The 132,107-nt window shown below is 59.8% G+C and overlaps 9 protein-coding genes across 17 annotated transcripts; 5 read left to right on the forward strand and 4 right to left on the reverse strand.

The window, feature by feature from the left end:
- Positions 1 to 3,755: 3,755 nt before the first annotated feature.
- RAPGEFL1 (Rap guanine nucleotide exchange factor like 1) lies at positions 3,756 to 10,020 on the forward strand. Its single transcript, XM_086766977.1, has 15 exons — positions 3,756 to 4,181; positions 5,968 to 6,046; positions 6,271 to 6,421; positions 6,493 to 6,590; positions 6,833 to 6,945; positions 7,108 to 7,275; positions 7,359 to 7,456; positions 7,600 to 7,722; positions 7,802 to 7,980; positions 8,059 to 8,149; positions 8,239 to 8,289; positions 8,550 to 8,637; positions 8,730 to 8,794; positions 9,072 to 9,126; positions 9,449 to 10,020. The coding sequence occupies exons 1-15, from the start codon at positions 3,791 to 3,793 to the stop codon at positions 9,571 to 9,573; spliced, it is 1,875 nt and encodes a 624-aa protein (XP_086623103.1). The 5' UTR covers positions 3,756 to 3,790; the 3' UTR covers positions 9,574 to 10,020.
- A 450-nt stretch (positions 10,021 to 10,470) lies between these two features.
- On the forward strand, positions 10,471 to 28,383 carry WIPF2 (WAS/WASL interacting protein family member 2). Of its 6 annotated transcripts, none has more exons than XM_086767002.1 (9): positions 10,494 to 10,553; positions 18,408 to 18,678; positions 21,931 to 22,055; positions 22,581 to 22,713; positions 22,876 to 22,995; positions 23,486 to 24,145; positions 25,549 to 25,758; positions 25,906 to 26,007; positions 26,921 to 28,383. In XM_086767002.1, the coding sequence occupies exons 3-9, from the start codon at positions 21,993 to 21,995 to the stop codon at positions 26,959 to 26,961; spliced, it is 1,329 nt and encodes a 442-aa protein (XP_086623128.1). In that variant the 5' UTR covers positions 10,494 to 10,553; positions 18,408 to 18,678; positions 21,931 to 21,992; the 3' UTR covers positions 26,962 to 28,383. The 6 variants fall into 6 exon arrangements, with proteins under 6 accessions (XP_086623125.1, XP_086623124.1, XP_086623128.1 ...); XM_086767000.1 differs by having other exon boundaries at positions 10,498 to 10,612; positions 18,507 to 18,678; XM_086767001.1 differs by having other exon boundaries at positions 10,510 to 10,553; positions 18,507 to 18,678.
- A 671-nt stretch (positions 28,384 to 29,054) lies between these two features.
- CDC6 (cell division cycle 6) lies at positions 29,055 to 32,704 on the forward strand. Its single transcript, XM_086766981.1, has 11 exons — positions 29,055 to 29,292; positions 29,562 to 29,780; positions 29,863 to 30,062; positions 30,228 to 30,391; positions 30,559 to 30,665; positions 30,822 to 30,961; positions 31,046 to 31,146; positions 31,281 to 31,345; positions 31,462 to 31,661; positions 31,770 to 31,910; positions 31,994 to 32,704. Exons 1-11 carry the CDS (start codon positions 29,067 to 29,069, stop codon positions 32,081 to 32,083), a joined length of 1,653 nt encoding a protein of 550 aa, XP_086623107.1. The 5' UTR covers positions 29,055 to 29,066; the 3' UTR covers positions 32,084 to 32,704.
- Positions 32,705 to 35,131: 2,427 nt separating this feature from the next.
- RARA (retinoic acid receptor alpha) lies at positions 35,132 to 54,973 on the forward strand. 2 transcript variants are annotated; one of them, XM_086766995.1, is made up of 10 exons: positions 35,132 to 35,196; positions 35,279 to 35,370; positions 42,157 to 42,468; positions 51,572 to 51,720; positions 51,816 to 51,957; positions 52,844 to 53,004; positions 53,087 to 53,263; positions 53,349 to 53,553; positions 53,808 to 53,966; positions 54,274 to 54,972. In XM_086766995.1, exons 3-10 carry the CDS (start codon positions 42,291 to 42,293, stop codon positions 54,483 to 54,485), a joined length of 1,383 nt encoding a protein of 460 aa, XP_086623121.1. In that variant the 5' UTR covers positions 35,132 to 35,196; positions 35,279 to 35,370; positions 42,157 to 42,290; the 3' UTR covers positions 54,486 to 54,972. The 2 variants fall into 2 exon arrangements, with proteins under 2 accessions (XP_086623121.1, XP_086623123.1); XM_086766997.1 differs by lacking the exons at positions 35,132 to 35,196; positions 35,279 to 35,370; positions 42,157 to 42,468 and adding an exon at positions 47,018 to 47,292 and having other exon boundaries at positions 54,274 to 54,973.
- Positions 54,974 to 55,337: 364 nt separating this feature from the next.
- GJD3 (gap junction protein delta 3) lies at positions 55,338 to 56,914 on the reverse strand. Its single transcript, XM_086767021.1, has 2 exons — positions 56,892 to 56,914; positions 55,338 to 56,572 (listed from the first exon to the last, which is right to left on the reverse strand). The coding sequence occupies exon 2, from the start codon at positions 56,563 to 56,565 to the stop codon at positions 55,837 to 55,839; it is 729 nt and encodes a 242-aa protein (XP_086623147.1). The 5' UTR covers positions 56,566 to 56,572; positions 56,892 to 56,914; the 3' UTR covers positions 55,338 to 55,836.
- A 2,140-nt stretch (positions 56,915 to 59,054) lies between these two features.
- Positions 59,055 to 80,026, reverse strand: TOP2A (DNA topoisomerase II alpha). Of its 2 annotated transcripts, XM_086766964.1 has the most exons (36): positions 79,937 to 80,026; positions 79,423 to 79,569; positions 79,176 to 79,266; positions 78,640 to 78,703; positions 77,983 to 78,128; positions 77,511 to 77,608; positions 76,985 to 77,197; positions 76,607 to 76,780; positions 76,291 to 76,392; positions 75,656 to 75,793; positions 75,339 to 75,477; positions 74,894 to 75,051; positions 74,625 to 74,750; positions 74,051 to 74,161; positions 73,852 to 73,957; positions 73,037 to 73,146; positions 72,204 to 72,296; positions 71,618 to 71,732; positions 71,211 to 71,332; positions 70,477 to 70,625; positions 69,530 to 69,761; positions 69,266 to 69,400; positions 68,941 to 69,141; positions 68,185 to 68,380; positions 66,818 to 66,909; positions 66,735 to 66,743; positions 66,104 to 66,238; positions 65,917 to 66,000; positions 65,102 to 65,299; positions 64,055 to 64,160; positions 63,616 to 63,756; positions 63,022 to 63,172; positions 62,837 to 62,898; positions 62,389 to 62,514; positions 61,096 to 61,322; positions 59,055 to 60,802 (listed from the first exon to the last, which is right to left on the reverse strand). In XM_086766964.1, the coding sequence occupies exons 1-36, from the start codon at positions 79,967 to 79,969 to the stop codon at positions 60,653 to 60,655; spliced, it is 4,680 nt and encodes a 1,559-aa protein (XP_086623090.1). In that variant the 5' UTR covers positions 79,970 to 80,026; the 3' UTR covers positions 59,055 to 60,652. The 2 variants fall into 2 exon arrangements, with proteins under 2 accessions (XP_086623090.1, XP_086623089.1); XM_086766963.1 differs by lacking the exon at positions 66,735 to 66,743.
- Positions 80,027 to 81,246: 1,220 nt separating this feature from the next.
- On the reverse strand, positions 81,247 to 88,074 carry LOC147597673 (uncharacterized). The gene is made up of 23 exons (XM_086766972.1): positions 87,882 to 88,074; positions 87,512 to 87,654; positions 87,105 to 87,173; positions 86,870 to 86,932; positions 86,720 to 86,794; positions 86,275 to 86,490; positions 85,699 to 86,061; positions 85,346 to 85,465; positions 85,209 to 85,262; positions 84,984 to 85,010; positions 84,572 to 84,673; positions 84,342 to 84,386; positions 84,088 to 84,168; positions 83,940 to 83,981; positions 83,805 to 83,832; positions 83,521 to 83,570; positions 83,293 to 83,427; positions 83,067 to 83,129; positions 82,911 to 82,979; positions 82,663 to 82,731; positions 82,286 to 82,480; positions 81,949 to 82,061; positions 81,247 to 81,753 (listed from the first exon to the last, which is right to left on the reverse strand). Exons 1-23 carry the CDS (start codon positions 88,057 to 88,059, stop codon positions 81,543 to 81,545), a joined length of 2,511 nt encoding a protein of 836 aa, XP_086623098.1. The 5' UTR covers positions 88,060 to 88,074; the 3' UTR covers positions 81,247 to 81,542.
- Positions 88,075 to 91,411: 3,337 nt separating this feature from the next.
- On the forward strand, positions 91,412 to 99,828 carry IGFBP4 (insulin like growth factor binding protein 4). Of its 2 annotated transcripts, none has more exons than XM_086767017.1 (4): positions 91,412 to 91,801; positions 96,529 to 96,683; positions 96,847 to 96,981; positions 97,205 to 99,828. In XM_086767017.1, the coding sequence occupies exons 1-4, from the start codon at positions 91,417 to 91,419 to the stop codon at positions 97,382 to 97,384; spliced, it is 855 nt and encodes a 284-aa protein (XP_086623143.1). In that variant the 5' UTR covers positions 91,412 to 91,416; the 3' UTR covers positions 97,385 to 99,828. The 2 variants fall into 2 exon arrangements, with proteins under 2 accessions (XP_086623143.1, XP_086623144.1); XM_086767018.1 differs by having other exon boundaries at positions 97,256 to 99,828.
- Positions 99,829 to 102,352: 2,524 nt separating this feature from the next.
- Positions 102,353 to 114,838, reverse strand: TNS4 (tensin 4). Its single transcript, XM_086766973.1, has 12 exons — positions 114,328 to 114,838; positions 109,845 to 110,289; positions 109,205 to 109,635; positions 107,742 to 107,828; positions 107,068 to 107,187; positions 106,706 to 106,798; positions 106,262 to 106,339; positions 105,792 to 105,863; positions 104,501 to 104,669; positions 103,931 to 103,999; positions 103,666 to 103,692; positions 102,353 to 103,171 (listed from the first exon to the last, which is right to left on the reverse strand). Exons 1-12 carry the CDS (start codon positions 114,836 to 114,838, stop codon positions 103,042 to 103,044), a joined length of 2,232 nt encoding a protein of 743 aa, XP_086623099.1. The 3' UTR covers positions 102,353 to 103,041.
- Positions 114,839 to 132,107: the final 17,269 nt, after the last annotated feature.

Here is a 132,107-nt window from a genome sequence, read left to right on the forward strand (position 1 = left end):
GGGTGTTGTAACCCGCCCCGACGCATCCAGCCTGGGCTCCCAGCCCCAGGGGGAAGCGCCTCAGCCTGCCGCCGCGTAAACCAGCATCCCCCTCGGCAGCCTTGTTTCCCCCGTTAGGGTTCGGAGGCCGACCTGCCAGGGCGACTGGCACCGCAGCACCGGCTGTGCCAAGCTGTGCCCGCCTCACCTGCACCGCAGTGCTGCACCACCGCTCTGCAGCACGCATCCCGCCGGCACCGCGGCAGGCAGAGCAGCTCCAGCTCCCGGTCGTGCTTGGGCTCGGCTGTGTCCTCGCAGCCGTTTGCAAATTGCATTAGGAAACTTGGCAAGGCAGAGCTGCCGATTCCTGCCGCTCGCCCCGAGCACGTGCTGGGGCGGCGTGGGGAAGTGCCAGCTGCCGGCTCTGGCCGCTCGGCGAGAGGGGGGAGCGTTGCCGCTCCAAGCAGACGGTGTCTTGGCCTCCCAGTGCCCATCTGCGGCGAGGGAGGGGGGCCCAGCAGCCCACCTGCCCGCTCTCTGGTTGAGATCTCGTGCGTGCCCAGCTCTCCCGCAGAATATACCTTCTTTGTGTGTCTGTAACTCGATGACCTTTTGTACCTGATTTCAGACATCAAAGCGACGTTTTAAAAGCAGAAACTCCTTCTGTTTGACGTGTAACTGTATCTCTGCCGTAAGGCTGAACTCTGTCGTTAACGTATGGGTTGCATGGCTGACGTCCTGGACCTTACAACACTGTGATGGGTTTTTGGTTTTGTTTGTTTGGATTCCGGTCCCCTAGGAGCACACATTTGTAACCAGCACTGTATTGGCACGCAGATGAGAACATGTTTTAGAAAGCAGCCAGCTCTCCGACTCTTTTTCCTGCGGCTGAGACCCACAGGGACGGTGTGCGCGTGCCCTTCCGCGGTAGGACTGTCATCCCTTCCGCCGCGCTGCCGGAAAGCTGGGCTGCACCCCGGGAGCTGCTCTCCCCTTTCCGGGAGCTTCTGGTGGGACTGGAAGAGCAGCTCCTCTGCGGCCGCCGCCCTGGCACCCACGCTGGCGTCCCTGGGGAGCAGCCGCTGCCCCGGCAGCGGGGCTCGGCGCAGGAGCGAGCCCCCTCCTCTCCCTGCAGCCTTGCTCACGGGGGAAGGAACAACTGGTGTGTAGGTGGTGTGGGAGCTGCCGCCTGCGTGCTTCCATGCCGCGCCGCCTCCCTCCGCCTCGCCGCAGCGGCCCCGCTTCCCACGGCAAATGGAGGTGGGGGGGGGTGCATACCCAGCTCCTGCACCCTGCCGGCCCCCCCACTGTCACAGGGGTGGTGAGGGGGCACCGCCGTGGGCTCTGCCCTCCTGCGGCCAGCTGTCAGCAGGGCTTGGGGGGGCTCAGGGCTGGGGGGAAGCGCGGGGAGGGGGAAGGATTCCGGCAGGGCCTGCCAACGCCGTGGTGGAGGGAGCTTGGGAGGGCAGGGGGACCTCAACTCCCCGCTTTGCATCCTGCCCCAGCCCCTCTCCTCCAGCCCCAGCCGTTCTCCCTGGCCCCTGCCCTCGCTGCTGACAGCGGGGTCCGTGTCCCAGAGCCCACCTGGCAGCAGAGGAAGGAGCCATCGACCTCCTGCCCCCCCAAGCCGTGCTGCCCCTTCCCTCAGCAGTGCCCGTGCCTCAGTTTCCCTCCCTGGCAGGGGGCTCGGGCTGTTGAGGGGCCCTTGCAGAGATGCTGCCGGGTAAGAAGCCCCTCACCTGGGGGCTCTCCCCTTCCCCAAATGCCAAGATCCCCTCTCCCAGCACTGCAGCCGGGAAGTGGGTTAAGGCGCAGGCTTGGGGCGGGATTTCTCCCTCGTGTGATTTTTTCCCTCCTACACAAGGTCTGTTTTGAGCAGTGCCTGGAGGCTTCGCACCCCCTGCTCGGCTGCCGGGGCGGGGGAACGCAGCGCGGCTGCAAATGGAGGCGCAGGCTTTGGGAGGGAAGCGCCTGCTCCAGATCCCAGCTCGTTAGGAGAAATAGCAGCAAATTAATTAAGCTAATAGCTTGCTCTGTGCCAGCAGTGCCCCCGTCCCTGCCGAGCCGTGGGAGAGGAGCTGGGCCGAGGTGCGGGGCCCAGATCTGGAGCGTGTTTCCCAGGGGCGAGTACGGCCTCGGCACTGCGCGGTGCTCCGGGTCCTTCCTGCCACGCGACCGAGCTGCAACCCTGCTCCCACAGCCTCTCTGTGCCTCAGTTTCCCCTCCTGCAGCCGGTCAGGAGCAGCCCCTCTCCATGCGGCTGCAGCCCAGCCAGCGGGCATCTGCACCGCTGGCACCCGGCGCCAGGCACCCTTGTCCGGCCACCCTGGGCAGAGGGGACGGAAGAATTTGGCTGAGTGGGAGTGTTTTGGGGTCTTGGGTGGGATGTGGGGGGCTGCTGGGGCCTGGCAGGGTGGGTGGCGGTGCCGTGGGGCTGAGGGCCGGGCTGTGCCCTGCCGCGCTGTGCCGTGCTGCGCCGCCGGGGCCCTGCGCGTGGGGACATGGGGGACACGGGGGACACGTTTTGCCGCTTTCCCGCCGCGCCCGGATGGAGTTGCCAAGCAACTGCCGGGTGGAGGCGAAGCGGGAACAAAGCGGGAGCCGCTAGACCCCCATCCTCCATCCCTCCCTCCCCAAACCCCCGGGGCACTGCGGGGGCCACGGCGTCACCCATCGCGCCCCCCCGGCCTTGCCGCTGTCCCAGCCCTGCCCCGGGCGATGGTGACGGGGGGGGGACATGGGGTCCGTCCCCGCGCTGCTGCCACCGCCATTGCTCTGCTCGAAGGGCTGCAGCGCCGCACTCGGGCCCGAAGCCTCCCCAGCCGCGCTCGGCGGGGCCGGGGGCAGCGGGGCCCAGGCAGGGCGGGTGCTCGGCACCCAGCGGGCCGGGGGCACGGCGCCTCTGCCCCGGGCGGGCGCCGCGTCCCACCCTGCCCTGCCCCGGCACCTGCCCCAGCTTGCCGGCCTGGCAGGGCCTGTTCCCGGCCTGGCAGGCGGCGCGGGGGGCAGGCAGCTGCCCCGGCCTGCCTGGCCCTGCTCGGGGGGGGTGCGTGCAGCAGGGTGGGGGGTCCTGCGCCCTGCACCCACCCCTGGCCTTTTCCCACGCTGCGATGGGGTGCAGAGAGCTGGGCTGGGGGGATCACCCCATGCCTGGGGACGTGCCTCGTGTGGAGGGGACACCAGTGGGGGAGAGGGTCCTGCACGCCGCAGGGCTGCCGGGGCGGTGGGCCGGTACGGTGGGGCCGCGTGGGTTTCCCGGGGTCCGGGGCATTAGGGCGTGACAGGGGCGTGACACGGGTGGGGGACGCACGTGGGGGGTGAGGCTGCGTCGCTGTGTGGGGACACGCGACGGTGCGGCCCCTGTGGTGTCGGGGGGGTGTCGGGGGGCTGTTTGACCCCCCTGTACGGCGGGGGGGGGGTGCGGGGGCTCTGCCCTGTGCGTGACTGATGGCGAGTGGGTGTGCGGCCGTGTCCCCGCTGTGATGGTGCTTGCGGGGGGGGGGGGGCGGTTTGCAACGCACCATCACCGGTGCGGGGCTGCTGGGGGGGGGGGCGCGTGCCCGTGCCGGCTGCATCGCGCTGTCCCCGCGGCCCCGAGACGGGGCAGCTCCGGTGCTGCGGGGGTGGGGGGGGGGCGGGCAGGTGCCAGCGGCGGGGCGGGGCGCGGGGGGGGGGGCGGGCGCTGGCGGCGGCTCCGCGGGGCGCAGCGCGGGGCGGGCGGGGAGCGGCGCCGGGGCCCGAGCCCGAGCCGAGCGGAGCCGCCGCCGCCGCCGCCCATGGGCCCCTGAGCCGCCGCCGCGCCCGGGCGGCCATGAAGCCGCTGGAGAAGTTGCTGAAGAAGCCGGGCTCGCACCTGCCCGCCCGCCCCGCACCGGCATCCGCACCCGCACCGGGGCCTCGGCGGCAGAGCCTGTCGCGCCCGCCCCCCTCACCCGAGGAGCCGGCGGGGCCGGCGGGGCCGCGGCCGGGGGGCGAGGGCCGCTGCCTGGAGCTGCGGCCGCCCGAGGCCCCGCTCCGATCCCCCGAGGAGCCGTCGCCGGGCGCCGACCGCGACCGGTACCTGGAGCCGCCGAGCCCGGAGCCGCCGCCCGCCGCCCGCTGCTGCTGCGGCCCCGCCGCCCCCGTGCCCCCCGAGCGGCTTCTGGCCGCGCTGCTGGAGCGGCTGCCGGCGGGCGGCGGGCACGGCCGCGGCTGCGGGGCAGGTACGACGCGGGGGGGGCCGGGGGGGGTGGTCGGGGCGGCTAGGTCAGGCTGGGTCCCCGGGACCGGACCCCCCGCCCCGTGGCAGCGGGGCAGGCGGAGGCATTTGCGGGGAGGGCGGGGGTCCCGCGGAGCACCGGTGCGGCGGAGGAGGCGGGCAGGGGGACGGGGGGGTCGGGGCAGCGCCGGGCCCGGCGGAGGCCGAGGTTGGCCGGGCACGGGCCGCGCAGAGCCGGTCACCGTTAGCGTTTTCGCGCTGATGACAATCAGCCCCGACGGGAGCCGCAGCAGCGGGGGGGGGGGGGGCGGCTAGGCGCCCCTTCCCCCCGGCACGGGCACCCCGGTGCCGTCCCGCCGCGGCTCCTGGTGCTGAGGTGTCGTGGTAGTTTCGGGTGCGGGGGGGCTGCGATCGCTCCCACACCACCAGGACCCCCTGCTCCAGCCGACCCCGCTCGGCTGCCGGGGCGCGGGACCCCTGGGGGGCACGGGGACCCCCAACCCGCCGCCAGCCCCACGCGCCAGGGCCGGGTGGGGCTCGCACCCCGACACCCGGGAGCCCTTCGGGCAGGAGCGAGACGGGCTGGCAGCACCAGGCCTGCACCAACACGCTGCCAGGCCCGGCCCGGCCCTGCGGTGCCCGGGCTGGCGGGGAGCGGGAGGGGCAGGAGCCAGGGCAGGGGTCCGGAGGACGGGATGGCACGGGAAGGTGTCCCTGCGGCTCTGAGGGACGGTGTGGGGAAACTGAGGCAGGGCTGGGGTGGGGGATGTTCTCATCCTGCTTCCCAGGCAGCGCCCAGGAGGGGGCTGCACCCGGGGCAGGGGGAGCTGGGGGCCACGCACCTGCACCCTCCACGCTGCTGGTGCCCCCTGCCTGCCCCGACGTGGGTGCAGGAGGCTGGATGTGGGGCACCGGCCCGCAAGGGGCTGGAGGGGCCGGTGGGCCCAGCCTGTGCCCCAGTCTGCCGTGTCCCGCTTTCGGCGGCAGCTCGGCCCCCGTGGGCGCTGTGCCCCGCTGCGGTGGCGCCAGGGGAGCCTCGGCCCCGGCCTGGCACAGATCCGTGGCCGGGTTAACGGGCCAGGGCGGCTGGGGGGATGCTCAGCACGCCCCCCCCCTCCGCGTGGACAGCTCCTTGGGCCTGGGAAGGGCCCTGTGGGGACGCTGGGGTCCCGCCACGGCGTGGCTGAGGCACGCGGGCACGGCCCCCGGGCACCTATCCGGCCGGGGACCCGCTCGGGGTCGAGGGTTGCTGCGGGGCTGGGCGAGGGAGCGGTGCCTGGTCCAAAGGTCGCGGCGGCGGCGGCCGGGTGCTGGCGGTGACGGGCACTGCCGCCGGTACGGCCCCTGGGCTCACCCGGCCGTGCCGTGCCGTGCCAAAACACCGTCCCCAGGGCCGGTGCCGCCTGTGCTGTCCCGGCCGTGGGCACCGGTGCCGTGAGCGCGGCCGCCCAAAGAGTTGCTGCCGCCACCTGCCTCAGTTTCCCCGCTGCCCGGCGCTGTGGGCAGGGGTTTGTTTGGCCGCAGCTGGGCTCTCTCCGGGGCCCGGGCGTGCCGAGGCGTCGCGGCTCGGGTCCTGCCCCGCGGCCGCCGCTGCCCCCGCGCCGCGCTCCTCCCGGGCCCCGGCTGCCCCGCGGGGTGGGAGCGGGTCCGCGGGGCAGCGCCGGGCGCGGCGTGGGGTCGGCGTCTCCCTGCGGATGAACATCGCTCCGCCGGACGCGGGGGCTCGGGGGGTGCCGGCGGTGGGGCTGCGCAGCGTGGGGTGCCCACTCCTGCCCCCCGTCTCCCCCCAGAGTCGCTGCTGGACGACATCGTGCTCACGCATTCGCTCTTCCTGCCCACCGACCGCTTCCTGCAGCAGCTGCACCAGCAATATCCTTGGGGGGCAGCGGGGGGGCGTGGGGAGCACCTTGGGGTGCCAGGAGGGCGGGCAGTGGGAGGGGTCTGAGGCTGGGCGTGAGGAGGGCGCCGTGAGGGTGGGCGCGTAGGTTTGGGTGCGAGGCGGGCAGGGGGTGCCGCCGGGGCGGGCAGGAAGACGCTCGCAGTGGGTGCCCGGGGTCCCTCCTCGCGCCGGGGTCCCTCCTTGACGCTGCCACCTTTGTGCTGGCGGCGGGCAGCCCCCCACCACGCTGGGAGGAGGGGGCCGGCCTGCGGCGCAAGCGGGCGGTGCTGGCCGTGCTGCTGCATTTCCTCGAGACCTACAAGGGGCTGCTGCAGGAGGAGGAGAGCGCCGGGAAGGTGATCAAGGTGGGTGCCCCCTCCCCGTGCCCCCCCAGCCCCCCGCAGCCCCCCGCCCTGAGCTCCTCTCCCCTCGCCAGGAGCTCTACCTGCTCATCATGAAGGACGCGTCGCTGTACCACGACCTGGAGGACGAGATCCTCAAGCTGCACCAGCTCGTGGAGACCGTGGAGCTCAAGTGAGTGTGGGGGGCAGGGGGTCCTGGGGGGCCAGGGGCTTCCTGTGGGTCAGGGAGTCCCCGGGAGGGACGAGGAGTTGTGGTCCTTGGGGACGCCCAGGAGCTGGGGGGTTCATTAGCTCGTTAGCAGCTGTTCGGTAACGAGCGAGGACCCGGGTGGGGGCTGTGGCCCCCCGCTCTGGCAGAGCAGCCCGGCAAGGCTCAGGGTGGGCACCCTGCCTGACCCCGCGCCGGTGCTGCAGGGTGGCCGACGAGACCCCCCCCCTGAACAAGCAGGTGAAGCCGCTCTTCAGGCACTTCCGCCGCATCGACTCGTGCCTGCAGACGCGGGTGGCTTTCCGGGGCTCCGACGAGAGTGAGTGACCGCAGCCGGGTGCCCCCCGTGTCCCCTCCTTGACCCGCCGGCGGCCGCAAGTGGCTGTGCCTGCTCCGTGCCTCGGTTTCCCTGTCTGGGGCTGCGGGGAGGTGCGTGGGGTCCGGTGCGGCCCTGACGCCCCCCCCACTCCCCTCTCCCCAGTTTTCTGCCGCGTGTACATGCCGGACCACTCGTACGTCACCATCCGCAGCCGCCTCTCGGCCTCGGTGCAGGACATCCTGGCCTCTGTCACCGAGAAGCTGCAGTACTCAGAGGAGCAGAGCGCCCGCGAGGACGCCCTCATCCTCGTCACCGTGGCCTCGTCCGGAGGTGCCCGTGGGGCCCGGGGGTGGTTGTGGGGCAGGGGCAGGGGTCCGGCCGGCGCCAACCCCCTGCCCGCCTTCTGCCCGCAGAGAAAGCGGTGCTGCAGCCCAGCGAGGAGTGCGTCTTCACCACCCTGGGCATCAACAGCCACCTCTTCGCCTGCACCAGGGACACCTTCGACTCCCTGGTGGGCGCCGCGTCGGGGGCCTCCACCCACCTGCCCAGCCCCGGGGCTGCCGCGGAGCCCTGGGCAGAAGAGTGGGGGTCCCTCCTGCGGCCCCCCCCCCCGTGATCCAGCACCCTCCGAGCATCCCCCGTGTCCCCTCGCAGGTGCCGCTGCCTGAGGAGATCCAGGTGGTCCCGGGGGACACGGAGATTCACCGCGCGGAGCCAGAGGAGATCGCCAACCACCTCACCGCCTTCCACTGGGAGCTCTTCCGCTGCATCCACGAGGTAAGGGGTGGCGGGGGGCCGGCGGGGGGCTGCGGTGCGGCACGGGGGTCCTGATGTGTCCCCCTTCCCACCTCGGCAGCTGGAGTTCGTGGATTACGTGTTCCACGGGGAGCGGGGCCGGCGGGAGACGGCCAACCTGGAGCTGCTGCTGCAGCGGTGCAGCGAGGTGCAGCACTGGGTGGGCACCGAGCTGCTGCTCTGCGAGGCGCTGGGCAAGCGCGCCCACCTCCTCAAGAAGCTCATCAAGATTGCCGCCATGTGAGCGCAGGGCCGGGGGCGTGAGGTTTGGGGAGGGGGGGTCCCCTGTCCTGCTGCTCACCCTCTCCGTCCCCGCAGCTGCAAGCAGAACCAGGACATGCTCTCCTTCTACGCCATTGTCATCGGGCTCAACAACGCCGCCATCAGCCGCCTGCGCCTCACCTGGGAGGTACAGGGTGGTGGGGTGCCCCAGACCTCCCCGGGGTGCCCCGCACCCCCCCGGGGTGCTCACGGCCCCGCTCCGGGCTTGCCTTGCAGAAGCTCCCAGGGAAATTCAAGAACCTGTTTCGGAAGTTTGAGAACCTGACGGTGAGAGAAGCCCGGCACCCGTGGGTGTTGGGGGAGCCCCTGTGCCCCCCGCGGGGTATTTGGGGAGCTGGTGGGCAGGGGATGTTCCTGCGCTGTCCCAGGGTGTCCTTGTGTGTCTGTGTCCCCCCCCCAGGCCACCGGCAGCGGCTACAACCCTGTGCCCACACAGCCGGTGTGGCGGAGGGGTCCTGAGCAGGGTGCTGTCACTCATGGGGAGCTGCCCACCCCCCCCCAAACCTGACCCCCTGTCCCCCTCCCAGGACCCCTGCAGAAACCACAAGACCTACCGGGAGGTGCTGGCCAAGATGAAACCCCCCCTCATCCCCTTCGTGCCGCTCATCCTCAAAGGTGAGGGGGGCATGGGGGCTGCCCACACCCCGCATGGGTCGGGGTCCTGCTGCTGCCCCATGGGGACCCCCTCACCCCCCACTCACCCCCAGATCTGACGTTCCTGCACGAAGGCAGCAAGACCCTCCTGGACGGGCTGGTCAACGTGGAGAAACTGGTGGGTGCCCCTCGTTTGGGGGCAACATGGCTGAGGGACCCCCGGGGTGAGGCCAGGGAAGAGGGAGCCCACTGAGGGCCTGGGGCCCTCCTGTCCCTGCAGTGGGGTGGAGGCCCTGGGGGGTGCAGGGTCCTCGGGGGGGAGGAGGTCCCTGGTGATACCCCCGTGTGTGCAATGGGGTCCCAGAGCGGGGACCTGGAGGGCAGGTGGTCCCTGAGGGGGGTCAGGCAGGGTCCCATGGGGCCGGGGGCTGACCCGGGGGTGCTCTTTGCCCCAGCACTGCATCGCTGAGAAAGTGAGGACCGTCCGGAAGTACCGGAGCCGCCCGCTCTGTGAGTATGGCGGGGGGCTGGGACCCCCGCAGCCCCGGCTGGGCAGGGGGCGAGGGGCCAGCAGTATGGGAGGGGAGGGGGCTGACCCCAGCGGGTGGGGATGTGTCTAGACGCCCATCCCCATCCCTGCGTCCCCCCACCTCCCATCCCTGCGTCCCCCCACCTCCCATCCCTGCGTCCCCCCACCTCCCATCCCTGCGTCCTGCCATCCCTGCTCTCCGCACCCCCACGGCCTCCTCCCCCCATCCCCCGTTCCCATTTCCCCGTCCCCGCATCCCCACACCGCCGTCCCTGCGCCCCCCCGGCACTGACGCCCCCCCAGGCCTGGAGCCGGAGGCGTCCCCCGGCCAGCTGCAGACCAAGGCCTACGTGCGGCAGCTGCGCGTCATCGACAACCAGAACTTGCTCTTCGAGCTCTCCTACAAGCTGGAGCCGGGCAGCCAGTGAGGGCCGGGGGCGCCCCCCCCCCGGGGCCCCCACCCCTCCGGGGGCGCCCCCCCCCCGGGGCCCCCACCCCTCCGGGGGCCGGCCCCCCCGCACTGACGCACTTTGGCCAGGGGCCCTTGGCACCGGGGGGGGGGTGGGGGTGTGGGGGGCGGGTTTGGGGGCCCCGGGTGCATCCCCCGTCCCCCCCCCGATCCCCTGGCATCCCACTGCCCCCCACACCCCGCCCCGGCTGGGGTACTGGGACCCCCGGGGCCCCCCTCGCCCCCTCTATTTTTGTACATGGCCCCTCTCGCCTCCCCCCCCCCCCCAGACGTGTATATTTTGTACCGAACCGCCGTCCGGAGTTGTACATTTATTTTTTAAGAAAAAGGAGGAAAAAAAGGGAAAAAAAAAACAAAAAAAAAGAGCCCGGGGAGGGGCGGAGCCCCAATAAAAGGCTGTCCCGGCGCCCGGCTTGTGATGTCATGGCGGGGAGTGAGGTCATAGCCGTGCTGCTGGTGAGGTCATGCGGGGGGGGGTCACGGGTGCAAGATTTGGGGGGTGCCCCCCCGCCCTCCACCGGCCGCGACCTTCTAAAGATGGCGGCAGCGCGGAGCCCCGCGGGGCGACTCCCCCAACACGGCGGCCATCGTGGCCCCGTCCGACCGTCCCAACATGGCGGGCGGGCGGAGCTGGCGGCGGCAGCCCTGGCCTGCGGTGGCGGCTCGGCCCGGGACACGGGGTCGCTCCCCGGACACCCGCGGGGCCCGGCGCTCCCGCCGCGGGGCTGCCCTTCCCAAGATGGCGGCCCCGAGCCCGCGCAGCTCGTCGGCCGCCCGACCTTCTCAGCATGGCGCCGCGGCCCCGCCGTGCCCCGCCTACATCCGGGCCAGGCGGCGCAGGCGCAGCGGGCGCGGCGGCCGCCATTTTGTTTGTCGGCAGCGGCTGGAGGCCGGGCGCCGCAGGGCCGCGTTTCCGGGTGCGGCGGGAGGAGGCCGCGGGTGAGCGCGGGGCACCGGGCCGGGGGCCGGCGCTGCGGCTCTTGAGGCCTCCGTGCGGGGTACGGTGGTTTGGGGTGGGTGTGGGGTGCAGGGGGGCTGCGCGGGGCCTGTGAGGAGCCCGGAGCTGGCGGGGGGCGGCGGGGTGGGGGGTCTGGGGTGCACTGGGGCCTGCGCGGGGCCCGTTTTGGGAAGGAGGGTGTGTATTGGGCTCTTTCGGGGGCAGGGGGGTGGCTGCGGGCGCTGTAGGGTGCTGTGGGGCGGCGGTGGGGGTGGCCGTGGGTGCGCTGGGCTCTGCAGGGGATGCAGCGGGACGCAGGGAGATCGTGCGGGAGTTTCCCAAGGGAGGCACCGGTGCAGCTGGGAACGTCTGTGCTGGAGGGGTGGTGGCAGAGGCACTGGCGGCGGTGGGGCTGTCCGGGGATCCCCGCGGGAGCTTCTCCCCGTTTTGTTTCTCCCCCTGTCATGGGGGGGTCCCCGTCGCGTTCTTCCCTTTGCCCTGCTCCAGCGTGCTCCCGGGGGAGCAGGGAGGGCTCCGTGCCCGTGCGTGGGCAGCTGCCGTGGGAGGTTTGGGCGACTGGTTGTGCTGTCCTAGGGGGGATGATGCTCCTAGGGTCGTGCCAGGCCCGGGGTCCCCACGACAGCGTCGCAGTCCGGTCGCTCCTCTGGGCCTGGCGCTGACAAACGGTGGCCTGAGCAGCCTCTGCCTGCGAAAACCTGAATGCAGGGTGGCATACAGCCAGGCAGCAAAGCACCACGAGTGCCACGGTGGAGGCCGGGCTCTCCCTTCTGCTCTGGGTAAACACTGCCACAGCCGCCTGCTCTCGGTCCGCCAGCCTTCCCCGCCCATGCAGCCGAATGGCACGCCTGCCCCGCCAGATGCTGCCCAAGAGGTGCCCCGGCCTCCAGAACCAAATTCCTGCTGCGGGTTTACGCTCCCAGACCCCTCTGGAGCCCTGGTTGTAAGCAAACAAAATAAGTAGCCGCTTGTTTTCCGCGTGTCCTTTGGGATAGAGGGAGAGCAGCGGCACCGTGGCGTGAGCAGCCGCAGCCTTTCCCCCCGACAAAGACTCAGCAGAATTGATGTGCCTCGCGCCTGCCACCAGCTCGCTGTTCGCAGGGTTCCCCGTGTGCCTTGATGTCCTTGGCCGTGACGCGGGAGGGATGCGGATGGGATCGGGCTGTGGGTACGCGTGCCGCCCGGGGACGAGCCCAGCAGGCGGACTGTGTCCGTGCGCCGCTGTGCCTGGACGCTGAGCCGTCCCTTCTGGGGCTCTGCTCCCGTTGAGGTGGCGCTTGTTCTGGTGTCTGCCGTGTCGCGGAGCAGCTGCAGTGAGCCCAGAGCTGGAGGAGGCAATGGCCAGGGTGGGTCGGGGCAATGCAGACCAAAGCCCCAGCGAGCGCGGCGCTGTGCAGCGTGCTCTGAAACAGCTTATCTTCCGAGCACTGCTCAGAATCACTTTTGTTTTGGGTTTACTTTGTTCCCCGCTTGGCTTGTCTCTGCTCCAGCTGTCCCCCTGCAGCGAGCAGGGTGGGGGCCCAGGCTGTGTCCCTCGCCAGCTGCTTGGACTGGGCAGCGTTTGCGGGGCCCGTGGGGCGGGATGCAGAGGGAGGAGATGCTGGCTGCCTCCTGACCCTCAGCTGACGGGCGGACGTGGGGAGCTGAGTGCCTCGTGACTGCCCTGCTCCAGGTTTCCCAACGCTGCCGTCCAGGAGAAATGTGAGCTGGGAGCCGCTGCCTCCCTGTCCAGTGGGAAGGCGTTGAGGAGCTGTTGCGGCAGCATCCTCGAGCCTCGTGGAGGCAGAAATTGTGCATGAAAGCAATGTCAGTGGACCGCAGCCTGCGCGCCAGGTTGAGCAGGAGCCCTTGGAGAGGTGCCGCGTTCCCACAGCGGCCTCGATTTACCTTTGGCAGAGTTGGCTGCAGATTGGTCTCCACCCGGGTTTTTCTGGCCTGGCCTGACCTCTGGTGCGGAGCGTCGCTGCCCCGCTGCCGGGAGGGTCTAATCCGACCTGATTCCCGTCTCTGCTGCGCGGAAGGAGTCAGCTCGGTTTGCAGATGAGGTGTGAATCCGCCCGGCTCAGACGCACTCTCCGGGGCAAAGCTACCTGGCGAGCACATCCTCTGCTTTTCGCAGCTCGGCTGCCTGCCTTCGGTCCCGCCTGTCTCGGCTTATGGAGTGTGTCACGTCTCCAGGGTGTTTCGCTGCTTCGGCTCAGCTCCCTGGGGAGACGTCCCCTCTTCACGCCTCGCGTGACGGCGGCTGCGCTCCCCGCCGATGGGGGCTGCCGAGCGGCGGGCGGCACGGCGGCTCTCCCGCTCGCAGCCGCGCGGCGTTGCTGGAACGCGAAGGCAGAGCGTGTTTTCCCATGGCCGCTCCGGTGCCGGGAGCACAGACCCCTCTTTGTGCTGTGAGGGCGAGGGGGGGCTTGGCTTCCCCCTGCTGCGAACGAGTGGGAGCTGTTGGCTGCGCTGTGCCAAGCCGGTGCCATCTGGAGCGCATGTCGTACCCAGCACTGAGACGTGAGCGTGGCGTGGGGGGAGCGTGGCTGACCGCTGCCACCCTTACCGCCGCTACCCGCCCCTCCGCCTCCCTTCCCCCTCGGTGGGGTCTGTTTGAATTTGTTTCTGCCGCTAGAAGTGGGCCTGCCATTCTGCGCCGTGGCAGGCTGGCGGGTGCCACAGACGCGTGAGGCTGCAAAGCCTGCGGCTGCTGCGGCCGCAGGGTGTTGGACCCTGACAGGAAAGTCACTGTGCGCAGTGCCGCTCTTGCTGAAAGCGTTCCCTCCAAGGTGAGGCAGGCCAGCCCCCCTCCGCCAGCGCCAAGGTGACGGGGCGTGTTCCGGGTCAGGGCTCGCTTCCCGCTTTGCTTTGCCTTCAAGTGCTGTTGTGGAGGCGCTCTGGTCTTTGTCTGACCTACTTACTTACATCTGGCTGCTTGGAAGGAAGGCAGGTTTGCTCTGCCAAAGAAGTAGCTTTCTGCTGGGAAGCAGAGGTGGGAGGAGGGAGCAGGGGGAAAGTGCCCTCCTGACGAGGGGCTGAGCGTGTTGGGTTTCTTCTGCTGCCTTTGCCAGGGCGGCTCTGGCACAAGCGCAGCTCCCAGGGCTTGCTCTTCGCTCTGGTGTTGGTTCAAAAATTAAATGGTCTTTTCCAGAGCTGAGCCGGCGTCTTCAGCGCCGCCCTCAGAGGGGGCTGCGGTACTGGAAGCTGAAACCTGCTGCGGGGTCTCTTGGAGCAGTGTGCAGCGCCGTGCCCTGGCGTGCTGGGGCTTGGGTGCCTCTCCAGTTCCTTTGGCCCGTCCCCGTTCTCCTTCCTCTCTCTGGTGTCTCCCACGCGCAGTGCCGTAGCTGTAGGAGTTCCTGCTGCGCGGCAGGACTGGCTGCGCCAGCCGGAGCGGCGGCAGCCCCGGGGCAGAGGCAGCTTGGGAGGGGTGCTGGAGGGCCAGGGGAGAAGCTGCCGGGCAGGTGCAGAGGCTGGCAGGGAGCTCCGCTTCCCTCTTTCCAGCGGGAGCGGGTGAGGTGAGTTGCAAATGCTGCTCGACAGGGCTCGCTCGCGGCCTGGCCCCCGGGCAGTCTGGGCCGTGGGGAGACGTGGGCGTCGTGCCGGGCCCCGCGCCTTGTGACGCTGCGTGCTGGGATTCGGTGCTGCTGCGCTCAAGCGTCCTTGTCAGGTCTGACCTGCTGCCGTGGCGCTCCTGCAGCGATGCGTGCTGCGCTTGCTTGTGCTCAGGACCTGTCTCTGCTTTCGCCAAAGCAGCCGGGCGCCTTCCCTGCGTGGCCAGCGCTGTTTCTTCCTGGAGACGTGGGGCTTAAACCTTCCCTCGCCGGGGCGGGAGGCTGGCCTGGTGGCGCGGGGGTGCCCGTGGCTCTCCCCAGGAGCTGGGGGTGACGGGGCTGCGTCTGCAAAGGCCGTCCGACCCCGTTGCGGAGTCTCTCTGTCTGTCACACCCTGTTACTAGATCATGTCTCAAAGCAAGCCCTCCTCTCCCCCTGCGCCGTCTGTAGATTTGCAGCGTGTTCTTGGCACCTAGCGACCTGACAGGCAGGCGAGCGTGGATCCGACTGCGGCGAGCTCGCTCTGACGGGGCTTGGCACGGTTTCCCCTTGGCATTGACACAGGCGCTCCCTTCGCGCTCTTACACCTCCCGCAGCTGCGGCTGTTGCCGGGCCCTCGCTGCCCTCGGCCTCATGCTCCAGCAAGGGCTTCGCTCGCCGTAAGCTGTCCTGTCCATCCTGCAGCCCGGATCAGCCCCGTTTGTGAGGTTTGTGTAGCTTTGGGGTCTTTCACAAACATCAGGTGTGTACGCGTGTCCCAGAATAACACTTGGGTGCCGGGTTTTCTAGGGTAGCTTGTAAATTTTCTCCTAACAACTTCGACTGCAAACCTGCTTAGAGGAAAGAAACATTTCTTTGGCCAATTAAATTTTTTTTGCGGTGGTCAGCAATGGTTTTCCAAGTGGCTACTTCCTTTCTGCGAGGCCGTTGTGGCTTCGGAGTGGTTCGAGGTGACTTTATTCCGCGGCAAGGGCTGTGCCCTCCCGGCAGCACCCAGCGATTTGCACTCTGCCTCGGTTACTTGCCCTGCGTATTCTGGGTTGCGAATCGGCGCGTCTCTGCTTGGCCTTTGCCTAGGAAAACCCTGAGAACACTTGGCTGGGTATTGTGGAACAGCAGGAGACCTCGCGCTCCGGCCTGGCTCTGCTTGTCCCCCTCAGGGCTGCTTCCCGCCGCTGGGCTCCGAGCAGCTCTTGCAAAAGAGTCGGCGCGGGAGGCTGGCAGGCAGGAGAGGGGTGGCAAAAGGGACCGGAGCTGGAGGTCTCTGTCCTCAGCCTCCCCAAAAGCCTCGTCAGCAGAGGGAGAGGGAGCGAGAGGGACGCCTGGCAGGAGACGGCGGAGACCCCGGCGGAGGGCACGGTGGCGGGGGGTTGTCCCTCCTGGAGGCTCCAGGGCAGGGGCGGCCAACCCAGCCCTGGGCGCCGCCTTGCCGAGCGGCTGCGGGCAGAGCAGGAGGGTGGTCGCTGCGGGGGCGCAGCGGGGTCTCAGGCGCGTTTGAGCACGCCACTTAAACACAGGCAGCGGCTGGTACGGGGGTTTAAGCTGGAGCTGGCCCTGCAGTATTTTAAAGTTATTCTCGGGCTCCTGAGAACAGCAGACCTCCAGGCAGCTTGTCTGTATAGCTCATGGGGTTTTTTTGGTGGGTTTTTTTTTTTTTTTTTCTTTTCTTCTTCAAGAGTGTAACCAAACTCTTTGAGTGGGTGCCAGGGCACTGGGCAGACCACTGGCTTTTCTCCTAAACCCTGGCATGGCCCATTTGGCTTCGTGGCATGGTGACCTGTTGCAGAGACACTGCCTTTTGGGCCCACGCACAAGGGCAGGGCCGCTGCTCCCGGGGAGCAGGGGAGAAAGACCCAGAAACGTCAGAGCTTCCGCACTGGCCTGGCATTGCTTCTGCCGAGAGGGTGACTCGGCTTGTTGCCAGCCACTCGGATATTGGGGTGAGTCTGTGAGGAAAGCTTGGCACGGAGGTTTGGTTTGAAGGCATGGCCTTCAGTGGGGGCCTCCTGTGATGAATGTGCTTTTTTTGGCAGAGAGTTTCACCTGGGCATTTTGCTGTCCCTGCCTCGTGACTCAGACCTGGTCTGCAGACGCTGCAGCAGCTGACGGCGTCAACTCAGGGTGGCAGGCTGGAGCTGGAGACTGGTTGCCTGCTCCCGTGTAAGGCTGTCGGTGCCGTGGAGTGCCTGGTGCTGTTTTACAGATAACTCTGCGCGCTGTGGGTTTTGAGCGAGGGCTGCAGGAGCCGTGGGTTGGTTTGGTGTTCCTTGCTGTTTGCTGGTAGCGCGTCTGCTGCAGCCTGGCGCAGACCGCAGACTGACGCTGCGCGGGGTTCGCTGTGTGGAGAGCCTTAGACGTGGCTCGTCAGTGCCTGCCTCTAAATGAGCCTGGTGTCAGCCGGCCCTGGCGCTGCTGGGGCGTTAAAAGTCTCTCGGAGGTGGCTGGAGCCCTCCTCTGCTGGCCCTCCTGCTTGGAGCACTGTCAGGCCACCAATATTTTCCTTGCTCGGCTCGTGCCTCGAGGAGCTCCCGGCTCTGTCAGCTCCAGCGTGCAGGCTTCGTTTGCTGAGAACGTGCAGACGGTGTTGGAGCCCACAGTGAAGGGGACAGTGCGTTGTTGGCAGCTGATAAAAAGACGTTTTTATCTGAAGGCTAACGCCACCGGCTCGGGAGCCGCTTTCCATTCAGCAGCGTATTGTTCTCTGCGAGGCGTGGGCCGCGCAGCGTTGTTCCCAGCTGCAGGTCACCGTCGAAGCAGCCGGGAAGTCCCTGCGTCTCCCGCCACTTCCTCCTGCTGGAACAATTGGAGGTGTCCATTGCAGAGAGCGGTTCAGAGCGGTTCCTGCCCGGTCCCCTTGTGTGCCACCTCTCCCTCCCTGGCTTCCTTTCCCTTCTTGCCTGGCACATGGGACGGGGAGAGTCAGGGAAGCCTGTGGGCCCTCCTGGGACGAGCTTTTCCTGCTCTTTCCTTTGCTGCAGCCTAATGTCAGGACACGATTCCTTGCTCCTGATTAAAGGTTTCCTCTGCCGAGCGAACCGAGCTGAGCTCGGTGGAAAGCTGCTAAAGGACAGCCTGACGCTGGGGTCCCATGGCTGGGGATGGGGAAGCCGTAGCTCCACCGAGGGCTGTGGAATTCAGCCCCGAGGCGTTAGAAACTTTTGTGTTCAGGGTTTTGTTAAAAATGCATTGTCAGTGACCGTGGGTTGTTAATAATTCACTGTGAACATCTGAGTCCCGCGGGGCTGGAGTGTGTCTGTCTGTCTGCACGCAGAGATGCACCGACTCTTTGAGATGCTCCAAATCGAGATGGCAGCTTGCTCTCTTAAAGCATGCTGATAACGATTTTAAAAGCCTGAGTGACCTTAAATCCTGCGATGGCTGTCTTTCAGGATAAATTATTTATGTCGCATCTTCAGTGTTGCCGAAGCCCTCGCTCCTGAGGAACGGGTGGAAATGTCAGGCTTCGGAGGAACAGGCTCTGAATGGGGAGAGGCTGGGCTCGGAGTAAGGAGGAACTGAGGATTTGGATGGGAAGAGGTGGAAGATAAAGGCACCCTGCGAGGTGGGGGTGGGAGGGAGGGTGTTTGAGAGGTCCAGCCTTGGAAGTCGTCCCCAAACCGGTGCAGCCGCATTCTGCAGCCGACATCAGAGGGCTGGAAATTCCTCTTGATCTGCAGTTCAAAGCCGCTGCCTCCCTGAGGATGAAGCGCTTCATCTCGGGTTTGCAAATGCAGGCTCGCCGCAGCAGCGAGTGTAGCTGTGAAATACAAATCTGCCACGGCGCCCAAATCCCCCTGAAAAGCGAGGAACGCGCTTATGGCGTCTGAAGGTCACTGCTAAAAAAGCAGACCCCCCCGAGGGATAAGCAGAATCCAGGGCTGCTTGCTGGAGAAGGCATTTCATTTCCCTTCACGGCAAATGGGGACTTGAAAAGCCTCTGAAAAACGTGGCCTGTAGTCCTGTCCAGGCCAGATCTGGCCGGTTCAGCTGTTTTACAGGACAGGGGGACTGCCGAGTGTAATATTCTTGGGTTTCAGTAGTGTTTAGAACCCCAAGTTGGCAGGGTAGGCCTGGTTCAGAACGCTGCAGAGCTGCCCCAAAGTCAGCGCTGCCGTGGGGCGAGGGGTGCTGCGGTGATGGCGAGGTCCGGCGTGGCCGCGGGGCAGCGGCTTTCCGCGGGGTCACCTCGATTTCAGTGAGCTCTCTCCTCCAACGTGATAGCTTTTCACATGTTGTTTTCCTCCTGGTTTTCTCACAGCTTTCTTGGTTTTTGTTTTTTTTTTTTTTTTTTTATTTTAAAAGGAACGCTAATGTGCAAACCTACCCCTCCTGGCTTAACAGAAGATGAGCTCTCCTCTGCGCTTTGATCTAGCCGGTGTCTCTCTTGCTGCCCCGATTCAGGTCTTTCAAGCCACCTTCCCTGCAAGCGCAGCGAGCCGCTGCCGCGGCATGCGGAGCTCTCAAAGGCTCGGCTCTGGCTTGGTGAAAGGATCCCTGGTAGTGAAGAACAAAGGAGAAGAACTGCAGAGAAGTCGGCTGTTGGAGCGGCATTGTTTCAAAGGGCATGGTTTCTGTAAGGCATACGCCAGATATTAGGGGGTGGAAAGCAGTGCTGGGAGAACCCCCCCCCCCCCCCCATTTTTTTTCCTGGAGGATTTAGCTTGTGTCTCCCTAATCTTTATCAGCTGTGTCTGTGTGCATGAACATGAAAGATCTAGGCTTTAAAATAAAGACAGACACAGATCACTCCAGCCGTCCCACCCACAGGTCTCAGCTTTTCTCATGGTGTGAAACAATCAGCAGCCACCGTGTGCTGAGTTTGGTGCCTCTTGATTTTGGTTTTTCAATGTGACCTTTGCTGTTAATCCACAACCTGAATGGGGCCATGTGCTGAAACAAAATGACCTGTTTCTTGGGAATTTAGCTCCAGTTTATCCTCAAGCTGCTTTAGCTTAAACTCTTCTCTGCCCTCCTCTCGCTCTTCTAGGTCAAGCCTTTATCTGAGCGTGGGTTTCGGTGCAGCACTAGTTTTAAGGGCATGTTAGATATGGGGAGATAATGACTTACGGTTTTCTTTGTAGAAATACCTCTCTCCTCCCCGGCTGTGCTTACAGGAGGTAACGTCGCTGTGGGATTGTCCCTAGCTGCTCCGCCTGATGCAGGGCTTACGTGAGGGGCAGCAGGGCAAACGGGGGGACCCGAGTGACGTGCTTCCCTTGCCGACGTGGCGCTGACTTGATCTCTGACAGCTGACAAACCCTTGTCCGTCTGTCTGCATGTGATGTGTCCCTGTCAGGGGAGTACCTGGAGGGGCTGCTGTGACTCCAGGTGCCACTGAGGTGCAGAGCTGGGTGGGAAGAATTGCCCTGTGAGTAACCGGCTGGAGCGGGAGCGTAACGGGGAGGTGATGGTATTTCTGTTCCTGTGGGTTGGGAGCAGAGGTGACAGCCCGCAGTGCTGGCACCGCTCCTGAGCTGGCTCAGGCCTGTGACACATGAGAGCGAGTCAGGAGTCTCATTACCTGGCACGTTTCTCAGCTGTATCTGTGCTAATTACCTCCAGCTGCTGGTGTTCAAACAAGGCCGGGGCTCTCCTGCCTGTCCCCTCCCGCCGGCTGTGCCACGACGCTGTCACGCCGTCTCCCCGACATCACGCTCTGCCCTGGCAGCAGCTTGTGCTGTCCCAGCCCTGCGATCCTGCTGCGGGGTGGGAAGGAGCACGGGGTAAAAACGCTCCTGTTGCAACACGTCCTGGCAGCGCCGGCAGGTCCCAGACAAGTGCGTTATGAGCCATCTCTGATCTTGCTTTGATGGGAAAGGTTCAGGCTGAATGGGTTTGCCAGGCTTTGTTCCGGTCTGCGGAGCGGCCCAGCGTGGTGGGACTGGTGGCACAAGGGGCTGAAGGAGCAGCTGACGGATGTTGGCTCTTCCGTGTGAGGCTTCTGGCTTGGTCTGGAGCAAAGCAGCACCACGTGTGTTAGGGGAAGGTGCGTTTCCGAGAGGCAGGAGTGAGGTGGCTGCCCCGGTGACGTGGATGAGGACCCACTGAGTCACGGCGGGTTCGAGCTCATGCTGTTCCCCAGCTCCGCAGAGGCGTGGCCGGTGCCACCAGAGAGCTTGAGATCTCGAGTGACTTGGAAAACGCCAGAAGGTAGAGGGAGGAACGTCTTTCCAGTGAGGATGTCTGTAGTTCAGGAGTTTCTCACTCGGTGGAAGAGCTGCTTTTAATTAAAAGGGGATTTATTTATTTATTTTCGTGAACCGCAGCGAACTGGTGGTTTGCTTGAGGGCAGGGAGCCGCCGGCATCGCAGCGATGTTGCTGGTCTGTTTTTCCTGTTCTCAGACCTCTGCTGTTACGGCGAGTGGTAGCATCTGACACGTGAGGATGGACCTGGTCTTGTCCTGGCCTCTGTGCACTGTGGCATTGGTAAATTGTAGTTTATCTAGTAGAAGGTGAGTCTCAGAAGGGATCTGGATTTTAATTCCTGGTACAAACCATTTCAAAGGTTGTGGGCACCTGGGTTTCAGTGCCTGGGTTGTAAAGAAACTTTCACTGTCGTGGTGGATGTGTCTGTGACCTCTCTGGTTGCGTGCCCTGGAGGTCAGGGATCAGAAGTCAGAAGCTTTGGGTGTGAAACTACCCTGTTCTTACTTGCTGTTGGTGTTGTGGTCCCCTTGAATGGTTAAGGAACAGGTTTTCCTGGGGGGAAAGACATTTGTGGCCCAGAGAGGGGAATTTATCCCCTGCCTCTCAGGCTGCCCTGAGCACCTGAAACTCCCCGGGTGGCGAGTGAGGCCTCCAGTCATCACATTCCTATTCCCTGAGCCGGTGCTGCCGGGACGGCCCTACCTGCGTGCTGCTGTCAGAGGCACGAGCTTGCCGGGGGCCCGTCCTGTGATCTCCTGGTGATTCAGGCTCCTCTTCCTGTCCCCGCTTCCTCCGTGCTCGGTCTCTGGTACCAACCAGAGCCGCCTGGGCTCTGTGGGCCCTCACCGGCGAAGCGCTCTGTGGGCTGGGAGCTGTTCTGGGTAAGCCACGATGTGGGATGGGTTCATTTTGGGCTTGTGATGAGATGGATTGAAATGTAATCAGCAGCGTTGGGAAAGCTCGTTTCTCTGCCTGCTTGGACAGCTTCACGGGAGGCTGTGGAGCTGTGGAAATGGAGCGGGGCACAGGGCGCAGACAGCCTTTACGGCATTGGGAGGTTATTGATGTGGGATCCGAGTGGTTTGGAAAATCTGCCTTTTCTGTTGGGGCTGTTCGGGGGACAGGAGCGTCCCTCCTTGCACGAGCCACAGGACAGCACTGTGGCGCTTCGTCTGCCTTCTGCTTGGTGATCCGTCTGGCAGATCTAACAGCGTTCGTGGCTGGAGGGGCCTGCCGGGGATGCGTGCCAGGGCTGGCCGCGGTGCCTGCTGATGGGCTTTGGGCTCCTGTCGCACTTCCACGTGAGCAGCTTCAAGCTGCAGATAAAGGAGCTGGATTGATGGCGTGGGATTAGCCTGGCTGTGTTTTCTCTACTGAGCGAGGCGATCGCCTGAAAAATGTCCTGGGTTTCAGCTGCAGGCTCTGTGCTGAGGTGGAGGCCCTGGTGATTTGGGGAGGGGGATTGTGCTGGCTCCCACCTCTGGGACCTGCTGCCCCAGGATGTTGGGAGAACCAGGCAGCCCTTTTGAGCCAGCTGAGAGAGAACAGCCCCAGCCTCTGCCCCGCCTGGGGAGCTCCAGGCACAGGGCACTAGCACGCTAGCCCGGGGCCATGTTTCTCTGTGGCCGCTCACCGGCTTTCCCCTTCAGTCCCTGACCGCTTCCTCCCTTCCCGCAGGTATGAGTGACCAGGTTTGCTCCCAGCACTGAGCAGCCGGAGCCACCGGGAGCTGGGTCAGGATGCCGATCCCTCCTCCCCCGCCACCGCCGCCTGGCCCCCCGCCACCTCCCACCTTCAGTCAGGTAGGGGTCTTCTCACTGCCCCGCGGCGCGGCTGGCTGTAGGGTGGGGAGGTGGCCTGTCTCCTCGTGGTGCCGCTTGCCAGGGCGCCCGTGTTGTCTCTGGAGCTCTCAAGTGCAGCCCATGCGAGTTTCGAGAGACCCCTGGCTGGCTTGCAGCAGTCACCCTTGCAGCAGTCTGTACGTGAAAAGGGCTGCACGTGGGTTTTCTTTGCGTTGTTGTTTTCTGCTCCACGGTGGCTTGGGCGGGAGAGCAGGGGACCTTGCACGTGGCTGTAACTGAGCTGTGCCCTGGGTCTGGGTGGGACGAGGTCGTAACCTTGCCGTGTGGAACAGCGACATGACCTCCTGGGGCAGCCCCCTCGCTCCCTCTGGAAGAGAGCCCCTGGAGAAGGCTGTTTGCTGGCTGGAGGTGGGGTGTCTGTGGGCTCAGCAGAGGAGAATTGGGAAGGTGGAGTCAGGCTGTGCCTGCTCTGTGGATGGTCCATGTGCACAGGCGAGCTCCTGCTGAGCTGCTTCTTGTCTCCAGGCGAACACAGAGCCACCAAAACTGAGCCGAGAGGAGCAGCGGGGCCGTGGCGCTCTCCTGCAGGACATCTGTAAAGGGACCAAGCTAAAGAAGGTGACACAAATCAATGACCGGAGCGCACCAATCCTAGAGAGTGAGTACCTGGTTGGCATGTCCCTGGGAGGAACACGGCCACACGCTGGGTCCTGCTGTGCCCTTCAGGATGGCTTCTGAGCTCTTACCTGTCGGGTTTCCAGTGGCGTCTCATTGGCGGAGCTGATAACAGCAGGCTTAACCTCTCTGCCTCTCTCCTCAGAGCCCAAGGGCAGCAGTGGCGGCAGCTACGGCTCGAGCTCGGCTGCTATCCAGCCAAAGGGCGGCCTCTTCCAGGGCGGTGTGCCCAAGCTCAGACCTGTGGGAGCAAAGGACAGCTCAGGTAATGGCCATCTGACTGTGTTTACGTGGGGGTTCTCTGGGGGGAGGTCCTGAGCACGAGAGGGTTGAGGATCTTGCTCTGTTTGCCTGGGGATTTCAGCTGGTGGGAGGCAGGGACCCCAAATCAACACTCCACGTGTGGCTGCAGGCAAGCTGCGCACTCTCCATGCCAGTGTCCCACGACACAAACCTTGGAGGGCCCGGGAGCCGCGTGTGTTGCTGAACGTTTCTCTCTGCTGTTTTCTGTGGCAACCTGCCTTCCAGCGAGCCAGAGAACGAATAGCAGTGGTGAGAGAGCTGTGTGTGGCTGAGCGCGGTGCCAGCTCCCTGCCTGTGCCAGACAGCGTTCCCCGCGGTCTGGGCCTCCTCGGCCAAGCGGGCAGGCTGCCCCGCGCTCTGCGCAGGCTTGGGGATGAAGCCCCGCACGTTGCTCTCGCTGACTCCCGGCCCACGCCGTGCCTGGCCAGTCACTCTGCTTTCCTTCACCACAGACAGCTCCAGTAAGCAAACCCTGCAAGTCCCCAGCGCCAGAGCAGCCGCCCCCAGGCCCCCGGTGCCAGCCAGCAGCAGCCGCCCTCAAGATGATGCTGACAACAGCCGGGCCTCTCCGCCGGAGCTGCCGCGCACGCAGAGGCCCTCCCTGCCGGACCTCTCCCGGCCCAGCACTGCTGGCAGCACCGGCATGAAGCACAGCTCGTCCGCCCCGCCGCCTCCCCCGCCGGGACGTCGCGCCACCGCGCCCCCAGCCCCCCCTCCAGTGCACGGCGCCAAGGTCTCTTCCTACAACCGGGAGAAGCCCCTGCCGCCCACCCCAGGACAGCGACTGCCCGTGGGCAGGGATGGACCCCCCGCCCCGCCACCCATCAAGCCCCCTCCCTCCCCAGTCAGTATCCGAACGGGGTCGGGGGCTCAGGGCCAGTCTCTCGCCCCCCCACCGCCCCCTTATCGTCAACCCCCCAGTGTCCCCAACGGCCCTTCGAGCCCTATCAACGAGTCCGCCCCGGAGCTGCCGCAGAGACACAACTCCTTGCACAGGAAGACGCCGGGCCCTTTGCGGGGTCTTGCGCCACCGCCACCTGCTTCAGCCTCCCCGTCTCTCCAGAGCAGTCGCCCCCCTCCGCCAGCCAGAGACCCCCCCAGCCGGGGAGCAGGTAAGAACCGTTTGCCCTTCTGGGCCTTCCTGCTTCGTGCCTGGGAGCAGCCGGGGCGGGTCAGGCTGCAGCCGCCTGCCCGAGGGGTGTTTGGGGGCTGGGAGGAGATGCCAGGGACGAGTCAACGCCGGGGCGCAGCGAGGCTTCTGCTGCACGTGGCAGTCAGCGTAGGGGTTGAGCCAGGGGCAGTAGCTGGACTGTCACCTTCAGTAGATGTCCCTGCTCCTGTCCTCGGTTCATCCAGCTCCTTTCATGCCTGAACGTTGGTGATGGGTTGCAGCTGGGCAGCTCTTGCCCGTGAGGTTGGTGTGTCCTCCTGGGGTGGGAGGTGAGAACGTGGTGGTGCTGGAGCCACGCATGCTGGGTTGCTCCCCTGAGCTTGCTAAGATGTCACTGAGAGCGTGACGAAAAGCTGCGGCAGAGCAGGGAGAAGCCTTTCCCTCGGCGGTGCAGCCAGGTGCCCTTGCTCAGCCCCCAGGAAGCCTCCTGCCCGTCTCCGGGCCGGCTGTGGCGCTGCGTGGTTCAGAGCGCAGCTGGCAGCGAAGGCTCTGTCACCGGTGGCGCAGGGGTTTTGGTGTCAGGCACCCTTCGAAGGGGTGGCTCAGTGAAAACTACTCGCCGATCCCCCCGTGCACACAGAGCCGGGCGCGAGCACGTCCCCGCTGCTGCGAGTGGTGATGGCTTCGCCCGGGTGCCCCCCCGTGAGCTCCTGGGCTCTGCATCCAGACCGCAGCTCCTGCCTGGTTCCCTGCCAAGCCGCTCTGTCCTTCCGGCCCTGCCAGAATCCCTCCTTTGAGTTACAGCTGGGGATCTGCTCTGTTAAGTCTGTGTGTAATTAGCCTAATGAGGAGCATGAGCTGCCACTGTGCACCCGTGGGAGGTTGGGCAGGAGCAAGAGGTGGGTCGGAGGGGCCGACGGTCCTGTCACCACGTCTGGGGCAGTGCGGATGTGGCTTCCCAGCGCTGGCAGGCAGCATCTTGGCTCCACGTGGAGCTGCGGCCCTTGAACCCTCACGTGTGCAGGCTTATAACTGCTGCTGGGATTCCCTCTCGGGCAGAGGGTGACCTGGGTCTGGCTGCGGGCTGGGAGCGTGCAGGGGCTGGAGCAGCCCTGCTGGGGTGGGCAGCGGGCTTGGGGGAGAGCTGGCTGGCTGGTCCCCTGTGCTGCAGCTGACGAGGAGGAGTGCAGATGTCAGGAACGAGCAGGAAATCTGGGTGCGCGTAGGAGCATCCCTGGGCCGGCCGTGCTGGCCGCTGGCGCAGTCCGGCTCGGCAGCTGGCCTGGAAAGCTACCTCGGAGGATGTCCTCGGCGCTGCTGCCGGAGGGAGGGTTTGCCCTCAGGATGCCGTGCCTTGGCAGGCTGCGGTGGGCCGCGCCGGGGCTGACCCAGCTCTCCTTGCAGCCCCACCACCCCCTCCGCCGATGCTGCGAAACGGGGGGCGCGATGCCCCCCCGCCCCCACCGCCCTACAGACTGCACAGCTCCGCTGAGCCCCCGAGCCGAGGAAAGCCACCGCCGCCACCCACGAGGACGCCGGCCGGGCCGCCACCGCCGCCTCCGCCAGTGCGGAACGGGCACCGGGACTCCATCTCCACCGTCAGAGCGTTCCTGGGTGAGTGGGCCCCCGGGCGTGCGGCTGTGCTCTCCCGGGGCGTCTGGAGCTGGGGCGAGCTCCGGTGTGGAGCTGCGCCCTTCGGCCTTAGCTGTGCTTGTCCCGAGCCACCGTCCCTGACCTGCCCGTTTTCCCCCTTCTCTGCAGATGACTTTGAATCCAAATACTCCTTTCATCCTGTCGAAGACTTCCCAGCGCCAGAGGAATATAAATACTTCCAGAGAGTCTACCCCAGCAAAACAAACAGAGGTAAGGGGGCAGGAGGTGGCCTGGCTCCCCTCCTGTGCTTTCGCTGCTGGCAGGAGGTGACGGCAGCGCAGCCGTGGCCACCCGCTCTCCTGTTTGTCCCCGCTCAGGGTGGAATCGTGCAGGGGATGGCGTCAGCCGCTCTGGGCTCCTGATCCACATCCTTCTCTGTGCAGCAGCAGCGTTGCCCCGGGGCCTGTGCGTGCTCCCTTGGGTGCCGAGCCCCGAAGGCAGCTTGCTGCGCTTGCGGGGGCCGTGAGGGTTTGGGCTGTGCGGGCGTCCCGTCCCACCTGCCCCCTCTTTTGCCTGCTGACTCTGTGCAGAGAAACGCCGCGGGGCTTGTCCCTGCCTGGGCTGAGAGCCTTTGGCGCTGGAGCAGTTACAAAAGGACCCCAGCAGCTGGCCCTGCGGCTGGAGCTGGTGTCGGGCAGGGGCTGGGGGGCTAAAGAGCCCCTACACGTCTCGGGACGGGCCCGATTGCAGGGCCCTGAGTGGCAGCGCTCGGACCCAGCGCTGCCGGCACAGCGCAAAGTGCCCTTGCTGCGCGTCAGCCCTGCAGATCCTGGAGGAGACTCCGGGGAGAATGGGATGCTCGTTTATTTTTAGAGCAATGAATGTTTAATGTGGATTTGAAAAGCCCTGAGCTTTCCATGCGTGCTGCAGCGGCTGGTTCGAGTCGCAAATCCCAGCCTCCAGATCTCTGCGGAGAGTGGGGGTGGGGGGGGCAGCTGGCGCGGGGGCGTGGAGGAGGGAAAGCAGGCGTGTGGGATCCCGCTCTGCGGAGCGCCGGGGCGGCGATGGCTGAGGTGCTGGTGGCTGAGGAGCAGCCGGTGTGGTGTGCGTCAGCAGCGCGGGGCACGCTGCGCCGGCCATCTCCGTGCAGCTGCTGGCTTCAACGGGCTTTCTTGTCTTGCAGCTATGCGTGGGGCCCCCCCTCTGCCCCCCATCCCCAGGTGAAAGCGGGCTGCCCGGGTGGATTGTTCCTGAGCAGAGAGATGGAGCTCCTTCCCCTTCCTCAGACGGACCCCTCCCCGCCTCCCTGCCCCCAGGATCCTGCATGAGAAACTCCCAGCGTCTTTGGTTTTCCCAGCTGTGCCAGGACGAGCAGACACCCCCAGCCCAGCTCTCTCTGCCAGCCCGCCCTCATCTATGCGTCTCCCCCGGGACTCGGTGACTGCGCTGGCAAACCCGGATGGGTCCGTTGCTCCACTCGCTCATCGCAGATCCTGGGCCAGTCCGGGACCCTGCATCCAGCCACAACCCGGGTACCGGGCACGAGGACTTGAGGCGAACGCCGAGCCGTGTGTGGCCGGCTGTCGGGACCAGAGGAGGCTCAGTGCCCGATTCCTCGGGGCCGGCGCAGAGCAAGGGCCCGGAGAGGAGCTGGGGCAGGTCAGGAGATGGACGCGCCGCGTGCTCAGCGGCGATGGAGCCAGGAGGAGCTGGGACAGGCCGGCAGAGCCTGCTGACCCCGGCGCAGCTCGCTGCTGTTTTGCACAGGAGCCGGTTGGAGGAGCCGGGGGTGAGCGGGACCATCCAGGGAGAGCCTGACGGCGCTGAGCAGGGGGCTGCAGGGCGGCTGTGGGGGAACCCCCCTCCCTGCTCCCGTGGGGGGATGTCCCCCGCGCCCCCTGGCAGCACTGCGCCCCAAAACCGCTGCAGCTGACGGCTTTTCGCGCCACTGGGTTTTGAGGGGGTGAGGAGGCGCCCGTGGTGGCAGCCTGGCTTTTAACGCTAAATTACCAAACTAGAGCATTTTAACGGGAAAACACCGGTTGTCTGTGGGGAAAACACCGGGAGTCTGTGTTTGTTCTGTTTCTTACGCCACGGGGGGAGCGTGGGGAGGGACCTGGGGGCACGGCCCCCGCACCGGGGGTGGCTCCGGCTGACGTTTGCCTTACACGCTACTCTGTGCGACCGCAGGTCCCGGGCTGGTTTATCTGTATTTGCGCGCGGTACCGGGGGCTGGACGTTAACGTAGTACTGATCTATTTTACGTTGTAAAAAGCTTGTTCTGTAGGACGGGGGGCTCGCTCGGGTGTACTGCGCCCTCCCCTCTAACCGATCTGGGGTTTGTTTTGGGTTGGGTTTTGTTTTGGTTTGGTTTTTTTGTTTGTTTGGTTTTTTTTTTTTTTTTTTTTCTATGAAGATGGAAACTTTCCCTTTTTGGGCTGGAGTGAGGCAGGGCCAGGGCTGCTCGGCGTGGGGCTCTCTGGAGGTCGAGGGCCCCCCCAGCGCTGCTGTTTGGTTTAAATAAAGGTAAAAACGGTTCTCCCTGAGCACCGGCCGCCCCTCCCGGCAAGCGAGGGGCTGTTCAAGAGAGAACAGGACAAAAACTGAGGAGCTTGAAATTGCATTTAAATAAAAGTAATAAAGATCCCACGTCTCTTTGAGGGCACTGTCTGGGGGGGCGTGGCTGGGGAAGGGGGGTCTGCACCTCCCCAGGGCCCCCTCCCCTCTTTCGGGGGGCTAGGGGCCAGGGCACGCTGCCTGCAGCCAGGCTGGTGCTGGGAAGGCGGGATGGGGGGGTGCTGGGAGCAGTGGGAACACGGGGAAGGCAGAACTGGGGGCAGTGGGAGCGGGGGGCGTGGAGGGGCGGGGGGCACAGCCGGGTCGCAGCGCCACCCCAGCAAACTACAGCTCCCAGCATGCATCGCGCCGCCAGGCAGCCCCCGCGGCCTCTCCCCGATTGGCCGCTCGGCGGCGGACGGCCCCCTCCTCTGACCTCGGCGCTTGGCGCCAGACCTGGCGATTGGCGGCGGCGGCGGGCGGCGCAGCCAATGGGGCGGCGGGGGCGGGGCCGGCTCGGCGCGGTGGCGGGAAGTGCGGAGCTGGGGCTGAGTTGGCGCGAGAAGGTCGGTGGTGGCGGCGGGGGGGCTCCGGGGTCGGGGGGGGGGGGGGGGGGGTCAGGGCTGTGCCGCTGGGGGCGGCTGCGGGACGAGGGTGTGGGGCAAGGCTGGGGGGCAGAGCAGCGCCAAATGGGGCGCGGGGCGGCCGGGAGCCGCGGGGCTGGGGTGGTCTCTCCCCGCCTGACCGGTGCCCCCCGCCCGCAGCCCCCCGCCATGGCCAGCAGCAGCCCGCGGCGCCAGCCCACCATCGCCTTCCCCCGCCGGAGGAGCGCCCGCCGCCTCGCCGCCCCTTCCCCGGCCAAGGGCGGCCCCGACCCCGCGGCCCTGCGGCTCTCGCCCTGGCCCGGGGCCTCCACCCCCGCGGGGCCTGGCCCGGAGACCCCCGGCACCCGCTCGGCCCGGAGCAAAGCGCTGCCCCTGAGCCCCCGCAAGCGCCTGGGTGAGTGTCCCGTCCCCTGGGACCCCCCGCGAACGTGGAGGGTGGCACCCAAACGCTGCTGTGGGGCTGGGACCTCTGTCCCCTCGCCTTCGTGCAGCCGTGTTCGCGGCTTCCAGCCCGGTTTCGGGAGGAAAGGCCCTGGAGCCCGGCCGCGCTGGGGGCCGAAGGGCTGCGCGGGGAGAGCGGGCTGAAGCACGAAGCCTTCCCCCGGGAGGAGTCACGCTGTGTTACGGGCGCTCGGCCGCCCCACTGACCCATCTCGTCTGCAGGCGATGACAACCTCTGCAACGTGCCTTGCGCCCTGCCCTGCTCCCCGGCCAAGCGCAGCAAGGAGAACCAGGGGCGCCGCTTGCTCTTCGGGGATGCTCCGGCCTCCCCCGAGAAGCCCAGCAGCCCTGGGCTGTCCCCATGGCGTGAGGGGCAGGAGACCCCCCAGAGCTCGGGGCTCGGCGGGCAACCTGCCCGCACCCGGCTCTTCAGGCAGGAAGGTGAGTGTGGTTGGGGAAGGGGGACGGGGTCCCGGCGGCGGCACCGCGGTCCCTGCTGACCCCCTCTCCCTCCTTGACGCAGGCACCCGCTACCAGGAGGCGAAGCGGGTGCTGCACACAGCTGTGCCTGACCGCCTCCACGCCAGGGAGAGGGAGACGGGCATCATCCGGCAGTTCCTGCAGGAGCACGTCTGCGAGCGGCAGCCCGGCAGCCTCTACATCTCTGGAGCCCCTGGGACGGGAAAAACAGCCTGTCTGAGCCGCGTCCTGCTTGACTGCAAGGTGTGCCATGGCCGTGGGTCCCGGCAGGGGAGAGGGGATGCCCACTTTGGGGGTGCTGGTGGAGCAGATTGGCAGGGGAAGGTGGGGGGGCTGGCAGGAGGAGCGACAGCCGAGCGTGGCAGAGGGGCAGAGTGGCCGGCAATGTGGTGCTCCCATCCCTGGCAGGATGAACTCGCCGGGAGCAAAACCATTGTCCTGAACTGCATGTCGCTGAGCAGCCCGCAGGGCATCTTCCCCGCCGTGGCGCAGCAGCTGGGGCTGCCCACAGCCGCCGGCCGGGAGGGCGTGCGGAGGCTGGAGAAGCAGCTGACGGCCCAGGGGCCCATGGTGTGAGTTCCCTGGCTGGGGGGCGGTGTGGGGTCTCCCGTTCGACACCTCAAGTGTGCCCAGGCGGGAGAGGCGGCCCCAGCAGCGGCTCTGCCCGTGTGGGGTGCTGTGAAGGGGCCGTGGGGGTGGGGGGCAGAGCCGTGGCTGACCCGGGCTCCCCCCGTCTCAGCCTGCTGGTGCTGGACGAGCTGGACCAGCTGGAGAGCAAGGGGCAGGACGTGCTCTACACCCTCTTCGAGTGGCCCCAGCTGCCTGGCTCCAGGCTCATCCTCGTGGGTGAGTGCGGCAGCGTGGCGCTGCCCGCCCCGGGTACCCTCCCTGTTTCGGGGCGGCTGGTGGGGGTTTGCCTGTGCATCCCCCTCCTGCCCACCCACTCCGGCCTTGGGGCACAGCCCTCACCCTCCCTGCCTCCTCGCCCCGCCGCACCCGCAGGGCTGGCCAACGCGCTGGATCTGACAGACCGCAGCCTGGCCCGTCTCGGCGCCCGGCCGGCCGGCAGCCCCCGGCTCCTGCACTTCCCACCCTACTCCAGGGAGCAGCTCACCACCATCCTGCAGGAGCGGCTGCGGCAGGTGGGGACACAGTGGGGAGGGGGCAGACGGGAGGGTCTTTGCCCACGCAGGTGGCAGCACTGACGGCACACGGTCCCTCGGCAGGTGGCTGGAGACCCTGTCCTGGATGCTGCCGCGCTCCAGTTCTGCGCCCGCAAGGTCTCTGCGATCTCCGGTGATGCTCGAAAGGCCCTGGATGTCTGCAGGTCAGCGCCTGCCCCAAAACCTGTTGGTGCCCGGGCCGGCGTGGGACCCACGAGCCCCACGTGGCTCCCCTGCGCCGGGGGCGCCCGTGCCGGGGCGGCCGCTCTGCATGGCGCTCAGGGCTGTCTCTCCCCAGGCGCGCCGTGGAGGTGGTGGAGCTGGAGGTGCGGAGCCAAACCCTGCTCAAGCCACAGCCCAGCGGTGAGTAGCTGCTGCTGGCTGCCGCGACAGAGCCAAAGCCCTCTGGGGTCCCTTTCTGGGGCACCTGCTGTGCGCTGCCACCCGCCCCCCCTTTCTCATCCCCCTGCCTCCTGCAGGTGACTCCCTGGCGTCCCCTGTCCCCAGGCGTGTGGGGCTCCTGCACGTCTCCCGCGTGATCTCGGAGGTGTTCGGGGACCGGCTAGCGGCGGGCGGCCGAGCAACCCGGGACGCCTTCCCGCTGCAGCAGAAGCTGCTGCTCTGCTCCATGCTGCTGCTTGCCCGGCGCCTGCATGCCCAGGAGGTGACGCTGGGGAAGGTGAGTGGCGGTGGGACCCTCTTGGGCTGGGTTTGGGGAGCAGCAGGCGTCCCCGCGGTCTCCCTTCGGTGCGGTGCAGCAGTGTAACGCGCACCCCGCCTTCCCCAGCTCCACGATGCCTACAGCCAGGTCTGCCGGCGGCAGCAGCTCCCCGCCATCGACCAGGCCGAGTGTCTGTCCCTCGTCACGCTCCTGGAGTCTCGCGGTGTCCTCGAGCTGAAGAGGGCCAAGGAGGCCCGGCTGGCCAAGGTACCGCGGCGGTGGGGCAGGGGTCCGGCAGCGGGGCAGGGGTCCTGCGGCACAGGCCTGAACAGCTCTTGTCTCTCCCCCAGGTCTCCCTGAAGATGGAGGGGGCGGCGGTGGAGCACGCGCTGCAGGACGCGGCGCTGGTGGGCAGCATCCTGGCCCAGGGGCTGCACTAGCGGCCCCCTCAGCAGCCCCCTCCCCGCGGCCCCTCGGCACGGGCTGCCGGATGCCTCTCCGGGTGGGATTTTGGTGCGTGCGTCATCTGGCTCGGCTATGGCGGGAGCAGGGAAATGGCTCCTGGAGGCCTCAGCCGTTGTTTGTTGAGTCCTGCCCTAGGGCCCTCAGTTTGGGATGTTTTTATTATTGTTGTTGTTGTTATTGTTGTTATTATTATTATTATTGTGTGGTGGGAGGCTTGCACCCACCCCAGCCCCTTTGCAGCATCGGCTGTGGAGGGTGGGCGCTCCCCCCAGGCGTGCGTGACCCCGGGGCCTGGCATCGCTCCTCGCTACGAGCCACGGATGTGTTTGCTGCTGGCGCACTTGGAGCCGTCCAGCCCCCCACGAGCCCCCGGCTGCGGGCAGGAGGGTCTCCCCCCAGCGCCCGGCTCCAGGCTGTGCCTGGTCGGGGGGTGGGGGGGCAGCGGGCCCCCCTCTGTCTCCTGGCGTGAATAAAACCATTCCGGTTCAGCGCTGGCTCCTACCCCTGCCCCAGGGCCCCCCCCGAGTCCCTCTCCTCCTGGGCTGTGCTCTCCCAGCCCCGACTCCTCCGCTGTTGACAAATAACGGGTACGTTGACCCAATTTTGCAGCTTTGCCAGCTGGGGGGGGGGGTGTGCACCAGGCAGGCAGGGGGGAGGGGCTGGGGGTCTGTGGGGGCCCCACATTGACCATCGCCCCCCACCTCCAGCCCTAGGACCCCCGGCTGCCCCCACAGCGGGTGCTGGCTGTGGGGGTGTGGTGGGGGGGGGCGCGTGCCTCAGTTTCCCACTGTGCCGGGGCTGCCCAGCCCTGTCCCAGCCACGGGGAGCAATGGGGAAACTGGGGCAGGGGCAGCCGGTGGCCCCAGCCGGGCCCCGAGCGCGGCTCAGCCGCTGGCCGCCGCAGGGCTATTTATAGCCAGAGTGGCGGCTGCCATGTGTCGGACGTGTGCGGCGGCACGGGGGGAGCGGCGGGTCCGCGTCGGGCTGCGCCCGCTCTGCTCTGTGTCCCTGCTGCCTCGGGGGGCAGGGGGAACCCCGTCCCCGCGCCCTCACCGTGCCACGGGGCTGAGTGGGGTCTGCGGCCCTGCCCCCCCATCGCAGGGCCACGGGGCTGAGCGGCTACCGCCACCTCCGTGCTCGTGGGCCGGCGGCCGCACCCTGCCCTGTGCCAGCCCCATGACGCGGAGCCGCGGCACACGGTGACAGTGGCCGGAAGGAAGCGGCTGGCAGCGTGTGCAACCGCAGTGACGTGACGGTGACGCGGGTGGGCACCGAGGTGCTCCTGCTCCCCGTGTCCCCCCTGGCTGCTCCGTCCCTGTGCCCGCCATGGTGCTGGGCGAGGCGGCGGGGGCACGGGGGGCACCGCCACACCTGGTCCAGACCAGCCGTGCCGGCCGGCCCGTGGCGAGGCCGGAGGGCCCGCGGTCCTGGCACTGGCTGCAGAGTGGCACGGCCACGCGAGTGGGGACAGGGATGGCGGGGCGGCCGGGGGATGTGGGAATGGGGCTCCTCACGCCTCACCAGCCCGCCGGGGTGCCCGTGGCTGCAGCGGCCCCGGCCGCGCTCTCTGCCGCAGTGCATGAAAAATCGATAGCGCAGACAGATTCAGCCGCGCGGGTGCCCGAGCTCCTGCCGGAGCCGTTCGTCATCGCTCGGCGAGGGGCTGGCAGCACCGCAGCTCGGGGATGCGTCTGCCGGGACACCCCGGGGCAGCGGCCACGCGAGGAGGCCGAGGGGCCGGCGAGGCCCCATCCCCCGGCTCCAGCGCACGCGTGTCTGCGTCCCCTCGCTCCGGCACACGCGTGCTGTGCCCGTGGGGCCGCGAGCGGGCCGTGGAGCGCGTGTCTGGCCGCGCGCCCGCCCGCGTGTGTGCGGCGCGGGCCCGGTGTCCCCTCGGCGGTGTCCCCGGCGCCCCGGTCGCCTCCCTGTCCTCCCTTGCCCTCTCCTTACATAAACGGCCACGTGGCGGGCACGGCCCCCTCCCGCCGCGCCGTCACCCAGATTCCATCTGACAGCCCCTTTCCGCTCGGCCGCGCTCCTGCCGGGCACCGGGGCCACGGGTGTGGGGCGGGACCCCAGACGACCCTGCCGTACCGCCGCCGGGGCCTCGGTGGGACGGGGGCCTGTCCGCGCCCCGGCGCCTCGCCGTGCGGCCTGCTCCGGCAGACCTCGGCACCCCGATGCCGTGGGACGGGCCGGGCCCCCGCGGCCAGGCGGGATCGGGCCGGCGGCGGGTTTGGCCCTGCGGGCAGCCCCGCGGCGGGGCAGCGCGGGTTCCCCGGTGCCCGGCGGCTGCCCCGGTGGGCCGCGGAGGGGGTGGTGGGCTGGCCGCTGCGCACATCTGGGAGTGATTTGGCACATTCCTCTGGGCTGAGCACATGCCGGTGGCTGGGCCTCGCCGGCGTGCTGGGGAGGGGGCCGACGGCCGCGCCGGGCCCTGGGGTGTCCCGCCCCACCCCGCGGAGCGCACAGGGGAAACTGACGCAGAGCCCGCCGCGGGCAGCCGGCCCTCCTGGCGCAGGCCTGGCAGGTGCCCGGGGGCCTCGGGCAGAACGGGACGGCAGGAGACCCCCCCACGGGGCTGGGGAGGGGGACGCGCGCTGAGGCCGCCCCAACTCCTCACACGTCTGTCGTGCCAGGGCAGTTCCCTAAGCCAAGCTGCGCCAGCGGGTGCGAGGCTCCCGGGCACCGCTTTTGGGGCCCTTCCCCGTCCCTTTTTTTTTTTTTTTTTTTGTTTTTCTCTCCTTTTTCTACAGCACAACTTGGGGGGGGGGGAAGGGAATACGTGCGGTGCGGCCCCTTTAAGAAGCACCCCCCCGCCTCCCGCCTTCCCGCGGCGCGCGCACCCTCCTTCTCCCCTTCCGCCTTCTGGAGGCGATAAAGGGGCAACGTACCGCCGGCCCCGCCCACGCCCCGCCCCGCCCGCCAATGGGGCGCCGCCAGAGGCGGCGCCCCATTGGCGGGCGGGGCGTGGGCGTGGGCGGGGCCGGGGCGAGGGGCGGGGCCTCCCAGCTCGCTCCGCCCTCCCCACCCGCCGCCGCCGCCGTCGCCGCCGCCGCCGCCGCCGCCCCGCCCGGCCCAGCCCCGGGTAAAGTTTCCCCGCGAGCACATGACTCGCAATGGCCGCAGCCGCGGCTCGTTAAGCCCCCCTTCCCCCCCGTTCCCTTTAGGCCCCGTCGCTCTGTGCAGCCTCCGCCATGCACCCGCTACCGGGAGCTTTTCGGTTTTGAGGCTTTGCGGTGTGAAGTCTCCGTGAATCAAGGTGGGCCCGGCGGCGGGGAGAGGGTCGCGGTACCGGTATCGCCTCCTCGGTGCTGGGGGGGGGGGTGGGGGGGTGGAGGGGTCGCCGCCGCCTTTACGGGACCGGACGGGGGCGGTGGGTGTCGTGCAACCGGGACCCTCCACCCCCCCCCACCCGCGCGGTGGGTCGGGGCGGCGGGGTGTCCCCGCCCCCGGAAGGGTCCTGCCTCGGATTGGGGGGTCCCGGGGCGGGGGGGATCCCCCTCCGATAACGGGGGAATCCTGGGGATCCCCCGCGCTCCTTCTCGGTGAGGGGGGGGTCCCTGTGGGGGGGGCCGCCCGTGAGCCCCAGAGAGGGGCTTGTTGCCCCCCGTCTCCGCTCCGGACCGCGGCTTTGCCCCCCCTACCCCCCCCCCACCCCACCCCGGCCCGAGCTTGGCGGTGCTGGGACCCCCCTCTCCGGTTACCGGAGGTGGGGTCCCCCCTCCCGGTACCGGCTGACCCGAGCGACCCCGCTGCTCCCCGCCCCCGGTCCCGTTCCCCCTCCCGGTGCACCGAGGGGGGTGCTGGGGGTTCCCCCACGGGATCACCGCCCTCCCCCGGGCCTCCGCTGCGCGCAGCCGCGTCCCCCCGCCCCTACACCCCCTCCTCCCCGGCGGGGGGGGCCGGGGCCGCTTCCCCTTTTCGGGGCGCGGTGGGGCCGGCGGGTGAGCGGGGCCCGGGAGCGCGGGGGGCCGGGGGCCGGGGCGGGGAGGGGGGGCGGTGTCTGCGGCGTTTCCTGGCCGGCGGGCGGAGGAAGCCATCGCTCTCCGCGGCTGACAGGGCGCTGGCGCGGCGGCGGGGCCGGGGGCGGGGGGGTGGGGGGCGACCGGGCCCCCGCGCTCCCCTGGCAGCCGCGGACGGAGGGGGACGGAGGGGGGGGAGGCTGCCCCATCGGGTGCTTCCCGGGAGTGGGAGCCCCTCCAGGGGTGGGCAGCAGCGCCCGCGGGAGGGGGGGGGGCGAGGCAGAGCTCCTCTGCCCACCTCTGCAGGGGTGTCCCCCAAATCTGTGCCTCTGACCTTTGACCTCGTTGGGTGGCGGGGGCCGGCCCCGGGGCCTGCAAGATGCTTGGGGGGGTGGGCGGGGGTGCTCCCCCGCGGTGCCTGCCCGGTGCCCACCGTGGGGTCGCCATCCCGCTGCCAGGTGCGGGGCGGGCGGCCCTGGGTGCGGCACCCCGGCCTCCGCGCCGGGATTAGCGGGTGACGGCTGGGTGGCTTAGCGGCCCCGCGGCCGCCGCTCCCGGGCCATATGTCACCCGTGGGCCCCGCGCCCTGCCCTTGGGGGTGACCTTGCTGCGGTGCGGGGACACGCGTGGCCCCGTGGGCGCTCGTGCCAGAGGTGGCTGTGGGTGCCCGGCCCCTTCATCCGCTGCTCGCGGCCCCCCGGGTGACACAGCCGATGCCAGTGGGCACCAGGACGGGGGCAGGGCCCCGTGCCCCCTCCAGCACCGCCCGCTGCCCACGGGTGCCACATCCCAGCCGGGACACCCGGCTTCGCTCGGCTGCCCTTGCGTGCCTGCCGTGTCCCCGGCGCTCGGTCCCCGTGCTGGGAGCGACGTCGCAGCCGCCGAGCCTGGGGAGAGCCCGTGGTGCCGCCTGCCCTGCGGCGCTGGGATTCACCGGCTCCGCGGCTCCGGCTCTATTTATAACCAGGAGGCTCTGGTGTGTCGACGTGCCGCGCTCGGCTGTGCCCCGGTGAGGGCCTGCGCCGATGCCAGCGCTGCCAGCCTCAGGGGTGGCTGGCCTCTGGGGTCCCCTGGCCGTTTTTGGGGTGCTGCTGTGGCGCTTTGGGGGAGGCGGGCCCTCAGCCGGCGGAGCTGTGGGGCCCTCACAGCGCGGGCCCGGGGAACCCCTGGCACCCGCAGGCACCCCACGCCATGGGGCACCCCTGTGCTGCAGGGCCCCCCAAGGCAGCGTCAGCCCCTGGGTTCGGGGGGAAGGGCTGCGGTGCCGGCAGGCGTGGAGCGGGGGGGCTGCGATCATATCTGCGGTGACACATGTGCTGATTATGGAAAATGGGTTAATCTCCCTGCGGCTGGAGGCGGCTTAGCGGGGGGGTGGCTCGTGGCAGGGCCCGGCGAGGGGCCGCGTGCGCCCGCGCCCCGGCCTCCGCCGTCCCCGGCAGAGCCGTGGCTGCCAGGCCGTGACAGGGGACACGGCACTGCCACGCGTCTGCGCGCCCTCCCGCAGCCGGCCTGGTCGCGGTGCCCGCAGCCCGGGCCGGTTTGTCCCTCCAGGTGCGCCGAGTCCCGACCTGGCCCGATCCTGGCTCTCGGAAGCCTGCCCGGGCCAGGGGCACGGTGCCACCAAATCCTGGTGTCCGGGAGCGTCGCTCAGCCGCCTGCCCGCTGTGTCCACCCACGCCAGCCCTGGGCGTCGTGTCCCGAGCGGCCCCGTGCCGCGGGCTGGCGGCGCAGCCAGCTGCACTTGTCTGCCGGCTGTCGCCGAGCCAGAAAGGGCTGTCTGGGGCCGCGCTGTTCCCGGCACGCCGTTCCCAGGGCGCCGGCTGCGCGCCGCATCCAGGGCTAAAAACAACCGGGGGCCGCTGCGAGCGGCTGCCGTGGCGCAATCCCGCAGCTTCCCGGGAGCCTGTGGGGAACCGGGATAGAGCGCCCTGGGACCGCGACTCCACGGCGGCTGCGGGGACCTGCGGTTCCCTGGGCTTGCGGCCGTGCCGGAGGCCGGACTGGGCCCGGGGGTGCCCCCTCCGTGGGCAGGCAGTGCCTGGGTGCGAGTGGGGGTCCGCAGGGTGCTGCCGGGCCATCCCGTGGGGCGAGGGGCTGGTGGGTAGGGTCAGCCCAGGCACCCCTGGGCCTTTGGGGCCGAGCCGGGCTGGCCCGCTCCTTCCAGGATCTGGGGCGGCTGGGCCGGGCCGGGGCAGCGCTGGTGCCGGTGGCAGTGTGGCACAGCCGTGCCCGTCCCGGGGGCCGTGGCGGGGGCCGGGGCACCTGTTCCCACGGAAGAATGGCGTGGCTGGTGCGGGAGGTGTAACCGGAGCGGCGCGTAACCGGAGCTGGCCCGGCCGTGACAGGTGGAATTTCAGTTTGTGGCTCCCACCCGGCAGCAGGACATGGGGGTGCCGGGGCCAGGACCCGCACCGGGAGGCCGGCTGCTGCTCCCTGGGGTGCCCGTGCACCCCCACGGTGTCAGACACCAGTCCCGGCGACACGGACACCGTCCCCACCGTCCAGCACGGTGTCCCTGACCCTCTGTGCTGCGGGACGCTGGCGTGGCCGGACGCAGGCTGCTGCTGGCCCACAGGGTCCAGAGTGTGGGGGCACCGCCGCTGCCCAGGGACCCGCAGTGGGGCTGGCCTGGGCGCGCCGCTGGCCGTGGGGGGCGGCATGCGGGTCCTGGGGTCTGCACCAGCCCCTGTGCCCCCGGATCCCCTGAAATGGGGGCTGCGGGCAGCCCTGGCTCTGGCACACGCTGCCTGTGCCGAGCGTGTGCCGCCAGCTCTGGCCCTGCCGCCGGGCTAGGGCATGATTCACGCCTGCCCGGGGACGTGAGAAACGTGACGGTGACTCACGGCCGAGACGCTTCAGGGATACGGGGAAGGGGTCTCTCGGCAGCCCTGCCAGGGGGGCATCTTGCAGCCCCTGCGCGATGCTGGCCGTCCCCGGGGGGGTCTGGGGGGGGTGGCCGGGTCCTCAGCCTCGCGTGTGAGGCCGCCCTGGGCTGGGTGCCGACGGCTGCGAGGAAACCGCAGGTTGCGACCGCACAGCGGCTCTGCGGGCGCTTCCTGCCCTGCCCGGGAGGCTGCCAGCGGAGCAGCCTCCCCCCGCGCTGGGGGGCATGGCACCCCCTCCCTCTGCCCACATGCTGCGGGGGTGGCCTGGCATCGGGGGGGGTCCCTGTGACCTGTCCCGGCAAGGACTGGGGACACGAGCGGCAGCCGCCCCTGCCAGGTTTGGGAAGCAGAGTGGGCTGGCGGGGGGGCTGAGGCAGTGGGCTCTGGGGTGGCAGCAGGGGCAAGACGGGGGTCCAGGGTGGCGGGGGGAGCAGGGTGACAGGGTCCGGGGTGGCGCGGGGAGTCGAGTGACAGAGTCGGGGCTGAACTGAAACCTGGCCGCCTGGGAATCGAGAGCAGCGAGGGGAAGCTGCGGCCAGGAGCGCAGTGCCCGCAGGCATGACAGGAAGGGCTCAGCCACTGCCCGCCGCCCCGCCAGCACCCCAGAGCAGCCCCAGCCCCCCTGCCCCCGCGGTGCCAGGAGAGGGGACAGGGCGGTGCCCCCGCTTACCGGCGTGTCACATCCGGGCGCTGGCACTGCCGTCGCCGTGTGCCCCGGCAGGAAGCACACTGGCTTCGGTGGTGTGACGTGGGCAACGGGGCTGGGGGTGCTGCCTGCACTGGGGGGGGGGTTTGGGGAGCCCGTGGGGTGGGATGCGGGGTGCTGCCCGGGCCCCTCGTGGGCAGGGCTGGGGCGGTGGGTGTCGCGCTGCCGCCATCGCGGTGCGATCCCTGCTGCTCTTTGGTTAGCCGTGCTGGCTGGGCACGGGGCAGCGCGATGTGCCCGGGGTGTGGGTAGTGAATCCAGCCTGGGGTCACAGCTGGGGGCCGCGTTTTTGGAAAGGGTCCTCTTGAGGGAGCCGCGCCAGCGCTGCTGGGCCTATCTGGGCCTGTGGGGTGGGCTTTGTGCCCTGGTTTGGGGTCATGGGGAGCTTGAGCAGCCAGGGTCGTCCCCAGCCGCACTGCCGCTGGCCCTGGGAGTGACTCTGGTCTACGCGTCTGCGCGTCCGTCCGCTCCCGGGGGCCACCCCCGGCTTGGGCGGGAGATCCTCGTGGCTGGGATTTGGCCCGGGCCCCGCAGCCGTGTTTTCTGCAGGGCTGGAACGAGGCGCTGGATTCCAGGAAGCTCCGGGCCTCGTCCAGCTCCTGCTGGGGACTGGAGGAAAAGGCGCCGGGGAGGGTGAGCGTGGGCCTCCGGCGAGGGGCTGCATGGACCCTGGCCCCACGCTGCTGGCCTGGGCCGCTCTGGGAGCGGGACCCCTCGTTGGGACGCCCGGGGCCTCATGGTCGGGGAGCAGCCGCGTGTTGGGGTCTGTGCCGGCACAGGGGCCCGTGAGGGCTCCTCTGGCTTCTGCCGACGAGGACCCATGGGAGCGGGGCCGGCCGGACTCCCCGCACGCTTCTGGCCGCTGCTGGTCCCGCGGGGGTGCTGGGAAGGGGGCCGGCAGCTGCCCGCTGGGTTTGGGGTACACAGCGGCCGAGCCGACGGTGCTGGCCTCGTTGGGTCCCAGGCCGGCGGCGTGCGGGGGGGCAGGGGCAGGGGCGGGTTGAGTAATTGGGCCCCAGTGCGGCTGGCGCGGTGCCCGGCGAGCACTTGGCACCGGCAAACATAAACAGTTCTTCCTGCGCCTCCCTCCCCTCCGATCGGCGCGGGGGCCACGGCCTGGCTGGGGGGGGCCATGGGCCGCCCCCTGCACTGAGGGGCTGGGGTCCCTGCGGTGCCGTGTGGGGACCCCCCCACACAAGAGCTGTCCCCTCCGCGGGGCTGAGCCGTGCCCGCTGTGCCCGGGCAGGGGCTGAGCTGGCGGCCAGCGCTGTGCTGGGGCCGTGCCCGTGGGAACCCGGCACGCGCTGCAGCGCCCGGCGAGGCGCCCTGTGCCCAGTGGGGGGGACGTGACCCCCACCCCAGCCGCCCCTTGGGTGCCTGCACCAGGGGCTGCTGGACCGTGGGTCTCCCCGTGGGTGCTCCAGTGGGTCCCCATGGGTGGGCAGCAGCACTGCGGATGCGGGTGCTGGTGTGAGCTGGGATGGGGGTCCTGCCTCCAGTGGGTGCACCCGGCTGGGTGCTGGGGGGGCGCGGGCAGGGCCGTGCCCGTCCCGGCCCCTCCCCAGCGCCTCGCCGGGCGGCCCAGCCTTGTTCCTCTGGATCCTTTTCCGCCTCCGCGGGGCCGGGAGCCAGCACTCTCGGCAAATAAACAGCCCCCGCCGGGCCCCGCGCCAGCGCTTAAATAAACAGCCAGCCCGGGATTGTGAAAGCCCCGTGCCCCCCTTCCCACTGCCGCCCCCTGGCCCGGCCTGGGCCGCCGGGTCCGTGCCCCAACCGGGCTGGCGTGGGAGCTACCGGAATGGTCCGGCACACGGCACAACCTGGCACGGGGCGAGGGCTGTGTCCCGACAGGCAGAGCCCAGCCCTGCGGCGAGTGGCCAGGCTGAGCCCCCGGGTGCCGGTCTGGGAGGGGTTGAGCCCCCTTCTGCCCCAGGGCCGGGTGGCTGAGCCCTCTCACGCTCGACGCAGGTGTGGGAGGAGCGGAGCTGGCAGGGGCGAACGGCCGTGGCAGCAGAGCCGGGCTGGAGCGGAGCCACTGTCCTCAGGGAACCCCAGTGTGCCTGCCCCCCGCGGCTGTCTCACAGCTCCCTGGGCTGGGGCGGGGGTGCTGCCCCCCTGCAGCCCACCCCCCCCCGCCCCATGCGCCCCTGCTCCCAGGCCAGGCCTGGGGCAGCAGGTCTGGGGCCACTACCTGGGCCCCGGCCCGAGGGGCTGCCCTGTGGGGCCGCGCTGTCCCAGCATCGTCCCCTTGCCCACTAAACCGGGATTAGCGACCTGCGCCTGCCGAGCCTCGCCAGTTGCGGTGTCGTTAATCTGGAGGATTGTCGTTAATCTCATGGGGAGCGCTGGGCCTGACCGGCTGCGCCCTCCTGGGGCCGGGGGCGGAATGTGGCCCCTGAGAGGGGGTCTGGGGAGAAACTGAGGCACAGCCTCAGGGTGGGAGCAGGGTGTCCCAGCCCCCTCCGCTAACCCTCCTCTCTGTTCCCCCACAGCGTCCCAGGAGCCAGCGCCGCCAGCAAGGACAGCCGCCGGGCAGCGGGTCGCCCGCGGGCCCCATGCTCTGCTTGGCCCCCGCGCCCTGCGCCTGAGACACCCCTCACCACACCTCGTGCCGGAGACCCCCGCCATGGCCAGCAACAGCAGCTCCTGCCCCACGCCTGGAGGAGGGCACCTCAACGGCTACCCTGTGCCCCCCTACGCCTTCTTCTTCCCCCACATGCTGGGGGGGCTCTCGCCGCCCAGCACGCTGGCCAGCATCCAGCACCAGCTGCCTGTCAGCGGATACAGCACCCCCTCGCCCGCCAGTGAGTACCGTGGCCCCGTGGGGCGGGGGGACTCCTGGCGCTGGGGGTGAACGTGTGGGGACCCCTCCGTGCTGGGGGGTCTGTCCCCAGCGTGGGACACGGATGCTGACCCCAGGCTGCTCCTCCAGCACCGGTCCGTACCCTGCCCCGGGGTGGTGAGGGGGGCGGGGGGGGCTGTCCACGCTCCCAGCCCCCCCATCGCCCACCCGTGGGGAGCTGTGTTTGCGGGGCACCGGCTCCTTGCCCAGTGGGAAGCAAGCGCTGGGCTCTTCTCCCCGTGTGTCCCCATCAGTGCTGCCGCTGGGGAAACTGAGGCACGGAGCGAGCAGCGGCACCTGGCGGGGTTTGTGTCTGTTAATTGCTGCTGTGTGGCCGCCTTCGTTAATGGCAGTGTTTATACCCCGGCAGTTAACGGCCCAGCTGGCCCCGGTTAGGGGCCATCGGCCGTCGCCGTCCCTGGCACCCACTGCAACCGGGCTGGGGGCCGGCGGGCTTGGCAGTGGCGGGGGGCCAGGGTGACCAGTGCGGCGATGAGTCCTCGCGACGGCTCTTTGTTTGCCAGCGGCGCGGGGACCACCCGTGGGGGAGGCGATGAAGGCAATCATTGCGTCTGCTCCTGATTCAATTTCCCCCTGACAGGGTCGTCCATCACGGCCCCCGTAATCACCGCCGCGCCGGCAGCTGGGAGCTACGGAGGTGGGCTTGCGGCGTGCCTCAGTTTCCCCGCAGCCTGCGTTCACGGCGTGCCTCGCATTCCCCGCAGCCTTGCTGGGACCCCTTCCCGCCCTGGCACCCCTCGGACAGGCGCCCTTGCCCGTTTCCACGCTGTGGGTGCCCCGCGGCACCCGCCGTCGGGGAGGTCCCAGTAGGTCGGGGTGTGGCGGGCCCCCCCCACCGTTCCATCCCTGGCCCCGGGGGCCGGTGCAGGCCCGGGCAGGGCCGGCCCCGGGCGCTGTCCCCCACCGGAGCCGCCCCGACGGCGGTGGGACCCAGTGGGACCAGTTCAGCGACTGGGTGGCGGCGGGCGGGGTCCCTCCCCCGCGCTGGCTCTGGGGCCGTTCCCGCCGCGTAGGGTTGTGGGAACGGGCAGGAGGGAGAGGCTGTGTGTGTGTGTGTCCCCCTTTTTGTGACACTGGGGATGGGGCCCACGGCAGGGCTGCAGGAGGCCCTGGGGCTGGCGGTGGCCGCATGACGCGTGCCTCAGTTTCCCCTTGGCCGTCCCAGGGGTCCTGGCAGTCGCAGGGAGTGGGGTGGGGGCACCAGATCTGGTTAGGGGCCAGTGCAGCCCCCCCCCCAGCACACGTGGGGCCTCGCCAGATGTGCTGCAGCTGCGCGACCCCGGGGCCCATCCGGCTCCTCGGGGTGCTGCCCCCGGCGCGGGGAAACGGGACGGGTCCTGTCCTGCGAGGGCGGGGGTACCCGGGTGGGCGCGGGGCCTCTCCGCCCTCGCAGCTGCGTGTGGGTGCGTGCGCGCTCGCACAATGGCTGTGCGTGTGTGCGCCCCCGTGCAAGGGGGTGCGCACGTGCCCATGGAGTTGGCTGCGTGTGCACGCGCTGCCCGCGCGTGTGTGTGTGTGTGTGTGTGCACGCGCGATGTGTGTGCACAGCCGGGGCTGCGCAGGGGGCATGCATGCATGCACGCAGCAGGCCTGAGTGGCTGCGTGTGTGCACGCGTGTGCTCAGTGCTGTGCCAGCTGAGCGGGTGCTCGTGCCTGCACACCCGCGTGCACGCTGCAGGCAGCGCGAAGCCACGCGTGTCCCCCCTGACAGGCGTGTGCACACGTGTTGCGGCGTGTGAAGGTGCCAGCAGCGTGCCTGTGCCCTCGTCCCTGTCCCCAGGGTCTCCGTGGTGGCCTCCCGCTGTGGGGCCTGGCTGTCCCCGGGAGTCCCCCCGCCCAGCGCTGGCCCGTGGGGGAGTCTCGGGGGATTCCCACCCGCCGCCCCACGAGGGGCTCCCTGGGCTGCTGCCCCCAGCGCACCCCCCTCCGCCCCGCTTCCCAGGCTGCGGGTAACGGGACCCCGGCGCAGCCCCCTCCTCCTGCAGCCGGGCCCCCCGGCCCCGCTCCGGGCTGCCGGGACGGGGGGCCCTGGCCTGTCACCCTACCCGCTGGCTCCAGTTTCCTCCACGCTGCAGCCGCTCCCCCACAGTGCCCCGTAATTAATTAATTTTTAAAAATTAATGAGCAAAACGTGCTCCCTGCAGGCCGGGGGCCGAGTATCGGGAGGGGGGTGGCGGCGGGGTTGGGGGGGCCTCGCTCGGGGCAGGGACTGGGGACCCCCTGTGGGGTGCGGCGCTGGGGACCCCGCCGCCCCCCCCGCCCCCAGTCTCCGCCCGGGGAAGATTGATGAGGGCCCCCGCGCCTGGGAAAGCCCATTACGGCGGAGGTTTTCTGTCACTGTCACAGGGGGCCGGGAATTCGCTGCGCTCAAAAGCTGCTGAAGGGGATAAATGGGGCCTTTTGAAGTGGGCGAGTGGGGAGGGGGGCTGCGGGGCCCCGAGGTGCCAGCATGGGGATGGGGGGAAGGGGCCAAGCACCCCGTACCCCACTTCGGGATGGGTGGGTTTGTGTGGGGGTTCCAGGGGTCCCTGCCCACGGCCTGTTGTCTGCGGGGGCTACCCACTTGGGGCACAGCAGGGTCCCCCATGGGGTCCCCAAGGGGTTTGGGGCTCCCTGGTCACACCTTGCATTCCCCGGAGCATCGGGTGCGGGGTGCTGCTGAGGGGGGGCCCCATTCTGGCGTGCTCAGGCCGGTGAGACGTGGCGGTGGGACGGGGCGTACGGTGGGGCGTCCCCGTGCCCCTTGTGCCGCGGGGCTGCGTGCGGGGTGCTCCCCTCGCCCAGTTCCTCTTGGCTTCTGCATTAAGGCTTTGGGGTTTTTTTTTCTGGTGTTTTTTTTGTTTTGTTTTGGTTTTTTTTTTTTAATCTCTGTTTCTTCCTCTTGCCACTGACGCGGGATGGGAAGCCCTGCCTGGCGTGCTGGCTGCTGGCGTGCGTGCATGGCGTGGCTGTGCCATGGCCGAACCGCGCGGTGCCACCGGCCCGCGTCCCCGCCGTCCCCGCCGTCGCAGCCACATTCTTTCCAGCGCTGGTAAATGAGTCAAAGCAGACATTTGTCATGTTCGCTGCAGGAAGTTGGAGGAGCGCTGGGCTTTTGTTCAGAAACCTGCTGGCTAAGCAAAGCCTTTGACTTTCTATTATTATTTAAACAGGCGCTGCTGATCTGCTCTGCGCAGGCACACACGCATGCACACGCATGCACACGCACACGCCTCCCAGCCTTTTTCTTATGCTTTTTTTGGATTTTCCTCTCCTTTCCCCCCCCCTCTCTTTGGAGGGGGAGATCGCAATAAAAGAGAGGCGGCCCCGGCTGCTCATTTTGGGGCCAGGGCGGGGGGCTGTGGTGTGTGCGGGGCCGGGGCGCGTGGGTGTGCAGCCGTGCTGGCGGCAGGGTGTCCTCAGCGGCGGGGTGCGTGTGCGGTTACTGCTCTGCGTGTGTGTGCGCGCATACTGCCGTGTGTGTGCACGGATGTGGCTGTGTGTGCGCATATTACCACGTGTGCGCACACGCATACACACGCACAGCTGCTCGTGCATGCTCCCTGCTTACTGCCCACGGCTGCGTGTGTGCGGCAGCGCCCGCGTCCTCCTGTCTGTGTTTGGCCATGCACACACGTGTGCTCCTCCTGCCCCTTGCCCGCCGCAGGACCCAGGCGGGGAGTTCAGATGGGCCCTGCAGCGCCCTGGGTCCCTCCCTCGTGGGACCCTGGGTTTGGGGCGTCACTGCCCATGGGGACCTGTGTGCATGGGCACGGGGGAGCATGCGGTGCTCGGCCCCGCACGGGCCACATGCAAGCACACGTGTGTGCAGTGGATGCGGGTGCGCACACAGGTACAGCGGGGACATGCACATACGCATGCTCAGCTACTCCTGCGCTCGCTGGGGACGTGATACTACACGTGTGTGTGTGCGTGCAGAAGAGATGCACACGTGTGTGCGTGTGCACAGCCCTCTGCGGGCGCTGTGGAAACGTGTGCACGCACACACACGTGCGCGCCCCGCACAGCACTGCAGCAGGAGCGCGCGTGGGCCCCTCCGCCGCGGGGACTCAAGCAAGCACGTACCCACGCGTGCCCACGCCCCCCGTGCGGGGCCACCCGCACCCGCGGGGGGGGGGGGGGGTGAGGGGCGGCCGGGGGTCAGGGCGAGGTGAGCCCTTCCCCGCCGGGTTCACCCGCAGTTCACCCGCATTCCATTAGGCAAATGAGCCCCCGGCCCCGCCGTGCGCCCTCTGCCCCAGGCCCGCTCCCGCGTGGCGCTGGCCCCACGCGTGTGCGTGTCCCGTCCTCCCACGCCGTGTCCGGTGAGAAGAGGAGGAGGAGGAGGGGGCTGGCCCCGCGGCGCGGAGCGGGTTAAGGCTGCGGGGAGGCGGCCGGTGTCGGGAGGGACCGGAGCCGCAGAGCCGGCGGGGCTGCGCCTTCCTCTCTCCCCTCCCCCTCTTCCTCCTCCTCATCCGCCGCCGCCGCCTTTGCCCGGGCTGGGAGCGGCGGGGCCCCGCTCCCCGCAGAGCCCCGGCGGGGCCATGGCAGCGCGGTGCGGGGGGCGCCGGGGTCCCGGCTGCGGCGGGGGGGGGGGGGCGCTGACCGCCCGGCCCTCCCCCCCCCCAGCCCCGGGCCATGCACGAGGGCGCGGCGGTGGCGGGGCTGCCCCCCGGCCCCTTCCTCCGGATGGATTTCTACGGGCCGGGCCGCGGCTGCCTGCTGCCGGAGCGCGGCCCCCCCGCCGGCCCCCGCCGCCCCCCGCCCTGGAGCAGCTCCGGTCGCTGTAGGTACCTGCGCCCTGGGCCGGGAGGGGCGACCCCAAAACCTGGCCGGGGGGGGGGGGTGCGGGGATGGGGGCTCGGGGCTTAGCGGGGTGCTGACCCCACGGGGGTGCCTGGCTCGGCCCCCGGCCCAGCCGTAACCAACCCCCGGCCTGTTTTGGGGAGAGCTGGGGCGGGGAGCCCCTCGCACCTCCATCCCGCGAGCCAGGGCCGCAGCAGCGCCGGCTCCGCTGGGAATCTCGCTCCCTCCCAGTAAGGCCTCCGACAAAATCCAGTTCGGGACAGGAGCTTGCCGCTGCTCGCGGGGAGCGGGAGGGCCAGTGTGGGACCCCCGCCGGGGTCAGGGCATCCCCCCGTGCCAGGGTGTCCCGGGTGCTGCGCCGGGGCCCAGCCGGTCCCACTGCTGAGATCCTCCCGCGCGTCCCCCGCTGCCCTGCGGGACGGGCAGCCCCCCTGCTCTGTGCCGGGGTGGGCAGCGGGCGGTGGGAGCAGGGCAGGGGCACGGGCAGCGACCCCGGGGCTGCCACCCCACGGGGGACGCAGGGCCATGCTGCGCTTTGTGCCCACCGTGCGGGACCGAGGGTGGTGCGGGGGCCGAGCAGGGCCTGGGCAGACTGGAGGGGGTCCCACGCCGTCTCCCCACGCGGGCAGCTGGCACCCAGGGCCCGTGGGCGGCTGTCGCAGCCCAGGGAAAGTTCTGCCGGACTCCGTAGGACTTCCACCCTGATGTGGGCTGTGGGGCCCTTGTGCCGGCGGGCTAAGGGTCTGCCTGGTCCCCGGGGGGCTGGCGAGCCCCCCTCCCTGCTGCCGGTTCGCCCTTCCTGCGGCGATGCCCGGTGCGGTGTCCGTGGCTGCGTGGGGGGTGTGCAGCCGTGGTCCCCGCATTGTCTTGGGGCCGCTTGACCTTTCCGCTGGCGTCGAGTGCGTGAGGGGCCTTTGTCTGCAGCTGGGGACGGCATGGGGCGGCCGTGGGGGCTCCCACCGCCTCTGCCGGGGGGGTGCTGCCTTCGGAGCCCCCGAGGAGGCAAGGCCTGGCAGGGGCCATGCGCCCCAGGCTCCTGCGCAGGGCTTCCCCAGATCCCTGCGCTGTCCCGAGCGGGGTGCCTGCAGGCTGTCGTCGTCGCCCTCCTGTACCCCTACTCCCGTGGGATAGCAGCTGCCTGGCTGGACCCCCATCCCTGAGGGCTTGCAGCTCCGGGTGGACACGCGGCTGGGGCACCTCCGAACTCGCTGGTCGCGGTGACCGTGACTCGGCGGGCGCGTGGGCAGCAGGTGCTGGCAGGGATCCCTGGCAGGGTGCCCCGCTCCCTGCGTCGTGACGAGGTGCCGTGTCTCCCCGGTGGTGCTGGCGCCGGAGGTGCCGTGCCTTAGTTTCCCCAGAGAGTGCTGTGGCTGGGCTGTGCCTGGATGGGGCGGGCCCCGAGGTGCTGGCTACTGGCCCGGTGCTGGCGCTGCCCTACCTGGCGGGACGCCGTCTCGCTGGCACGGGGTGTGGGGAGCCTGCCCGCCGCTGCAGCGGGACTCCGGGGCGGGGGGATGCTGCCATAGAATCATAGAATGGTTAGAGTCAGAAGGGACCTTCAAAGGTCATCTAGTCCAACCCCTCTGCCATGCTGCAGCTGGGGAAACTGAGGCACGAGGCGCTTCCTGAGGGCAGCAGAGGGGCTTGTGGGAGTCCACCGAGGCGCTGGGCAGCCTGCGCCTATGTGGGTCCACATGCTGCCGGGGGGTTTGTGGGGTGCTGTGGGGGTCTCAGGGAGGTTATGTGGGGTTGGGTGGTGCACAAGCACTGCGCCGCTGGATATGGGGTGGCCTTGCCTCGCATTAGCCGTGCTCCATCAGCCTGGGCTGGCCAGCGGCGCGTGGCTAGCGCAGCACTGCGGCAGGGCGGTGCGGCAGATGGGTGAATCAGGGTTGTGGGCACCCCAGGTCGGGGTGCAGGACCCCTGGGTTGGCTGGGCAGGGTGCCCGGCAGGGACCAGGCAGGGTGGTGGTGCCCAGCGTGCTGAGCACCGTGCCCGATGGCACGTGGGCAGGACCGGACACCCCACGGCCCGGGGCACCCATCCCTCCTTCCCCCCAGTCCTTGCTCCCGCAGAGGCACAGGAATTTGGGATCCTCATCCGCAGGAAAACCCTGGGTGGGTGCGCCGGGCTCCATGGCACGGGCATGGGGCTGTCCCGCCTGGCACCGGGCCCTGCGGCGAGCACTGATGGAGCCCCGCTGCGGCCCCCGGCCGGGCTTCGCTCCTCGTCCCCCGCTCCGGAGGCCTGGGCCCGGGCTCCGGCCTGCGAGTGATGGCCGGTTGTTGGCGAGGTGGCGGCAGCACACGTCCGCCCGGATCCTGAGGTGCCTCCCCGGGCCCTGGCACGGGCCATGGCCCTGCGGGTGCTTTCCCACGCCAGGGCGAGTGGCCGGGTGTCGGGGTGCCCCGGCGTCCCTTGGCGTGGGCAGGAAGCGGCCGGCGGGGCTGCGGGCGGGGCGACGCGTTCGCCCGGGGATGCTGGAGCCGCAACATCTGGTCTGCAGCTGTGCCCCGCTTCCTCCATCCCTGAGTCCCTCCTGTTCCAGGAGATGGGGCTGGGGGAGGGGAGGGGGCCTGGATGTCCCCTGTGTCCCCAGCTGGCCCCTCCTGCACCCATCCTGCCTGCTCAGCACCTTCGGGTGCCCTCCCCTTGCCCCGCCAAGGTGCGAGGGGCACCCAGGCCTGATGCCACCGCGAAGGGCTCCTGGGGATCTGTGCTTGCCACCCTGTCCCCTCCCCGCTGGCACCGCCGTCCCTTTGCCTGTGGCCGCGGCGGGTGGCAGGGGATTCCTGCTGTGCTGGGGACGCCGGTGCGCCAGCGTGGGGGCAGCCAGCTCCCATCCCCCCCATCTCCGCACCCAGCCCATCAAAATCTTGTCAAATCTGCGTTTTGCGAGTGCAGCTCTCCACCAGGAAGTTCTTAAATTATATAAAAGAGGCGATAAATTATAGACGACGTTCGCTCAGTCACTTTAATGGCTCCGCTCCCTCGCGTGGCAGCGGTGATTTATTCAGTGCCGCCCGGCAAGCGCTACCCGGCTCGCTCACCTCCGTGCCCCGCGCGCGTGGACCCCACCTTGCACGCTCACCGTCCCGGTCACGCTGGGGCACAAGCGTCCTGGGGGGGCTTTGTCCCCGTTGTCGCCCCAGCCCCGGCCCCGTGACCATTGGCGAGTGGCTGGTGGCACAGCTGGGCTGGGGACCCCCCACCCCTGATCCCCCCGAGCCCCACCGCTCCCAGTGGGACCCCTCCTCGGCTCAGCCCTGGGGTGGGTGCCCCCAGCCGGGGCCTCTCCCCATGGCACCCTGGCCCCGGGGGGATGCAGGCGGCGATGGGGCCCTTTCGGGGTGCAGGGGCGGGGGGGCCGGGTTCCCCTGCCGGGCCCAGCCTTTAATATCCTGTTTGACTGGTTCGCTTGGCTCCACTGCAGAAAAACATTCGCAAACATCCCGGAGGAGCTGGGGAGCCCTTAACCCCTGCCTCGCTGCGCCCCGTGCCGGCGGCTGGCACCCCAGCTGCGCCGTGCCCCCTGGGAGGACGGGGCTCGTCTAGGGGGCTCAGGCACCTCCCGGGGGGCAGCGGGGGCCAGGAGTGGACCTGGGGGGCAGGGGGGAGCTGGCACGTCCTGTGGGATTTTGGGGTGCAGGAGCAGGGGTTTTGGGGTGTGAAGGCTGCATCCTCCAGACTGGCGGGGCCGTGTCAGCACGTGGTGGCCAGGGACACGGAGATGAGGGCAGCGCCGCCCTCGAGGACGTCCCTCGCGGGGGTGCCGGAGGTGTCGGCTGGGTGCCGCCATGCCCGTCCCCCCCAGGCGTGGCAGTGCCTTCGGCTCTGGGGTGGTGGGCGCAGCAGGCGGACCCCGGCCCGTGCACACGTGTGTGTGCCTGCACGTGCGAGTGAGCGCGCAGCGCCGGCACCGCAGACGCCGTCAGTGCCGCCCGCGCGGGGGGCTCCTGGGATTCTGGCTTTTTTCTTTTTTTTTTTTTTTTTGTCTGCCTGAATTCCACATCGTCTCCGTGGCCTGGAAATGTCAAGTTGCATCTTCCCAGCTCGCATCCTCTCCCCGCTGGCCCCGTGCGACCCGGCTTCGTGGCCCGGCAGGAGCGGGGTGGGCAGCGCGGGGCAGGGGGCTGGTGGGACCACTGGACCTGGGGCACGGCTCTGGCCGTGTAGGGGGGTGTGGGACAGGGGATCCCTACAGGCCCAGCACTGCCTGGGGGTCTCCGTGCCCTGAGCGCCGCTGCTTTCTCCGCAGCCGTCGAGACGCAGAGCACCAGCTCAGAGGAGATCGTGCCCAGCCCGCCCTCGCCCCCGCCCCTGCCCCGCATCTACAAGCCCTGCTTCGTCTGCCAGGACAAGTCCTCAGGGTACCACTACGGCGTGAGCGCCTGCGAGGGCTGCAAGGTGAGAGCTGCCGGCACCCTGTGCCGAGGGGATCGTCCCCGTGGACCCCCGGGGTCTCTGGGCCGGGCGCTGACTGGGGCATGCGGGGTCCCCAGGGCTTCTTCCGCCGCAGCATCCAGAAGAACATGGTGTACACGTGTCACCGGGACAAGAACTGCATCATCAACAAGGTGACGCGCAACCGGTGCCAGTACTGCCGCCTCCAGAAGTGCTTCGAAGTCGGCATGTCCAAGGAGTGTGAGTGCGGACGGGGACGGGCACGCCCTGCTTGGGTGCAGGTGGGGGGTCCAGGCGTGGTGGGCCATCCTGGCAGCCCCCACGATGTGCTGGGGCAGGGGAACGACATGAGGGGGGCCCCCTGGGATTGTGTCACAGCCTGGCTGTTACCCTGGCAACGCGTGATTGATGATGTCAGAGATAAATGATGCCGACGAGGCCTCCTGGCGTCTGCGTGCCAGTTGTCATGGTGCCCGGCTGTACCCGCCCTGCGCCGTGCGGCATTGCTGGGGGTGGGTGACGGGGAGGGCGATGGCTGCCGGGGCGCAGCTGCCTCCCCAAATCCTGCCCCATCTGTCTGCCCTGGGGGGCCCCTGACCCCCGGGAAGGGGCTGGGGGATGCTGGGGGGGCCCAGGCACTGCCGGGTGGTGGGGCAGAGGGTTCAGCATCCCAGTGGTGGCAGCTAACGGGGGTCTCATGGAGGCTGATCCCTGTGGGGTGTGGGGCCAGGGCTGCGCCTTGAGAGCGTCCGTGCGCCCCCATGGCGAGCACGGCGGCTCGGCTGCCATTTTCTCTCCCTGGTGTTTTTCTGCACTGCATCAGCTTTGCAGCACAGAGCTGAGTGCTGCTGTCCCCATGGCTGGGGGAGCAGGTTGCCCCCCCCGGTGCAGTGTCACCCCTAATGGCCTCCTAAGGACTCAAGGGCTTATTTAAAGGAAAGCCGTGTGGGGCTGGCTATTCTGCGGCCGTTTGCCACCACGACTGATCCTGTGGCTGGTGGCAGGGTCCTTATTCTGCCCTGGTTCCCCCATCTCCACCCCCACCCCGGTGGGGCCGAGCCCCCCGCCCTGGACAGGGACTGCGTGGTGGGGGGGCCAGGTGACGCTGACCCTGCCGTCCCCGCAGCCGTCCGCAATGACCGGAACAAGAAGAAGAAGGATGTGCTCAAGCCAGAGTGCTCAGAGAGCTACATCATCACGCCCGAGGTGGAGGAGCTCATTGAGAAGGTGCGCAAAGCCCACCAGGAGACCTTCCCCGCCCTCTGTCAGCTCGGCAAGTACACTACGGTGAGTGTTGGGGGGTCCCGGTGTGGCTGGGGACTGCGGCTGCCCCCCTCACCACACCCTCACCCCCCACCTCCCACTGCAGAACAACAGCTCGGAGCAGCGGGTCTCCCTGGACATCGACCTGTGGGACAAGTTCAGTGAATTGTCCACCAAGTGCATCATCAAGACGGTGGAGTTTGCCAAGCAGCTCCCTGGCTTCACCACGCTTACCATCGCCGACCAGATCACCCTCCTCAAAGCTGCCTGCCTCGACATCCTGGTGAGAGTGGGGACGGGATGGGGATAGGGATGGGGATGAGGAGGGGGCACCGGGCGCTGAGCCCCCCCATCCCTCACCCCTCCAGATCCTGCGGATCTGCACGCGCTACACGCCAGAGCAGGACACCATGACCTTCTCGGATGGGCTGACGCTGAACCGCACACAGATGCACAATGCCGGATTTGGGCCCCTCACCGACCTGGTTTTCGCCTTCGCCAACCAGTTGCTGCCGCTGGAGATGGATGACGCGGAGACAGGGCTGCTCAGCGCCATCTGCCTCATCTGCGGAGGTGGGTGCTGGGGCAGTATGGGGACGGGCACCCTGCCCAGCGCCCCCGGTGCACCCACGGCCGCAGCCCCGACCCTGGCGCCTGCCTGCCTGTCGTGCCCCCTCCCCAAGTGGTGCCCGTTGCCACGGCACAGCCGTCCCAGTGACCCTCCCCTCAGCACCAGGGAGCTGAGCCCAATCAACGCCCATGGGGGGGTGAGAGGGCATGGTGGGACGTGCACTGCCCCACCGTAACCACTGTCCCCCCTGCCCCAGACCGCCAGGACCTGGAGCAGCCCGACAAGGTGGACAAGCTGCAGGAGCCGCTGCTGGAGGCGCTGAAGATCTATGTGAGGAAGAGGAGGCCCAACAAGCCCCACATGTTCCCCAAGATGCTCATGAAGATCACGGATCTCCGTAGCATCAGCGCCAAGGGTGAGCACTGGGGAGGGGGCGGCTCTGCATTCTGAGGGAGCGTCCCTGGGGAGCGCCCCTCGGGCTCTGTGTCTTTGGTGGGCGGGGGGCGTCTGGTCACTCGTCCTTCCCCAGGGCACAGCATCGTCCGGAGGGGATAAGGGTGGGGATACCCGTAGCCGTGCATCTTCCAGCGACGCTGAAGACGTGGTCACGTCCCTTGTCCTCGGCACCCAGGCATGGGCAGCGCCCGGGGTGCTGCTTTGGGGGTGCCGCTTTGAGGGTGCCAGCAGTGCCCTGCTCCTGCTGACCCCGACCCTTCCCACAGGCGCCGAGCGGGTGATCACACTGAAGATGGAGATCCCGGGGTCGATGCCGCCCCTCATCCAGGAGATGCTGGAGAACTCAGAGGGCATGGACACGCTCGGGGGGGAGCCAGGCAGCCCCCGCACGGGCAGCCTGGGCCCGCCCCCCGGCAGCTGCAGCCCCAGCCTTTCGCCCAGCTCCAACCGCAGCAGCCCAGCCACGCATTCGCCGTGACCTGCGCCCAGCGTGCACCAGGACAGAGCCTGGCGCTCCAGCACACGGTGGGGGGACCCCCACGCCTCGGCCCTGGCTGCAGCCCCGCTGGGGTGGACTCCTTGGCAGCCCTCCCCCCACCGCCCATGCCGGAGAGGACCCTGCGGGGAGCCCCGCTGCCCCCGGCTCCCCCAGCCCCGGGCGAAGCGCGTTGGCTGAGTCACATTTCAGGGGCTCGGGGGCCCTCGGCCGCGTCCCCGGGGACGCCCTGGCCCCACCAGCACCAGCACACACGGGACTGCGACCACCGAGCCACCCCCTGTCCCGGCCGTCTGGCGGGGAGAACCCGGCCAGACCCTGCACGCCGAGGAAGCAGAGTCATTTAAAAGAGAAAAGAAAGCAAAGTATATATATATATAAATATCTATAAATATCTATAAATACGTTTTAAAACCTTTGTAAAAGTTTGGAGGGGTTTTTAGGCCTGTGCAGGTGGAGGGGCATGGTGGGCGCGGGGGGGGGGGGCGGGGCACACGATTTATTATTATTAAATTTTTTTGTTGTTGTTGTTGAGATTTTAGTGGTTTTAGAGTCGGGGGGCACCGGGCGGGCCCTGCCCCGGCCCCACCGCCCCAGACAAGATGGGGGCTGCGGGGGCTCAAGGCGCTGCCAGCCCCAGCTTCACGCCCGCGGGGAGGGGGACCCGGCCCTGCCGGCACGGGAAGGATGGGGTGGGGGGGGGCTGGCTCCAGAATAAAATTTATTTATTCTAGTGCCCGGCTCGTTCTTGCTGTGGGAGCACTGGGAATGGGAGGGCACCCCAAATCCCCGGGGCGGGGGGGGGGGGGCGGGTGTCTTTGCGGCAGGGAGGCACTCTTGCCCTCCCTGCTCCCTGGATTTGTCTGTCCCTAAAGGCGGGGCTGGGGCAGAGGCCATTGACGCCCCCTCCAGCACCCTCAAAGTTCTGCCCTGGATGCTGTGCCTGTGCCCCTCCCCACCCCCCCCACCTCCCCCACCGCCCCTGATACGAGGGGCCAGCCCTGGCCCGCAGAGCTCTGATGCACTCGTGACACCCTTGGCACAGGGTGTAGGGGCAGCCCGTGCCGGGTTGGGGTGAGGGGACGGTGGGGGCTGGTGGGATGGGGCCTGTTTGTTTTCCTTTTCTCCATGTGTTTTTTTTTTTCCAGCAGCTGCTGGGTGAGGCCTGCATGCCGCCCACAACAGGAACCAGGGGCACTGAGGCACCGCACAACACAGCCCTGCCTCCCCAGCGTGGCGCGGGCTGGGGCAGGGAGAGCCACAGCCCCCCACTGGGCACTGCCCAGGCTGAGAACAGCCACACCTCGTGCCAGCAATGGCAGCCCGAGGCCGGCTACACGGTCAGGTCCCCCCGCAGCGGGGAGGCATCGGGGCGACACGGCTCCTCCGCAGCCCCCGCCGGCTGCCCAGGGGCCGGGCCCCGCTCCTGCGGCCGGTGGCAGCACCCACCCCGGGGTGGGGGGCCCTTGCGCAGGAGGTGGGCGAGCTCAGCCATGCTGAGCAGCGCCGAGATCAATCCCACCACAAAGTAGAAGTGGATGAAGACTGTTTTCTCCGTGGGACGGGAGACGAAACAGTCGACGCGATGCGGGCAGGGCTGGCGGCGGCAGATGAATAGTGGCTGCACCCTGAAGCCGTAGAGCAGTGCCTGCCCCAGCAAGAAGCCCAACTCAGCCGCAATGCGTGCCACCACGCTGCCCACGTAGAAGGGCTGGAGGCGACGGGCGCGTTGGCCTGGGGCCCCGCCGCGTCCCGGCTTGGCTGCCTGGTGCACTGCGAAGATGACAAAGAGCGCAGCCGGGGCTGAGAGCACGACGATATGGAAGACGAGGAAGCGGTAGTGGGAGATGGGGAAGGCGGCATCGTAGCACACTGGTTTGCAGCCTGGCTGCTGTGTGTTGCAGACAAACTCCTCCTGCTCATCCTCGAAGACGTCGCTGCCCACGGTGGCCAGGACCAGGATGCGGAAGAGGAGCATCACCACCAGCCAGAACCGTCCCACCATGGGCGAGTGCTCCTGCACGGCGTCCAGCAGTGAGCTCAGGAAGCCCCACTCGCCCATGGCCACACTGCGGGGGGGGGGGCGGGGGGGGGGGGGGGGGGTGTGTGTCAAGATACCGTGCAGCCAGGCCAAACCTCAGCAGGCAGCATGGCCCCTCCAGCTCCTCATCCTCCCTGCCGAGCCCAAATGCTTTGCTCCATCCCTGCTCACAGGCAGTGCCAGTCCTGTCACGCGTGTCCCCAGCGCTTGCCCCCCCAAGAGATGGGGCCAGTGACCCCAGCTGGGGCAGGACTAGCAGAGTGAGTCCCCATCCCTTGTCGTTGTCCCTTGCACCTCCCAGCCCCGAGCCCCTTCCCGGCCTAGCTCGGCGGGGTCGGCCCCGATACCTGCGGAGGCTTCGGTCCACGCCGTCCAGGGCTGGCCGGGACTGTCCGGTCCCTTGTCCGGCTGGGATGGGATGACGGTCCCGCAGCCACGCCCGGAGTCCTTTTAAAGAGACAGAGCAGCCGCAGGGGCGTCCGGAGGGGTGGGCAGGGCTCAGCTCTGCCGTTGGGGCGCGGGGGACCGGGGGGGGCGGGGGGGGAGGGGGCTCAAGGACAAACGCTGCCCCTGCCCCCGGGCCAGCAGCTGCCGGGGGCTCAGGTTGGTGCAGGGGGCAGCGGTTCCCCTGTCCCCACACAGAAATGCCTCTGTGCCTTGCCCCCCTCCCCCCCCCCCCCCCCAGGGCCTCAAGGTACCAAGAAGCAGCACTCCCCACACCCCAACCCCTACAAAGCCCCCCCACCAAGCGCTGGCATTGCCTCCCTGCAGAGCCCAAGGCATTGGCTGCATTCATCTGTGCCATGAGAGCAGCCGGGCTCTGCCCTCAGGGCTCTGCCCATGGGATGCTCAGGCCTGACACCAGCCCTCCCTGCTCTGTGGGGCTGTTCCTGGGCTGTCAGGGGCATGGAAGGTCCTATGGACTATCCTGGGCTGCCCCCCCGTTCCGGCATGTGCTGACAGATGGAGCCATGCCAGCCAGTGGGATGCTCAGCAAGTGCTGTGGTGCTCGGCAATAAATCCTCTGTGGCATGGCCAGAGCTCCTGCCAGCCCCTGCTTGGCCAAGGTGACGGCCCATGGCCTTTGCCTGTGCCTCAGATTCCCTTTCTGACAATGGGAGCAGAGCCCTGGCTGACCTGGGTCAGCCTTGGGCCCTCCTTGTCCTTTGGGGACCATGGTGGGCTGGTGCCCAATGCCCCACAGCTCAGCTCCCCCTCCAGCAGTGCTTAGCATCCCCAATGTCCCGGTCAGGGAGATTTTGTGATGGAGAAAATCCTGGTGTAGACACTGTGGTGCATTTTTATGTGTGTGTGTGTGCGCTCATATGAGCACAGCTCTATGATTCTATATCTATTTTTGGGGTGATGCTGGGGTTACAGGAACAGCCACACAGCCAGCCTGGAGCAGCCCGCATGGTGCGGCCGTGGCCTCGCCGTTCGCTGTGTGAGTTGTGACAACTGATTCTCTGGTTGCACTTGCAACAAGGAGAGCCGTAAATAGCACAGCCCCTCGGTGGGGACGTGCCAGAGACACTCTCCAGAGCCCGACAGTGGAAAATCTGACAGCGCTTTCCACACTTGACTGGGTTCCAGCAAAGCACCTCTGTGGCACTGCTAGTGCCTGCACCTGATCACCACGCCATGGTTGGTGGCGGACAGGAGGCCCTCAGCTTTGCTAGTTGGTCTTGCAGTGACACAGCTCATGTGCCGTGAATGACCAGCCTGGGACATGGGGGGAGGCGAGTGTCACAGCTGGGTCCTGCTTGTCCCCCAGTGCCAGCCCAGGAGCCATTATCAGCTCCCTGGGCCCACCAGTGTGATGGCGGCCCTGTACCAACCCTGGGCTGTGCGTTTCAGCCGTGTGCATGATGCTCTGGGGGTGCTGAGCACCAGGTGTGGGGACATGGGCAGGGACCCCACACACTAAACCCCCAGTTCTTCCACAAGTGGCCAGAGCACAGCCTGCCACGCACCCCCCAGCAGACAGGCAGCCTGCTGCGGGCGAGACTCCAGTCAGGAGATATGGCTCAGCACAAACCCATCACTTGAGAATAAAACTCTCCCCCCGGCAGCGCTGAACACATCGGAAACTTCAGTCACCGCTCACCTGCGGCCGCCCCCGCCGGCTGCAGAAGCAGAACCTGGAGGTGCCACATGGGTGTTCACAGGAATTTGGAAATCTCAGCTGTGGAGCCAGCGGTTTTGCAAAGCCACGGTGTCAGCAGTGAGGAAGCAGCAGAGGAAGCAGTGCAGGCAGCACCTGAACCAGCTGCAGGCATTGCCTTGGGCAGGGTCCAGGGCTCCTGGGCAGCAAGCGCTGATCAACTTACTCCCACCCCGGAGCTGCTGCTGGGGCAGGCAGGACACCAATGGGGTTTTTGCAGTGCTTGGCAGCTCAGGGTGACCAGCTGAGGGACGCCACTTGAGCCGACCATCTCTGCAAAGCCTAAGGCTCCTACAGCTCCTTTCCATGGCTCCAGGCCCTGGGTGACCATCTACACGCAAGCCCTACCCACAGAGCAGAGCTTGTGTCCAGCTCTGCAATAATAATTTCCATAACAATGCCAAAATTGGGTAAATCAGCACTGTAAATAACCTCAGAAATAACGAGCATGGTTAGACAATGGGGATGACCCATTTAGACCAGTCTTGGCAGCAGAGGGCGGGAGCTGATGGTCTCTGCTCCTGAGAAAGTCAGGGCTTCATGTACTCACCATGAACAAAGATGACCCACAGCTCTGCAGAGCTGGCCCAAGGGAAAATTGAGGGAACAGGCAGATGAGGACTATTTTTTTTATTGAAGAAAGCTTGAGTAAAACACTTTTTTATTACGTAAATATTAAAAAAGACAAACTCAGGAAAAGAGGAAAAACACAGAAAATACTTACACAGACAGACAAGAAATATCCTCAGTGCACAGAAATGGCTCAGTGAAAAGAACACCACAACTGGACAAATGCTGCAGCCAAGTACTTTGAAGGGGAAGATGACACTTCCCTACTTTTGCTGAGGAACCCAAGCACTGGACCCCGGTGGCATGGAGGTGACAAACTGACCTTACCTCGCAGAGGACTGCGCTCAGGCGTGTGGAAGCTATTTGGGGAAGTTCTTTGTCCCCAGGAACAAACAGGCAGGAGAAGTGTCACGCTGCCAAGCAGCCGCTCTGCACAGCGGCCTTTTCTCGCACTGACTGTGGCAGCAGAGTTGCTCAGCACAGGGGAACCCACTGCTTTCCAACACACGCATTGGAATAACCTTGGCTTTCCCGCAAGTTCCCGAAGATCAAAGACCCTTGGATGGTGAATGTCCTGCTGCTGTCCTTCTCTCTTAAGAGGCCGTCTCACTCAGCTGGCACCGGAGAGACACTGTTTAGCTCTTTAACGGCACAAGGCATTGGCAGTCACAAGCATCTCTTACCTGAAGATGACCTCTGGGCCAAACTAGCTGAACACGGGGTTTCTTGGCAGCCAGACGGAAGATAAAACTGCCAACACTGAGCACAGTGTGGAGACAAGTCTGCACAAACCTCCATTACTAAATCTGAATTTAAAAAAACAGAGGCTAAAACTCAACATGGCAGAGGTTGAGCAACAGGGCTCTGCACAGATACAAAGATTGCAAAAGCTGAAGAAAACCACTAGCATGGAGTTCTAAATGCCTACACCTCACATGTTATGTTTCTACGGTCGTGGAGTTAAAAGCTCATATATTTTGTTATTTTTTAAGATATTTAAAGAGGGAGGTTGTGAGAGGGTATTTTAACAGATTTGCTATGTTCTAAAGTCTACTTTAATATTAAAATGACCACAAAGTGTCAAAATATTCCAGCTAGCTAATGGGTAACAAGGAAGTGCATCAGCACTAGCTGAGCACGTGGCTCCAATGTTCATAAGGGGGGGGTGCTCCTCTTTTAAACAAATCTAAGTTATTTAAAAACAAGAAAAATACAGCTGTATTCACTTGTAACAAACATTTTTGACTAACTTAAATTCAATTAAAATATTTCCTAGTCTGAAGTTTTGTTCTTTGGTGAAAGTTTGTCAAGGGCTCTGCTGAAGGCTGATTCATAGATTGACTCGGATCAGCAGTTTAAAATCTTAATAAAAATTCAAAACGTATCATCCTCATCGGACTCCTCCAAGTACCGGACAGGTTTTTTGAGACGTCCAGGCCTGGTACGGGGCACGGCTGCAACGGGGCTGTCTGCATGAGCAGTTGAATCAACAGTAAAGCTATCATCGTCTTCCAGCTTGGATTTCTGGAGGGAAAGAATAGTCAAGAAGTGAATCATGAATCTGAGCATAAGCAGGGAACACTCAATTAGCACAAAACGCACTGCTGTGTCATGACTAAGGTGGTTGTTCGGACTGATGAGACCAAACCAACAATCTGGGATATACTTATCGTGTGCCCGAGCCCCCTTCTCCCCCACACCCAGCAATAAAGACAGGTGTCGCAGAGGAGGTGCTACCTTTATCCCACTTTTTCTGCCAGAGTAACCGACACCACACTCTGTGGTACCCCCTTAGCTCCAACGGGTGGAGTACAAACCTTTGCTGCAACTGATTTGGAAGGCTTCGAGCCAAAATCTGACTCTGAATCCGAATCCACAGAGCTTGGCTGCCTTTTGGTAACTTTCCGCCCCTTGGTCTGATCAGGCTTCTTGGCGCCCGCTGCTCCAGCCACAGAATCCAGGGATCCCTCCTTCACCGCTGTCTTGCTGGATTTGGGTGCAGCCTTTTTCTTGGCTAGAATATCCATGATGGATGGCTGGTTATCTGAAACAGAGCTCTGCGTTTAAACCCTTGTTTTGCTGCCTCTCTTCTCATTCGCAGTTTGTGAATTACTTCCAACACAAATATGGCTCTGCTGTACTGTGAGGTCAGCACACAGGTCGTCTCACTTTGAAGCATGGTTTTCTAGAAAGATTGTTCTTTGCCAAGATTATGAGAAATGAGGTTGTTTATCTGCTTAGTTCCACTACATTTAAAGGATGAAATTAAAATGTATCCAAAGCAATTTACAGACTATTTGAGATTGAATAGTCCTGAACTCTCAAGGCTGTGTAAAGAATCTTACACCTTCAAAATGTGCACAGGGAAGGAACGACTTTACCATCTATATGAAACAGTTACTTGTGGAGTTCTTTCTTACCTATATTTTGACAATTTTTTAACAGCATCTTGAAGTATGTCTCCAAGTTAAGTTGAAATGAGCAGGCCATTTCCGAATTGTAACAGGCTTTCTCAATTTAGAAGTGGAAGAAACAGCTCTTTTGCTGTGAAGTTACATACTACTTTACTGCTGGAATCAAAAGCAGCTAGTGATGGAATATGCAAAACAGCTTTCAACGTTTGACAAAGACTCTGGGCAGTTAAGTTTAAAGAAACTGAGTCAAATGCCATAGATTTATGTGGCTGAGCTAGCACTAAATAGATCAAGCTACCCCAAAGAAGCTTTTCTTCTTCCTGAGAAGCAAGCTACCAAGTAGCTTTCTTCCCCAAAAGACGTGAAGTAGAACATTGACTGAAAGACACAAATTCCATTCGGATTGTTTCTGCCAAGTATTACATAGGAAGCATTCACTTTTCCTGTTCCCAAACTAAAATTCACTCCCTTCAAGCATGTCTGAGATGAACTAGTAAGTTCATCTTGTAAGAAGTTTGGAAACAAACTTCTTTAAAAATGACAACAACTAGGCAATCTTTGCCACAAACCTCAGATCTTTTCTGAAATGAGAATTCAAGTTATTGAGGCCCTAGAATGCCTAGCAAAATCACTCTGACTTGTTTCCCCACAGGAATAATAATTATCTAAAAATGATCTTACTGAATGTCGCCTTACCCTTAGTGGCACCAGCCTTCTTAGCTGCAAGAGGATTTTTAGATACGGCCTTACTGCGAGGCACAGAGACGGAAGGAGCTGCAGGAGCTTGACTCACATTTTCATTAGCAACGTCTTGGACTTGAACTGAATAAAGAGAGCAGAAGTTAAGTCTGAAATAGTAAAATTATCTACTATTTATCTGCTATAAAATTTAGAGCAGAAGGAAACAATTTTGATCCACTTTATAAAAAGAACAACTATTAAAACTAGATTAATCACAAATTCAAGTTAGAAACAGACAAAAAGTCTGGTGCACTGCAACCAGCTTGTACCCTAGCATTGAAGTTTCTTTGCAAGATCTTGTGACTAATGTCTGCCTTTTAGTACTAAGCACTGATCAGAACACCCAGTGCACTCTTGTGGGGTTTCAGGAAAATTAACAAGGTTTAGAAGGTCCGGTACTCACGAGGAAGAGTGCTTTGTGTTGGCTTTTGCTTGGGAGCTTTAGCTGCTTTTTCAATGGTTTCCCTAGAATACAAAACCCAAAGTGTTTTCTCAACTTATGATGCACTAAATAGGTGCACTGAAGAAAAAGAACATTAACAATAGAAGCACAACTCATTTCCAGAGACTTTGTGAAGAAATACTCACTTTGGAGCAGCTCTGGGCTTGGGAGCAGGTTTTAATTTTGAATTTGTATCCGATTCAGTGTTGCCTTCACTGTTGCACTGAAATTCAGACTCCTCATCTGAGCTGGAGAGATTTCCATCTGAGTCTGAACTGATTATGGTCTTGACTTTGGCTGATGAAATGACAACAGATGTATTATTATTTTACACATTTGGCAATATGCAGCTCAGTTTCTTTTTCAACATTTTAAGTGCAGTTATTAAAAAATAAAGATCTGAATAAAAACAAGCAGATATTGAGACTGCCAGTGAGAAGACTCCAAATTGCAAGTGTATTCTGGGCTCACTTACCAACAACACATTTGATTTGCCAAGACAGTTGTGTAATTAAAACCAACAACCTTATTTCTCTAGTTGCCCACTTCTGCTTTTCCTTGAAAAGTACTGTGAAAATCTGCTCAAATGGCAGAAACACTTAGTTGTTACATACAGTAAAATAAATAAGCCTCTTAAAAATGATTTCTGACCGAGATCTCAGACTCTGAGAGCTTTCTAAATAGTCTGTTCAATTTTTTCCTCCAGACTGCCCCTCTTCTGCATTTGTGTCGTCACTCACCTGCTGCTTGGCGAACCACTCTCTCTCTTTGAGGAGGCGCTTCAAAATCAGACTCCGAGTCAGACCCTGAGTCAGACCAAGGGTTTCGTTTCTTCATTTTCTTTAATGGCTTAAATGGTAGAGTGGCCTGTTTCTTAGCGCCTGAAAAATATTGTGAAGCACGATGAAACGGCAAACTTCCATGTGTACTTCAGGCTCAGCAGTTCAAACTCAACTTAGAAACACATCACTGAATTCAGAGGATTCTGGGTAAGCATCGAAGAGAAATAGTAATCCATCCCTCTTGACTGTTTTCCAGGATCACTTTCTCTCTTACCTAGTTTTTCCAAAAATGCTGATCCTAGATTTTACTCATCACCTCCAGGAAGAGGTCAGATAACCAAATTTACAACCTTTCCCCTCACTTTCCATTGATGGAATAACACATAAAAGCATTTACCTCGTTCAGTGTTAAACTTCTGCACTAATCTCTGCTTAAGGCCTGATGGCTCTTTGTCTCCTGATGTGTTTTCTTCTTGATTCTCATCAAATTCATTTTTTTCACTCTGAAGATACAAGCAGATGTCAAATATCTGTCAGCTCACACAATTAGAAGAGGCACACAGAGTAATGTAGAAAGGAGCTCTTATTTTAGATGTATGAAAGTTAGTGATACCAGGAATCTGAGTTTGTGAAACAAACTGCGTGTAAAATTGATTACAGCCAAGTAAATCACACATGATATGTCCCCAGATCAGGTGACTTAAAAACAGAAAATCCAACATTAACAAAAACAGGAACTTTGTTCCCACTCCTGAGAGCCCTTTGGTACTGCCTTTGTGTGCTGATGCTATTGCTCTAGGGTGTGTTGAGGATGCAGATTTGAACAGGGTGGGTTAAAAACAACAGTGCAAGTTATTTGGAAAAACTGTTAGATGGAACCATCTGTAGGAAAGGAGTGATATGTCTGGCTTACAGGTCAAAACAGGTGAGATATTACAATTATCTATGTTGCAAATGGCTGAACGGCATAATTTCAAATAGCCCTATAAAAAGTTAAATCTTCTTTATCTCCTTGATATTGAGAACAATAATGGCATTAAGTAGCTGAAAGCATTACTGGAAATCCAAAGGCTGTTGTAGAGAAGTGAATTTACTAGTTGTACTTTGTGCTTGCTAGAGGATTTATAAAATCCCCAAGGCACCTAGAACAACCTTACTTGCATCTGCCTTTTTATTTCTGTGCTACCAACCCATCTCTGACATTGTGATATATGCTTTTGCCAAAAGATTTCCCTCTAAGCTATCTCCTGATATGTCAGCAAATCTGTTCTCCTTTAGATTGAGAAACATTCATTTCCAGCATTTCCCATGTCCTCAGATTCTGTCACCCTCCCTAAATAGCTGCTTCATCAGGACAAGTTCAGCTAACAAGAGCTTGCATTTTTTAGGACTGTATTGAAGAGGATGAGAAGAAAGATTAAGCATTTGGAATGTTCCTTTTTACCTTTATTTTCCTTTTAGTTCTCTTCTCTGCCTCTGCCTTCATCTCTGAAGTTATTTGAGGAACAACCCTTATGCCATGAGGTGATGGCATTACTTCTGACACTTGTGTCTTCTTCACCTTCATTTTCCCTCCTTTCACCTTTAAAGGTTTACCAACAAACCCTGCCATCTCATCCTGAATTTGCTTGGCTTCCACTGCCTGCAGAGGTGAGAATAAAATAACACAACCGTGAGAATACAAAAGAAACAATGTACTGCTGAAAGAAACACCATCATACTTGCTGATACATTTCCTACCATCAGTTTAAATGAAACTTCTCACTCTGCTACAGATTTGCACATTTTTAAGCAATGATTTAATCCAGAGCTATAGTTTGGTTACCTGAGGAGTAAGAAGAGACTCAGGCAGTGACCATGTGTGATGGTGGCACAGATACCTATCCACAATTTGGACTCCGTTCAGAAAAGTCCAGCTCCTCCCTCACCTTTTCAGTGTCCAAAAAGCCCTTTGATTTACATCTCCTCAGACTGTATCCTAGTACTGGCTTTCTGACAAGCACTCCTAAAACTCCTCTTCACTACTCAGACTGGTAATTGACCACCTTCCAATGGCCAGCTTGGTGGTTTGACTCCCTGGCCCAGGGCAGTGCTACTCCTAGCCAAGCTAGGAAGGTGAAGAAATCTTTCATTCTCTCAATGAGTGCAAGACACCGGAGTTCTCGTTTTCAGTTTCCTTGTTATGACAAAAAAAGTCAATAAAGAGCTCATGGATAAGACTACAAGGGAGTCAGTCATCTGCACTGAACACTGACATACATCAAGTTCTTCAACAAAGACAGCAAGGTCTTCCTTCCACAGATCAGAGGGACTCTTGCACTTAAGGTTTTCCAGCTCCTTTTCCTAAAGGGAATCACAGTTGGTAATGATTAGTCATATATTTTAATCCACCATTAAAAAAAAATGTTATATAAGAATGCTTTTGTAAGAAAAGGAAGGAACATACTTTGTTATCTCTCTGCTTACAGAGCTCATCTTTCTTCTCTTTAGTCAGATACCAAAGGGGCATGTTCAGTAGATAGTTGAAGTCTGGTCCAGTAGCTGCAGCTGATTCTTTGTCACTCTCCTCCTCCTCTTCTTCCTGAATGTGGATTTAAAACAAACATTGTCAACAAATATATGGACATACAAGGGTAGGGGTATTGATTAGACTTGGACTGCATCACAGGTACTCCATGTCCTTATGGTGTCCTAGACTCCTCTGGAGATGAAGTTAGACTTCTTAAAGCCTCAGCTGCTGTCGCATAGAGGAATCCATCTGCAAAAACAATTCTCCAAATCTCTTTTGCTCTACTCTGTTTGGCCTCTCTGCTTGCTAGTTCAGATTCTCTCCTCAGGCTACTTAAAACTGTCAACTTCCTCATGGCTCTTCTACAACCGTATCCCACAGGCATAAGGAAATCCTTAAGGAAGAGCAGAAATTGCTGTGGCAGGAGGACTTGATCTGCCAGACTCAAACCTGAATGACTAGGTCTTAGTGTCTTCTGAACTACAGATTGAATTTTCGCTTGTCTTAAGTTTCCTATCACAGACATACTAGACACGCAAGTTCTTGAATCCTAGAAATTGAAAAGCACCTCGGGCTTCTTCCTACGAATTATGAAGCTTCAGAGATAGGGGCCAGTTTGGATCTATTTAGAGAGGATGACTGAAGCATTACCTTGTTTTGCGATTCCTTCCAAACCTTCACTGGATCAGATTCATACCCTCTCTGGATAAGAACTTGAATCAACTCTTTCTTGGGTTTGTTTTCTGTAAACAGATATTTCAAATTGTCAGTTAGTGACTACTACCAGTCACTGCAGGGAAAGACAGATGAGCTTTACGTTTTGCATGGTTCTAGCAGCTCAGCATCCTATCGGACTCTAAAATAGCTCTTCCTCATCAGAGGCGCAACACGTGGAAGAGCCTGAAATAACAGCTAAATAGTTCCTACTTAGCAGGTGATTTGTCAGATCAGCATTGCATTTTTCTTCTTCATTTTCATATATGCATTTCCCCTGCCCTAGGTAGCTTTTGAACTTGGAAAAAAAGGTTTGATGGGATCAAAAAGCTTTCTACAATAATAAGCGGGCAGATGGAGGAAGAAAATCCTGATAGCACTCAAAGGCTTTGGTATAGCTTGTGGTATCACTAGATATCACCCGGGAAATTCATGCTGTAAGTGTCCCAACCAATGGAAATGCTTCAGCTGGACTTTGTTCCTTTTTAAGATATCAGGAGCAATCAACCATGAGACACAAATAAAAAGGAAACCAGCTTTGTCAGCCTTGGAACTGCTTATTAGCAAAAAGTCCAAGAAAATGCTTTTCAACTGAATTATTTCTCTTCCTGAGTCAAGTCAAACAGACACAGGCTGTTGGGATTATTGGGTTGCCTTCAGACACAAACCACAAAGCATCTTATGACACTTTGTCTAGCTGCATCCTCCATGAATGCAAGTGAAATACAGACTGCCTTTTAGACTGAGGTGGAAAAGTTGATTGAAAAAATTGAATGCTAGGAACAAAGATTTGTTTCTTTTTCTAGCTCATGATTCTCAGATGCTGCTAAATTATATCTTCTAAGTTTGAAACCCCAGTTCACTGAGGACATAATTTGGAAAATTTTTGCAGAGGTTCTCAAAGATAACATAGAAGACATACGGGTTCTTAAGAAGTATGCATCTGAGCAGGAAACATTCCACCTTTCTAGCCCCCACCAGTACATAACTCTTTTTCCTACTGAGTCAGAAGCAGTTAGGAATTATTGCTAAAATATTTTTTTAAAATTCCACTCTCAAAATAGCAAACACACAGTAGGAAAGCTGGATGAATATCCCGTTTTAATGAATATGTGCATAATGCTTTATAGACTAAGGATACTCTGTAAAGTGTTTTCCTCTTGTATGTTACTGGAACAGAAAGATAAGCTCTGGTGTAGTTTGTTAAGAGCCAGTCCAGGGCTGAGGGGGTGCTGACAGTACTCAAGGGAGCACCTAGTTCTTCTCCCAGTTTCATAAACCAAGTAACTAAGCACAATGCGTACCGATCACAATTTTGCCATCTATTTTCTCCAGGATGAAACGAGCCTGGTTGCTCAGTTTCGCAGACTCGGCACTTAGCATTCCAATAAGCCATTCTTTTCTCAAGCTGTAGTATCGGAGCCTGAGTTCAAAGAACTCTTTAAGAATATCCTGGGGAGAGTCGTACTTCTTGAGGAAGCCGACATGGTCAAAAAGAACCTAGATGAAAGAACACAGGTGTTGTGATCATAAAATTGATTTCCAAACCAGCTGAAAATTACCTGTAACACAAGTGTGATAGTACAATTGAATTATTAGCCAACAAATTATAAAACCTTAGCATTGTTTTAGAAATTACTTCAGTTTGCAAGCACAGCAGAGACAATTTTAGAATTTGAGAGTTCTTGAAAACACATAGTAGGGTTGTTACTTGAACCTTAAGGCTATCTATAGGACAAACCTCTTGCATCAAGCTTCACATATTGTCAGAATTCATTCAATGGTGGTGGTGTTGTCACAACAAAGGTCTCTGTGAACTGTGTGATTTCAGATCACTTTGACTCCTTCAGGCAAAACCATACCACTCTGGGCCCATTCCCAAGCCAGTCTTTTGACCTTTTGAAAGTATATTTAGAAAGCTGTTTAAAAACCAGTAACAGGATAAAAATCAAAGTGAATAGGTTGCTGCAAAAGAGTATTTGTTACATGCAGCAACTGCAGTTGTCCATACAGCCTTTGAGTTAAACCAAGACCTTTCTTTGGCAAAATCTATTACATACCATGGAGTTGCATGTTAAATTTGTTTGAAGTTTGAAGACTTTATGCAGCCCCACTGCTTTAGCTTCAGCTAGTTTTTCTTCAGTCATCTTCACTATAAACTTCACTGTTGTGTCTGTGTGATATTCTTTATAGTCTGTGATTAGTGGGGGTGTCTTCTCCGTCCCATTCAACATTGGCTCCAGAACTTGCTCTTTATAAGTCTGAGAAAAAAATCCAAGTCAGACCCATGTTTTCCATGGAGATGAAAAGCTCCAAAACCCACTCATCACATTTTGCTTTCCAGGGCAAACTATATATTGCTAGGGCAAATTCACCGTTTATTACCTGTGTCCATGTTCTGACAGGCAGCTCAGTGATCTCAATGGTTGTAGAATCAAGGATAGACACTTCACCACTTATCACATACTGATTAGGTCCCAGCTCATCTATTGTGCCTTTGAAATTCTTGTAACTAGGAAGCTAAACACAAAAGAACACTCAGTTCAGCTTTGTGTTGGTGCTTCCATTTTTAAGCACTTGCATGAAATGCTCCAATATGTGTCGAATAAACTAACAAGTGAGATATTGTTTTTTAAATACATTATTTACCATTGGCAATGGCTCTTCTCCATCCATCAGACGACGGATGTTATTCACAACTTCCCTGATATCAAAGTTGGGGATCTTACAGGACCAGCCAGTACCAATCCCTTCTGCCCCATTTATCAGCACCATTGGAATGATAGGCATATACCATTCTGGCTCCACACGTTGATTGTCATCATAAAGGAACCTCAGGATATTGTCATCCATTGGTGGGAACAGCAACCGTGCTAGTGGGCTAGAATGGAAAAAAAGAATTTCAGCCCAAATTCTTGTTACAGAACAGTGACCACCATGAAAAAAAGAATCCCCAGAAAACAAACAAAACACATAAGTCAAGTTTATTCCTATCAGCCAACCTTAGCCATACAGCCTGGGTGTCTACACTTGGAATCTAGGCTTCTAGAGCAACACTTGAAACAGAGATGCATCTTCAGCAATCTCACAAACCTCTATAGGTCCCACTGACTATATGGGACTCTAAGCTCACACTTTTAAGTATGTCTACTAGATGTTTAATGTCTGGGAAGACTCCAGTTCTCTGCATACCTTGCTTTAGTACAACCATACTTGTATTCAAGTAACAGATTTGATCAAGTCCAACCTGAATGACTACTAGGCCACAGAGACTACAGTGCTGTACTTTCAGATATAGAACTTCACTCTCTCAACTCAAGCTCATTTTTTATTATCCTACCCAAATTTCTCCCTTTGTTTTTGCTCCCATTTCCGTATTCTCTGCTATGCCTTTCTGTTCTCTGGGATGATAACCAAGTTTACATATCTGAATCTAGGAGCCAAATCTCACTTCAATTGTTGCTACTCTGAGTATGCAAGTGATCCAAAGCTTTAAAGGGAAAAACTAAATTCCTTTTTCCATTTAAAAGGCTGCCAAATTGAGTCCTGTAACATGCTAAGAATATTTAAGAAGGTAAGAAATCTTTCATGCTAACCTGAGCATTGTAAAGATGTATCGAGGGCTTGCAGAGTCTTTCCCACCATGCAGCCTTGTGCCAAACTGACCAATAGGCTGCAGCAAGTTGAGGTTGTTACTGCCCACAAAGTTCTGAGCTAAGTTAATAATAGTCATCATCAGCGACGCCTGCAATAAAGGAAGGTTCAAAGCTAAAAATGCAGAATTCTTCACTGAATGGACAAAGTTGAAGACAAATTTCACAGCAAGAACAGTATTGATACAGAGGACAAACTTAACTAATAAAACACTAGAGGAAGCTCTCACTGAAAGTGCATTCCAGGACCCTTCAGTCTGGATGGCTAGATATATTCCAGTGACCCATGATATATTGCTATCTACCTGTTCTTGAAATCTCCAATGAAAGATTCTGTCAGACTCACAGGGGAAACTTGTTTTAGTGCTTAACCTCTCCTTACCAAGGTAGAAATGCTATTAACATCTGCCTGAATCTATTACAAATAAAGCAGGTTTTTCCTGTTCTCATTTTGAATGAAATATACTCCCATAAAGTCTAGGTAGGACAGGCAGACTGACCAATCTTAGATTAAATTAATATTGAAGTATTAATAGCAGATATAAAGCCGCTTTGCTTTGGCTTTTATATTCAAGCATCTAATTCTGCTTTAGAGGCATCTTAACTGTCAAGTCAACAGAAGAGCTTTTTTGCATTTCATTTAAAAAGTGTTTTGCACAGCCAGGCCAGGTTCTTACTTCACCATGATGGTATGAGGACATCTCGGCTACAGAACCAGCCAGTTGAGCAACCTTCACTTCCCGCTTATCGTTTCGTTTGAAACACGTGAAAAGAACTTTTCTTTGACCTGGCTTCAAACCTGTATAAAAAAGACAAGACCTTGCGATTAGAATGCACAATGTGTTTCACTTCACTTCACTTCTGCTCTCTAGAGAACTACTTATACACCTAAAGATTCTGCACCCAGAGAGTCAGGTACTTGCAATAACATACTACAAAAAGGACAAGACATTTAATCCAAAGACTGAAAAACTTGGACGGCAGAAAGTGGACTGAAAACCCTGAAAACTCAGCATGTTACCCTGACATACAAACACCCATTTATTAAGTTCTGGGGAATGGACTGTGTCTTGAAGTGACTTACCATCAACCAGTGATGGGATTGATCTTTCATTATCTGAGTTTGAGAACAGCACTAACTCCTTGTTGATGAAGTCGTTGTATGTCAGGTAATTAGTATTTTTCCCATATAGGTATTCCTAAGAAAAACAAGTGCAAGATTTCCTTAATTTTAACAAGGTCTAATCTGTTTTTTAGCTCATACTTGGCTAGTTTTCACTAAAATGGAAGCTCCTTGTAAGACTAGCTAAACACAGCACAAGTGCTGACATTCTTAGCATCGCAAACTGAAACATCGCTTCCCATGATGCAGGCCCATTTTTTGAGAAATAAAGTCTTCATATAGTCCTGCTCAAGTTGTCAGTTCCCTATTAATAAAGTAATTTGAAAGAGTTAAAAATGAATTGACTGTTGGACAACTGACAATGAGACTGCCCTGATAAGATGAGAGAATAAGTTGTTCTGCAAAATGCTGAAATGTTTTAACTGTCCCGTAATCTGATGACTGACTCACTAACTCTGTGTGTGGCTCTAGCATGCCAGAATGAAGCTGAGAACAGCCCCAGGGAGAGAGAGGAAAACAGTTTCCTTCATATGCATAAACCTTTTACCTCTGGCAGACCATGCAGCTTCCGTTGTCTTCTATCCTCCATGAAATTAGTCAGCCACTCCTTTCGCTCTTCTACCTTCTTTTTGCTAAAGGCCTGTATATTACAAAATTAAAAGTGACTCAATTCTAGGACATTCTGTGGTGTGCTCTACAGGACTGCTTGAGAAAAAGAAAGCATACGGGAATTGTGTACCCAGGAGAATAACATGCTAAATAGGTTGACTTAATAGTCTAAGAAATGCAATAGAAGGTTCTAGTAGCTAAATACATTAAGAGCATAATGGTAGTAGATAGTTAGGTTTAAATGTATGGGTTTTTAACATAATAACATAAAACTAAAATAGATTTCCCTATTAATTAATATTTTGGGGGGAAACTTGGTTTTTTTTTGCATTGCCTAATAGCTGAGAATACTTAAGAGTCAATGTCTACTGAAGGTGCAGAAGCTCACAGACGTGAGGACTGTTTTAATCCACTGGTGAACCATTTTGCAAGAAGAAAATCTGGGAGAGAAAGGGGAGGTGTGACTTGTAGAAAATTGAAGCAGAACATGCAGAAAAATGTTAAAAGAATATTTACTATTGTGTCTGAAAATGTCAACTGGTTCGATTGGTCGATTAGTTTGTTCTGAGCTATATTTAAAAACTATCATTAAAAGGGTACTCTCGGCCTGAGGTCCATGGACAGATTTGCTTCTACTGGTTAGACTAAAACCGTAGCCTTGGTAACAAAGAGATTGTCTCAAGCCCAAAGGCCTCAAAGAGCATTTTAAGAGAAAACACACAGCACTCTAAGCAGTAGAATACCAAAGGTAGTAAGTCAGCAATTAGTTACCAGGGTGATCGCAGCATCATCTTCAGGACCAGAATATCTGAAGCCAATTCGATGTTTAGCCATATCTGCAAAGTACTCTTTAGCCTCCTTCGATGTGCTGGTACCCAGACCTGCAGAGACAATACTAATTAATCCTAATAACTTCTTGCTTAAATTAAGTTGCAGTTTGAAGAAATATTTTTGCTATGCCTAGTTTCTGTGATGCATCATATAAATGTACAGCACAAAGGTGACTTACTGAAAACTCAAGTTACTTTAAAATGAGATGTAAGGTATCACAAAAGTCACAAGAATTACAGATAAATGAGCAGTTGCATGTTGTACTTTCGGATTTTCTCTGTAACTCCTGTAGAGATCTGAAATGATTAACTGCAAAGTGGAAATGATTCCTCATCATCCAGCCACTGTTCTGCAGTTGGCAACTTTTTTATTGGTATTAAGCAATTTTGGAGTAAGTACTTAGCTTACAGTGCTAACAGTACACAAGGACTGTACTGTGGAAAATAGCACATAAAACTGAGCACAATTACTTAACAGGGCTAAAAGAATGGTTACCTACAATATTGTGGTTCCATTTTGAGATTTTTTTTGTTGATATTTTATCCAGTTAGAGGCTATTGTTTCTTTACTTTTGTATTTTATGATGGGTTTTTCTTTTTAATATATATTTTATTTGTAACCAGAATATCTTACGAGAAAAAAGACTTGGAGGTCACCCAGTCCAAACCCTTTGTGTAAAAGCAAGGCTAACTGAACTTAATAATGAATGCTCTTATTTGGATGATTTAATTTCTCACATTAAGTTTTCTACAAACCTTTATAGTACTTGATTTTCCATGAATTGTAGTTCTGTGTACTGTTTTTCCATTCTTCAAATTCAGGAATGCTGTAGAACGCAATTTCTTCTTTGTTTTTAGAGGCCTACAATGAACAAATATTTTAACTGTGAAAGGGGAGGCAGATATGAACCAATGGATCCTTACTCACTCTCCTTACCGTCTACCCAACTCTTACCTTTATGATAGGAGTAATAAATTCCTCCAAAAAGTTGTGTCTTAGAAGAGATGGCCAGTTGTGATGGATGAAGTTAATTAGCAAACCTTTGATATGTGATCCATCTTGATCCTGATTTAAAAAGAAAAAAACCCAAAACCCAAACTCACTATATTTAATCAGGAACATGATGGAAGTGACAATTGTTACCACCTTAAGTGGTTCTATAATTCCAGCTAACTGACCCTATTAACTTTCTCTTCTAAAAAGGTGACTATGTGTTGTTTAACTACTGAAAATTAAAAGAAACAGAAAAGGCACATTCTTGGTGAAAAAAGGTATCAAGTACTGGTCAGGAACCTTGAATCAGCAGACTGGAAAGACAGTATTTAGCTATTTGGTGATGCTATTCCCCCCACTACTTTATCTGTTTTGTGACATTATGATCCATTAAAATATAGAATGATAAAAAGAAACAAATACAGGTAATTAGGTACAACAATGGCAGTGGGAGAAAGGTAGTATTTTCTTCTTTCCTCTGTAGTCAAGTGTTGTTTTTTTTCCTCTCCCAGTTCTCAATTTTAGTGACCCTAACCTGATCTGTCATAATCATAATCTTTCCATAGCGAAGACTCTTTAAAGATTCTTGATCTTCATAGTTCTTTTTGTATTGTAAACCCACAATCTTGATGATGTTGTTGATTTCAGCATTTTCCATAATCTAGAAAAGATCACACAGAATAAAAACTTGTCTTTCAGACTTAGCTCAAAAAAAAAAGTCTAAAAGTATGCATAAGTATACCATTGTCTGAGCTTTATCTTGTCAGTGGGTTTTTTTGCTGTTTAGAAACTTTTCCAACTAACCTGCTTATGAGAAGCTTCTCTGACATTGAGTATTTTCCCACGAAGGGGAAATACTCCATATTTGTCTCTACCAACCACTCCTAGACCAGAGACAGCCAGTGTTTTGGCTGAATCTCCCTCAGTCAGGATAAGTGTACAATCTAAAGAATTCTTGCTGCCTAAAAAAAAAAAAAATAAAAAAAATAAAAAATTGTTAAGTCAGTTTTTTAATTAAGAAGTGAAATCAAAGGCTGCATACTCACAAGTTGAAAGAAAATAAATATCTTCTAACACATACAGGTTTTGTTGCACTGTACATAGTAAATGGGACTGTAAATGGGGATAAACTGTAACTACAGGTTTTCTTACTATCTTTAGGAAACAACTCTTGCATTTGGCTAACAAACAAGTTTTAACTGTTTCTGAATTAAGGATGTTTTTTGAATGAAGGATGTAGAACACTTACCAGCATCGTTGGCATCATCCAGTTTAGGAACACCCTTAATCTTAGTGTGTTTCACAGCTGAACATTTCTTATTCAGTTGGCTCTGAGCTTTAAATTTTACCCAGTTTAGGATACTTTCAACAATGCCACAGCCAATTGCCTGCAATACAAAATAATAACTTCAAACAGTTGTGGGAAAAGTCTTAACAATGACAGAATTTTAAGTTATATACTTTTTCTCTAGTTCATGACACTACTTCGAAATTATGTATTTGCCACATTAAACATAAGATCCAGTTTTAAAGATATCTTGATTGTCTATGTATATCAATACTTACACCCTTAATAAATTTTTCACTCAGTTTACAGGTTGAGCCAAAGTTCTTTGCCTGCAGAGTCATGTTCTCCTTAGTCTGAGAGTCAAAGGTTGGGTTTTCAATTAAGGAATTCACAAAAATCCACATGTGATTCTTCACCTATAGATAAATACAACAAGCACCACACATTATACAGGCTCATCTCAGTAACAGCAGTGCATTCTGACATTTGCCTATCAGAATCACACAGTGAGGAAAAACTCATTTATCACTGTATAGTTTTGAATTTTCCTAGATGTCTTGAAAGAATTTAGGACAGTGAATTAAATTCATGAACAATGCTATATGATTGGGGATGTCAAGGAATCAGCAGCTCTCAGTCTAAATAGGTATTATCTAACAGATTTTGACTTTTACTGCATCCACACTGACTTACAGTGTTCTGATTACAAAAGACATCAGCTAAACAAAGAGAAGAGATTGTTTGTTGGTTTAAACTGGACAACATGAGACTTCTATAATTAGCAATTTTATATATATTATCTGTAAAATGGAAATATGTATTATTAATTAATGTCGTAGTGCTTTAAGCTGTAGTTACAATTTGCAATGATGCTAGAGTTGTGTTTCCCATTGGGGAAACTCTGATGTTGTACCTGAAAAGGCTTCACTCCAACTCCGTTTTTGTTCTTCTTTTTCACAACATCAATGAGTTTAGTCACAAGCTGGTCAGCTACATAATCAACATGCCTGCCACCCTAAGGGAAAATGAGACCAAAGACCTAGTGGTGATTCCATTGGAGAAAAAAAAAAAAAAAGAAAAAGTATGCATATCTATTTAAAACTTTAAGTACAGTCTTTGCAACATGAAGGAACTAAGTATTTTTCACTAACGTACATGCTTCTGAAAACAGCTAAGAATATTAACCGTGAAGAATATGGCATTAGCTTGACTAAATAAAATAGAGTTACCTTTGTAGTGGCAATGCTGTTGACAAAGCTAACTTGCTGGAAGCCTTTTTCACTTAAAGTCAAACACACTTCCCACCGAGGATTTACTTCCTCATGGATAACTTTAAGTGCATTACCAGTTTCATCTACTTTGTCCTTTAGATAGAGGTCCACATAACTGCGGAATCCTTTCACCTGCATGCAGATGAAAGCAGACAATTCGTTTACAACAGTTCCTATAAATACTTAATTCATATCCTCCGAAAAGTGGGTAGCGAAATCATTCGTGCAAATTTTCCCTTCAGTATGTGTAATGACGTAAATTGCTTCAACAAAATCTTACTGTTTAAATGGTGTGAGAAATACAGATATTACTGTTTATTTTGAGTGCTCACTTACAGGCAGCTTCTGTCCATTCAGGAAAACTTTGACATCCTTTGTGGATCCAGCAATATCATATGCTCTTCGGGACATTAGTGCTACAATGTCTTTATCAAGAATTGTCATTTTGAATTTTGACAGATCAGGTTGGAAAGTGACACACGTGTAATCTTCTCCATCAAAGTATTTCAGTTTCATTTCACCAGCCTTTCCCATGTTGTCTGTCCAGGTCTGACAAAAGGAGGTTTTGTGAGTTGCACATCTAACACACATACAAGCAACTAGCTTATTTTTTAAAAGCAGTAATCTGATTTATAATATTTTCAAATTAAAAAAAACCAACTGGTTAAAAACTAGATTCTGATTATGTCTGCTGATTTCATTATTCATTTGAATTATATTTTGTGGTACAGTAACTGTGGGTCAAATTTATTCTAATCATGGTGCACTGAATGCAAGTTGTGCCTAGATTATTGGAACAAAAACTTAGGGTCTAATTTGAAAATCTCAAGTATAACCTTACTGAAATGAGAAGTGTTCATACCTGCTTGAATAACTTTTTGTATTCGCGACATGCAGTTTCCACAGTAAATTTTTTGCTAAATATGTTGCACAGTTTGGCTCCGTAACCATTTCGCCCACCTGGAATTAGAAGGAAAACAGACTTGTGTTATTATCTTTGTTCAAAACCATCTAAAAGATTTTCAGAATAACAGGAGTTCAGGCACTTCAGTGTAATCAAAGAACAATTCTCAATAAGCAACAATACCCTACAAACTCAGTATGAGCCTGCAAACCCATATTTAATTGGGCTTAGCGTTCATTAGCGTTCAAATGCTACATGTTTGCACTGTTAGTAGTACAAAATAGAGCATGGAGTCTTCTCTCTGATGGACTCAGACAGCCCTTTTCATGTTGCATCAACGACCCCTTCCCCCCAACTTTAGTTCAGTTCACACGTTTAAACCAACAAGGCTGCTCAAAAATATTAGCGCGTATTTGAGTATCTTCCCTACCTGTGACTTTCTTTTCATTGTCATCATAGTTGCTGGATGTTAGCAGCTGTCCAAAGATAAGAGCAGGCACATAGACCTTCTCTACTTTGTGTTCAACAACTGGAATACCTTTCCCGTTGTTCCATACACTGATTGTGTTATTCTCTCTAGGGGGAAAAAAAAAAAAAAAAAGTATGTTTTTAAGGCTGCAAATGACTGAGCTATGAAGCAAATGTTATACAAAAGCTCTGGGGAATGGCCACCGTTTCATCAAGGGCAAATCTCTGTTCAGCAAGTGCAGAAACACCCAGCAGAGGGAGGACAAGTCAACAAAAAAATCCTCAGATCTGCAGATACCGTCTATGAAATGGATCACCACACATAAAAATCCTCTATCTATGCTCTATGACAGAATTAAAAGGTTGAGAGGAAGAAAAGAGAAAAATAGCCACAATGGAAAACAACAATAAAAAAGGAGTTGTTTCACCAGTCAGTGAACCAAGGGACTAAACAAAGAAAAGCATTTTTACAACTGATAAATTACATTTGGTCTAACTTGGATCGGTTGCATCACAGAGCTCTCCAATGCCACACCAGCTTAGCAGAGCAGCATATGAGGGAGAAAATCTAATGCACTTGAGTTGGGAAGGCAAGGAACAAAAATGAAATAAAACTTACACATCAATTGTAATTTTAATGCAGGACATGCTTTTATCCCTCTGCTTGTTGTCTGCAGCATTGACTAGAATGGAAAGATTATTGTTATTATATTACATTCTCAATCGAGATCAAACTACTAACTAGCAAGCGTCTTCAGTAGAATGAATGCAAAAATTCAATACAATGCCACTAATAATCATCCTGGTATGCAAATATTTTGCAAGTTACAAAGACGAGTACTACGAGTTAACATAAAAGGGAGAATTTGAGGCCAAATGAAATCAATTTTGCAATACAGTGTGCCATCATTCCATGATTGGCTTACTGTTAAATAGTGCTAACGGAAGGACATTGGTATCCAGTATTTCCAAGCACAATCAGTGATGTACTTTGTGAACACCATCCATGAAATTATACAGTATACATTACTTGGCCAATAGTGTGAGTAGATACAAGTACACTTGAGAAGTCTGTACACTTAGTTCTAGTTTTTCAGACTTCCAGCACCCATTAATAACTCATCAATCATTGACTCAATGGACAGGTCACCTTACCTAGAATCTCATCAAAGATTTTGTACAAGCCAGGCACATAGGTCACATCTCTGCAGTTGAGGCCCACGTCTTCATCATAAACCCACATTTGCTGAAAAGAAGGTGAGAAACACGTAAGTCCCTGGGTACTGTGCTGTTGGTTTGTAAAGCAGATGTTGTGTGCGTTATGAGCAGATGTTAATGACTCCTCGCCTGCACCGAAGGAGTTCAGGCGGCCTCGCCCCGCGGCCCTCCCTCTCCCCCGCACCTGGGTGACCAGCTCCACGGAGCCGATGTAGGTGTCGGGCCGGAGCAGGATGTGCTCCAGCTGCGTCTTCTTCTGGTAGATGTGCTCCACAGAGAACTGCTTCTTGGGGCCATCGCCCTTGGGCAGCTGGGCGTTCTCGTTCGCGGGCTGCTCGGGGTGGGGGAAAGAGACAGCGGCAGTGAGGGGCAGCGGGACCCGGGGGGCTGAGCGGGAGTGGGGGCGGAGGGGATCGAGTCGGGCGGGAGCGTTGGAGTGGGCCCGGGCGGCGGGGGACCCCGACACGGTAGCAAGGGAGAGGGGGAGGATGCCGGGAGGGGCCCGAGGAGGACGCGGATGGGGGAAAATCTCGGGGGAACGAGGGATCTGAGGAGACCGGGGGATCTGGGGGAAGAGGCCGCAGGGGGGCCCGGAGGGAGCCGAGGGAGACCCGGGGCGCCGAGAGGGGCGGTGGCGGGGGATACCCGAAGCCCCGCGGTGCGTGGGGCGCGAGAGGGTGGCGGGGCACCGCACGCACTCGGAGGGGCGCCGGGGACTCCTGAAGCTCCATGGCGGCGGCACACGCTGCTAAGCAGAGGCGATGGCGGCCACAACAGCCCGGCGCGTTTCAAACCTCCGTTCAGCCCGCCGAAACCCTCCGCCAATCCCCGCCCGCGGGCCCCCAGCGCGGCACCAATCGCAGCTGGGGGCAGGGACACTAGTCGCGCTCCTCCCCTTCCTCTGGCCAGTCACAAGGCGCTCCGCGCATTCAAACCAGCCACTCAGAAGGACAGTTGCGGGACGGACAGCGATATCGACCAGTAGATGAGCGAGGGGGGTGGGCGCTGTGCCGCGGGGCCGTACGCTTGCCCGGTTGCCGGTGGCGGTGTGGAGTGCTGGGAAGCGTGGGGCCGGCCGCGGGGCCAGGGTGGGCCACGCTGGGCAGGCCCTGGGGACGTGCTGAGGTCCACCAGACAGGCCCTGGGGGCCCACTGGGCTGGCCCTCATGTCGCACTGGGGTATACTGGGCAGGCCCTGGGGACGTGCTGAGGTCCACCAGACAGGCCCTGGGGGCCCACTGGGCTGGCCCTCATGTCGCACTGGGGTATACTGGGCAGGCCCTGGGGACGTGCTGAGGTCCACCAGACAGGCCCTGGGGGCCCACTGGGCTGGCCCTCATGTCGCACTGGGGTATACTGGGCAGGCCCTGGGGACGTGCTGAGGTCCACCAGACAGGCCCTGGGGGCCCACTGGGCTGGCCCTCATGTCGCACTGGGGTATACTGGGCAGGCCCTGGGGACCCACTGGGACACACTGGGCAGGGTCCAGGGACACAGTGGGGATGCCGGGGCACAGCACTGCCCTTCAGCAGCAGCGTGCCCCTGTTCGCCCACCCCAGAGCCGCTCACCCGGGGGCTGCCGCTGGTGCAGGCAGAGGCCCAGCCCTCTCCGCTGCTGCCCAAACCTCTGCCCGGAGAGCCGTGGGGCCGGCTTCTGCTGTGTGCTGCTTCCATCCACTGTTGCTGCTCTGGGAGGGGGAAAGCTCGCTGCCTGCAGCCCACCAGAGGCAAATCCTGCCGCCCGCGTTCTGGGAGAGGCCGGTCTGTTGACACAGCGCCCGGTGATGCTGACATTCCTGGAAATGGAATCCTGTGGAATCCCCCCCGCCCCACCTGTGCTGATCCCAATGGAACCAAAGCCCATGTGTGGTTCCAGACCCTCTCCCCATTCCTCAGGCTGGTCACAGCGTGCCTGCCCTGTGCTCCTTGCTGCAGCAGGCAATGTTCTGGGTAGGGCCCCCCGCTGTAACCGAGCGTTGCATGTCATCCAAAACAACTTTGTGCCTTTATTTCTGTGGCAGTGATAGCATTTGCTTCACTGTAGGTGCAGGGAGGTGGCTAGGCACAGCCTGGCATCACCCTGCTGCCCCACAGCACGGATATCTGCAGGTATGGCACAGCCAGGAATGAGCATGGCACAGCCTGGCCATGGGGGTCGGCGTCCTCTCAGTGCTCTTGCACAGCTCCGACGCTGCAGTTCTCCCCTCTGTGCTGCCCATGGGGCTCCCGGGGCTGTTTCCCTGGCCCCGCAGGACAGGGGGGGCTGCCTGGGGCACATGGCTGGGGGTCACCAGTGCTGCAGTGTCACCACATGTGCTGGTATGGGAAGGCCACCTCCACGCAGAGCACCACCAGTGCCTCCGAGCAGTTGTACCGCTGCCCAGCCAGCAGCCTGCCCTCACCCAGGGGGGCAGCCAGACCCTCCCTGAGGCCAGAGCTGCGCCAGCCCTGGCAATCCCGTCTGCGGGCTTGGCCGCCTCGTGGTGTGGATCCATGCCAGGCCAGCCGACGGGGCCTGCGGACCGGGATGAGGGTGAGAGGGGCTGGGGAACACCCTCTGGGGCACCTCTGGCTCTTTGCATCAGATCTTCCATCTGTGCAAGTGCCTGGCGTGGTGGGGGACTCGCTGTAGCCCCCCCACCCCAGTTCTTGGCATGGGTGCATTCATTCAGGGATGCCCTGATAGCACCCGCCCCATGGCCGGACTCACCAGAGGGGATCTGTCAGGACGTTGCGCCCGTTGAAGGAGTAGATGGGGCCCCGTGGGGCGGCACCAGCCTGGCCCTCGAAAAGGGAGCTCCAGGTCTTGGCCAGTAGCTGGCCCTGTGGCAAGCAGTGGCACTGAGCCAGGGCGATGCCCTTGTCCCGACCACATGTGGGCAATAACTTGCTCTCGGTTCCTCCTAGCTCCCCAAATCACAAGTGCCCAGCATGGCCAGGGTGCAGAAGCCCCAGCGCAGGACTGGGCAAGGATCCCCACACCAAGGCTTACCGGGGGCCGCAGGCCTGTGCTGCCAGCAGCCCCCACGGGGAACGGGGGTACCTGCCTTCAGGTTGACGATGGGGAGGGTCCTGTCTGTCCTCTTGACGATGGAGACCAAGTCCTGGGTGGGGGCTGACAGGAACGCCCGGAAAGTGCCGTACAGCTGAGCCTCTTGGGACTGCCGGTAGCACTGCAGGTCAGCACCCCGGATCCCGCTCATGTCACCGGCAAGGGGCACGTTGAGGGCGGCCAGGCGGAGCTGGGGAGGGGAGACAGGGTGGGAGGAGGCTCCAGCATGGCCAGGCATCAAGTTCTCTGCTTCCCACTTTCTGGAAGGGTGCGAGCTTCTGGTGGTGCCAGCTGGGCGTGGAGGGCTTCCCAGGGCACCTCTCTAGCAGCTGGGCCACCCATCTCCCCCTGTCAAGTCTGGGCATTGCTTACTGAGGGGATCCGTGGGGCGATGGTTGTTGGCAGGATCTGGGGCAGCCTTCGTCCCTCCTCCTTCTGCACCTGGAATAACGCGGCTCAGGTCAGCCTGGGGACACCCATTCCAGTGCCATGGGTGCAGCACCCTTCCCATCCCAACACGACCCCAGGCTCTGCGTATGCTGGGCAGGTGCTGCCCTGCCAACAGCCCAGCTCCATGGTACGTCCCTCCTGGCATGGCCAGACCCAGCAGCAGTGCTCACCAGTGAGCCTGTTGGGACTAGCGTGGGTGGCCCTGTGCCCGAACCTCTCATCTGCACCTGCTTCACCTCCTGGATTGAAAGGAGAGGACAGGCAAAGGAGGGCTCTGTCCCCTTGCTGGGACATAAGTGGACCCGACGGGTGTCCACACCCCTCACCTGGTACCGTGGGGTGGAGGCGGAGGGGTCGTCACCAGCGAAGAGCGACTCCGAATCCTCCAGCTGCTCAATGCAAGGAGCAGAGGGATGGGTTAGAGGGGAACTGGCCCGTTCCCCAGGGCTCTCCTGCTCCAGGGCCAAATCCAGCCCAGTGCCAGCTGCCAAGGCTGCTGCCTGACCCCCCTCCCTGTGAGGGACCCTGAGGGGTGTCCTTGCTGCACAGTACCAGGATGCGGCTCCAGCCAGTGGGGGTCCGGAGGAAGGCGTTGCTCCCTTCCTGCACATAGACCAGGCTCCCCTCGGGCACGGCGCTGCCCAATTTCAGCATCAGCTCCTTGGACCGGAAGACCCACGTCTGGCGCTGGAGGGGATGGAGAGGTTCAGGGCCCAGCTGCAGCGCGGGTGGCAGCCAGACAGCCTGAAGGACTCGCCTGCAGCTGCAGCCAAGACATACCTGGGGATTGGCACGGGAGTCCAGTGGCTCCGTCCGAGGGATGTCAGCATCTGGAGAACCTGGAGCAGGGCAGGGATCATAAGGCGCCCCGACACACAGGCGAGGTGCTCCCATGGGAGCTGGCCCCGCAAGGACACAGTGGTGGTGGGAGCCGGGTGGGAGAGCCGGCTGTGGTGCCAGGGACCCGTGCAGGGTGGCACCGGCCTGGCGCCCGGGAAGGGAGGCAAGGCTTCGCACTTTCCAAGAAGGCTGGCGCCCCCAAAACATCTGAGAAACGTCCTTACCTGCTGCCCAGCCTCCGTCGGCGGTTGCCTGCGAAGACAAGCAGGGCCCATTACTGCTGCCAGGCACAGGGATGCCCATCCTGGCGCACGGGCAGTGGACAGGGTCCCTCTTGGGGACAGCGAGGGGAGGCTTACCGGCTGCTTGCAGAGTGGCTGGGCACGGATGGGGTAAACCCTCTGGAAGCAAAGACAGGCCAGTTTGTGAGGAGCCCCTTGTGCTGTGCACGCTCACATGCATGCGTGCTCTGGCACAGGCATGTGCACAGCCTGTGCCGGGCCTTACGTTGAGGTAGAGGAGACCTGGTGCTCCCGGGGGGCCAGGGGGCCCAGGTGGGCCAGGGTTCCCAGGGGGCCCTCGGAGACCCTGTGGTAGAGCAGTGCGGAGATTGGACTGGGCTATTTTGGTGCTGCCTTGCAGGGAGGCAGCTATAAGACACTGCATTGCTGTCCTCCATCCCTCCCGCTCCACTCCCTCCCGGGGCTGAACCTCCCCGGGCTGGGGCAGCATGCAGACCGGAACCAGGCAGCGTCTCTTACATGGGGGATGATTGCTCCATAAATCTCTGGCTCCTCTTTGCTGCCCTGCAGAGAAAGAGGGAAGATTAAAGCTGACCTCCATCCTTCCCCTCTCCATCCTTCATCCCTACGTCCTTCATCCCAGCCAGGGCCATGAGCCCTGTGGGGATGCTTGTGGGGTAAGCATGGAGCACACAGGGTCCCTGGGCACCCCTCACTGCGATGGGACCCCACGAGCCCTGGAGACTCACCGTCTGGTACCCACTGATGGGCACCCAGGATCCGGATGGGCTGCTGGTGCCGGGGAAGGGGAGGTGGCCTGGCTTGCACCCGTGTTCCCCATAGCAGCACCCCTGGGTGAGCCGCAGAGAGAAGCACGATTAGAGCCTGCACTGGGTGGTGGGGATGGTGTGTGTGCATTGTGTGCATGCACAGCTGTGCACATGTGTGCGCTCCATGCGTGCATAAGTGTGCGCACGAGTGCATTTGTTCATGGCCCAGGGGATGGTGTGACTCACCACCCCCCGCCCTGTGCCCCAGCCCACTTGGGGACCCTGGCAGTGCCACGGGGGCGAGACAGAGGCTGGCGCTGCCCTGACACGTAGGGATGGAGGGGAGCAGGGTGCAGGGTTTCACACTCAGGGTGTGGAGATGGCTACAAACCCGCTCTCCGGGGTCGCCCTTTTCTCCCTGGAAGGAAAGCAGAGAGGTCCCGTCAGCGCCCAGCTCCAGGGGTCCCCGGGCACTCCTGGCCCCCTGGCAGAGCGCTGTGCCTCGCCCCAGCTCTTTGGTCCTGAGGCCAGCACTGGGGAGCAGCCATGGCTGACGCCATCCCTGTGCCCCTGCTGCAGACACCCACCGCCTGCGGTGCCCACTCCCGCAGCTCACCTTGGGGCCTGGTGGCCCGGCTGATCCGCGGTGTGCTGCATGGCGGGAGTCGCACTGGAAGGAGAGGATGCGCCAAGGCGAGCGTGGGGGCTTTCCCTCGCCCCCTCACACCCACTGCCCCAGGACCCCTTACTCACCCTGTAGTCCCCTGGCGGCCCTGGTGGCCCCATGGGACCAGGCGTGCCTGGGGAGCCCGTCTCTCCGGTCCGGCCAGGGGTCCCCGGCATGCCCGGCAGCCCGTGTTCGCCCTTCTCACCCTGCCGGCACAGTACACAGGGTGGTGAGCATGGGGGCTCAGCACCCTGTGTCCCCTGGGCCCTGCAGCTGCAGGGCTGGGGTGGCCCTGGAGCCCTCCAACAGCCTCGGTCCTGGGGGATGCTCCCCACTGGGGCAGAGTGAGGGGCCAGCGTGTCCCCAGCTGCTCCATCCCCACCCCGCTGCTCTGCTCTGGCCCCAGGGCCATGGATGGGCTGGGCTGGGACACCCTTACCTTTAGTCCGGGGAATCCCGGCTCCCCTCGGAGCCCTGGTTTGCCAGGGAGTGACACAGGTCCTGTGGGACCAGGGGGTCCTTCGCGCCCGGGTACCCCGGGGGGACCTTGAGGCCCTGGGAGCCCTGGTGTCCCTGGGGGTCCATCTGGCCCAGCTGAGCCTGGAGATCCTGGAGGTCCTTCAGCGCCAGGGAAACCAGGTGGTCCTACAGCCCCTGGCGGGCCAGGGGGTCCTGGCTGCCCGTCCCGCCCGGGGACCCCCGAGGAGCCTTCATGGCCTGGGTAGCCAGGAGGTCCGGGCAGGCCGGGCAACCCGGGGGGACCTGGGGGTCCAGTGTTCCCTGCAGAGCTGGATGCTCCCAGCTGCATGTCGGGTTGGAGGGAGAGAGGAAAGAGAGAGCAGTCGGTGAATGGCTGTGTCCCCATCCCCTCATCCCCCTTCCCCTGGGCTGCCCACACCCTTGGCCTGTGCCCCAGCCCTCCCCATCCCTGTTGGTCCAGCCAAGGGTGGACATGGCAGCCAGTGCTGGCATCACCCACCAGCCCTGGCATTGCCCCCCCCACCCCAGTGCTCACCTCATTCTCTGATCCCTTGGGGAGGGCGACAGGCATGGGTGGGCTCCTGGCTCCCCCGGCGCCTGGTGGTCCTGGGGACCCCGGTGGTCCTGGAGGACCTGGGGGGCCCCGGGGACCCTGGTGACCTGGCTGCCCTGGGCTGCCACTCTTCCCTCTCTCCCCAGAAAATCCAGGCTGGCCCCTCTCTCCTAGGGACCCACGGTCACCTTTCTCTCCCTGTCAGGGAAAGACAGAGCCTGGCTGCCGGCTCCCAGTGCATTCCTCTGCTGGTGCCCACCCTGGGGACATACTGCCATCCTGGCAGCGGACACCTGAGTTGTGCCCCCAGCCCAGACCCCGAAGTGAGAACCCAAATCCCGAGCAGAAACCGTTCTGCGCGGCCAAAAGAGACGACGGATTTCTCCCAGCGGGACCCTGCACCTCTCCCTGGGGAGGAGCACCGCACCTTTGGGCCGGGAGGGCCGGGAGGGCCGGGAGGGCCGGGGCGCACGGGGCAGACGCAGCCAGAGCTGTTGTGCATCTGGAGAGGGAGAGAGCAGTGAGCTGAGCCCCAGGTGCCGGGGAGTAGAACGGGTGCCCTGCGCCCACCTCTCACCTGAAGAGTGGGGTCTGTCTCCAGGGCTGGGGGCACCCGCTGAGGCAGCCCCTTCACCGTAGTCTGTGCGGGGGAGAGGAGGGGCTGAGCGCGAGACTCCTGAGCACTGTCCCCGTCCCCCACACCACCATCCCCATCCCGTCCTGCCAGCCTGCATCCCCCAGAGTCCCTCGCCTGGGTGCCCACCCTGGGCTGCCCATCACAGCCCCCCCGGGGACCCGGACCCCTCCACCACCTTGATCTGCAGAAACTCCTCTTCCTCCGCACTCCCCTCAAAGATGTCTGGGGCAGCTGTGGGTCGGTGCTGCTAGGACAGATGGGGAGAACTCGATGCGGGGCTGGGGGGGATCCCAGGGGACACGGGGGACCCTCCCACAGCCATTGCTGCCCACAGCCCCGGGTGGGGCAAGTCCCAGCACTGCCGTGGGGCTGCGCCGGGCAGGGGGACGCCAGGAGCTGCTGTGGCTCTTTTCCAAGGGAGCAGAGGCAGCTGAGCTGTGGCTTGGGGCCAGAGGGGGGTACGCTGCCCTGCCGAGGCTGGCACGGATAAGGGGAAGGACGTGGCGCAGGGCCCAGCGGTGGCTGGGGAGTTTTGGGAGGTTTGGGGGAGCAGGAGGGGGATGCTGCCCCGGGGAAAGGCACCTGGCCTCGTGTGCGTGGTAGGGCATGGCCCAGGCCTTTCACTGCTCCCCGGGTGAGGGGCTCCCGGCGTCGAGGGGCCATCGCCAGCGGGGGTTTGCTCAGCAGCACCTTCTGTGTGGGCACCATGCCGCCAGCATCTCCATCTGCAGGGGCAAAGGGGTTATTGGAGGGGGGAGCGTGGCAGGACTGGAAGGGGACTGGGGTGGCACAGCATTCCCAGTTCCCAGCACTCACGGCCACAGCGGGGCCACCCTGGACCCCGGCACCCCACACCTCACCCTCCATCCTTACGCCAGAGGTGCCCCCTCCTTGCCGGGGTGCAGGACCTGGGCTCAGCAGGGAAGCCGTGCCCTCACCTTGGCATGCCTACCTTCCTCCCCGTCCAGAGTGGGTGCCGTGGGGGCCGTGGGGCTGGTGCCTGGATCCGGGGTGGTGTCCTCCAAGCCCAGGGGGTAAAACCACTGGGCCGTGGTAGGGGGCAGGCACCCAGCCAGCACCAAGAGGATGCAGAGTGTGCAGAGGAGGTGCTGGGGGCCACCGGACCCCATGCTGCTGCCTCGAGGCCAGGCTGCCATGGACGGTGGAACTTGGCTCATCCCGCTCGCCCGCGCTATCTGCTCCTGTGGCGCCAGCACAGCTCCCACTGTTATCACGGCGGCCCCCGCGCTGCCTGACACGCCCCTCACCCGCCCTGGCACCCGCACCCCACAGGCCACATCTGGAGGGCGCTGCGCACCCACGCGGCCAGGTCACCGTCTGCCCTGCGGGCCAGGGGTGAGGAGGGCAGCCGGGAACCACAGGGAAGGGAGCCAAGGCCACGAGGAGCCGCTGGATATGGGTCCCCGCTCGTAGCGGAGCTGAGGCGAGGGAGGGCTGGGGAGGGCATGCTGCCTGGAAATGGGGAGTAAAAACAGTGAGGAGGGGAGTGGAGGAAAGGGCTGGCTGAGAGCAAGGGGCATTGGCCGCAGCGAGAGCAGCTGGGTGCTCTGTGGGGTCTTCTTGGCTGCCGGTGCCCAGTGCCAGGAGGGGACGAAGATTGGCTCGCTGGTTGGCTGAGCTGAGTCCTGGGGAAGGGGCTGCGAGAGCCTGGGAGGCGTCAGGGTCCTGCAGTGGGTGCAATCCCTGTGCTCCGCAGTGTGTGCAGTCACCATGTCCCACAGTGGCAGCAAATGGCTCTGTGTGTCCCTTGTTTCTGTCAGGGCCACCCTCCGCCAGGGTGTCCAGCCCCTTCTGACCCCCAGGCCCCCTCCTGCCCCTGCCCTGCGTGGGCCTGCAGCCTCTCTGGCTCCAGACTCTGCTGGGGTGAGTCCCAGGGAAGCAGCCAGGGTCCCCGCAGCCACAGGAACCCCAAAGGGCCACCCAGGCTGGGAAAGCCGTACTGGGAGCCCAAAGAGCCCCCAGGGCTGGGAGTGCGGGGCTGCCCCGTCACGGGGCTGCACCAAGCACCCAGCATGGAGCACTGGGTTGTGGGGCCATGATCTCGGGGTGGGGGGGATGCTCCAGCCCTAGCCCCCTCTCCATCTCGCAGGATCGTGCTGGGATGGGGATCCGGAGGGGCTGTGCCTTGCCAGATTGGGGGACAGCGCTTGGGGCTGTGCAGCGAGAGCGTCCCCATCCCCTGCATGCCCCGCCGGCTGCCAGCACTGCCCTGCAGACACAACAGTCTCTCCCGCGGGTGCTCAGCGCTGCCAAGGCCTGATAAGGTGCCGCGGCCCACACAGGGCTGGGCACCTGTTTGGGTTTGGCTCTGGCTTGGACACGGTGTCAAGGCTGGTGCCTCTGCCCCGAGTCATGGCCACAGCGCAGCAGTGCCAGGCAGGGCAGGGGCTCCAGGGCAGCGCCGGGTGCCGATGCCCTGCAGGGCTCCTGCGCCAGCGGGGAGGGGAGAAGGGGGCCTGGGGAGTGTGGGGGGACACAGACCCTGCCTGCAAGCTCCGTGCTGCCCAGCTCGCCTGCACAGGAGAGAGAAGATGGTCCTGGGAGCCCCTGCGGCCAGTGCCACTAGTGTTGGCACTCAAGCCTCACAATTGCCAGTTTGAGCACTAGATGTGCTCACTCAAGACATGAGTTTGGGGTTCTCAGCCCGGGCCCTGTGTTACAGGCTGGCTCTGCTCTTTTTGAGGGGCTGTGATGTGCTGAGTCCTTTCCGCATGTGCCCAGGATGAGGCACCCCAGAGAGGCGGCTTTCTGTCCACTCACTGCTCCCCACGTTCCTCACTCTTACCTGTTTAATCAGGGCAGATGAAACAAGTGACGTCCAGTACCGCATGCGCACAGGGCTCTGTGCCTGCTCCTGTCCTCCTGTGCTGCACTAAATCCCTGGACATGGCTGGAGCTGGGCCCTGGTGTGATCCCCCTCGCGCCTCTGTCATGGAGCAGCCTGCTGAGCCCTGCCGTCGGCGCGTGGGAGCCAGCCTGCCCCACGGCGAGTGGAGCTGGGGCAGGATCTCTCTGGGGCAGCCCAGGTGCATTCGCTTGTACATCACTGCGGGGCAGCCCCGGCCTCCTGGGGTCCTTTTGAAGCTTCGCCCACCCCCAAGAGGCTGCCCCAGGCCCCACACGAGCCCTACTCCAGGGACTCAGAGCAGGGCTGGATGCCCATGTGTTTATGGACCGTCAATTGCCCTGAAAGTGGCACAGAGCTCGGTCACAAACCGCACTGCTCGGCCAAGTCCTCGGCGAGGCCAGAGCAAGCCCTGCGGTATGCGGTTGTCCCCTGCAATGTTGTGCTTGCCCCGCAGCGCTGCACAGGCCGGGCTGGCACCCCGTATCCTGCGGTGTGAAGGTCACCTTCCTGACGGCCTGCGTTGTCTCCCCATTGGTGCTGGCGACGGTTGTGGTCATCTTGCCAGTCTTTGTGCCACGCTGGGCGGCAGTTTTGCTGGCGTTGACCAGGGCCAGTGTGGTGGCCAGCACCCAGAAGCTCCCTGCAGTGCACATCCACTCTTCGTCCCATGTAATGAGTTCAGCCGTTCTTTGCCTCACCCCTGGCCACAGCAGATTCTGTCCCCCGGACAGGGTTGCGTGGGGCGTGCAAGGCTGGCCTGGCTGTTGCAGCGTCTTGCGTGGGGCAGGCTCAGCAAGGCCATGCTTGTGCCCGAGCTCGCCCCACCGAGACCAAGATCCCCCTGCCACGTCCAGGCGGGACCCCCCACTTGCCCCGTGCCTGGCGCTGGTTGAGATGCCCCCGGCTGATGCTCGGGGCCCCGCACCCTGGGGCACGTGGGGGGGTCCCTGCCGTCTCCCGTGCCCCCAGTCTCCTCGGTGCCGCGCGGCGGCCCTTGCCCGTCGCTGCGGGGGCTGGCGAGGCCGGAGCTGCGGGGAGGGATGCTCCGGCTCCCCGATTTTCCTAAATTGCCGCTAGGTGCCGGCAGCTTTCCGCTTCTCGCGGGCCTGTGCAGGGTCGGGGGGCACGGGCGGCCGGGGGGAGGGCGCGGGGAGCCAGCGGGTGCGGGACGAGGGGGGTGCAGCGGACCGGGGCTGAGCTGCCCGTGATGCTGCGTTACCGGCAGCGCTTTTGCTCCGGCCGGAGACCCCGCGCCCGGGACCCCGAGCCCACCCCGGGCCGCCCCAGGCTGAGGATCTCGGCCACAGCCCCCGCGGTGTTCCCCACCCCTCCCACTCCAGCACCGGCGGCGGGGGGGGGACGACTCGGGGCGCTCTCCGGGGAGCGGCGCGGGGCGGGGGGCTGCGCAGGGCCGGATTTCTCCGCGCTGCCCGGCACAGGAGCTGCCCCAGTGCTGAAGCCGCCGCCGGCGGGGCAGGGTCTCTCCGTGGCGGGGGCGGCCCCGCCGGTGGCCCCGGTGCCGGCGACGGGAGGTGTGGCCAGCGACCGGATAAAGCCGCCGCCGCTGCCGCCGCCGCCCGCCTGCCCCGCGCCCGCCGCCGGGAGCAGCGGAGCCGCCATGTGCGGGGCGGCCGGGCGCGCGCTGCCGGTGCTGCTGGCGCTGCTGGCGGCGGCGGCGGCGGCGGCGGGGGGGGGGCCGGGCCTGGGGAGTGCGGGGGAGGAGGCGATCCAGTGCCCGCCGTGCTCGGAGGAGCGGCTGGCGCGGTGCAAGGCACCGCAAGGCTGCACCGAGCTGGTGCGGGAACCCGGCTGTGGCTGCTGCGCGACCTGCGCCCTCGGCCGCGGCACGGCCTGCGGGGTGTACACCGCCCGCTGCGGGGCCGGCCTGCGCTGCTACCCGCCCCGCGGCGTCCCGCGGCCCCTGCACACCCTCATGCACGGCCAGGGCGTCTGCACGGACCTGGCTGACGTCGAGGCCATCCAGGAGAGCCTGCAGCCCCCAGGTAAGGCCGGACCCGGGGGGCGAAGGGCAGGGGCGCCCCCCCCCCCCCCGAGCAGCCCCCGTTTGTGCCCACCTGCTCTCTGCCGGCTTGGCGAGGGGCTCAGCGGCAGGGACCCTGCGATGGGACGGGGTGGCACGCGAGAGTTGCATCCCGGGGATGGAGTGGCGCAGAGCTGTGTGAGCTTCCACAGCCGGGTACCAGTGGGTGACACTTGTGCCGTTCTTCACCGCAGTGCCGTGGCTGGTGACTCCGCACATGCTGGAGCGGGGTCTTCACAGCGACCCACCACCCACCATGCCCTGGCTGCGGGGTGTCCCTGGATGGTGGAGCCATCCCAGGGTCCTGCAGGCACCCGTGGCCTCTGAGGACGGGACCCAGCTGCCAGGGAAGCTCCCGTGGCATGGTGACCCCTGCTCTGCCCCTTCCCCGGGATGCCGCTAGCAGCTCTGGAGGAAAGAGGGCTTGGGACACCTGCTTCCTGCGCAGGTCAGGCCGGGCTCCGCTGTGTCCTTCCTGCAGCTGGGCAGAGTGAGGGGATGTGGGCAGCAGGCAGGGCCAGGCTGGAGAAACCTGGGCTCTGCCTCTGCCCATCTGCCCCCGGACCCTGGCACAGGTGTTGATTGTGTCCCCCCTGCCACCCTCGTGGTGCTTGGGCAGGGTCTGGGGACCGGGAGCCAAGCCAGCAGTGGGATCCCAGCCCTGGAGCTGCACAGGTCGCTCCGTGGCTTTGACAGTGGGAATGGAGCCACACCTGTGGGCTGAGACATGGCCCGTCAGTGGGTCTGGATGCCATGCTCCCCCCTTACCTGTCCTGCGCGCTGTGATGGGGAATGTGTCCCCTGGATCTGGGGAGCAGCATCCTGCCACGGGATGGTCCGTGACACATGGGGTCACCCGGAACTCCCTGAGGGCCAGAAGGGGCTGGAGCAGCGCCTGTCCCTGTGGCCCCGAGGGCTCCTTTCCCTCCTCGCATGGCTGGTCCCCACACCGATGTCCCCTGTGCAGATGGGCCCCTCCGGCTGCCCCTCTCCCGCAACAGGAATGGGTGCTGGAGTGCTCAGCCTGGGGTCAACTGCGGAGACCCCCTGCCCTGCCTGTCTGTCCTCATCCCACATCTTGCAGGAGCTGTCTGGGTTCCCTGGCCCGGGGCTGCGTTGGGCTGCCAAGGCCTGTTGGTTTTGGCCATGCCCCGTGTAATGCAACATTTTTCCCAGAGCCTTTAGGAAACAGATTTGCAATTTTTTCCCTTCCTTCCCGTGGTGTTTCAGCCTTGCCAGAAATGAGTGGGTGGCTGTGGGAGCTGGACTCGTCTGCTGGTCACCGCGCCTGGCTGCAGTGTTGCAGGTGGCAGGACAGGGGAGCAGGCAGCAGCAAGCCCCTTCGCCTGGGACAGGCCAGTAGGACACCCCACAGCACGTTGCTCGCTGCGGCCCCAGTGGGATGTCTGAGCTGTGGGTCCCTGTCCCGCTCTGGCAGCCTGGAGCCAGCAGGAGCATGGGGCTGGGGACTGCAGGGTCCCTCGCTCCCATCGCAGCCCTGCCTGGCACAGTGAGGGCACCTGGCATGGCCGGTGCATCTGACGTGTCCCACCTAGGGAAGCAGAAGGGACTTAATGCTTATTTAGGGGCAGGGGCATACGGAGCAGGTGTCCCTCGTCTGCGCCCGTGTCCCCCCGGGCTGAGTGGGTGCCAGGCGAGTGGAGGCTGTGGTGGGCGGGTGGCTGGGAAGCAGTTAATATACAGCTTGTACAGTAAATACTTTGTCTGGGGGCTTGGCCTGGGGGGCTCTGCATTCCAGGGAAGAGACTGGGTGGGATCGGTGGGGGCTGGGCTTTCAGAGGGGCTGGATGATGGCTCCTTGTTCCATCGCCAGGAATGAGCCTCTCCGCTCACTCGGGACCTGTGGGACAGGATGGTGGCCACTCCCCTGACCCAAGACCCTCTCCCATAGCTATGGGTCTGGGGACCTTGTGCAGGACCCTGGTCACTGCCTCCTACTTCCAGGTCTGCTAGCTCCGGGCTGGGTCCTGGGACATCCTGCTGCTCGGCTGGAGCCCTGCAACAGGGCCAGATCCAGGAGGTTCCAGCTGCGGCTTTTTGGCTCAGCCTGCGGGTGCCTGGGGGTGGTGGTGGCTGAACCCGTGTGTGGCAGCTGGGAAGAGGTGAGAACGTTTTCCCCAGCACACGATGAGTGATTTAATGCTGGGTAAATAAATAATGCTGGGTAATAAAGCTGCGTGCATCCCGTGTGGTTGCTCTCAGCAGTGGCTGGGACAGATCCTGTTCCCTTCTCATGCACAGTGACCGGGAGGGACGGTGGTGGCTGAGCCCTGGCTGTATGGCACATGGGCAGCGAGGACAGGCTGGGTTCAGCCCCCAGCAGCATCCACCCCGCACGCATCTGTCACTGCTCCTTTCTGCCCGGTCAGGGGCCAGGCGCGGCTGTTGCGCTGTCCCTCGGGATGGGGTCTGGCCTGTGCCCGTGCTTGGGTTTCTCTGGGCTGGGCACTACTCCCAGTGAGGCTCTGGTGCCTACAGGGAATCATCTGCATCTGCATCCTGACGTCCCCTCCATCGGGCTCACATCAAGTGTCGAGCTGGGAGGCGCAGAAACGCTCAGCCGCATTTGAGCACGGCAGGGCTCAACAGCGTGTCCTCATGGGCTGGGGACAGGCCAGTGCCCCTGGCCAAGGGGCAGTAGGTGCCTGGTGTCTGCACCCAGCCACCTCTGTGCCCCAGCTCCCTGCGCTCTGCGGGAGGTTAGTGCTCGGCAGGACGAGCAGAGACTGCCCTGTGCCAGTGCCTGCCAAGCCAAGAGACCCAGCGCTGCACCGGTGCCTGCCAGGAGCACCCAGAGGTGACACTAAGGGTACTGAATATGGAAGCAGAGGGTATCAGGACTCGCTGTGGCTCATGTGGCGTATTGGCCACAGACAAGTGGACGTGTCCCCTCTGGCCCTTGGGAACACGCATGCAGTCCTGGGGCTTTGCTGGCTGCTCTCCTCCCACCGGATGCTGTGTTGTGGAACCCGGAGCCCTTCACTGCTCCCTCGGGCTCAGCGCGGTGAATCACAAGTTCAGCATGTGACCAACCTCATTTGCGGCTCCCGTTAATTGAAGGCGACGCTGAATGACCCGTTTGTGTCTCCTGTCCGTGGGCCAAGCGGAAGGCTGGGCAGAAATCCTCCTCCTGCCTGGCGTCTCTCCCCGAGGAGGTGCAGGGGGAGGCAGGGGAGGAAAGGAGCACCCCTGCCCGAGCCCCTACCTGGGCTCTGCTAGCAGCACCCGCCTCGCACAACGGCCTGGTGTTTGATGCCACTGGGCTGGCGTGCGCTGTGGCTGGCATTGCTCTGCATGGGGTCCTGGAGACTTTGGTTTTGTGTTTCAAGTTTCAAGGGCATGAGCAATTTCCTGGAAAAAAAAATGGACAGATTGAACAAAAAAAGCAAATAACACAAACGAAGGAGAAAGCTTTGATCGGGGCTTTGCTGTGAACTTTAACCGGGACGCTGGGAGCAGGTCCAGGAGCCCTTTGCTGCAGGGGAGCTGTTGCGCGAGGTGCCAATGGGAGACCGGGGCCAGGATCCTGCCCGGACACGGCGGGAGGGGCCGGTGCCCGGCATCACCCAGGCAGCCTCCAGCCCTGGTGCTGTGAGCCCCTGGGTGCTTCCACCATCAGTGTCCCCCGCCTGGTTTGGGAAGGTTTTTCCCATTGCAGGCCGTGATATTAATTAGCAGAACCCATCTCTGAGAGAAAGTTGGACAGGGAGCTGTGGTGGCTTTCCTCTTACAGCCCAGGTGGTCTGGGAGTCAAAACGCTGCTGGGGCTGTGCCTAACGTGGCTCTGAGCGCAGGTGGACTCTGGCGCTGTGGGGTGCCCTCCCTCCCCAGAGCGTTCACGAACCCCAAACCAGAAGAACTGGCAGCTTTTTAAAAATAAAGTTGCACTGAAAGCTTGGGTCTCATGACGCTCCCGCCAGCTGCCAACATCTGGGATCGCAGTTTGGCTGTGCTCCTGGTGCAGGCAAGGATGCCAAGTGCCGCCTTTTGGGATTGGCCCCGCAAGAGATTAGCTTTCTTATTCTAGGAATTTCTTCTTTCATGTCTTTGCGCAGAGCATGGTTCTGCTCCTGGCTGCGGCGCCTAGTGCAGTTTTGGGCTTGGCGGGTGCTCAGCACTGCCCTGGTGCAGCCCCAGTGCCCCCGTTCCTGCTGCAGCTCCTCTGAGGCAGCTTTTGGGAGGCACTGGGGTCTTGTTGGGGCCCTGGGGTCACCTTCCAGCCATGTGGGTCCGGTGCCATGGGCAAGAAGCCGGTGCTTGGTGGCATGTGGCTAGTCAGAGCACAGCTGTATCCTTGCACCACACAAAACACTGGCACAACCGCCCGACGCTCTCGCAGTGTGCATTTGCAACCTGCAATAACAGATGCATGGCAACAAGGCTGTGAATCATGACTAATGAGTTGTAAAAAGTCCCAAGAACCTTTCCCAGGGCTGCAGGGAGAGCTCAGCCCAGCGCCATGCTGGGGTTGGTGAGGACAGGATGAGACCCGGGGCTGGGAGTGACACCTGGGGGGACCAGGGAGAGAGGCGTGGGGTCTGGCAGCACCGGCTGCGCGTTGTGCCCAGGGGTGTGAGTTGCTCTGTGAGGGCCAGGGCACTGTGGGGGCATCGGCATCCCTGGGGCTGCCCCATGGCGCTGAACCCCCTCTGGTTCGTGTCATTGCAGAGAAGGAGGAGATCGACCACCCCAACAACAGCTTCAGCCCCTGCAGCATCCACGACCGCAAGTGCCTGCAGAAGCAGCAGGCGAAGCGGGTCAACAACGGCAACAAGATGCGCAACAGCGGGAGCCCATACCACCGTGAGGAGACACGGCCCATAGTGAGCACTGTGTGGCACTGGGTGCCGGGGTGGCGCTGGGCTGGGGAGGGCAGGATGGGTGCTGGGTGCCCCAAGGCTGTGCTCCAGGGTCAGGGTCCTGGTGTGCTGGAGCTGGGGTGTGCACCAGCCCTGCCGCCGGCTCAGCCCCCCCGCTTTCCTGCAGGCGCAGGGCTCGTGCCAGAGCGAGCTGCACCGGGCACTGGAGAGGCTGGCTGCCTCGCAGACCCGCACGCACGAGGACCTGTACGTCATCCCCATCCCCAACTGCGACCGCAACGGCAACTTCCATCCCAAGCAGGTAGGACGGGATGCTCTCACCCAATGCGGGGGGGGTCGCTCATGTGGGGGCATTTTGCAGAGGCTGGGAGGGGGACACGGACAGATGGGCCAGTGCTGGGGCACGGCAGAGCCCACCTGCAGCTCCTGGCTTCGGTGGGAATCACCCTCTGGGTGCTGCGGGGCCCTGCGGTGGGATGGGGGTTGGCAAAGCCCCTACCAGAGCCCCCGGCTGCCCCAGCCAGGCAGCCTGTGGGAATGGGACCGGGCGCCCCTCACCGAACACGTCCCCTCAGTGTCACCCAGCGCTGGACGGGCAGCGGGGCAAGTGCTGGTGCGTGGACCGCAAGACAGGGGTGAAGCTGCCAGGCTTCCTGGAGCTGAAGGGGGACTTGGACTGTCACCAGCTGGCAGACAGCATGTGAGCACGACTGTGGTGGCCCCGCGCCACGACCAGGATGCCGTCAGGGCTGCGTAGGAGAGGAAGAGAGGGGACACGACTGCCAACCAGCTCCCCAGTGGCGGGGGACCCCGGCATGCACCCCGGATTGCCGCCGTGTTCTACACCATGGGCTGCCCTCGCCACAGGGCACAGCACCGCGACCTGTGCCATGACCACTAGCTGCCACTGCTGACAGGTCCCCAGCCTGTGCTGGCAGCACCTGCATCCCGCACGGACACTTGCGTGGACAGATGCTGCCCTGGGGTGGAGCGGGTGGAGAGCCCCCGCAATGCTGCTGCCCCTCGGTGCTGCTCCTGCAGCCGCTGCTGCCCTTCCACCCCGTTGCGCCCCTCTGGCTTTTGCCCCGGCCCCTCACTGCTGCGGCGCGGCCGGGGGACTCGGATCCTGGTGGCTGCAGTAGAAGCTCGGCTGCTGCCCCGGCCGAGCCTGGCCCCACAGGCACCCGCAGCTGTGCCGGTGCCCCGTGGAGTGCCACGGCAGTACCCCTGCCCGCAGTGCCTTGCCATCCATGCCAGACCTCTGCGTGTGGCGGTAGAAGTGCCTCATCCTGCCCTCCGTGCTGCGGCTGCCTGGGCAAGGACTGGGGGACCCCATGCAACTGGGGGTCCCAGAGACCCCTGCTGCCATCACCTGCCTGGGACCCTCCCTGGCTCTGTCTCGCCCAAAGTGTGTGCGTGCGACAGGCATCGCAGCTGCACCGAGCAATAAGAGACCTTCCCCCTCCCCGCTACAATCCCCAGCCCCATGGCCCAGGAATTGCCTGCCCTCCAGCTCAGCCCTGTCCTGCTCCTTGTGCAGGGACAAAGCTGGTGGCTACAGCATTTTCCTTCTGTCTGTCCCGTTTCTCCCTGCCCTGTCCCCAGGTGAGGGGTTCGGGCAGCCCCAGACATGCATTGCATCCCCGTGGGCACTGGGTCTAAGGGGAGGGTCAGGGGACAAGGGATGCCAAGGAAACATCTCCCAGTAGGAAGGGCTTCTTTTGGGTTTTTTTCTTCCCCAAAGATTTTTAATGTTTAAAAAATGTTGTTGGTGGGATCTTAAAACCAGCTGTGTGGCCTCTGAAGATGCAATCCTCTGCCTCTGTGGAATGGGGCACTGCTGACAATGGGTTCTGTCTTGTCTTCTTCCAACTTGGCCAACATGACAAAACCGGGACGAATTTCTGGAACGTCTCAGGGACGAGATCTGCAGATTTTACCAGCACAAAGTTCTCAGCTGAGAAATTGTCACTATTTCTGTAGCTTTTCTTTTTCCTTCTTTTTCTTTGAGGCTCTTTGGTGGGAGCCAGCTAGGCTGGAAATTCTTCACCTAAATGTCTTTTAGGTGAGACACAGCCATGCTGGCCTCCATGGCAAGCTTGCCAAAGACAGAAGGGATTTTGCCATTCCCCCCCGACCCACCCCCCCCCCAACTCCATGGCCACAGTGGGAGGTTTTGGTTTTCTGTGTGGATTCAACCCGGACATGCTGGCGGGTGCCAAGGCTCCCAATGGGAATTAAATGTTTCAGTTTTAGTGAAACACCCTGCTGTCCCCCAGCAGCTCCCTGGCACAGCATGGCACGGCATGGCACAGCACGGCACGGCATGACATGGCAGCTCCCCAGCACTTATCTCGGCAGGAGTGCAGGTGGGGATGGGGATTGGCAAGTGCTGCTGTCCTGCTGGCCAGGGCTGGCCGGATGGCAAGAAAGGGGCAAGCCGGGATGGGCGCTGGCACCGGGCTCAGCATTGCAACTCATTGACACAGCTTCAGACAGCGTCTTGTCTGGGTGGCACCGTCCTGGTGTCACCTCCCGTGTCCCCAGGTGCACGAGAACCAGCGTGGCTCAGCGCCTCACCAGGCTCTTGCTGAAACCCCTGCCCGCCCTGGCACCCTGCTCAATCCCCCGCCTGCCCCGCCACCTGCGCGGTTGCACATGGCCCCACTCGGAGGAGGCTGCACGCTGTTTCTAAACTGACCTGATTTGCCAGGATGGTTCTCTGTGGGGACAAGGATCCCTGGCCCTGCCAGACCCCGCAGCCCCACTGGTCACGGTGCCGATCCCGTGTGGCTGCACCAGCAGCACCGTGGCAGGGTGCAGGGCACGGCAGCAGCCCCAGCCTGGCGGGCTCAGCCGCCTGGACCCTCCCGCACGCGGCCAGGGCGGCACCCATAAATCCAGCAGACCCTCTCCTGGTTTTGGGGTGTCCAGCGCAGAGGCTCCAGCGTTTTGTATTGTTTCTCCTGTAGTTTAAGGCTGTATTTACACGTGATCATATACCAGCGTAAGGCTCCCCAACCCCAGCGGCGTTTTTCCACGCCGATGTGATTTTTGTCAGTTCCTCCTGGGCCAAGCCCATCCCTTCAGACTCCTGTGTAGCATTGACTCTTTTACAGTAAAGTTGAACATTTGTATTGTCAAAAAAGGTAATTACTGTATTTATTTTTTCTTGTTATTTAATGTGTTTCTATCGAGTGTATTTTATCTTTGCATTGCTTTAAAGAAAAGGAGACGGGGGAAGCTGGCACCTCCAAAGGCACCTCCCTGTCCTCTGCCAGGGGCACGGGCACAGCCGGCTGTGGAGCGGGACAAGGGAGCCTGGGGTGGGGGGAGCTGGAGGAGGGGCAGGGGGCTGGATCGCAGCAGCTTGGAAGTGGGGGGAAAAAAAAAAAAAAAATGCCTGAGCTGGGAGCGTCTGGTTTGTAGATCCCAGGACTGGGCTGCGGGAGTGGGGCCACCTGCGGGAGTGGGCCACCTCCCTGTGCTCAGCAGCATCCACAGTGCACGGGGCTGGAGCTGGGCATCCCACCAGCGTGGCGACAGGCTCAGCTGCACCGTCCCTGCCCGGGTATGTGGTGTCCCCCCCCAGCCTGGGGACACTGCACCAGGTTTGGGGTTCGGCAGCACCCAAAACCCAGGCACCCACAAAGCCTCAGTAAGAGCTATGCCGAGGAGGGATGAGGTGGGAAGCAAACGATTTAACGTCTGTTCGTGAGTCCCAGCTCAGCCCCTGCTCGCTGCCACAGCAAGGGAAGCAAGAAGCATCACCACGAGCCCTGCCGAGTGGCACAGGGCAGCAGCCCAGAGCGGCAGTGGGGCCTGGAGACGGTGGCAGGCTGGGACAAGACACCAGATGGTCTTCAAAGTTCAAGGGAGGACAGGGCCAGGCACTGTCTTGTTCCAGGGTGACATGCTCATGGCCAGGCAGCCCCACTGGCCTCGCAGAGCCGCAGCCTGTAGCACGTGCTTGTGTGCATGCCGGTGCTGCTATGGACTGAGTGCACTGGCTCCACACAGTGTTTTGGGAGGGGGTCAGGGGACACAGCTGGGAGATGCCCAGGCATGGGAATGCCAGCAGCCACACACCTCCTGGTTGCCCTGTGTGCCTGGCCACAGCTCGGCTCTTTCACAGCGTTTGCAAGCAAACGTGCTCGCTTGAGGAGGCAGTGTCGCTTGCAGTCATGTCACAGGAGGGCAGCTGGGTCCCTGGCATCGTGAATCCCCGGGGCCGGAGGTGTCGACTAGACTGGTGCCAGCCCGATGCTCAGGTTACTGGCGTTCCGTGGCTGGCAGTGCTCGGGGTTGTGCAAACACCCCGGAGGAGCTGGGCCCGAAGGCAGCCATCCACAGCCAATGTAGACAAGTGCTGTAATTTGCTGGCGCAGCAGATTGGCAGCCAGACCAGGGAAGACATCAGCTATCCTGGAGCCCAGCCCAGTGCCCCAGCCCCATGCCAATGGCTGCCCAGGACTGGAGCTCCCCGGGCTCTCCTTTGGGGTCCTTCTCCAGCTGCCCCCAGTGCTGGTGGCTGCAGGGGCACTGGGCTGGGAGCATGGGGGCTGGTGCCACGGGGTCTGGGTGTCGTTTGTCCCTTCCCACGATGCTTACAGATCCAGGGGCACCCAAATGCCCCCAGTTCCCCTGGCTACCCAGCGAGCTGCTGCTCCTCCCGGTCAGCCAAGGGAGGGCTATGGCCCTTTCCCTCTTCACCAGGAAGCCGGTGACAGGAGGAAAGCAAACTCTCCTGTGCCCTTGATGCGTCCGGAAGCGCTGCTGGTCCAGGACCCTGTTATGTTGGGATGGGGGAGGCGGGCAGTGATGCTAGCCCTCAGCAGTGTCTGGGTCCCACGTGAACCAGCCCACATCTCATTGAAGAGTGAAGCTCTGCACGCTCTCCACCTGCAACAGCTGGTGGCTCCCTATTCCAGTGCAGGGTGAGGACTTTTCCAGGCAGAAACCCCTCTGGCCACCATGCTGCCGCTTGCCCTGCTGTCCCCAAGACTTCGTGTCCGTGCGCCCACATGGTGGGCAGTCACTGTGGATGGCAGAAGTGCAGGGAGCCCAGGGGTGACAGGCTTACTGCACCTGGCCCCAGGCTGGGTGCTGGGTTTTGGCTGAGCAGAGCTTAGGGCAGGCAGCCTAGGTGGTACAAAACCGTTGCTAGTTTCTCCTCCTGGAGCCAGGTGCTCCCCCCGCCCCACGCAGTAACTCTAATATCTGTTTTTATTGTTGCCAAAGAGCTCTTGCAGCTGGACACTGTTTCACAGCCTGGCTGGAGGAGAGTGATTTTTTTTTTCTTTATGTGCAACACATGCACGCACTTGGCAGTTTGAGAGCAAAGTAACATACTGCAGTTGCTAACATCTCTGCGGTATTTGTGGTGAGATAAACAATCCACTGCTTTACTGAGAATACCCCAAAGCATGGTTTGTTAGCACGAGATCCAAAATTAAAACAATGGAGAGGAACCAGGTAAGTGAGTGCAAAGGGAGGTGGCTGCACAGCAGGCCGAGAGCCGCTCTTCGCCACTCAGATTACAGCAAGAGCTGAATCTTCAGCTGGTGTAAATCACAGCAGCACTGATTTCCACAAGTCTGTGCCAATTTACGTCATCTGAGGATCTGGCCCAAATTCATGCAAGTAATTTCCAAAAACTTAACATTTTGCTGTCATGAAAATGTCAACATTTATTTCTCAGCTTGCTGTGATGCCTGGAGGTTGAGCTAGCCTGTAACCCCACTTCGCAAAAAAGGGCAAGAGAATTTACCAGCACCAGGCAAAAAAATGCTGCTCTGACATCTCTGCCTTTTGAGGGAAGCAGGATTTTTCATCAGGGCCGAGTGATGTTATAGGCTTTGATTTGCAAAACTGGCTCCTGATGCTGGTCCCCTCCCTGCCTGCACCTCCCCTCCTGCAGCATTGCGGGGCAGTTAGGGCCAAGCCCCTGAGGTGGGAGCTCAGCTCCACGGAATGGGCCTCAGCTCAGACACCCTGAGTGCAAGCATCCCCCCGCTGCCAGTGGAAATCTCAGCCAGTATTCCAGCCCTCCGGAGCAAAGCCAACCATGTGTGCCAGGTGAGGGAGGTGGCAGTTCTGTACAGGGAGCACAGCTCCTGTCCAGCACCAGCCACTGCAATGAGGGCTGTCACGCGATGCCCTGTGGAGGGTCTCAAAGGAATGTCTCATCCCACCAGAGCATAAAATCTTTAACTGAGACTCTTGATGTGACGGTATGTAACAAAACAATATAAATATAAGCTGTTGCCAAAATGCAACCCAGAAGCAGGAAAAGGTGAGCAGTAGCAGCTCAGCAGTGAGCGGGCAGCTGCCAGCCCTGAGCTGTCCCGAGGTTTGTCCTCTACGGGCCTGGCAGGAGCTTGCAGAGAAGATCGATGACAAGCGACGCCGGCTGCCCAGTGTCATACTCTGCAAACAGGTGACAGAGGTTCTCCGAATCTGTCTGGCTTTTGGCCACGAACCCAAAGATTCTTTGAAAAATGAGAGATACTTACTCAGGTTGCATCCAGGAATCCAAAGGAATACGCTTAAACTAGCCCCAGCCACAAAGCAAAACCTTGGTTCCAGCAATTCCACCTTGGCCCACTCCCCAATCACGTTTACTTGGAAGCAAAACAGCCAGGAGAAATGTTTCTGGCCAGGCTTCCCCAGCTGTGAAAAGTTTCTTGAACACAAGGTAGAGCCGGATAGAAACTCACCTCGTGAGCCCAGAGCAAGCAAGTCACTGCGAAGTGACAGGACAACTGCCTACAACACTTCACCGGTCCATCCCGCACCTCATCCTGCCACCACCCTAACCTTTATTGCGTCCCCTCTTTGTTCTTAACATTTGATTCTTTGCTGCTCTGCAAAGCTTTGCAATGCACCCGCGCTGGAGAGGTGAGGGGGGCCCAAGCAGCCTCTCCCGCCCCAGGTTTGCACCAGCACACGCTTCAGCTGCCAGAGGTCCCCGTGCAGGTCTTACCTTGAGGACTTGCAGTACTTCTGCCACCTGAGGGAAGAACAAAATTGGATTTGCTCAAAGGCTGGTATTTAACTCATTCCATCAGCTGCAAAGTCAAGGGTTATATTTATCTCAACCCCAGCATGTGAAGCCCAGGGCTGCACAGCCCACAGTTAGCACGTGGGAGTTTAAGCATTGCCGAGACCGCGCTGGGAACCGTGGGGAAGCCAGCACCGCGCGGCAGCTCCGACCGGCACGGACACCCGCAGCGCAGCCAGTAACTCACTTCCTGTTCTCAGGGTCCATCCCGCAAAACCTGATGGCAGCCAAGGGGTAGTGTCGCCTGAAGAACACCCTGCCAGGGGGAGGAGGAGGCGTTAGACGAGGGCAGTGCCAGGGCAGAGCTGGTGGGAGAAACTGGGAATTTGCAAATTCAAGCCCTGCTCTAAGGCTTGTGGCTGCTGGGGAGCAGGGCGTGTGGGAGTGCAGCTCCCTGGGGCTGGCCACTGAACCGGCAAAGCGCAAGCAGCTCTTGGGTTCAGCTGGCTCCTGCCTCCCACTCTTGAGAGGCTGCCACTAGCTTCTCGTAAAGCACCATCATGTCCTGCGCCGTAACAAAAGGGGTTGTGTCCGCCCCAGATTGCAACACGGATTCATCCCAGCAGGTCAGCTTTTCTTGACGTGCCGCAGAGCAGCACGTTGGCAGGCTGAGAGGCAAGAAAAGAGCTGGGCGGTCACGAGCAAGCTGCGTTTCCGTGAGCCATTTAGCTCCTCTCCTGCACCTCACCACCGGTGAGCCCTTGGCAGCGGCAGCAGTCCAGTAGCCCTGTCCTGACCCTCTCCAGGCAGCTCTTACTTCCTCTGGATGTCCGTCAGCGTCACTCCCTGCTCTGCCACTCTGAAGTGCACAAGGGTGGGTGTGGGCAGTGTTTCCAGCTCGAAGGTGGAGGAAATGGCTTTCTGGATGGCCGGGGCTCCCGTGAGCGTCTCCATGCTCACCGAGTTGAGGTACAAGACGTTGCACACTGCAAGGACAGCACAGAGCCAGGCTCAGCATTGGGCCAGGAGCACAGGTCCCAGGCATTATTCTGCAGAACTGGACACATGTACATGGGTCAGATTTGTTTTGATGAAAATTAAGGATTTGGTGACTCAGAAATTCTTCACAAATGTATTTTGGTTTACTTTATTTTTTACATTAATTGTTTAAAAAGTCAAAGTATTTAATTTCCGGTTTCTAAATGTCAGGTTTGGATTTTTTTTTTCTGTTTATTACATATTTCCTTTAATGAAAAGCAGAAATACCTCAAGCCAACTAATGGCTGAAGGCCAACCTAAAACATGACATTTCAGGCTGATTGAGCTGTTTAAAGGGCTGTTCTGGGTCAAGCTAAACTTTTCAGCTTGCCAACTTATTTTTCAGAATTTCCAGCAAAACAAAATGATTCCTGACTCCCCTGACTGCATCGTGACCCATCTGCACGGTCTCCTGCGCATCGCTCTCTGCTCTCACCTGGAGCCCACTCACTGCTGCACCCTGGCCGGGGGCACCCTGGTGCAGAAGGGAAGCAATGACCCTTCCCTGTCCCGTTGTGCAGTTTCCATGAGGTTCCCATGAAGTCCCTCAGCGATTCAACCAGCCCCCAACTGCCTCACCCCTCTCCTAGAAACTCCAGATGTTCAGTGCCCATCCGTCCAATACCCTGGTTAGTGCCAATCAGGAGAGAGGCTTAAAAATCAGCAGCTATTTAAAACCTTGGGACCTTAAAAACTGTTTTTTCAAGCTTTACCTCACTGTCATGAGGACCAAAATTCTCCTTTCTTTAAAAATACCAGGTTCCCTTGCAGGTCCATGATCTGAGGATGTGAGGAAAACCCACAGGTATCTCCAAGCTGGTGATAAAGCCAGGAGGAGGACATTGTACCAGCACCCACAGATGCACTGGGGTGACTTACTGTTCTGCTCAGATCCAAAGACAGCACTGGCTTTTCAGCTGCTTCTGTGAACGGTGTCAGAACGGGCAACACAAAAATAATAGAGCCCTGTGGCGGACAGGTAAGGACTAAAGCCCAAAGCACAGGTGCACGCCCAGAGCTCTAGCTATTGGAAGCTCGACTGTCCCCTGGTGACAGCAGCCTTTCCTCACCAGCAGTTTTCTTCAGCAGGGATAGAGCAGATTCTGGAGCGCAGTCAGGGCTGTCTTCTCCATCAGCAAGATCTGCACAAATGACAAGCAGGAGCACCGAGGTCAGGCTGCTCTGGGTCACCACTTTGCCTTGGGTGAAATTCCTTATCTCACAAGAGGCCCAAATGCTGCCTAAATTGCAGGGGTTTAGAGCAGTAATTAACTTAATGGCTCTGTTAATCTCCGAGCCCCCCACTCCTCTTTTCCTCACCCACCTTCAGTGGTCCCCTGCTCCCCGTTGCTTTGCTGACCATCCTCTATCCCCAGCAGAATCAAGTCACCGCTGTCTCATGCTCAAGTCAGCTCTTGCAGGTCCCTGCTGCACCCACAGCCAGGGCAACCAGCCCCGCTGTGGGGGCACCCAGGCAGTTCGGCCCCCTCCCCACTGCAGGAGGGACCACTCAGAGCATCCCTGCCCACCTCACACCTACCTCGGGTGGGGATGCTTAGCTTGCAGGGCAGCGCCAGCGGCGTCATGGTGTGCTGATACACAAAGGCAGAGAGGCTCCCTGCAACACAGAACCACGAGTTGGAGAGGTCCTGGTGCCCGAAACCTCCAACCCACGTGCCTCTGACCCCACAACAGTGTCCTGGGGACCTCAGAACGGTGTGGGAGGGGCTAACATGGACTATTTGGGGCCTCACAGAGACAAAAGTGGGTTTTCCAACCCCCACTCCATGTTCTTGTTTGGAGACTACTCCACAGTCTCACTAGCAGAGAAGAGTGAGGAGGATCCAGGGGCTGGAGGACCCCCACAACACCACACTCACTGCAGGGCTGTGCAGTGGCCCCAGTCCCAGCTGGTGCTTTGAGGGGAATTTGGAAACAGCTCCGGGAGTTCCAGGGCTGCTGTGGGCGATAGCACTGTCCTTACCGAAATAAAGCTCCTCACTGGCTCCTTTCAGGCGCACGCCTTTGGCCGAGGACTCTATGAGGAAGTGCCGGACGAGGTCACTGCTCTCATCGTCTGCAAGCAAAGACAGCGTCAGCACTGGCTTGAGTGCTGCTGTTTTGCCCCTGCCCTCCCCGGGGCTGTCCCAGGACATCCCCCGGTGCTTCTGCTCGACATGGCAAGCACAGTGCCAGCCCCCGTGCAGGGGTGCAATGGGCACGCACAGACCCTGCTGCCAGCATCTCGTACTACCAGAGTCCTGCGGCTTCTCAGCTTACTTTAGTTTGACCAGTTTCCGTGAAATCCCTGAAGCAAACCACACCAACCCGAGCAAGACCCTGTACCTGTCTGACTGCCGGATGGAGAGACAGGAACCTTCATCGCCAATCCAAAAGACCCCCGGTATGATGTGCTGTCCCGCACAATGAACGTGCCTGGCTCCTTGTCCTTCAGCAGCTGGATTGCTGTCAAAGCACAGGCAAGGGCTCAGCCAAGCAAAACAGGTGGAACCTCCCCATGTTGCGTTTCACATCCGGCCAATGCTCTCGCGGGAAGCTGTTCTTTGGCAGTGGCAAGAAATACTGCGGAGTGTTTGCCGAGTACATGCATGTCCCTCGTGCAGGTACCAACTGCAGTGGCCCAGTGGGCTGAGGGGCCCCAGCTCGGTCCCACAGGGCCCTGCAGTCCCCAGGACAGGGTCAGCGCCAGGAAGGCCATGCTGAGCAGCAGCACAGTCAGAGGCAGGAGAAGCTTTGCTGGACTTGAGGTGGAGACAGAGGGGCCATGGCACAGCCTGTGTTCCTGAGCCTTCCCTCTAGACCTGTGAGTTGGTCTCCCCATGCCTATCAGCCCCCAATACACTTTGAATTGCTGTCACCGAGCCCCACGGGACCTCAGCATGGGCAAGAGCTGGACTGAGGAGCTGTGGGGAGGCAAGCTGCAGCCTGGGGAACAAGCAGCAGCCCTGCAGAGAGCAAGTCTGAGGTGGGCTTATCCCAGCAGACACTTGCTGCCTTACCTTGGTCCCTGGTTATGCTTGGCTTGAACCAGTATTTCGATGTGTCCATCACAAACTTCATGGTCGGCTGCCCAGACCTGAGGGGACCTGCAAGAGACCTTGTGGCATCAAGGCCTGTGGGGGACCCGAAAGACCTTCACAGCAGACATCACTGAGCAAGACAGGACCCTAGCAAAGATATTTCTCTTTCAAGCTGGCCAGGGTGGAAAGTTTTTTCCAATCCTTTTGATCAGACCTTCCTCTCCGCTCTTCATAATAATTCATTCTTCATGTAATTATCTCTCTTGGCAGGCTGCGATGGAGCACAGAGAGGCAGCACGGGGAATCTCCCAGCAGTGCCAGTCTGCCCAACCCCGCACGAGTTCACTGGACCACAGGGATTTACATCAGCTGAGGATCTGACCCGCAAAGCTCTCCTGCTTTCCCCATAAGAATCCCATTAAAACCCTCTGCCCCAAGAGCTGCCTCTGCTAATCTCTTCCAGAGAACAATAGCCCTAGTGTTTACCCCTGAATGAGGGACCTTATAAACTCCAGTATCATTAGATGTCCTCCAGAGCAAAATGGAAACCTAACCCCTCCTCCCGACCCATTCAGGGCTCAACAAACAGGTACAAAATGACAGAATTGTGAACCTCATTCTCAGGTACTATAAATAAGCGTATCTGCATCTCTGTCATGGTTTAGCCCCACTCAGCAGCCAAAATACCACAGAGTTGCTCACTCACTCCCCCCTCACCACCCCTCGCAGTGGGACAGGGAGAAGAATCAGGAAAAAAAAAAAAAAGAAGGCAAAACTCCTCGGTTGAGATAAAAACAATTTAAGAGAACAACAGAGGAAAAGAAAACAGAGATGGAAAACAAAACCAATAACAGAATATACTTGAGGACATAATTACAGTACAATAACTCACAGCAGATCCTCATGACCAGCTCCCTCCCAAGTAGCAAAAATCTGCCCCTCACCACCATCCCCACTTTATACACTGAGCATGAGTCCCACAGGATGGAACAGCCCTTGGCACAATTTGGGTAAATTATCCCAGCTGTTGGCTAATTAGTAAACTGTCCCAGATGTGTCCCCAGCCACAGGTGCTGCCAGCTCCAGCTCAACTCCCAGCTCCGGTGAAAATTAACTCTAACTTAGCTGGAACCAGGACAATCTCCATGAGGGGATGAGAGCATTTCTGCCTGCTGAGCATGTGCCCCAGGATGCTGGTGCGCAAAATGTCATGGCTAATGACGGGTCATCAGCAAACAGCTGCAGACCCCTGCAGAGCCCTGCAGCCCTCTGGAGATACAGTGAGGATCTCCAGCTCCAGCAAGGACTTCCTGTCCTTCACATCTATCACCCTCAGGTAAACTAGATTAGAAAATGGTGTTTGCTTCCCCTTTCCTGGCAGCTGTTGGGGTCTGCAGCTCTTTCCCCCCGCAGACCTGCCCTACCGCGGGGAGGTGACTCACCGTCCGAGATGCAGGAAAGCGCTGGTGCTGACAGCGCATTGTTCAGGCTACCAAGCCTGGAGGCCAGGCTGCAGCCGGGAGCAAGAGGCTGCTTGACAGAGGCTGGGGTGGCTTTGGTCAGCCTGGAAGATCCATCTCCTTGTTCCAGGCACCCGTTCACCAGCAGCACTGGGATGTCGGCTGTGGAGTTGAGGATGGAGGGGGGGCAGCTGCTGGCCTGTCCTTTCTGGGACGGGGAGGTGTTGGCTTTGGTAGAGCAGGCTGCCTGGGGCTGGTGGGAACTCAGGCCAAAAGCGTCTCCAGAGTGAGACCTGATGCTCGGGGAAGGCAGGTAGGGGCTGCCCCGGGAGCTTGCAGGGGACAGGCAGTCAGCAGAGTGGCAGGCAGCGGGGTGAGAATCCGAGTCGTCGTTATGGAGCGAGTGAGTGCTGCTGCAGGAGGGAGACAGAGAGTAGGAGATCATCGGGGCTGTATGGCCGGGATGGGGATGCGCAGCCCACCCCAGAGACCGTGCCAGCCCTGTGGGATATCAACTCCCAGCCTGAGGAAGGAGCTCTTGGACAGTGGACACGAGATAACTGCCCCATGCCCCTTTCATCCCCATCATCAGCCCGAGACTGGAACATAAGGTGGCATTTACCTTCCAAGGATGTAACTGGTGTCCGAGCCAGGGCTCATGGAGAGCAGGGAGACCCAGCTGCTCCTCTGCTGGGCCCTCGCAACATGCACAGGCTTCAGCAAATTATCGAAGCCTGGGGAGGTGCCAGGAGCTCCAGGGCCATAGGAGATGCTGTCGGTCTGGCCAGCTGCACACTGCCGGGGTACAGTGATGCACTCGGACACCTTGCTGCAGGTCGGGGAGGCCGCACAGCTCGGAATGTCCGACCTGGGGCTTGCAGGTCTGGGTGAGCTCGAGAAAATCACGCTGCTGCTGGTGCCGTAGTTGCCTCTGAGTCCCCCTTTTTGGGACAGGAAGCCGTTGTGCTGGGGAGACCTTGAGAATGGTGTGCCCGAAGGGCTGGGGGAGCCCTGCAGCAGCTCAGCACACGTGGCTCTGCCTGGCGTCATCTCTATGTATTTAATGTCTGGAGGAAGAAAGAGGAGGTCGTTACCTATTCAGTGTTTGAGTCAGGTTCGTTAGCTAAGCTCTGCAGGGGACACGCATCTCTCTTCTTCTTGCTATTAATTTTGGCTCTGGTTTGGAAGTTCTGCAGGACGGACGGGGGGTGCTGCTCCACCTGCAGCGCTGCACGCTGCAGGGACCCCCAGGTGCTGCGGGGAGACTCCCATGGCCCAAAGCTGGCCTTCATTCAGAGCCTGTGAGGGTTTCATGGACATCAAGTTACGGCGACCCACCCTTGTGCTGGCGGGCTCCCAGGGAAGAGGGGTTACACGCGGTCATGTCTGACTGCAGACCCCCCCCTCGCCAGTGTTGCGCAGCCGGTGCTTGCCGAGACCTGTAGCGAAACCTGGGTGTTTCCTTCAGCAGCCGCTCCATTTGTACCTGACTCAAGAGAAAAACATCTGCTTCCTCCCCCCAGGGATGATGTCAGGTTCGGAGGATGCCCGCGGCAGCAGGCGTGTGGCCCTGCGCACTCTCTGAGCTGGCTGGGTGGAGGAGCATGGGGATGTCACCTGGACCCCCGGCACCGCTGGACATCTGCACTGTCTGCACTGTGGACCTGTGTGGGACAAGGGCTGTTACAAGGCTCTAGGTGTCAGCTAAGGGACCCGTGATCCCAGCAGCAAGCACACACCCCAAGATGAGGGCTGTCTGCTCTTCCTTCCCTCCTCCCATCCTGCACAAGTCCCTTTAGCAGAGAAATCCTTTCTGAGGCAGTTTCTGTGCCCAGGCCCTGCTGTGGGTTTCATCCTGCTCTTCCATTCATGCTCGGGGCAGCAGGGCACCTCCTGGCCCCTTTGCTTGACATTATTTATAAGGTAACACATCTGAGGGAGCATCGCTTGCTCCAAGACCTTCTGCGAAATCTCACAGCCAGGGCAAGGGGATGCCCAGCTCCCAGTGCCCGATGCACGTCAGTCACTGGCCATACTTTCTGGCTGAGCTACAAGGTGCCTTTTAGCAAGAGACACTCAGGCTTGATTTAAGGGCTTCCAGCGTTGGCGAATTCATCGCCTCCCGGGGGAAGCTGTTCCAGTGGTTAATCACCTCCACTGCTAGAAGCATGCACCTTCTTTCCAGTCTGAACGTGCCCAGCTTTGTTTTCAGCTCCTGATTCTTGCCCTGCCATGGAGTTGAGAGAAAGTTCCCCTTCTTAAAGGTGTTTCTTGGAGAGAGAAAAACCTTTTTGCTGCAGCAATGAAAAACTGCTCTTTACAGCCCTGACTGAGCTTCCTGGCAGTTGATGTTATGTGCTACATTCCTGCCCTGGGACCTGCCGGAGAGCACAGCTGGCCGGGGCAGAGCAGCTGGCTCCGGACTGCCAAGCGCTGCAGACCCCATTTACCACAAGGAACAACCAGACCTCTGGGGCATAAAGCTCAATGAGTGGAAAAAGCACAAGTCTGTACAAAAGTTACTCTCTGAGCCCCTTCTCCATGCTGATCCCAGCGCGAGATTGGATCGGCACAGCCCGCGCAGAGCCGCCGAGGAGGCGCCGGGTAAGCCAGGAGGGCTGGACCCGCGGGGATGCAGCTGGACCACGCATGGGGAAGGAGCCAGAACCGCAGCCTTTCCCCTCCACAGCCTTACTGCCACTGGCAGCCAGCAGCAGCTCCTCCAAAGCCCGTCCTCGGAAAGACTCCGGAGCCACGTGGTTCTGGTATCAGTGTGCAAACCCCTACAGCAAGCTCTGCGCCGGATGCTTTTTGTCAATGTCTCCCTCAAAAAGGGAAAAGAAATGAGGATTTTAACCGTGCTTTAAAGAAATAATTGAAAAGCATCTGCGCACTGGGCTAAGGAGGCCTTTTGCCTCCTACTTTCCGCCTTTGCTCCTGCTTATCGCGTGTGGTTAAACCTCAAATATTTGTTCAAGACCTTGGCAAGTTTTTCAGCATCAAAGAGTGGCAAAAGTGCTGCAAACACAGAGCCCAGCTCTCACACAAGCTGAGATGCTCTCCTCTTCTCCAGGAACAAGTAAGTACCAGAGGGAGTTAGTGACTGTCATGAACGTGTCTCCCATCTCTACAGCACCGGTTATGTTAAAAGCCTTCCTTGTGGTTTCTGCTAGAGAAGAACAACCCCCTCTCATGGACTCTGGGCACCATCAGTCTCCCACCAACCCTCACATCAAGTGGCCGTACTTCCAGGGAACTTCCACCTTAGGCAGAAAGAAAGGGTGTGGAAATTATTCAGAAAGTGCAATGGGGCCCTGTGCATGGCCAAGGGGAGGAAAGGGGGGCAGGAGCCTAAGGGAGCGTTTCCACGGGGCTGGCTGGGAGCAGCAGTGCAGGCACAGGTCGCAAGGCTGGAGTAGGAGGAGGTGGGTGAACAGGGATTCTGTGCGGTAGTAGGAAGTTTGTGTAAAAAAGATGAGCTGTTAAAGGAAAATGAAAGCAGAAGTCAGGCTTTTCCCACTGAATTCAGGGCCAGATTTCCAGATGTTCAGTTCCATACTTGGAGCCAGATTTTGAAAACCACCAGCACGCTACCTGCTGAGCTACTCGGACTCCAGCCCTCGAGTGATGCCTGAAGGAGTGAAGTGATGCCTCCAAACACTAGTCTGAGGAGCCAAGAGCTGAACTGCCACTTCATCATGGTACTTTATCTGCAAGGCCATCCCCTTCCACCCCAGTGGGAAGCAGGGATGCTCTCTGCTCCAGAATCGCCCAAGCCCCATGGCATGCTCACACCGCTCCGGACCCTGTGCTCCGACTCCAGGTTATCTGCCTCCCGTTGTAGCATGGGGACCCTCACGCCTGCCAGGGCTGCAGTTCTGTCCACTTGCAGACACGCACCTCGTCCTCCTCCAACCATATGTTCCTTGTGCAGACATTTGCATGGGGGCTCAGGGAGAAGAGAAGTTTTTTTTCATGCCTTTAACATCCTCTCATTTGACCTTCCTCTGGAAAGAGGCCTGGGGACAGATTTTCAAGGTATTTCCATGTCTAAAGACACAGATAAACGATAAGGCCTTTCAGAAGCATCGAGACTGTATCTTCAGCCACCTAAACACATCACAGATCTCTCCCCCGGTGCACCAGAACGCTCGCAGCAGCATGCAACACACTGTCTGCTGGTGTTACCCTGTGTACAGCGTGTTGAGTAGTAACACAGTGCAAAAGAGCCACAAGCAAGAGCTCTTGGATCAGAAACAGCACATGCAGCAGAGCTTTGGATTGCAGTTCACGTAAGACACACAGGAATGAGAGCTGGATGAGGGGGCTGGTATGTGTTGCTGATGTTCTGCTTTGTGTATGCCAGGTATGCTGCTGGAAGAGCACACAAGCCCTGGAAAAAGAATTTCCCTGGCAAAATGATTGGGAAGATTTAAATGGGATGGTTGTGTAATGATCAGTACCATAGCCCAGGGCTTTGGAAATTTGGCTTCCGTTCCTTGTGCTTCCACAGGTCAAGTATGACCCTGGGAAAGGCTCCACTGCTCTTTGGTAGAACGGGGGCTCTGCTGTGGGGGTAAGCACCCTCCAGATGTTGCATCCAGAGGTCACTGCCTGTCCCTGGTCACTTGGTAATAACTTGGATTAGGCATTTTCTGAGAGCTACAAGTCCCATTTCTAATGAGAAATGTTTTCTCTAAACACAGCGAAACAAACAGGAGATTGAATTAAAGGCTGCTGTCCCCGTTTTATTTTGCATCCTGTTGAGCTAGCTGGACACGAGATGTTTCAAAAGTGATCAGACCAGGGCCACCTAAGCAGGCGAGTTAGGCAGAGAGCCTGCATACACAGTCGGTTCTCCTTCTCCTTTATATGAGGCCCTGATGTCAGGAGACCTTATGCCTCACAGATCCCACAGGGACAGTGGGGGATGTCACCGATGCCCACTGCCAGCCCTGCACAGGAGCACAGGGCCTCATCCTGCCCACTGGGCTGGTGTCTGGCCAACCCCCCTGCCCTGAGATTTCGCTCTGCCTCTTGCAGATGGCTTTCACTAGGTCTGAGCCACGCTGGCTCCACCACACGACCAACACCTTTTGCCTCACCTATTGCCTCTAGATCTTGTTTCTTGGTGGCAGCAGTGTCACCCCGAGAAGCAGGTTGCACTACATCCTTCACCGGCTTGCACGTGAGCGGCTGAAAGGTCGGATCGATTTCTAGGATTAGCTGGTTGAGACTCTCTATTGATATGTCCAGAGTGGGAGACACCAGGTGAGCCTCAGGATCCGTGCCGCTGTTCCCCTCCTCCTTTGGCTGATACCGGGTAGCGGGTCTTTTTGAAGAGGTGTCCTGCTGCCCCTTCCCCGGTGCGTGAGCACCCGTGTGCTCAAACACAGGGTGGGCTCCGTACAGCCCTCGGCTGGGAAGCAGGTGTGCGTTGGCATGCACCATTGCGGACGGGTCGGCCCAGCCCTCCGCTGTGTAGTAGGCGTACTTCATCGGCAGTGTGGAGCAGCCATGGTACCCCGCCGGGTGCAAGCTCTTGCTTTCCTCCTGCGAGGAAACACACACAGTCTGTCCAACACGCAACACGTGGTTTTGTATGACCTGTGACATGGTTTGGTTTTCTGTTTTGATGGCTTAGAGTCCAAGGGAAACCTCCTCCTCCTTGCCTCCTGTTCTCCACCAGGGACCTCAGACTCCTTCTTCAATCCAGCGTCCTGAGCAAAAGAAGAATCTAAGGAATGCAGAGAGAGGAGCGGTTACACAGGCATGGCCTGGACAGGAGCAAACTTCAGCGGAAAAGTCTATAAAACCGGGGATTTGGAGTGCAAAGCTGGAATTCAGCTCATAAGAAAACAAGCTGTCTTGTATTGCTTTTCCACCCCCCTCCAGCCTCTGCTCCTGGTGCCACAGTGCATCTGGGCAAGTGCAGGGAGGATTAATTTGCAATAGCTTTTCAGGATTCAAAGGCCTAAAAACTACATTCTGCTTTATTTACACAGTGCTTATTTTCTTGGTTAAGAATGAAATGAAGTATCACTCTAACAACTTTTGCATGGGACGCTGACACTCAGAGGCCAGCCGGAGAGGCAATGGCAGACAGCAAGCCTGGAGCCACGCAGGGTGGGCTTGCAGTGGGCCAGGGAGATGGAGCTGCCTGCCAGAGTAACATTCTGTGAGTGGGTGTACATTTAATCTGAGGGTTTATTTTGCTGGTATGATGTGAGCTGAGCCCTGGAAACCTGCATATGTGGCTGCTTTCTCAGTCAAGGTACTGCTCTAGGAATCTGATTGCTATTACATTTTTAATACTCTCTGGCTTCACTTCAGATAGAAAGTATTTCTTAATTCGCCATTAAAACAACCCCATGGCAGAAGGTAGGCTTCCCTTGGGGGGGTTCTGGGCACAAGGTCTCAGGACGTGGTTTGGAGATGGGGAAGCCATCCAACTGCATCACCAAACAAGCGGGGTCCCCATTGGTTGCTGCTCTCCTTTGTGCTTGTCCGCATGTTGGCATGGCAGGAGCTGCCATTTAGCAAAACTCTCTGCCACCAAACGCTGAGGCAGCCTCACTTATTTGTCTCAGGATGAGGTAAATAAGCCTCTCCCCCTCCGTACCCACTGTGGCAGCCAAAACCCGATGTCTCGGTGCTTGGGGACATCAAAGCTAAGCACATTCCCCATGCCCGTACTGCACCAGCTGCACAGGAACGTGCCCATCCTCTCCGGTCCTCAGGGAGGGCAGCACTGGTGGGGACCACGGGACGTCCAGCAAGTCAGAGCCAAAGGCTTTGACAGGAGTTAAAAGCCAAAGAGCAAAGCCAAAGACAGGAGTTAATCCTACAGCTCGGGGCTCCCTCTTTCATATCCTGTGTGGATCTGGAGTGTAATACATACAAACAGTGGGCTGCACTTATTAAAACATTTGTCCTTTCCCGCATCAGTCTTGAATGACTGACTTATTTACTCGCCTATCTCAGATTGATTAACTATGGAGTCACAGGATTAAGAAAGAGACACGTCGCTTTCGGGCAGCCAGTCCACAAAGCCCGTGGGCGAGGGCAGGCGTGCTGGGCTGGCGCAGTACGTCATGTCTGGTCAGCGGTGACTAATTGCCATGCTGGGTGTTGAGAGCTGTTACGGACGTGGCTCTAGACAGCCCAGCTTTGCCCTCGATGAATTATACAACCTTGAAGAAGCCTCTCCTCTTGCTGGAGAGAGTGATACCCAGAATAGCACAGACTCATGAAGATTAGAGAATTAGAAGGAAAACATTGCTGCTGTCTGCTGCTACTCACAGCATAGGGCACTCAGCACAGCTATGGATCATGACTCACACCAGTTAATGCTCTCAAAAGAGCAAGGAGAGGTTTTTAAGGACTGCAGAAGTGAATAAATACTTCAAAGCCATTTAGGTTCCTCCCAGCTCGGACCCCACTGTCCCCCCGAGCCTCTGATAGATGTTTTTTACAGGACTGCTCTGTAAGAAAGTCTCAGGAGCAAGGACGCGTTCTGCACCAAGGCCCGTGGCTGCAGAAAGGAAAGCGCCTCTGGGAGGCAGCTGCTGGGCCTTTATTGCAAATTAGACAGGTACAGGGCATCTCTGAGCTGTAAAGAACTGATGAATACTATGGAGGGGAAAGATGCAGCCCCCGCTGCACCTCCAGGAATTCAGGGCTATGCTCTGCAAGGCAGGTCTGTCCCAGCGCCGGTGGGAGACGGACAGAGTCCAGAGCGGGTTACCCCTACGGAGGGCCAGCTGTGAAGGGATCTATCAGAAACTGGGTGGGAAGAGCTGGACCTGAGGGCAGCTGCTCCCCACGCTTGGGGGCCAGGCGGGTGAGAGGCACAGGCTGCGCATGGTGGGGTCCCTCCTGCAAGCCCCCAGAGCCTCCTCAGCCGGCTGTGCCACAGCCGGCACCCACGCCTTGCTCTTCCTCAGCTTTTCTGGACCCAAACTCCAAGGCACAGAGAATGCAGAAGTGGGCTGGGATCTGGGTTCCCCTGTTCCATGGGCCAGCCAGGCTGGCCATGCCCGGGCACTGCCCACAGAGCTCACCTCACCTCTGATCTGGCCCTGCTGCGGCTCTGCCGTGCAGTCAGCGGGATCACAGGTAAGGGGTCTGCCCACTTCTGGTTTCCTGCCTTGGAGCACGCGTGTGCCATGACTCTGCAGGCACCGCCATGAGAAGTGCAGCACGGTACAAGACTTGGAGTGAGCATTTATTAAACAGAAAAAGAAGAGTCAGTCTAGGTCAAAAACATGAGCTGGATGTAGTGAAAATTGGATTCTCCCCTGGGGAGAACTGCCTGGCTCCAGTCAGCGTCCACAAGACAAGCCTGGTTTTAATTTAAGTAGGTACAGAAATAACGTGCAGTACGCATGAACCAGGACTATCAGGGGGTTCCAAGAGCATGCACGCAACAGCTTCCCTCCTCTCTTGTACTCCTGCCCTGAGTTTTTGATCTTTCTTGTATCTGATGCTGCCAGAATTAACCTCCAAACCTCATTTCTCCTCCCTTCCCTTTTCTGTATTAAAGTGAGAGGTCTCCCAGGCTCCTGATGAGAATTTAGTCTCAGCTGCAGGCTCTTCTGCTTGGAGGAACAGTGGAGGAGAACAGCTTGGGTGAAGGAGGTTAATCACAAGGTGGCTGTTAGCCACCAGTGTGGTGCAGCCACAAGAAAGACAAACACTGCCCACAGATATTAGGACTTCGCAATCAGATATAGTAGTGCCCTTGTGTGCAGCCCTGGCGAAGGCCGGGAAGGCTCCAGCGGTGCCCCCCGGGGGGGAAGAGGGGCCAGCCTGGAGTGCAAGGACCACCAGCACAGACAGGGAGCCTGTGTTGCACAGTGATGCCGGGGGTGCGCGTGTGCCATGCCACGAGGCATGATGCCCAAGCAGCATCATAGCCCTGGCAGAGGTAACCTGGATGCTGCAGACATTTTTTACAGGGCTTGGCTGGCTAGCTCAGCTGAGGCTGGGAGGATTTACTGGCTGTGCAGAATCGCCGGGGGAAGGAGCACTGTTGTTTAAGCTAAGGCAAGGCTAGCACAAGGAGAAATGGAAATAGACTGCCCACAAGGGCACTCTAACAAGGGCCCATCTAGAGTGGAAATTACTGAGTTTCTGCTTCAGGAGACAGACTGTGGAACAGAACTCCCTCTGTGATGAAGGGGACAAGTGACAGATTTTGGATGCAGATGGATGCACTTACAAAGGCTCTTGGTGAGGCAGCTGCCCAAAAGACCTGGCTCAGTGAGGCAGGAGTTGCAGCTCAGCCCAGAAGGAGGGTGCCCTTGGGCCAGGGCTGCACCAGGCACGCCCTGGCTGTTAGATAACTGCCAGCACGCCCTTGCCAAACCCGCCAGGCACTGCACAGCCCAGCCAGGCTGCCGGGGCCACGTGGACCCAGCCCCATGGATGCTGTGGGGAGCAAAGTCCCTCTGTGCAGGGCCCTGTCCTGACTTCGTCTGCTGGAGCATGGCAGGCTTGGTGTGGATCCCCCAGTTCCACCTCTCCCCCAGGCTTCACGCAAGGCAACAGCAACGTCAAAAACACTGCCTCTCAGCTTTGCCTGGCAGCTGCACGCGCAGAGCCCAGAATGTCCCAGTGTGGTTATTTGGAGCTGGGACATACAAGCTGGGGCACAGGCTTGGTCCCTGTCTGCACAGAGAACAGCAAAGCCAGCTGCCAAGTCTGGGTTGTTTTTCCTTGCAACGTGAGCCCTGGGAGCCTCCCCGATGACAAGTCTGTTACACATCTCCTCACTAGGAAGAGCAGAAGGAACTGCTGGGACACCCAGGATTTACAGAGCTCATTACACCCAGCTTAATCATTGCGAGGGCTGCGGGGTGACTTGCTGAGATTAGCAGGGTGTGCTGATGAGGTTAAGGAAAAAAGTTGCCATGGTTATGTTGTGTTTTGCCTGCAGAGCAGAGAGCACAGCAGTATCGCATAGCAAATATTAATATACTCCCAGCTTCGGCGGGGTCTGGCACCCGGAGCATGAGGTAGCTGGTGCCCGAGGAGGGGCAGCCCTCCCAGTGTCCAAGGGGAGAAGGGTGACTGTCAGACAAAGCCACCTCCCTCCTTGCTCAAACAAGAATAATTAGAAAGGTCAGCAGCAAAAAGAAGCCTTTATGAAATTCCAGACAGCATCGCTAACTCTTGGTGTTTGATCAGCCCCAGGAGCCTCGCGGCAGGGCAGCATCTGTGTGACCATTGCCAAAGGAGGACTCCTTGCTGGGGCAATGAGAAGTGCTCCAACACAACGTGGCAGCAGAAGCCATCCTCCCCCTGTGAACAGCCCCAATGCATTGCTCGTTGAGCAACATTTCAGATTTCTGAAAGGGTCTCCAGGGTTTTGGATGAGGAGGGTTGTTAGTAATGTTTAAACTGCTGTTCAAGTTACTCCCCTCCTGCTACCATGCTCCCTTTTCCTCTCCCAGGACGACTCTTTCCCCTTTGGCAAGGGCTTCTCTGGGTACGAGAAGAGCAGCAGAACCCAGTCCCCCATTCCCAGGAGAGGTCCCAGCCCAGCCAGGAGGGTTTTCCCTGCAGTGAGCGGTGGGCATGAGAAGCTCAAGGAGAGGACAGCAAGGACAACATCTTTAGAAGAGGGAGTCTGTCAAAAAATAGACAAAATTAGTTAATCCTAGGAATGTCTGAGATAAGTTACAGGAATGTGAGACTTTCTAGACGCTCTTAACAAGCTCCTTGGAGCAAGAGCCTGGATTTTTCCCTTCTGAGACCACGGTCACATCTCCCTTCTGTCCCCTTGTGGGACTGCGTTAGGCAGTATTATTACGATGGAAACTGCAGCATAAGAAAGGCTGCAGCATAAGAAAGGCTGCAGTTTCCCTGCATTTTGGAGGTGCCAAGGGCAGGGACAGGATGGGAGCTGCTGCACTGAGGGCTCTGCAGACCTTTAAGCATTTCAGAAGGACGCTGTACGTCTGCAGTCCCCCAGGTATATTCCCTTGAGTGTACAGCACTGCACCCCAGGGCTTGAAACCTCATGAAGCAGCAGGCCATGCTTCATGCCCTTCTCTTGGCTCCAGGGGACAGATAGCACAAGGTGGGACTAGATACTGTTCCTCTCCTCCTCAGACCTTCATCTTCCTGCCTACACAGCAGTGTGCTGCTCTATGGACCTTTGGTTGCACAGCTTCCATGCAATCATCCCAATGCGCTGCTCTCCTCTTACGCAAGGACAGACCCTCAGGACCTTGGTTTTAGTTTCACAGCATCTCTTGATACTGACCTGAGTCTCGGCGCTTTGACCTTGCTGACTGTCAGTGGCTTAAGAAAGTACAGTGGTACCAAATAACCCTGACTGATGCACAGCTAGCTCATTTTCCTCCCGAGCCCTACATGAACCACTGCCACGAGCTAGTCACACCTCTTGTTACCGTGTGGCATTTTTATTGCCTTGAACCCTCAAGACTTCTCCACACCACAGCCTCCCACTGAAAAGCAGGTTTGTGCACGTGGACACGCAATTGCAGCCTTGTTTCTGCAGGCTGAATTAACTTCAGGCGGAGTAAAGGAAGCATCTCACAGCACTTGTAGAGATGCACAGTCAACAGACATCACTGGAAATCTTAAATAGGCTTCAAACTCTTGGTGAATAAGAAAGGTAATTGCTAATAAAATAAACCCCATAAACTACTGACAAAAGTCTAAAACCTTAGCCTGAGCAACAAGCATAATCCCATCCCATTTCTCACAGAATATCCAGCAGCCTTCCCCACCCAGGATAAACACCACTTGGTCTCTCTGCCAGCCAAGCAGATATTGTTCAGGCAGGAACAACCATGTCTTGGCTTATTTGAGATCCCTGCAGCAGATTTCTCCCAAGGCACAAGAATAATCACCAGCTAAATGCAAAGCAGCAGCAGACAGAAGAGGAGTAATGGAAGAGAGGACCCAGTACAAACTGCAAATAACATTAGCATGGAGGACTGAAGGAAAAAAGGACTTGAAAGAGACATGGAAAGGGCAGAGGTGGCCCTTGGCAGCCTCCCGCGGGTACCTGTGCTGGAGCTGCTCGTCCCCTCTCCTGCGCACCTCTTGCTGCAACACCTCCAACAGCACCTTGGGCTCATAAAAGCGACACAAGGGCGAGTCTGTGCAAGGACTCCGTCCTCCGGGAGCCGGGGATTTAAGAGGAGCCCAGTCCCTCCCACCTGGGCTGAGCTTTGTTCGCCGCCCCTCGGCACAGGGTGCAGCCCTGCTCAGGCCAGGTGTGATGCAAGAGGGAAGACCCAGACAGGAAACAACCTGGAGCAGCACCGGGCTGGCGAGAGGCTGAGCTGACTCCAAAGTGCGCTGTTGCGGGATGGCTGGAGGCAGGGAGCTCCTCAGCTGAGCGGCTCAGCAGGATGACTTTCAGCTGGTGCAGAGCAAGGTGACTCTGCTTGGAGCAGCTGGGGATTTGATGCCACCAGCACCAAGGGCCACAGGGCCATGCTCTGCCCTGCAATCCCTCACGGGTCAGCAGGAGCCCCAAACCAACGCTTGGCCACAGCAAGGGCCCCCTCGCAGCTCGTGGAAGGAGAACAAAGACTGTGCTCCAGCCTCGCTCTCCAAACGCCGGCTGTAGGCTGCGAAAATAAATGAAGAAGGAACAAAAAGTTCCCGACTGTCTCCTCTCCAGCTGGAGCGTTGGAATCGTGCTTCTCTGCCCCTCTCCAGAGATACCTGGTGCAGAGGGCACTGGGACGCTGCTGGGAGGAGCGGTTTAGGAGGTTACAGCCTGGCCCTTTGTCATGCGTCGGTGGCAAGGGTGCTGCGTTAATGAGTGAGATTGCTCCACTTCAGTGCAAAGGGGAAGAAATGATATCCCATCGCGTCTGGCTAAAGGGCGGCTGGAGACTGCCGAGGCTGCTCTGGTGTCGATTGAAAAAAGACCCAGGTCTGCCCACACCCTCAGCACAATCATCTGACTGCTGTATTACAGGGAGCAGAATAAAAAATATATTTAAAGGCAATTGCGTCCCCAACTCGTGTTTGCACAGTGTCCAGCCCAGAGCAGCCAGGCCTGGCAGCTGCATTTAGCATTCCTGCAATGGGAACGGATGATAATAAACAATCCCCAAGCATCTTTTTGGATTGCTGTACATTTTGGCTCAAGGGTTTCTTCCAGTTTCAGTGGGCACAGAGCCACGCAGCAACCTGAAAAACCTTTTTTCAAGGGAACTGCCTATTCCGCTGCCCATAAATGCTTTCGGCTTACTGCAACATTGCCACACCGCTAAGGGACACTTTGAAATGTCCGATTTTATCAGGAAATATACCATATAAACTCCCTTCCTTTAAATTCCTTGATCTCACTGTATAATCTTTCCAACGTTTTATTTATTATCAGCGGTTGTTTTTTCCTTTCCTTACATCCCTGGGTAAACAGTGTTTTGCACAGCCCCTGTCCTTCTGTAACGGCTACTAGATTGCAGTGGGGCACAATCTCCCCACAGCTCTCCTTTTTCCCGGCTGGTAATGCTCACCCTTGATGACAGCATTTATAACCAGAAGGACATTTGGTATTGCTGTTACTGCGCACACATCGCCGTTGTGGGACTCCATCTGGAGGGAGCAGGTGGGGAGCAATGTTGGGGAACCACCATCTGCGTTGGGTCCCTTGAGCTGAGCATCTTATGTCTTGTGGACAGTTATCAAGGGCTGCACCGTGTAGGAAGGGAAAGCACGAGGACTGTGTGGGGAGAGGAAGGGTTTTGGCAGTAGAACAAGGTGCCTCTATGCGCTGGTCCCACTGTTTGCAGCCCATGCTCAGAGCACACTCAAGCTTTGACGATGTTCTTCTATGGGGTTTGCAACCCTGGTAAGCTCAACCTTGTGTCATCAGGATAAAATGTGTTGTTTGAGGCTAAGCACCTCCTTTGGAAAAATGGCACGCAGGCACGCGCATCTGAGAGTGACCCTCCGCTGGACCAACCTGTCCCACTGCGCCAGCTCCAGCCAGCACCTGGTTCATGCCTCGGTTGAAAGAAGCTGGTGATCAGATCAAACCTGACTATGGTGCTGGGCTGGCGTCCACAAAAGAAGGCGCTTCAATCGCACTGACACTTTTTGCTAACATTGGCTTGCTTAGCAATACATAAATAAATGCAAAGCTGTTTGCTGTGTTTTAACACCCCATCTTGTTTGCCCCAGGCTTGAAGAGGCCTCTCTGTCTCAGAATGATGCAATTCTTTTTCAGTGGGTATTGGATTGTTACTGCTATTGGTACTTATGAAGCCAAACTGAAATCTTGTGTTGCTTTTTTAACATTGCTTTCAGTCTGCAGCACAAACATTCACGACTCAGTGCTTTTCCATTTGCATTGTGTAAGGCACTCAGAGATGTCCTGGAGGGCCCAGTTGCTATAGAAAAATGCTTGCTTGTTGCCACACTGTCAAACTCCCCCCGAATGCTGAAGCAAACACGAGTGTGGAGATATTTCAAGACCCTTCAGAAAAAAACCCACCATTTTCCTTTGGCTTTGACTTTGCTGGTTTTGCAGTGAAGCCAAGATGGTCAGTGGCTCCTTTGCCAAGCCATTATATCTTCTTTGCGCTCTCCGTATGCATGGAAGAGTAACGGGGAAAAAAATTAACGAGGTGGACAGAGGGCTTGTCAACACAGCAGGGTATTTTGCACTGCCCCAATGGATCGCTAACCATCCTCTGTGTTGCACAGAGGTGTAAAAATCTGCTTGCATTAGGGCTCTGTTATCCCAGTTGTAACCCAGGTTAAGCTGAATTTACTCAGGATATTTTGTATTTAAGCAGTAATGCCTGTGAGAACTACACACCAGTCAACTGTGCGGGTGTGCTTACGCTGAAGTGAATAGTCCTACCATGAACAAGCCTCTGCGTCATCCTAGATTTTCCCACCTTGAAGGCGCCAAATATTATTAACAGACAACCTCTGTACTTCAGCAAACAGTGCATCCCGAGAGACTCTGTAAACAGTTATATAGTCATGCAGATGGGTAAGACCACGGTAACACAGCTCCTCCAAGGTGGAATGGGATGGGTAGTTAGCAGCCGGTAAATGTCACGGTTTTGTCCCCAGGGGAAAGCAGAGGGAAATCAGAAAGACTGGGAGACTGGCTGAGGGATTGCACTCCAGTCACAGCTGGTGGCTGGAGATGGCCAAGGAAAACCGAAGCAGCTGTGGGACTGGCTGGATGGAGTAAAGCCTTCCTCCCGGGCCCTCTGCAGCCCATCTGTGGATGACTGTTGGCTCCAGGCAGCATTGCTGGCAAAACAGTGCAGTGCCAGTGACAGCAAGAGCTGTAGGGGCTGCTTGCAGAACAGATCGACCTTCCCAACAGAAACAGGCTGCAAAAAATAAAGAACAAAAGTTTATTTCAAGAACAAGAGAGGCAGATAGCCATATAGTCAGCATCATGTAGGTTTTGTGAGTGAATGGTTACTTGTTTCTGGAATTTGAGCAAAGTAAACACACAGGTATCAATGATCCAACATAAAAGAGCGTTTTCAGAGGAACAAACATTGGTTATGAGTAAGACTTGGGAGTGCTTCCCTGGAATGCACCTGTGCAAATGAGAAAAAAAGGTTCAAAAATCTCTCTATTTGTTATCTCTGCTTGGAACTGAAGATTTGTTTCTTGAATAACTGGAGGGAAGCCACAGAGGGCTGCAGGCTGGGGCAGGGGGGTGAACTGGAGGAGGCCTTGGGCTGAAATGTTCAGGCCCATGCAGAAGGGCTGAAACAAGGAACTGTCCTCCAGGTCCTTCTTCACCCTGAGAACATCCCTCAGCAGCATCAGCAGCAGAATCTGTGACCCCCTCCCAGCCCCTTTGGGACTCTACTTTTTCCCCAGCCTCCTACCCACTCTTGGCCTCCCGCTCCATCTGTGGCCACCTCTGCTTGCAGCTCCTCTGTCTCCTCTGAACTAAAATGGACTTGTCTGTGCACAGCAGATTTCTCAAAGTATGGCACTACCCACGATGTGCTTATAAAAGACAAAGTATTAATTTGACAGCTAAAAAAGAACAAATAAAATGTGTGAGCTGGTCCAAGTGGCTGCTCTGCCCAATTGTTCTTCGGGAATGCTCTGCTCTGTGTCCTGCTTTATGCACTGAGACCAGCTCCCTCTCGTCACTGGCTCCAGAAAACCTTGCAAAGTCTGACACACGAGAAGTGAAGTGGCACCATGCCCAGCACATCAGAAGTGACACGGGAAGTTGACTGAACAGTGAATCTGAGCAGGAAGGAGACTGCTGTTATCTTCCTCCCTCCTCCGGGTCTTAAAAAAATGAAGAAAACATGAAAAGCACTGAGATAGCTACCTGAAAAAGCCACAGAGGCCTATGACCTTCCTAGGACTGATGGCACAACTGTTACAAACAAAGCAAGTCCAGGCAGCTCCCAGGGAAACCTTTGAGGGATGCCTGGCCTGCTTTGTACTTGACTGGACCTCGACCAGGCTGCCATGTGGCACGGGGCAGGGGAGAGGACCACAGGTACCCACCAAGGTCTGAAAGTGGGTCCTGCTGCCACCTCCAAACACCCCCAGAGCCAGCCCGAGCCGAGCCAGCCCCTTCTTTCGGCATTGGAGCATGTGGGCACAGCATCTAGCGCTGTTCGGCAACGCTGAGCCCGCAGCATTCAACAACATTTGTGATCGTGTGAGCTGCCCAGCGGAGGGGACTGGAGGACAGACTGATGCTGGGTACATGCTGGGGCAGGAGGCAGCCCTTCACACCTCTGCTAAACCCCATTACTGCAGGGCTGGTTTTAACAGCCATGTGCATGCTGCAGAGACCTCACTGCTTCCGAAGCCTCCGCCAGGTGAGTCACCCTTTTTATTGGAACAACAAAACACGTTGACTCAGAACAGTGATGAGGCCCTTTGATCTCCCCCCTCCCGTCCCCGCCCCCCCCTACCCCCGAGGGAATGTTAATCAGCCTCCTCTTACTGAAAAAGGACATTTTGTTTTCTAGACCTTACAGTTAAGATTTTCATAGACTGAAAGTGCAAGCCTCTGTGGAAGCCACACCATGCCTGGGAGCATTGGTGAGAGTCAGACAGCCATGAGCCGGCTAAGGGAAAGGACAAGCTTGCTCTGTCCTGGACCCACTGCCGCACGCTCCCAGGCCAGGGTGCCCTGAGATGACAGATGTGTCTGTGCAGAACGGAATCAAAAAGCAACCACTATGGCCCAGAGTGTGCCGGAGGCATGGGTTGGGTTGCAGCAGAGCTCCCTGTATCTGCCTGTACATGCTGGGTGGTGTGAGGGCTTTGGCAGCCAACGAGGGGAAAACCACTGACATCAACAAAATAGGATGAGGTCTGCTGCTGCCCTGCATGCGCAAAGCTGAGGTGGCAGCACTGGGTGATTCCTACAGCCTCCGTCAAGGAATGACCTTACTGTGGAGGTAGAGCACTGAGAAAAAAAGCCTTTTTTTGGCCAGTGCTGTGTGACAGTGGTAGGTTACCATGTGCAAACAGGCTAGGGACAAGCCCAAAAGAAGACTGGAATCTAGAGGCTCCCTGCCCTGAAGGGCACTGAGGATGTTGTACAGATGTTGCTCAGCCCATAACGGAGTCTCCTGAGCCTCTGCCACCCAGGATGCACATCTTTGATTTCTCTGGGCTGTTTTCTCAGAGGTTGGGGACATTAAAGCCAGCAAAAGAGCACAGGACAGCTCTCTGCAGCATGCAACCATGGCTTGCATTTTGCTCTCAGAATTGCAAAGAGTTAGAGATCGGATTCTTCTTTTCTCAATAGCAAGCCCTTTTCCTGAGGCAGCTTTTAACTGATCATTTCCGTAAGGAAACCTCACATGGGAATAAATGCCTCCATATTGTGTGGTATGCTGCAGGAGGGCAGCAGCAGGCAACACAGGTTGTGCCAGGTGGTAGCACCCATCCGTCAGAAGCTGAGATGTTAGAGTCCAAAAGTTTCCTTAGAATGATGCTTCTAGGACCCACCCTGGATACATGCATGAACAATCCCACATTGATGTGAGACACTGAATGAATCATACAGCCACCTGGCTCTCCAGCAGAGATGTATTTTAACCTATGCCAAGCGACACCATCACCTTGCAGCTAGTCATCACAGACTCGTGTTGGGCCTGGAGGCCATCTCTGTCAGCAGAGTCCTGAGGGGCCCTTTGAGGGGGTTCTGCAAGCTGGGGCTCTCAGGTACCAGAGAATCTTCCAGTGCCTGTGCCAGACACCTCACATTGACTCAACAAGGACAGCAGGGTGTAAAGGCACGTGACCATGCACTACCGGAAGACTTTCCAGTTCCTGTGTGGAACCATAACATCGTGTTGCCATAGGAGCAGCGATGTTCCCTCTTCTCTTGCTGCTACAGCCGAGTCTCTGGGACTATTCTCTATTCACTAGTTCACGTGCTGCCTCAGGCTTTGCTCCCAGCCAGCTGGAGCCAAAACATAGATGGACACCTCCAAGGAGCACGTTAGCAATGGTTCAGTAGAGACTTCCACAGTCCTTCTGTACGTGATCAGTGAGACAGGGCTGTGGAGATGCTGTCTGAAAAAAAAAGCCACTCTTGGAGCCATTCCAGTAACTATTAGTGCTAAATCCCAGGGATTGTCAGAGGAGACTGTCCTGGTCACTCCTAGGCTGAGCTGCCTGGCACCAGGACTCACCCTGCCCCGACTAGGGGCAATGGTTTCAAAATAGAAGGAGATAAATTTAGATTAGATATTAGGAAATTTTTTTTTACAATGAGGGTTGTAGAGCATTGGAACAGGTTGCCCAGAGAGGTGGTAGATGCCCCATCCCTGGAAACGTTCAAGGCTAGGTTGGATGAGGCTCTGAGCAACCTGACCTAGTCGAAGATGTCCCTGCTCTTTGCAGGGGAGTTGGACTAGATGACCTTTGAAGGTCCCTTCCAACCCTAACCATTCTATGATTCTATGATCATCAAAAACATAAGCTGGTTCAAACTCTCTGCTGGCTGCTGGCTAGCCCAGCAGGAGCTGCATTGCTGGGTGAAGCCTGCAGAGCTTCTCAGCAAGCAGAGGGTCTCTTGGAGGAGAAATCCTGGAGATGCGTGTATTTATGTGTGCCCAAAGATACAGAGGTTTCTACCCTGCAGAGCAAGATCCTAAGGAGTTTGTTTCCCCTTCAGCATGAAATCCCCAACCATCTAAAATAAACTTTTCAGTTTGAAAGTGAACCACTTTGGGAGGGACCCCACAGAGCTCTTCTCACCTGTGTACCACGACTGCTTGCAGAAGCTCCTCAGCATTCAGGCACTGGCCTGGATCATGGCCTTCTCAAGTATCAGCAGAAGCTGGTACCTACCGTGGCATGAGGGGCACACCGCTCTGCCCTCTGCCAGACCTGTGGATAACCCACCAGTGAGCCACAGAGCCGAGCAGCAGAGGAGCTGCTGGCACAAGCCACTGGAGAAACCAGAGCATGGCCAGCTGTGAGGGATCTCCTGCACTCATGCAGGGCGAAATCCTACAGTCAGTTTGATTGGGCTCAGAGTCAACAGTTCACATGCCCTGGCTAGTTACATGCAAGATTTCAGGAAGGACGATTAGTTGGGCTGTTCAGCCTGTATCTGCTGTAAAGAAATCTGTTGTGATGGCCCCTAAAGCCAGATGGCAGCTGGGCCCACAGCACGGATGTGCTGTGCACAAAGCCTGCAGCTGGTGGCCAGAGCTGAGCTGAAGGCACCATACCTGTCTACACGTATACTTGTTTGCGCTCCAGTTACTTCTCGGCAGAAGCATTTCTGCACCCACTGAAAGCACTGCAAGAGGGGAGACATTAACCTCTGAGCTGGTGAGGGGTCTGGAGCACAGGCCTTATGAGGAGCGTCTGAGGGAGCTGGGATTGTTCAGTCTGGAGAAGAGGAGGCTCAGGGGAGGCCTTATAGCTCTCTATAACTTCCTGAAGGGAGGTTGTAGTGAGCTAGGGGTCGGCCTTTTCTCTCATGTAGACAGTGATAGAACTAGAGGCAATGGTTTCAAGCTGCGCCAGGGGAGATTCAGGCTGGACATTAGGAAATATTACTTCTCGGAAAGGATAGTCAGGCACTGGAATGCACTGCCCAGGGAGGTGGTGGAGTCACCGACCATGGGGGTGTTCAAGAAACGTTTGGATGTTGTGTTGAGGGATATGATTTAGCTGAGAAGTATTGGTGATGGTTGGACTGGATGATCTTTTAGGTCTTTTCCAATCTTGATAATAATTCTGTGATTCTGTAATTCTGTGAAATTCTGAGCTATAGCTGTTGACAGCTTTCAACTAAATAATCACGGAAAAGCTTTCTTCTCCAGGATTAAAGATCTGTCTGACTTTTCATGGTGGGTGGAAGAAGAAAAGGAAATTAAATCCAGCTTCCCACTTTGTCTGACCATCAGACTACCTTTCCCACCTCAGAGCTGCATTTTAAACTAATACCACCAATTTGCCTTTTCCAGGGATGAGATTCTTGCAACCCCAGGGCACGGAACCATGAAACAGCTTTTGTTTTGGAGCTGGCGTCTTTGTTATCAAGGTGAAGTCAATGAGAACAATTGCTTTCCACACTTGCTTTTCCTCTCCATAATCAGCATTGTTTGCTTATGTTGCAATGCCCCAAGCCTGCAGCTGATAGGGATTGGCAATTCAGCTGAATTGCACCCATATTTGTTCAACGGAAAAACCTGTAGACCCTACTGCAACAGAGGTAAGGAGAGGATTCTTGGCACAGCCAGCAATGTTAATTACAGCTCTTATTGCTAATAGCAGAGGTGAGTAGGAATGAAAGAAGGGACAGCATAGGGAGGGAAAGGTAAAGCCAAAGTGTATTGAGGGCCTCCGGATGGGTGCAGCAGCAAAGGGCTAGAGAAGAATAGGCTGATTATTGTGGGTTTACTGGGATAAAGTGGGCAAGGATGGTGAGATAGGTGAGAATAATTCAGAGATGGAGGGCTGCCAGGGCTGTGAGTGAGACAGGGCAGTGCTGAGGGCTTGCAGCTCCCTCTCTGCAGCTGTGCATGCATAAGTGCATACATGTTTCCATCTTACCGTGGCTAAAATTCACTGAAATCTGCATCAGCCTGTGAGGGACTGAGGATCAAGCACTCTCTCAGCAGCTGTTCACAGATCTCCCCTGGCAGAAGAGTCAGGATGTGCTCTTGGGATCCATTTTCCACACTGAGACACATGCTGGCCACACACAAAGTGCTCAAGTGCTACCTGGAAAGTGGCATCTTCCCCTCCAATCCCTTGTAGCCTGAGCACGCAACACTGCATTGGGACTTTACAAGGTGCTTGCTTCACCTTTGTTTGCAGGCCAGGGAAGCAGCCTGACTGCCAGGGTGGGCTTCTACATGGTTCTATGTGGCTCACATTCCAGGGGACCCAGAGGCAATGACACTGTGGTTTGATTGGAAGCATTGCAAAGGGCTGACTCACAGCTGCTGACACTTGTGACACTGAAAGCATTTTGATATTTACGGGAGGCTGTTCACATTTGCAGTGCAGGGTATAGCAGGGCAAAATGCTCCGTGGACTTTCTCCATGCCTCAGCCCTGGCCTGCAGTACTCTTGCTCGGCTGCTGCTGGGGCTGCAGGGCTCCTGGGCTGGAGAGGCACCTGCCCCACTCTGCCTGGGGTCTCGCCACGGGCTCCCAGCTGGCCCAGTTCTCAGTGAAAGAGGCATCTCTTTGTCCTGGCCAAAGCCCTCAATACGAGTCTCATCCATTCCTGCCCCACACGGTCCTGCAATACTTTCTTTTCAAGCTTTGCCCTTGGCTCGGGGATGCAAAGGGCTCTCCGACTGGGATGGCCAGGCCATGGTAGTAACAACCCGACAGCACAGACAGCTTACAGCAAAGTGCTAGTGCCTCTGAAACCCCCTCTGCAGGGCAAGCAAATGCCCGTCAGACACCTCTTTATTAAAAACCTCTTGGTTTTGATGTGGGGAAAACCATCACTCCTTCTCTTTCAAGTCCTTGCCTCTGCTATTGTCCAAGTCTGCAGGAAAAGGAAGAAGAGGCCCCTTCGGTTCTTTCCTGCATGGAGACAGGGCTGCCTGTGGACAGGGCAGATTCGGTGGGGCTGCTCTGTCTGCGCCTGGCTCCTCTCCACGCCAGAGCTGTACTGCAAGCAGGCTCTGGCCTCAGGGACTGCCACACCTTTCACCAGTGCTAAATTAACTTCAAGGCTAAAGGAAAGGAAGCTGTTAATGGACTGTAATGGAGTTGCGATTCTCTTGGGAGGCAGACAAGCTGTCCTGAAGAGAGAAAAAGCAGCAAACATATCACTAGCGTTTCCATGGTTGTTCTGGCTGTCAGTGCTGGCACTTTTGTTGTGGGAGGAATAATGCAAAGTTTTTTATTTTAGGAATTTTTTACTGCAAGTGGCCAGGCCAAGGTGATGGTAAACGTCAGAGCCCTGGTCGTCCAGGAAAGCCTGGAGCCCCAATGTCTGTGGTCCTGTAGATGCACTGGCAAGAGCCGGTGAGGAGCAGCATGATCTTTCAGTGCTGGCACTTTTGGTCTGGGAGCAATCGTCTGACATTTATGATCTTGATGCCTTTTCTCCTGTGGGTGGCCAGGCCAAGGTGATGGTAAAAGTCAGAGCACTGGTCCTCCAGGAGAGCCCAGAGCCCCAGTGTTTGTGGGACTGTGTTATTTCTCTCCCTTGTTCCTGGTCTAAATATTCCTGAAGCATTTTCTGCTGTGGGTTTGCCATTTTTCTTAGTACGTTTTTGTGGAGTTCTAGTTACGAATCATCTCTGCTGTGGAGAAATGTCCAAGATATGTTTTTCAGTTTAAAGCTTCACAAATGACATTAACTGAAGTCGGCACAGGTGAAACTGCTCTGGTGCATGCAGCTGTGCTTGCAGGGATGGCTGCAGTGGCTC

Source organism: Chlamydotis macqueenii, chromosome 25, assembly GCF_036417535.1.
Source record: "Chlamydotis macqueenii isolate bChlMac1 chromosome 25, bChlMac1.mat, whole genome shotgun sequence".
In the NCBI taxonomy this organism is placed as follows: domain Eukaryota; kingdom Metazoa; phylum Chordata; class Aves; order Otidiformes; family Otididae; genus Chlamydotis; species Chlamydotis macqueenii.

What these genes read in the sequence shown, in the direction of transcription:
- RAPGEFL1 (XM_086766977.1), top strand. Translation starts at nt 3,791, where the DNA reads ATGAAGCCGCTGGAGAAGTTGCTGAAGAAGCCGGGCTCGCACCTGCCC. An exon ending in GCCTGCGCCTCACCTGGGAG is followed by an intron (nt 8,150 to 8,238) that starts GTACAGGGTGGT and finishes CTTGCCTTGCAG; the next exon opens with AAGCTCCCAGGGAAATTCAA. An exon ending in TGGTCAACGTGGAGAAACTG is followed by an intron (nt 8,795 to 9,071) that starts GTGGGTGCCCCT and finishes TCTTTGCCCCAG; the next exon opens with CACTGCATCGCTGAGAAAGT.
- WIPF2 (XM_086766999.1), top strand. Translation starts at nt 21,993, where the DNA reads ATGCCGATCCCTCCTCCCCCGCCACCGCCGCCTGGCCCCCCGCCACCT. An exon ending in GGGAGCAAAGGACAGCTCAG is followed by an intron (nt 22,996 to 23,485) that starts GTAATGGCCATC and finishes CCTTCACCACAG; the next exon opens with ACAGCTCCAGTAAGCAAACC. An exon ending in CCCCAGCAAAACAAACAGAG is followed by an intron (nt 26,008 to 26,920) that starts GTAAGGGGGCAG and finishes CTTGTCTTGCAG; the next exon opens with CTATGCGTGGGGCCCCCCCT.
- CDC6 (XM_086766981.1), top strand. Translation starts at nt 29,067, where the DNA reads ATGGCCAGCAGCAGCCCGCGGCGCCAGCCCACCATCGCCTTCCCCCGC. An exon ending in AAGGCCCTGGATGTCTGCAG is followed by an intron (nt 31,147 to 31,280) that starts GTCAGCGCCTGC and finishes GTCTCTCCCCAG; the next exon opens with GCGCGCCGTGGAGGTGGTGG. An exon ending in AGGAGGCCCGGCTGGCCAAG is followed by an intron (nt 31,911 to 31,993) that starts GTACCGCGGCGG and finishes TCTCTCCCCCAG; the next exon opens with GTCTCCCTGAAGATGGAGGG.
- RARA (XM_086766995.1), top strand. Translation starts at nt 42,291, where the DNA reads ATGGCCAGCAACAGCAGCTCCTGCCCCACGCCTGGAGGAGGGCACCTC. An exon ending in AGTCGGCATGTCCAAGGAGT is followed by an intron (nt 51,958 to 52,843) that starts GTGAGTGCGGAC and finishes CCGTCCCCGCAG; the next exon opens with CCGTCCGCAATGACCGGAAC. An exon ending in CATCTGCCTCATCTGCGGAG is followed by an intron (nt 53,554 to 53,807) that starts GTGGGTGCTGGG and finishes CCCCTGCCCCAG; the next exon opens with ACCGCCAGGACCTGGAGCAG.
- GJD3 (XM_086767021.1), bottom strand. Translation starts at nt 56,565, where the DNA reads ATGGGCGAGTGGGGCTTCCTGAGCTCACTGCTGGACGCCGTGCAGGAG.
- TOP2A (XM_086766964.1), bottom strand. Translation starts at nt 79,969, where the DNA reads ATGGAGCTTCAGGAGTCCCCGGCGCCCCTCCGA. An exon ending in GAGAAGCTTCTCATAAGCAG is followed by an intron (nt 74,751 to 74,893) that starts GTTAGTTGGAAA and finishes GATCTTTTCTAG; the next exon opens with ATTATGGAAAATGCTGAAAT. An exon ending in CTGTCAGAACATGGACACAG is followed by an intron (nt 69,142 to 69,265) that starts GTAATAAACGGT and finishes TTTTTTTCTCAG; the next exon opens with ACTTATAAAGAGCAAGTTCT.
- LOC147597673 (XM_086766972.1), bottom strand. Translation starts at nt 88,059, where the DNA reads ATGGGGTCCGGTGGCCCCCAGCACCTCCTCTGCACACTCTGCATCCTC. An exon ending in CCGGGCCACCAGGCCCCAAG is followed by an intron (nt 85,011 to 85,208) that starts GTGAGCTGCGGG and finishes CTTTCCTTCCAG; the next exon opens with GGAGAAAAGGGCGACCCCGG. An exon ending in CAGGTCTCCTCTACCTCAAC is followed by an intron (nt 83,982 to 84,087) that starts GTAAGGCCCGGC and finishes CTTTGCTTCCAG; the next exon opens with AGGGTTTACCCCATCCGTGC.
- IGFBP4 (XM_086767017.1), top strand. Translation starts at nt 91,417, where the DNA reads ATGTGCGGGGCGGCCGGGCGCGCGCTGCCGGTGCTGCTGGCGCTGCTG. An exon ending in GGAGAGCCTGCAGCCCCCAG is followed by an intron (nt 91,802 to 96,528) that starts GTAAGGCCGGAC and finishes GTGTCATTGCAG; the next exon opens with AGAAGGAGGAGATCGACCAC. An exon ending in GCAACTTCCATCCCAAGCAG is followed by an intron (nt 96,982 to 97,204) that starts GTAGGACGGGAT and finishes TGCCCCAGCCAG; the next exon opens with GCAGCCTGTGGGAATGGGAC.
- TNS4 (XM_086766973.1), bottom strand. Translation starts at nt 114,838, where the DNA reads ATGTCACAGGTCATACAAAACCACGTGTTGCGTGTTGGACAGACTGTG. An exon ending in TCCATCCGGCAGTCAGACAG is followed by an intron (nt 106,799 to 107,067) that starts GTACAGGGTCTT and finishes CTTTGCTTGCAG; the next exon opens with ACGATGAGAGCAGTGACCTC. An exon ending in ATGGACCCTGAGAACAGGAA is followed by an intron (nt 103,693 to 103,930) that starts GTGAGTTACTGG and finishes TTCTTCCCTCAG; the next exon opens with GTGGCAGAAGTACTGCAAGT.